Genomic DNA, 144,179 nt, shown 5'->3' with positions numbered 1-144,179 from the left:
GTGGTATCTACTCAACTATTTGAATACAACAATTTCTTCACAACTACTAAACTAATTATTTTGCATTCCATAACTAGAACTCAATTTAGAAGGTATTTTTAGCAAAAAAAAAAAAATATATATATATGATTCTTTATTATTACCCTGGAAAGAATATAAATAAAAAACAAAAGATAGTGATTTACTCCAAACTGTTATAATTACTCTCTTTCTTTTTCTTTTATTATTTTCTTACAATCATAAAGTAACAAATAAAATAATATAGCCAGAACTGTTTTGTGATCTGCTGCCAAAAATAAGAAAAATCATGATTGTAAACATGTCTTAAAGATAATAATAAACACCAGGAATATTAAAAGTATCATTTTCATAACAATAACAACAACAACAATAATAATAATAATAATAATAATAATAATAATAATAATAATAATAATAATAATACGAGGGTAGGGGCATAAGTCATGGCAAATATTTTCTTTTGTGAGAATTCGAGCATTGGTGGAAAATATGAAATATACAGATGAAAGGAGAAAGGAATGAACGAAATGTACGGACATTTAACAATATGCCAACATTTTGATCCACATGTTTATTACGGTCGTTGCCATAACATTACAGGGTTACTGTGCCATAATCATTAAAGCACATGTACCCGTTCTAAAGGCCCTCAAAATAGCTACTACCTCACGACTGTCCAGTATGAAAGGGCATTATTCCCAACAGCTTCTACCAACTCTCTGTGGCATTCTCTGGCATTCCTCCCATGGAGAACAACTATTTTGATATACGAACATGGGTTACATCCATCCTGCATGGTGCTACACTAACATTACTCTCTCTTCTATTACAGACAAGCACAGAGCCACCTTGTGTTGTGGACACACATTATGACTGCACGGCTTCCGTGCGACATATGACATTTTGTGATACCAACCCCTACCTTTAAAAAAAAAATAGTTGCCATGACTTATGCTCCAACAGCAGTAGCAGTAGCAGTAGCAGTAGCAGTAGCAGTAGCAGTAGCAGTAGCAGTAGCAGTAGCAGTAGCAGTAGCAGTAGCAGTAGTAGTAGTAGTAGTAGTAGTAGTAGTAGTAGTAATAATAATAATGATAAAAATAATACTAATAATAATAACAATAATAATAATAATAATAATAATAATATATATTTGTTAAAACTTCATGTTTCATTATTTACAATAAAAATATAACAAAATTTCTAATTTTAATTAAAACAAAATAATTTCAAAATAATAATTTTAGCTACTTTAACAAAAATATTCCTGTGGTTAACTTTCTACAATGCTGGAAATATATTTCCAACCAATATTTTCGGAACTATGACATCAAACTAACATGTGACAGTGACTTAGAGACTTTTTATGCAACTGTGTCCATTGCTGTCATTCTGTCTATTCTACATTGTCTTTCCATTATTATTGCCCATCAAGGTAAATTAAATCTTGCCAGGCAGCACAAAATGCATATGTAATTGTAACTTTTTATATGAATAGTTGTCTATAGGTAGATTGAACACAAATTAGAGAAATGGGAAAAACAGTTAATCTTCATGATAGCCTGAATACAATAGTCTCAATTATCAAGCAGTTCACATTATCCAGCCCAACCTCACTTGGCTCTTTTCTATCTGCGATTTGATTTCTTGACTGAATTTGAATAGGAGAACTGAGATAGTTATGCTAACTGAATGACTGAGAACAACATGGAATAAAATATATTGTACAGTATTTGGCATTTTGTTGTAGCACTCTTCATTAAATTTGCGTTTGGTTGTGTTTTTCTTCAGTTTGTTTGAGATTAAATAAACATTAAACTGGATCTTTAGTAAAATCAGAAAAGATCGCGATTTCAATAGAAGGAAAAGTTAAGAGGCAATGGAAATATTGAATCTTTGGCAACCATTACTAATTTTATATAATAAACCATTCTCGAAAACAATTTCGGATACGATTTTATATCTACCTTTCGTCCATTCAGTCCAAAACATCAAGACTCTGCTGTATTTCACCAACATCGATAACACACCTTGCCTATTGTTACTACTAATGATCATAAACATGCACGAAATATATAATGCACTCACCACCCAAAGTTGCGTGACAATCTCGGTTGCTGTTTGGGAGAATGTAGCTCCATTTATTGGCACAATAGCATAATCGGCAATACCTTTGAAGTTTTTGCCAACCACGCTTCCTCCATGAGATGAAATAACTTCTAGCAACAGCTCTTTCACATTGTCATCAAAATCAATGACGAAGAAGGTTAAAGCTTAAAACAAGAATTATGACACATTTCAAGCACTGATTCGTACAATGAGTGCATAAATACAATCAAAATAATGATACAGATGATAATTTAATTTAATGTTTTATTTCAGTTACATTGTTTATGAATGTAAATCAGTAGTAATTAAATTGTTTATGATATTACAGTAGTTTATAGATTTTTATATACCTATGTAATATACTCTAATTGTATAGCCGCTATAAATTATATGTACTGCCCTAATTATGAGCGCAGCTCAAGGGTCATACATAAATAAAATAAAATAAAATAAAATAAAATAAAATAAAATAGGAGTTACAGAAAGGAAACTTGTACAAATAAGGAAAAGCAGAACTGTCAATATTCGGATTGGAAATAGGACATGGCTGTCTTTCCTAACTTTTGTACAAAATAAGAATTTTGGGTCTATCGGTATCTATGTACATATGTGAAAATCTGGGACACTTTACTTTCATCTTTAAACTGTGCGAAATAAAAAAGAACAAATACATTAACTTCCTTGCCAAAATCATTTCAAAGTTCTTCTTTCAATAACAATTATTTATGTACAAAATAAAATTTTACATTTCATGGTAAAAAATTCACAAAAAATATTTCTTACACATCCAACTGATAATGGCAGGATTGATTAACACACTCATTATTAATAAAATAGAGGAGAAAGCATTTAAAAACATTCAAACTTGTGTAAGGTATCAGAGAAACCAATTTTCCTGCACAAATTGCACCCTCATATCAAATTTAAAAAATATTATCTTTAACATTAAAAGTTTTTTTTTTTTTTTTTGTATTCTAAAAATTATTTATCTATCTGGTGTAGTAAATATAAAATCTAAAACCTTAAAACAATCGAAGTACCTAAAACAAAAAGGCTTGATACAGGCTACATTGTTAAAAATAAATTACAGTAGCTTAAAAATTACGTCTTTTTTGTTGAAAACTCAGCATCTAATTCATTGCTACTGACTTATGAGATTGCAAAAACATTCTCTAGTAGAGAGAGCAATAAAAACACATGACACTTTCTTGCATTGTAATAAAGGATGATAAAAATTTAAGCATTCAAACACATATTATGAGATTGTAACATATTTTCCAGTAAAACAGAATCCACTTTCAATGCAAAGTAAAATGGATGTGTTTCCCACAATCAAAAAAATGATGTGTATAACAAATTGTCATCAATCACTTACCATTGAATATAGGAGAAATTGTAGACTCCGAGTCCTGAGTTAAGTCTTGCTCTGAACATGTATTGTTGTCTAGACGTAATGTAACATCTTCGTCCTTATTAATGTCTACCTCTTTCGATATTAGTGCTCCTTTAATCTGGGAAGAAGCTTTTCTCGCAAATGGTGTTGTTTCTGTATTATCATTCATATTTTCTTTTAAAACACCACATTCTACAGAAAGAAATTAATTAAATTACCGGTAATATAAAAAAGTTATATGACAATACAAACATACATCATAGTTAATTAACATCATTTTCAAATGTAATGTTCAAAATACCTCTTAATACCTTAGTGTCTTTCAGTTATTTATAATTTTGCCCTAATTTAAATATACATACCTTTGGTTGTGTTATGTAGATATTGGTCGACCACATCTGTAGATGATGATGGAGCTATTTTGTTAACTTTTGTAGTCTCTTCAAAAGGAAGATGAAGGCTAGGAATAGGTCTGTCAGTCAGTCTTCTTAGTAACTGAACTCCCTGTCACAATTGCAGGAATTAACATTAGAACTTTTTTTTTTTTATTATTACAAAGTGGAAGGTTTGTAAGTCAAGGATTTCATAAGGACATCATTGCTTCACGCTTCATCTCAACTAGTCTTGGTTTAATTCATAACTATTTTCCATGTACGAGTTGAGGGACAATAGTATGGTAATCACTTGAGAAATTATTTAAAATCCACATAATTATTTCACTTTTAAGTTATATGTAATTCCAAATTTTAAGAAATAAATATATATAACTTGAATTTTTCAATTAAAATTCAAGGAAAGTTACATTGTACAGACCCAGAAAACCAGTATTGTCACTTTTAATTTCTTTCATTTTCGGAACTACTTTCTGTATAATTTCGTACATTAATGGGAGACCTAAATGCTAGAGTGGAGAACAGCCAAATAGCATAACATATTAGAAAATTTACAGAAATAGTTTTAAACCAAAATGGCAGAAGATTAATTGATTTTGTACTTTACAATGACTTGCAAATAATGAAAACAAAATTTAAGCACAAGGATATCCACAAATTTACATGGTCAGCTAGAGGATCATGCTCTATAATAGATTATGTTATCTGTAAATAGAAAAATGTTTGAAATGACTTTAGATGTACGAGTATTTAGAGGATTTGAAATTAAATCAGACCATCATCTTGTAGTAAGTACAGTTAGAATTCCCCCAAAATGGTACAAGAGAAATGTTAAATGTAAGAGCAAACCAGAGCAATTTTTCAAGATATGTTTCTTTGCGATACTAGTATTAAGTGGTTATGCGAAACCAGAGTTAAGACATTATTAGAAGAAATAACAATTAGCAATGATATAGAAACTGAATGGACAAATTTGTTGCTGTTGTTCTCCAATGACACTGGGGATTACTTGATCTGCATCATTTTCCCCTTAGCTTCCCAATATAATGAAGTCAGACCATTGCTCGTCAGTCCTTCACAATTTTCCAGGTGGTATTTATTCAATATGGCATCTTCTTGACAAAATCTGCACTTGGGTGAAGGAAGGCAGTGTATCTTGTGTAGATGTTCGGCGAGGCAGTCATGTCCAACTTCCATTCTAAATAGGGCCACTGCACTCTTCCGTGGCATACTTTGGATGTCTATCCTGTCCTTGATGGTCTTATACTCCTTGTCTTTTAGTAGATCCTGTTCCATTTGTCTTTGCTGCATTTGGAAATTTCTTTGATTCATTCCTTCTGCATTCCAAAATAGCACTGATAAGTGCTGGAGCATGTCTTTCTTCTTCTTCTTCTTCTTCTTCTTCTTCTTCTTCATGGGAATCCATTTTTTGCATTACCCAGGGGACACCACGAGGAGGCGGATTATGTTATAAGCAGAATTATACATTTGTAACTAATATGCATATAACAGCAATTAATTTTAGTGACTAAAATTCAGTGACATATTCATATTCGTGTTCTGTACATCCTTTTAAATTAAAATTGAACATTTGGAGTACTTGGTTTATTTATTTAGTTATTTATTTTTTCATTAATTTATTTATTTATACATAAAATGTGAAAAAAAAAAAGTACTCAAATACAATATGACTTCCCTATAAAATAGTAATGGAGTAGTTCGGACTTCAAATTCGGATTCAAAGCATATCAATCGTAGGAAATCACCTAGTTAACTCTGGATATATTGAACCTCTGCGGACTTGCATATTTCATTCACTATATCCGAGGTTCATTATATCTGAAGTGTCTCTCCCCTAACCTTAAATGACAGAAATGAATGAAAATGTGAACAAGAAAATAAAATATTTCATTTATGTGGAATGGATTACACTGTATACTGTTACTCACAGTTGATTTACTTAAACTGTGCTGTAAACCCACGCCCACTTGCGAAAGACCACATTCAATGTCACAATATTCGCCTTATCTTCAAAAGAAAACACTTTACGCTTCGACATTTTTATACAGTATATTCACTGTTGGAACATTGGAAATAGATGATCAGGTAGAAATGACAAACACTGTTATGGTGTGACTGCATACTCAGCCTTGGAATTTCCCGGGTCACTTAATGGAAACTGGGATAGGGTTGATGGAGTTTGAAAGCCATCGAAATCTTACCTTCATTTATGCTCTGGACATAATAATAAAAGAAGGCAATTTCATTTTCCGTTGTTTTGGTGCTATCCGTCATAATGGAAATGTTTCTGAGAACAAAAGGCAACCCTTTGACGGTGGAGGATTAGAAATAACAGTGGAGTATAGTACCTGAGAACAGAACATTAACCCTTCGATGGTGGAGTGAAGCAAGGTCATTACACGTTGCCTGGATTTACAGTAGGCTACAGCTCATTGTCTAGGAATCACTAATCCTACCTTTGTCCTTTGACTAAAGGAGTAAGAAACTTAGAATGTTGTTCTCAATACATTTTTTCAATTTTATACAAGGTCTGACTTCAAATAAGAATTTGTCAGGACACAAGGTTCACTATAACTGAAGTGAGGGTTCACTATAAATGGAAATATTAATGTACTTTTTAATGTATGCGGATCGCGACCAATGATTTAGGTTCACTATAACCGAGTTCATTATATCCAGAGTTGACTGTACTTTTATTTTGGGACAAAACAAGAGGTTAAAATGTGTTGTTCAGTTCTGAATGGAGAGAAATTAATACAGCTTTCACGTTTCTTACTCATCTTACACATGAACAGAAAAAAGTAATGAATGCCTGTTAACTTACAGTCTCTCTTTTAACACAGAATATAATGGAACATAAATTACCTTCTCGCCACATGAACAAAAAAGAGTAATGAATACCTGTTAACATTACAGTCTTTCTTTTAACACAGAATATAATGGAACATAAATTACCTTCTTGCTTAAAGGTGATGGAGGTTCTGCAGATTGAAGCAATCCATCAGTACATAAAAACTTGTCTTCAGGTGCAGGACACTTCAGTTTTATGCTTTCTATCACCCATTCTACTGTCAATAAATATGGTCTAGAACACAAAGAAATTATATACCTACAAATAAGGTCTCAATTTTTGTTTCACTAAGATAAACGATTGTGTAAGTTTCCAGGTCTACTAACAGTATAGCTGAGCATAAATAACAATTTCTTTACACTCTCTTTAATTAATATGAAATATCAATGTATATCTAAAATTGAAGAACTCTGAAGCACTTCACGCATGAAACGACAGTGTAAATCACGCAATTAGCCAAATAACTGGAGCAACAGCTTCCAATAATAGAGATCCACGTTCAAATCTCAATGAGTGCAAGTGAACAAAGATGATGTCTGAGGCAGCTTTTGCAAGATACTCCAGTTTCCCTGCCATAATTCACCATCACTAAAGTTTCTGTGTGTTATTCCCACAAGGGCATGAATGGGTAATCAGTCAACTACTCACCATTGAACTAAATAGGCTAAATAGTGCAATGTAAAAGTTGCACATATTTTTAATATATATTATTTATTCACGACACAAAATTATTTTTATACAAAATTACATGAAATTTTTTTTGGCATAACACTATAATGTACCAGGAAGATATAAAAGTTTTCCATGTTGGAAATCAATTCTATATTTAATGAATCAGGTCCACTGCTATGAAATAATGGTTAGTATATCTGACTGTAAAACAAGCGGGCCCGGGTTCAACTTCTAGTTGGGACAAGTTACCTGATTGAGATATATTCTGGGGTTTTCCCTCAACCAATTAACTTTCGGCACTGGACTTTTGACTCATTTCATGCATTATCATCTTCACCTCACTTAGACACTAGATAACAATAGCAGAATGTTCTAAAATAAACCAATTTTTAGAAACTCAATAAATCACTAAAGATATGTTAATTCGCTGTAACAAAACTAATTATTACTAGACTATTGTAAAATTCTGGCTGAAGGTTTGTACACGTTTATTATTTTGGTAGTGAAACAGCAATTTAATTATTCATTTCTTGTCTTCCAGTGCAGTGTTAACAATTGTCAAAATGAGAAAAAACTCTCCTTCATTAAGTGCTGATTCAATTCATAATCTGATACCACTTCTGCAAACATACCCAAAAGCAAACAGACTCCATTCTAAATCTCAGTCACTGACAAATATTAGTGGTCCTTATGCCACTTCTTACTCTATCACCTAAGGACTGACTTGCCACTTCATGATATATTTTACTCTACAGTGTTACTTTGTTCCTCTAAAATATAAAACGTCTCTTTGAAGTTTATAATTAAAGACATAAAGGCTTAATTCTACAAGTAACACTTAATTTTTCTGAAACAAGTTTTCAAGACATACAGTTTATATTGTTAAAACACATAGAAGAAAACTGTTAAGAGCTAATTATGAAAAAATCTGTTCAATCATTCGTAGTATCCAAATGCCATTATTTATCGCAAAAAAGTAATAAATATAAAGGAGAAATTAAAAAAGAACAATTGAATAATGTCACGATGCTGCAAACAAGCAGTTTACCTACAGACATAAATGAGGAGTACAGAAGAAAATACTGTTGTCTGCTCAGTCCTTTACTTTCACATTAAACAAAGATCTGTGTAAAAATGTAGTTGTTGTTTTCTAATGCCAGGCGTTTGACAATAAAGTCATTTGACCTCTTGCACCCCAATATTTTTCAAAGATATTATCATGGTCAGCCACTGAAGCACAGATTTTGAGGTGTTCTGAATCCATTTCTTGGTTTGAGTTGCATAATGGGCAGTTAGGGGATTGATATATTCCAATTCTATGCAGGTGTTTGGCCAAACAATCATGGCCTGTTGCCAATCTAAATGCAGCTACAGACGATTTTCGTGGTAAATCGGGAATTATCTGTGGATTATAATGCAGAGAGTTCCATTTTTTCCCTTGAGATTGTGTTACCAAATTTTGTTTGTTGAAATCTAAGTATGTAGATTTAATAAATCTTTTCACAGAGTAATACGTAGATTTAGTAACAGGTCTGTAAGTAGCAGTGCTGCCCTTCTTTGCTAAAGCATCCGCATTCTTGTTTCCCAGGATTCCACAATGGGATGGTATCCATTGGAATACAATTCTTTTATTGAATGATATTGAGAGAGCATTTTAGTTATTTCTGCTGTTTGAGATGAAGGTGTGTGTTTAGAGACTATTGATAGAATAGCTGCTTTAGAGTTTGACAATATAACTGCATTCTTAAATTTATTGATGTGGCATAGAAGATTCCTGAGACTTTCACTTATTGCAATGATTTCTCCATCAAAACTTGTTGTTCCATATCCAAGAGATCTATAAAGTGAGAAGAGACAGCACGTAACACCTGCACCGGCACCTTGTTCTCTGGAGATTACGGATCCATCAGTGTATAAATGAAGCCAGTTTTGTGTAAAAATGTAAAACTATCAATTTAAATGATTTTTGAAGTTTTGGAGAGATAACTAACCTGAAAATTCAGAAGCCCTAAGTTTGATTGGAGTCATGTAACAATTCTTTTGTTCTCAACGTATTCAAATCCCAAGACAGACAATGGATTTTTTTTTTTTACTTTCATTGAAGTAGATTAACTGCATGTAAAAAATTCTTTGTTCATGAATAAAGATGAATAAAGGCAAAATTCTATGATCACATTGTGTGTTTATGTTCAGAAATTTTGATCACAAATGTCACTATGATGACTGCAGAGATCTCTATTAGAGAAAAATTGGAACACATCAATTAGAAATCAATATCTCTCTCTCTCTCTCCCTCCCTCTCTCTTTCTCTCCTCCCTCCCTCTCCCCCTCCCTCCCTCCCTCGTTTTTTTTTTTTTTTTTTTTTAACAGATTGATTATGAGTTTGTCAAAAGAAGAATATATTCAACTGGTACTGCTGAGTGAATGTAAGGGTGGTTATAGCAACAGACAGCAGATGCTTTCAATGCACATTATATTGACAGACAGCAAATGCTTTCAATGCATGTCATTGCAGCAGGGCTTCCATTTCTTTTGGAACAGTGGAAAAAGTAATTAGAGAATTCAAAGAAACAGGCAGTGTCTTGGACAAATCCCATTCTGGACACCCAATTATAACAAACGATAAAATAAGAGAAGTTGTCATTGCTAAGGTCACAGCTAGTCTCAAATGTTAATTCCACAGGACATCTCTAAAACAGAGTATTCCTCTAAAAACTATCAGAAGAATTTTAAAAGCCAAGAAGCTTCATCCATACAAGTTACACATACTGCACAATTTAACTGAGAATGACCCTGAAGGATGATTGGAGTTGAATGAAAATGACCACTTTACAGAAGACTGTATGTTATTGAGCAAAGAAGCTTTGTTTTACGTTAATGGTGAGGTAATCCAACAGAATGTTCAGTACTGATCGCAAAACAATTCGCATTGGCTGGACCCTTCTAAACAGCAAGAGAGGATTATGGGATTATGGTGTGGTGTGGTTTGTGAAAAGCATATATGTTAAGACCATTTTCCTTTGATTACAGCAAAACTGGTGAGACATTCCTCACCATGTTAGGCAACCAGCTGATACCCTAAAACGACGTGTTAGATGAAGGCTTCCCTGAGTGGTTCCAACAGGAACTTAACTATGTATTTCCCACATCTTGTATCTAACTTAAGAAATCAAATTAAACTTACTCATGAACAATTCCGAACTTTCGCTGCTGCAGAATGTGGAGGAAGGGTGGGCAAAGAGAAGCAGACATTTTGAGTCATGGTATGACTGACCAATCCAACATTTCAACACAAAATGAAATTTGGACAAAACATTAATTATACTCTCAAACAAATGAGTATATATAAAATTATTTTCAATTTCGTACTTATTTTAGGGTAAGTACTGCACATTAAAACGGTTTTCTTTTTTTTGCTTTTCACTCTCTAATATCTTAATTCAGGATGAGTTCAAGTTAGCACAGGATGAGTTCAAGTTAGCGTTATTGCTATGCTAACAATCCAATGTTTACAGAAAATAGGGCCTACAGATTAATTTGAATAAGTTGGTGTCAGCATTGCATTAGATGTTATTATTGCTGATGAATCTCTACTAATAATAAATCTGTAACCGAAATTTTTCTGGTAATTTTCACTTTTCAAAAATAATTGGTATCAACATGTATAATTAATCATCCTGAAACCAAAAATAGCTTTTTTTAATTTTTGTTTGTATGTCTATCTGTTTGTCTGTCTGTCTGCCTGCCTGGATGTTTGTTACCTTTTCACGTGATAATGGCTGAATGGATTTCAATGAAAATTGGAATATAAATTAAGTTCGTTGTAACTTAGATTTTACGCTATATGGCATTCAAAATACTTTATTTAAAAGGGGGAGTTATAAGGGGGCCTGAATTAAATAAATCGAAATATCTCGCTTATTACTGATTTTCATAAAAAAATGTTACATAACAAAAGTTTCTTTAAAAATGATTTCTGATAAGTTTTATTCTATGCAAAAGCTTGATAGTACTGATATTTAATGAGATAAATGAGTTTTAAAATAACAATGCATTTTATTATCACCATCTAATGGGCTGTAATGAAATAAAAACAAATGACTTCATCTATAAGGGGCCTTGGACAACAACAAACAGAAGCTATTAACATACAGAGAATGTTTCTGTGTTTATATGAAGTAATCTCGGAAGCTAATTCCGATTTGTATAATTATTATTTCACCATTGGAAAGTGTAGTTTTTCTAGATAGACATAATGCTATGTTATTACAGTAACTTCTGAGTGAATCGAGGACAGGTAAGATTAAAATAGCTTCTTATGCACAGAAAACTTGATAGGTTATTCTGTATATTCGTTTCCTGTATTTCTTAAAATAATGTTTATGTGCCACGTACATCTCAGAGAATTAACAAACAAGAGTGTATTGATTTAGTATGCAGTAATAGTACGTTAGCTTAGCATTTCATTTTTTTATAATCCAAATTTTAATTATGCTCAATTGAATCGTGTTAAAAAGATAAAATGAATAAACTATGCAATAAATGCAATGCAAAAAATTGGGTTCCAGCACACCGATAGTTACCCAGCATTTACTCATATTGGGTTGAGGGAAAATTCTGAAAAAACCTCAACCATGTAACGTGCCCCAACTGGGATAGTATCAATCTTAAAAGTAGATACATATATATATATATATTTTCTCAAATTAATAGGTATCTTAAAAGTAAAGTTGACTGAACAACTCCAAGAATTATTGCATGATACTTTTAAATACAACTTTCAAAATGATTCAGGAGCAAACGACTTACGATATACAAAAAGCTATTATTCACTACGTAATTACAAAACTGTATTTAGATTTGTCAATATTTCATTCTAAGAAGCGCAGTGAAGCACATGGGTATGGCTAGTTAAGATATAAAGACGTAAGTTGGAATACATCAAGTATTGAGAATATCTATTCAGCAAAAATAGGTCATGTGACAGAGAACGCAATATGAATTATATGTACCAAGATAAATCTGTAACTGAGTGCCCAAAGAACATTTGGTTGGGCATATCTCCAAAAAAATTAAGTTTCACATAATAAAATTGTTCATGTAATCTGTTGTCTGAGGAGTATGTATTCCAGATCCTTAAGAAAAGGGATAGAGATCAGCTACAGACAGAAAAAACTGACTTCCTTCAGTGAAACACCTGAGTTTCCGGGATTGAGAAAGTTCAGAATAAAGATATAAGAATAGGGTAGAGGAGAATATGGCAAATCAAGTACAAAGTAGAGTTCTATAGCAGTTTAATCATGTTTTTTACGTAAGTGAAGAAATATGCTCAAATGTTATATAGCACTGGACAATACCAGGAGAGTGCACTGTAAATGTGATATCAACACACACAGTATACCGGAGTACACAAACTTGATTCAAGAGGATGTTGAAAATTGTCCAGCCACATTATTCAGAATGGCATGCACATAAACCCATATATAGAAGAATTTCCAACAGCACACAGTTTTATCATATCATGGCCATCACGCCACAGGAAGATAGACTCTAAATAAAAGTATATTTTGTGCATATACATAATTTATTTTTAATTTGCACAGTTGGTAGTTTGTACTGCTTAAAGAAAATTTTAAATAAACATGACCTTCCTGATTCCTCCCATATACTTCAATATAAACCCAGCATTCCTTTTAAACAGTTTTAAAAACAGATTTTGTATTCTAAAATATACAGTTATTTCACAAAGAAATGCAGTAAGTATATGGAAAGTCATATTACTGAGTAAAAGGAATCTAACAATAATACAGTAGAACCCCGATTATCCATCACCCTATTAACCGATTGGCGGATTATCTGACTGTCTTTCGCTTTTTTTTTGCTATAGAAATATAGGAACAACTGGATAATACCCACGGCAGAGCAATGTCGATAGTCGACGTTACTCGCTGGCCACTAGTCACCGGGCCACTAGTCACCGAGTTGTGTCAAACAGAAGACAATCGAAATGGTGGTAGTAAAATTCGTGACTATATTCTTAAATAAATCACTCTAGTGTCAAGTGCAAGATTTATGCAGTACAACGACGATGTTTTGAAAGCACTATAAGAAAATGCTTATGTAGTAAGATCTTAAAGTAGGTTATGACAACGAAATAATGAGGAAAAAGGTGTGGTTCACGGAATATCATTGAAATAACGGAAAGTAAATTTGCAGTTAATGTTCATCAAAGCATTAAGTACATAATTATGACCGCGTTGCAGTTTTATTTGTGGCCTAGAGAAAATACCTAGGCTTTTACGAGAAAAAAAAAAAAAAAAAAACTTTTAGGGGCCATGAAATTATTCATCGCTTTAATTATATTACCGTCTATCAATATTACGAAACAAAAACTGTCATAAAGGCCATGACCGACTAGAAACATCGATACCGAAGAGATACATCCATTTGGCTGTGATAAAACAAAAGAAAATGCGAGAGAGATTTTGGTTCAAGATAAAATGGACACACAATTTTGATGACCATACTGTTAGTAACTGGAGATCGCTTGTAAGATCTGTCTTAATCTTCTATGTAGAACTGTCGTCCAAGCAAATTGATGGTCCAGGGAAAAATCATTGCAATAGATGAGAGTGACAGTGGTGCTACCTCTCAGTAATGTTCAGAACGAAGGCAGTGGACAGAAAAAGAAACAAATTTCTCCTTCTAACGACACCACAGACCAAAATCATGTTCTTATGTTGGCAACATTGTGTATGTACTTAATTTGGTGGTAAACGTAACGGCACGGTTCAAAGCTACCGTGGTAATTCTCCAGTATAGCGGAAATATAATATGAAGTACTGTACGTTATATTAGCACGTTACTTTTTCTAGAGAAAGTTTTTACAAGACTATAACCTTACACAGTATAGTCTACTGTTTCAGTTGTCGTACTGTGTAACTTCTATATAAAATGTCTTCCACGGGTAACAAAAGAAATCATGTTGTTCTAAGCATAAAATCATTGCAAATAACTGAGTGGTTTGGGGAACGAGAAACTGTGGCTCATCTCAAAATAAGAGATTGGAGTCACAACTATGTGCAATTTAATAAAAATCAAGAATAAAGTATATATAAAATGTAAATCTACAACATGAGACCTCCACTATTCCTATTATTTTACAGAGAGCCATTACAAGGAGTTTGTTTGCCCCTTAAAAACCCCTGTTAACAACCACACTTAAATCAGTGAATTTCTGATTCACTATCTAGCACATTCAATACAAGACCATAGAGAAAATTACGAAAGTGTAAGCATTATTCACTAAATTTATGAATAGCTTTGGTGGTACAGATTATCCGATTTTTTCGAATAATCGTTCAACCCATCCCCTTCATTACCATGGATAATAGAGGTTCTACTGTATTAGGTTTCACAATTACATTATCTCGCTGTGAAAAATCCCCATGCCCCAAACTGTAAACGTGATTCATTACACAGCCAACAAACATTATAAATGCACCAGAGAGCATGTGATAGGAAAGTAATTCAGAAATTTTAAATAGTAATCCGAAGTTGAATACCTGTGCCCACTACTCCTTAAGATCTTCAAGTCAGCAGGAACAACTTGCCCAACAATAACATGAGTTACATTATCTGATATTTCATTAAATCTTGTAGCTCCTCCACCATTTAATATTCGACGTAATTTTTCTGTTTGTTCTGTATTGAAACCACTTAAAAATACCTGGAAGAAAGAAAAAGATTTGCACTTTCACAATTATAGTATTTAATACATAGCATAGCAGCGTGTTTTGTAACAATGTTTGAACTATGAGCACTTAACAACAAAAGCTCATCAAAACTGCCTTTTGTTTATGATACTGTAAGAGTTTCTTTATAGACTTGATGAATTTTATACTGAAGTTGTAATTTGAGATTCAAGGCAGAAATCAAGTTCAATTCCTAAAATGAAATAAATAATATGTAATATGGAGCGGGGGCTGGAGCAGGAGGAACATGTAAATTCTTTTCTTTCTACAAAAGTGTTGGAAGTAATAGGCCTACCACAAATTTTGATAGTGAGAGTGAAGCAATATGCACATCAATACAGAATATCTTTAACTGGATAAACAAATGCAATAATTTTGTAATATTATCAGACTTCAAAGCTGCTATTCAAGCTATAGCATGCACCAGCTACCCTAAAATGCAAAAAATCAAAGAAACACATGCCATGATTCGACAAATTCGAAATTTGAAGAAAGCCATCATATTACAATGGTTCCCAGCTCACTGTGGACTGATTGGCAATGAAACAGCAGATAATGTTGGCGAAAAAAGGAGCAAAAATCAAACAAAGAACCCAACAAAATTTTGCGTATGGATCAATAAAACGAATTATCAAAAGAAAGATCAATCAGACCTATCAATTCCAAATTAAAAGCAACAATGAAAATGGTCAGTGGAATAAACTGATAACTGAATGTAAAAGATACCAGACTTTCCCCGCAAATTATTTGTAGCAATGTTCAAACTTGTGACTGGTCACGATTTTCTAGGCAAACACCTGCATAAAATCAAAGTATCTGCATCGCCAAATTGTCTTTTCTGTTCAAAGGAAGAAGAAAAGGATGAGAGACATTTATTAATATGTGATGCACTTTCAACATTTAAGGACCCCATCTCTAAATAGTGGGAGGTGAGAAGAAGAATGACTTTATTGTCAAATTCAGGGCATTAGATACATACATACATATGTAATATGGTTACACAAATATAAAATTTCAGCAAAATAATCCTGTAATAGGTCAGATATCTCAGTTTGTAGAGCAATTGGCTATAGACTGGAAGGTCCTGCATTCAGTCCTAGGTGGTGACGGGATATTTATTGTTTTCTAAACTTCCTGAATGGTCCCAAGGTTCACTCAGCCTCATATCAAAATGAGTACCAGGTTTTTCTTGCAATGTGTATCAGCATGCTGTAGGGTGTGTAGAAATAAGACAAAAAGACATTGGTAAAAGGAAAAGTAAAACTGAACAACCAAGCAAAAAAATTATGTTTCACTGAAACATCCCATAAACCTTGCAAGTTGAGAAAAATTTACGAAAAGGGAGGACATTATGAATATGAAATAGTTTTTGCATGAATCATACTGTACTTACATCCTGATTATTTCAAATCAGTTGTTGTCAAATGTAGATGTCACCAAACATCCTGTGTTACAAAATATTTATATAAATTGAGACACTTAAAGTTTCCAAATTCTTTATTATGGAATGAACAGGAGAAATGGTTGCAGAAGATACATACCAGCTGGAATGTGATATGGCCTTGGAGTTTACTATATAAGTCAAAAGGAGGATAGCAATGGCAAAGATATCTTTTAATTTTTAATACAAAAAAGAGCATCTTCTGCAGATTTCTGGCAAAAGAACTAAGAGATTAGTGACGTGTTTTGTGTGGAGTGTCACTGCATGGGGCAGAAACAAGGGCATCACGATGATGTGAAAAGAAACAGCTGGAAGCATTTGAAATGTTGATATGGAGAAGAATGGGCCATGTAAAATGGACAGACAAAATAAGAAATTAAGCTGTGCTCGAAAGAGTGGGTGAAGAAAGAATAATGCTGAAACTGATCAGAAAGAGAAAAAGAAATTGGTTGGGTCCATGGCTAAGAAAAACCTGTCTAGTGAAGGATGCACTGTAAGGAACGGTAAACAGAAGAAAAGTTCGGGGTTGAAGAAGATATCAGATGATAGACAACATTAAGATATATGGATCATATATGGACTGCAAAGAAATTAAATATTATTCAGGGAAGCCAAAAGATGCTATGGTGTTCCAGCAAGAGCTTGGAAAAGGAGAATAGTAGTGATGGGCAGAATCGAATAATAACATTTTAAGAATCGAATAATCTGTTCTCGAATACTTTTATCATTCAAATAACGATTTGATTACTCACCGGCAGGTTCTCGCTTCTCGGTTCTCTTATCCAACATCCAGCATAAGAGCGATAATGATAGAAGTGTGTTTTTATTGGGTTATTTTGCGATGCTTTATCAACATCTAGGTTATTTAGCGTCTGAATGAAATGAAGTTGATAATGCCGGTGAAATGAGTCCGGGGTCCAGCACCGAAAGTTACCCAGCATAGGAGTGTGTTGTGCAAGCACAGGATTTGTCTTACATTTCTACAGACCCTGACTCCACCCAAAACTGTTTCTTACTCTAGATTCTTGACTCCATACTACAATTTTATTTCAAACAGCTTGATGTGACATGCTACACAGAAATTTCTGTGTGAACTAAACCTAATGTCAGTGCCTTTGAGGAAATGCATATTATAAACTGCATATCTGTCCATCCTTACATAGTGCTTTTTCTCTGCCCCTCACTTCACCTCAGAGGGTCACAGCTGAGATATAAACTCTATGCACAAAATGAGCATTTGTTCCTATATTATACAAAGTAAAATGTAAATATATACTTACATTACATCCATCAAGAAATGCTCCTGCCTTCTTAGCTTCTCTTAAATCAAGTTTTTCTACCATATCTGCATATTTCTTGAACCCTAAATAGAAAATGAATCAATTAAATACAAAGTGATGTATGTCATGACATTATTAAAAGAACAGGCTTCATATCTTACAGCAAGATAATTATCTCAGCAAGATAGTCAGCAGCTTCATTAACAGAAAATCCACAGTGTGCCAGTAGCCATTGAAAAACCATCCTTTTGGTAAGTTTCTTCAGATGGTATATAATTTTCCAACAATGAGGTATTTTTTTACTTTTAGGTGACAGCTATTTTAGAATCAATGAAAACGAGTATAACAGAGATTCAGTACAACAAATAAAACTGCAGAAGCTCTATGAGTTTTTAGGGTTTTATTTTGTTGAGTTATTTTACGACGCTGTATCAACATCTAGGTTATTTAGCATCTGAATGATATGAAGGTGATAATGCTGGTGAAATGAGTCTGGAGTCCAGCACCGAAAGTTATCCAGCATTTGCTCATATTGGGTTGAGGGAAAACCCAGGAAAAAACCTCAACCAGGTAACTTGCTCCGACCGGGATTCGAACCCGGGCCACCTAATTTCGCAGTCAGACGCGCTGACCGTTACTCCACAGGTGTGGACGAGATTTTAGGTTTTCACAAGACTGTGATCAGAATTAGGTTTTTGGATATTCCACCATGTCCTGGAAACTTGACATTTCCAACATTTCGGAACTACTGTACTTACAGATTACCCTATACTGTAAGTCTTACCTATCTGCCCTGATGATGGAACCTGTAAATAGTTCCAAAACGTTGGAAATGTTAAGTTCCAGGACATGGTGGAATACCCAAAAACCTAATTCTGATGCAGAAGCTCTGTTTAATCATATGAATGAAAGCGCGAACAGTTATAAATATGGGAGTAAATTAAATGCTCAGATGTATGATGGAGCACCAGTGATGTTTCAATGAACTTAAAAGCAAAGTTTTGGAGAAGTATCCTTAGAGCTCACTTCACACACTTCTATACTCATAAATCAAGTTACAAGGGAAGTATCAAACCCTGTAAACCGAAACTTGCCTCGAAACTTTGGTGATATAACCGACATGCTACGAGAAGACCACGTGAAAAATATTAGCTGCCTGTTTCCACTGCAAGGCGCCGAAATAAACCTCGCAATTATGCATATAAGAAATAGGGAAGTAGATACTAGTTGCTACAGGTTGGAATGGACAGACCTTCCTATGTGCAAGCCAGTGAAGTGGTGGCAACCAGCAGCAAACAGAAGCATATGAGTCAAGATCAGTAATATCAGTAATACAAGCAGACGGCTACAGGGTTAATGTATTCAATACGATGTTGAGGGTTGTGTAAGAAAGTAGAACTGTCGCAATGAGTTGGAGCAAGACATATATCCGGTTAATATACTTGAATTCGGCATGAGATATTTCCGTAAGAATGGTGTTTCGTCTTCAGGAAACATAAACGCGAAAGATAAGGAAATGGCCCAGTTCAATATTGAACTGATTGAAAATAGTTGTACAGGAGTGGGCCGGTAATGAGGAGACAACTCTCGATGTATGTGAAGGAAGTGATCGTGATTCAAGTGATAGTGATACCAATCGCAAGACCCTTGCTCTTGCCATAGGTATGTTGCAAAGGGTCCCGGGATCGATACCTGGCCCCAGAACAATTTTTCCCTTGAAATTATTCAAGCCTGCTTCACAGGGAGTTACTACCTGAAAGCCAGATTTGCATAATATATTCGTTATTGTAGGTACGTTAACAGAAAGCCACAATTTAAGTCACACAGAATTGTGTGCACTCGAAGTTGGGTTCTGGCATCTTGTCAGCCCATTTGAGTTGTGTGGTGACAGTGATGGTGTCGTGTATAGTTCCTGAGGTAGCTCAGTCGGTAGAGCATTCATGCGCTAAGCAAATTGTCCCGGGATCGATACCCGGCCCCAAAACAATTTTCCCTTGAAATTATTCAAGCCAGATTTGCATAATATATTCGTTTCATTGATTAAAGTTCACGTTAACACTTTGTTTGTTAAAAACATAAAATTACTTAGTCACACGTTGAGGCGCTCTCGGACTTTTTATTTATCTAATCGTCTAAACTTGTTAGTTGGAAAACAAGACAATTAAATAATGAACTAACCCTGCCATGAATCGTTATGATCAGGAAGGTAATCAGCGTGTCGAAGTAGTTAAGTGATAACACACACTCACTATGTAAAACACAACTATTTATTAGAACAAGCAAATAAATTCGTAGCACAGAAAATATCTTGCTAACAGTGTAGCGTAGACCAAATCCAACTAATTACCTTACATAGGTAGGTACTTCCCCACGCTGGCATCCATCTTGTCATACAACCTTGACATAACCATCACTCAGCACACACATAGCCGTTACATACAAATTGGTCACCCCTCAAAAGTCACACAACAATGGGTGCCTTCGTCGTGAATTCCATACTTTTTTAATTCGTTCTACTGCAATAACTAGATTAAACGCAAGCCAAAACCAACTCACTGAACTGATAGTATATAGAGGTAGGCTTTTAGTTATATCACAGCTAGAAAAACGATCCACCAAAAATACAAATACCGACCAGTATTTCACCAGAGTTGACTGAACGCAAGTCAGTCAGGAAAATGAAAGCAGCTCAAGCTAATAAGTACATCCCAAAACTCGCCGCTAAATTCCACCCGAATATCTTCTGCAATTCACTCGCAGGTTCCCGCACACTGTGTACTATACAGCTTCTGGTAGACTTATCGAACCCGGTTCGATCCCCGGCCTACGTAGCAGCTCGTACCCTCCACAACACCCTCACTTGCCGGCACACATCCAACCTTCATGAGTCCTACCACCAGACTGATATCTTCTGCTATACACTTGACAGATTCCCACAACACCGTGTACTATACAGCTCCTGGTAGACTTATCGAACCCAGTTCGATCCCCGGCCTATGTAGGAGCTCGTACCCTTCACACATCCGATCTCCACGAGTCCCTCCACTAGACTAACGCTACTATCGAAATGAAACTCGCTTAAATCACGCCACCGTCTTGACCAATCAGCAAGCGCTATTATAAAATAATGACCGCTCCCCCGACTAAATAATAACCGCTCCCTCGGTCTCAACTCATTATAGGTTATAGGAACAGAAACAGAGCATAAAAAAAAAGAAAGTTGAGAGGAAAGCCATCTACGAGAAGTAAGAAGAACTAGATCAGAAAGAAAAAACTATGAGCCATCTATGAAGAGTTAGAATAATTAAAACTAACAGAGAAAAATATAAAGATAGAAAAATGTAAAAGAAATAGAAAGGAAAAGAAAGATGTGCCGAAATATAAACGGCACAACGTTACTGTAGGTACGTTAACAGAAAGCCACAATTTAAGTCACACAGAATTGTGTGTATTCACAGTTGGGTTCTGGCATCTTGTCAGCCCATTTAAGTTGTGTGGATATATAGTTCCTGGGGTAGCTCTGTCGGTAGAGTATTTGTGCACTAAGCAAAGGGTCCCAGGATTGATACCCGGCCCCAGAACAACTTTTCCCTTGAAATTATTCAAGCCTGCTTTACAGGGAGCTTCTACCTGAAAGCCAGATTTGCATATTTCATTGTCGTGTTATATTTGAAGTTCAGGATCTTTATATATATTTAGTCATGAAAGTGACTGATCAAATGTTTTTTTCAATGCTTAATTTGATTCCTCAGTGAACATTTGGTTACCATAAGTGCCTATTTTGTCCTTATAATATGTGCCTCTTTTGCTACCATAAGTGCTTATTTTTGGCGCCTAAAATACTCTATTTTAATGCCTAAACATCCGAGGTCTAGTAATCACCATGTTTACTGTGATTTAATATCATAGTCACTTGCAAGAAACAAATTGCATTTTACTTTTGATAAATAAATATGACCAAAAAATTGTGTTTACAAACCTGACTGCTCCACTTCTGCTTTTTTATTATCAGAGCCTTCCCCTCGGAGAAAACTTTGAATTGTGGTGTCTGCTGATACAGTCTCATTTATGTGTGTAGCATTATTTCTAGCAATCGAACTTATTGTACTCACAATAGAGAAATCTCGAAATGTACCTGTAAAATATTTTATTTTCATCAATATAAAACAATGAGTATAAACAGTATTTAGAAGAGAATTATTGAATTCAATGTCAACAATAAGTAAAAAAATAAAAATAACATATAAACAAAAGAATAACAAAATTCACAAAGGAAACATTTCTTTGCCAACCCTACACTCTCTATAAGATCACGTATTTTAATAAAATAATACTGTACATGTGTGCTATTTTATTTTCTGTGTGTATAAGTCATATTAAATGATGTCTACCCTAAAAATATATCCGAGTATATTGAAGGAGAATTAATGAATGAATTAACTCAAAATCAATAGCCTTTACCATGCCTAACATAACTCACTAGATTTGGAAAGGCATCATTTACTATCTTGTTATATATGAAACTATGTGAGGACAGCAATGAATCTCCACATTCCTTAAAAGCCATAAGTAAGCAAGCTTGCTGAAAAAAATGTTTTAAGCTGCTCTACTGATTGCATCAAATAGCTTTTTGATATAATTACAAACGAAAATTTTATTACATCACATAATCAGATGAATATTTTGTAACAATTGCATAACATTCAATATATCAAAATCTTTACATTCTGTATATAAGAATTTTCTGTAGATAATAATGGATGAGTATCGAACCAAGAAACAAAAATGGTGAAAGACACATAATTTCTCACTATACATTTTTTTAGTAGGTTATTTTACGACGCTTTATCAAGATCTAAGGTTATTTAGCATCTGAATGTGATGAAGGTGATAATGCCGGTGAAATGAGTCCAGGGTCCAACACCGAAAGTTACCCAGCATTTGCTCATATTGGGTTGAGGGAAAATTCCGGAAAAAACCTCAACCAGGTAACTTGCCCCGACCGGGAATCGAACCCGAGCCACCTGGTTTCGCGGCAAGACGCGCTGACCGTTACTCCACAGGTGTGGACACTATACATTTTATACAGCAATAAAACAACTTACTTATTTATGTACATTCGTACAACACTGATTTTGTGTGATCATTATAATATGACAGATTGCTTTCCTTCACAAATTCGTAAGCCATCCAATATTTCAACACAGTTAAGTCACGAAAAAGCAAATAGAGAAAAAAGATCTCTAACATAACCTTATCACCCTATAGGGCAAAAGACATTTCTCTGATTGAACTGGACTTCAAATAAAAGATATCTTTTTAAGTCGCTATGCACTAATTTGATTAGTATTTTCTCTACCATCTTTTGGTTTCCTATAATTCTTAATATCCCCCCCTTCCAAAAAAAGTTTCAAAGCTTAATATCATTGTCATCTGACCTGCATGAAAATATTATGAAATGCATTCTTGGAAAACATTAGAAAGTCTGATACAAACCTACAGTAGTATTAGTTTCAGAAGTGTATATCTGTTTAAAGTTTGGATGCAGACAAATCTGACCAACTGGAGTACGATATAGACTCATCTCTCCACGGTGTGCACTAGGCAATGTCTTTGATGGCAGTCTATACAATGGCATCTACTTTCGAAATGTGACCATTATTGGGAAGCCAGAAATAAGATAAGATTCTGAAGTTTTGTTTACCATTTTCTGTTACTATTTGTTCATAAAATTATAGACATATGGTAAATTATAAATAAATAAACAAAAAATAAACAAATGAATAAATAAATTTCTGACAAACTTTAGACTAACCCTTGCATGTTTCTAAATGAAAATAAGAGCAAATGCAAATGAGACACTATTCATCCCTCTATGATGAATACATCTCTCATTGACTAGTGCATGGTAAGATGGTAAAAAATTATGGTTATTTTGCATTAAAAAAATATAATATGCATCAATTAACCAAGAAATGTAACATAAAAAGAATTAAATTAAGGAGTGGAATTCAATACCATGAAATAGAATTAAACTAAATTTAATATTTTGAAATAAATTATTTTATCAGTACATAAAACATAAAATGATATGATAAAAGTGAAATATACCTGCAATATAACTTACGTGTATCATCATTAGTTGGAGTTGAACACTTGCGATCATATGGTGTGACATGAGGGTCTATAGGAACTGCATATCCTTTATCCATACTATCATAAACCCAAGATGGCTGAACACATGGTAAATTCCATTCTCTCGCATATTGAAACTTGTCTCCAACAGGATTAGAAATAACCAGCAGGTTAGTAGTATTCAATTCCAATTGTCCACAAAAAGTTCCACCTAAATTAACATTAACAGAAGTGGGGGGAAAAAAAACATTAAAGCAATCATAATTGCCATTTTGTAATCAGGTTGGTTAATCACATATTGGAGCTATCTCGTACAAGAGAATGAATAAGGGAAGACAGTAATTTCCTGCACTATAAACGTCAAAATCTATTATGCATTTCCTATCTTAATCTCTAAGCAGCTTAAAATTTATAGCAAAGGTTACTATACTGTTAACTGAGACTGAGCTCACTTCATTCCATAAAGTAATCCCCAAAAATGCGAGCACTTAGCTGTGCTAAAGTTTTGCATTTACATAATAAATGTCACCTAACATACTGTAAACAAGAGTTACCTCTTTCCCAATTCCCAATCTTATACAAATGACTTTCCTTTCCACTGTCTACTTATAGGTATCCTACAAGAAAAACTCAGCTCGGACTCCTAGCAGCACATATGCTATACCCCTCTTACTCCCTGCAGTAGACATGAGAGTATGTTGGGAACAGGAGCATACGTCATCTGTGCGAGACAGTCATGCCCGCTGGTTTCTGTGCACAGAGTTGTCCTTGTTTAATGCCTATAGTAGACCAATATCTTAGATGCTTCACACTTAGTCTGAACAGTGTTTGAAATGCCTACTGAGATTTGGTCCTTCAGCTCTAAACTTTGAGTATCATCAGTCTTCAACCCCTGCATGGCTGAGTGGTCAGACTTCCAGCTTGTCATGCAGGCGGTCTGGGTTAAAGTCCCAGTCAGATCTGGGACTTTTCATTGAAAAAAATCCATAGTGACACTTGTGGAGGACAAGGTCACTGTTGGGATTTTTCTCGGAGTTCTCCCATTTTTTCCCATATTAGGCATCTACATCATTCCATCTCCATTTCTTCATCATTCCATAGCATTCCCCAATCTCTGGCTTGCCTAGGGACCAGGAGGGTTGCCTACTCGAAACCTGAGTATGCAGTGAACCTTAGTGTAGTCAGCCAGTGTGGGTTTGGGAATGCACCTAGCTTGAGGGTTAGTGCAATAGATCGTAACAGGTCGCAGTGCTGGGCCATAGTGCCTCTCCCAAAATTCCATTACATTTTATCTACAGTCTTCAAACATTTTCTACTAATAATGATCAAGTAGCTAACAGACTGCTTGACAGGTCTAAAAGTCAAACTAAAGGCTATCCTTTATTCTTCCTCAATCAATCTATCAGTCAATTCATTGTCCTGAATCCCATCAATCTGAGGCCAACTAAACCAAAATTTCTTACTATCCTCTCCAATCTCTCTTGTAAAATGTTTATGTTGGCTACATGAAAGAGGATATGATTGCCTCCTCCACTTTCTTCTTTTTAGGATGGTTCACACAGGATGCAATGAAACTGTTGCACATGAAATATTGTGGTCGTAAACAGTCACGAGTGCAATATTAACATAGGCTCTTTTAGATCAACCACACATAGAGTGTGATCTATCTGCAGTATGCGGAATCCGAATCACGCAAAGTGAAGTGGGTAGGCATTAGACACACACACACACACACACTCATTTCCAACACACTGTTTGAGACAAAACAGTGAAGTTGCTCAGAATTAAGTCTCGTAATGCAGCAGCTTGCAACACAACACTCTGTGCACGTGCAAGCTCAGCCAGCAGCATATACTAGGTACGCATCTTGCCCGCCATTAAGTTGGCTGAAAGAATGGAGTTGGATACAGATAAGGCGAGAATTTGGTACAGTCAAGCTTATGTTGTATGATTATACATAGAAGCACCACGACAGGAACGTAACTGAGAAAAAGTGGAATGAAATTGCACAGGAGATGTATGCATCAGGTAAATTACAACAATATAGCTATAGATAATTGAACCTATTCAAATAATCATTGGATTTCACTGTTATAAGCTATCATCTGTTTATACACCTGCTGCCAACTATCGATCATCTTAAGTGCGATGCAATCGATATATAAATTAGTCGCAGCCCGTATATCATTATGTATTCTATCGATTATTTCAGTATTCAAGCTGGTCATGTTTGTCCCCCCCCCCCAAAATTTTTTCCTCGCAAAAAAAAAAAATGCACCCTAGCTTTTTGTTATAAAAATCGAAAAAAAAAGTGCGCCTATTATGTGGGTAAATACAGTACATAATAAATTTTACTACTAATAGTAGTAAAAGTATAATAGTATTTGTAGTAGTAGTCATAAAGAGAAATGGTATTCGTAGTAAAATGTAGTGGTAATGTCGGTGGAAAGAGTATAGTAGTATTTACAGTGAAGCTGTGATGGTACAATCTATTCCATTAATGCCGTCATGTTTTGAAGTTGTATTTACATACCGTACATCATCTCACTTCCACTCCTAAACCAGTAAGTATATAAGACACAGAGATATCCACTCCTCTGAGTAGTGGAGAGCCAATGCACCTCCGAAATTTTGACACACATCACAAATGAGTTCTACAGTGCAGCTGCTACTCTAGCATGAACATCACTGAAAAATGGAATACACAAGCCGCAAGTGATGTAGTAGGTTTAGGTTATGATATCATGTAGATTTTTCCAGGTAGTGAATGTCATTTTTTATTGGATTCCATTTAATGTAGGACACGATTTGTAATTTAATATGTTTAATTATCTGCAATTTAATTAACAATGTGTGTGCACACACATTTTAACAAATTCTATGTAGTGTAGGGCTCAATAATTTAATTATCTTAAGTCTAGTTAGTATTATAAATACAGCCTATATATATATATATATATATATATATATATATATATATATATTGGTTAATACTAACGAAAACACAAAACACCAGTTTTTTCTTATTAAAATCAACACTTTTTGAGAAAAAATAAAACATTTTTCAAACACCCCTAATAATTGGTATATGTCGAGCTACAGTCAGTCATTAAATACACTTTATCATGTCTTATCTAAAGAAGTACTGCTTTTAAAGCAAATTAAAAAAATTAAAACTTGTTACAAATAGCATAATGGAGCATTGAAGCTCCTCTGCACATTATTGCTGACCAACTTCTTCCTGAAGATCTAGCAACTGTTGATGATTGCCAATTATATTTCTTTCTCTCTTTTGTATCATGTTATGAAGAATACAACAAGAAAGTGTAATGATTTTAGCTTTGCTTGGGGTTACCATCATCGTTTCAGATACCCTGAATTTTTTGAAAGGATATCAGATGCATATTCAACTGTTCTACATGCTTTGGAGTGATGATAGTAGTATTCTTCTTTGATAGGTCAGTGTTTCTCTCAGAAATAGTTTATCATATTTCGAGTCATAGGGTATATCTCATCAGCAACTAAGAAACTGTAGTAAAAGAGTATTAATGTTGTGAACTGATTTTTCTAGGAGCTGAGGGGTCAAGTTTATTTCCAGCAAATAACTCTCCAAAATTGGAAGCACAGAAAACACCACTGTCATTATTCCATCCATAATCGCCAACATCAATAGCAAAAAATTTACTCTCATCATCATAGACCGCTTGAAGAACAATGGAATGAAAGTTTTTGTACTTACAGAATGCAGAGCCAGTATTCAAAGTACATTAAATTTGTATGTTGGTGACTTCATACATAAGATATGTAGCACTTCTCGGATGGTTTCACATGTTGGTTGGTTGGTTTGTTTCTATACTTGTTTTTTTGAAAGATGAGGAATGACAGGAGTGTTGCAATCGGAAAAACAACTGAATGTCACATAGCATGGTAGGCCTGTTGCTATGGTAACAATGGTTGAGTTGCCAAATTTCCAGTTTGCACGTGGCAAGTACTTAATAGCTCTTTTGGCGACATTTATTGTGCATACAATGTCAGCATTGGTACGTTTCGTCTTTGATTCTCTGTCGATTTTTGTATTGTTTTCTTACCTTCGTATCAATTGTAAATGAATGTTTTAACGTCAGCCATCTTAACGACAATTCCTACCTTCCATCAGCTGGCAGCATGGTAGTCCATATTGGCAACATGGCACTTTATTTCCAAGCTCGGCCACTTAACTGTCATGTCCCATCTTTCAAAAAAACAAGTATTGTGGCAGACACTGAAGATTTGCTTCATTTGTCTTCTGGCATTCTAAGTTTCACTAAGTTGTTAGTATGTATTATTTTTCAGTTTTTCTCATTCCTGTAGGTGATGAATGTTCATTATTGTATTCGGTAGATTACATATTTCACAGTGTTCATTCTTGCCAATTTTGTTACTCATTTTGCACCACCCAGGGAACATGTGCAGCATAAGGTCTGCAGTGAATGCGAGTAACTTTGTGCCTCTGGCTTCACAAGTTCCTAATACAATTTTACAGACAGCATCTAATCAGAAGTAATACTGAAGTGACACCAGTTACCAAGAATTAAAGACATGAAAGAGTAAAGTTATCACACTCTCCTGTGCTCATAAGTTTCGATCTTTAGTGTTAGTTTTTTTTCCCCAACAGAAGGCAGGTCCCGTAACTTGCATGATTTATAGATGTTGTTGGTGTCGAGATGCACAAACTACTTAGTTCGTCAGAGACTATCAAGAGTGCACCACAGGCAGTGGGTCTATATTACACTCCTAATGAATGATGATTGAGAATTACTGGGATGTCACAGGGAATTGGATTACCGAGAGAACATCCCTGTGTTACCCAGATCATAGGCTTGCCCAACGTAAGTTATAAATTCAGGAACAAAAATTGTACATTTTATCGCCTATTATTCATTTGTAAAAATGTACGCATACTAAATGAAACAACATTTCAAATTCAGGAATGATGATGATGATGATGATGGATGATTATTTCCAATGACCTGGATCTTGGTAGTTACATCATTTTTCTTCTTGCTTCCCAAAATAGGCTAGTTATATCTTCTGAATTTTGTCTGTCTTTACTTAGGGCACCGCACTGAAGTAGGTCTTCTGCATTTATTACAGCATCTGTATTGCATAACATACAGGTGTCCATGTCGAATATTTTCATCAATTTTCAGGATTGCCTGACACATATTCCTACACACTTAAAAAACCTGCAAAACTGCATGTCAGTCAATAAAACAATCTTAACCAATTTTCCAATAGTACTTATTAGAATATTTTACATCTAAATATCATTACTAAGATTCGATAAATATTATTTGTATCTTTACCTTTTTCCAGTTTCAGACTGCCATACGAAATGGTATACTCTGAGAACTTCATACACAAGATAATGTAAGACATTAAAACGTCACTATATGAGTTGGGAAGTTCCATGAAGAAGCAGTGGTATCTTGGAGATGTCATGGGATTATTACAAGATAATGTTGTTGTTTTCTAATGCCAGGCATTTGACAATAAAGTCATTTGACCTCTTGCACTCCAATATTTTTCAAAGATATTATCATGACCAGCCACTGAAGCACAGATTTTGAGGTGTTCCGAATCCATTTCTTGGTTTGAGTTGCACAATGGGCAGTTAGGGGACTGATATATTTCAATTCTATGCAGGTGTTTGGCCAAACAATCATGGCCTGTTGCCAATCTAAATGCAGCTACAGACGATTTTCGTGGTAAATCGGGAATAATTGTGGATTTTGATGCAGAGAGTTCCATTTTTTCCCTTGGGATTGAGTTATCAAATTTTGTTTGTTGAAGTCTAAGTATGTAGATTTAATAAATCTCTTCACAGAGTAATACGTAGATTTAGTAACAGATCTGTAAGTAGCAGTGCTGCCCTTCTTTGCTAAAGCATCCGCATTCTCGTTTCCCAGGATTCCACAATGGGATGGTATCCATTGGAATACAATTCCTTTATTGAGTGATATTAATTGAGAGAGCATTTTAGTTATTTCTGCTGTTTGAGATGAAGGTGTGTGTTTAGAGACTATTGATAGAATAGCTGCTTTGGAGTCTGACAATATAACTGCATTTTTAAATTTACTGATGTGGCATAGAAGATTCCTGAGACATTCACTTATTGCAATGATTTCACCATCAAAACTTGTTGTTCCATATCCAAGAGATCTATAAAGTGAGAGGAGACAGCACGTAACACCTGCACCGGCACCTTGTTCTCTGGAGATCAAGGATCCGTCGGTGTATAAATGAATTACAAGATAATGTTAGGCAACACAAGCAAATATTAAGCAATATGATCTTCGAAAAAGAAGAACTTACACAAAGACATAGATAACCAAATTTCTAGTTACATTTTCAGAAGCTCTTCCCAGTCCATTACTAACAAGCTCTACTAAGCAAAAAGAACCTACCCAGGCTGAAGTATTGGCTGAACTTTTGGCTATCTTTCTGAAATCACACTCAGACTTCAGCATCAGAATCAGATCCATCTTCCTTACATTTTCTCAAAAATGTTCCACCAAATATTGAAAAATTAGCACCTACATGGCAGAAATATTTTAAAGACATGGAAAGGAAGAAGATGAACTCGACTAAAGTGCTTCTAGGCTCTCATCTACGAACAGCTTGGTGGCATATCTCCTTTCAACTGTCCTTCAGTATCACAGCCTAATTTAAAGTTGCAAACTCCTGCAGTCAAGTACATGTATTGCTATTCTGTATAAAATACATATTAGAAACAAATGAAATTAAGCTTACCCAAGAGTAATGAACAACAATTCTGCAGGGGGATGCTCTTCTGTTTCCTATCTCGTCACTTATTAATCCCAATATATACTGTGGGAAGCTCACAAGATCAGCCCTGGTAGGAATGTGGAGTAATGCCAATCTTACATGCAGGCAACATCCAGCGTAACGCCACTCTTGCTCGCAGAAAACGACATAATGACACCCTACTAACTACATAACAGTATCTAACCAATGTGAAAACATTCTATCAACTTTTGAAATGTAAACTAACAGTTTCAACTTATACAACACACGGACACAGAGCTAGACTCAAACTAGTTGATATTTTCAGACACAATATAATTAATCACCATGTGGCGACAGTGATGTCATCTGTTTAGTGACGTAAGAGTCAAACTTATAACTCGGTTCTAGGAAGAGCAGAGCAGTGCTCCATTCATCAATACCTCCCCCCATCGCAACTAATAAAAATACATCTTGCAGAGACTTTCTCGTCAGCTCCCCACAGTATAATCCAAACTACTATCAAGCTTAACCTTGTGAAATTGAAAAACATTTACTTGTCCTCATCCAGATCATTTAAGAACGACATATTTCTTTTTCGTTTATTGGAGGAATCCAACAACTACACTCAAGTCTTTCCTCCTCCAGACACAACCAATAACATAAGAATAGTATAATTAGTCCTACTTTTTCATCATTTGCTATTTTTATGCAAGCTATATTATTAGCTACCACATTTCCGAATGAAACAAATCACATGACATTGTGAGACAGATTGCCACTGTTTCTTTTTGTCACAGACATTTCCGTTTTATTTGGAGCAAAATGTTTCATCTCCAACAGTTTCATTACCAGTGTGCATCCAGCCTTATTCATCAAATTACAATAACTGTATTATGTTAACAATGAGTATGTGTATTTAATATTCAGGATTTAATAATAAAGTGATAAGTACCAGAATTTGAAGTGCTACTAAACAAGAAAAATAAATTATATTTATTTTTTTACAAAATATGGAGAAATTAGTTGTAATGTTAAAACATCCCAGAATTAGAATACTCCAGTTTATGCAACAATTATATGAATGAAGTAGAACTCAGTAAACAAACAGTACAGAAATTACTTTGAACAATTAAAAAAGCATAATCTAATATCTAAGTCTAACACAAATATAAAACAGGATTATTAATTTTACATCTTTCAATGCGTTCAAAAACATGAATGTTATACAGTTAGTTTCTGAAAAGAAAATTTAAAGCAATAAATTAATCAACAATTACGATGATCATCTTTATATCTCAAGATGACTCACCATTGTCGTTAATAAGCTTCTTTATTTTCTCCTTCTCTTGGCGTGGCAAATTTGAGCAAGTGATGGTAAGGCCATGAAATACAGGACATTTATACTCCTGGAATTCTGGATCTGAAGCATGTACATTCCTTTTGCAACTTGCTTCCCACACAGAAATTACCCACTTCTCAGTCATAACAGGAAGACTCTTTTCCACAGCCTTCTACAATAAAATTGGAACATGTTTTTTAGTAAACATTATTCAATAAATTCAATCATTATTAGAATTCGATCATAGAGGTTGCAAAAAGCAATTTCGACATTTATCGTCAGTAGTCAAGTAGTTACTGTGCTTGTTTCTGGACACAGTTATCACAAATTCAAATCTGACAAAGGATATTTCAGACTAGACAATCATTGTTTCCTACAGGAGCAAAGTAAAGCCAAGAGTCCTCTGTCACAGTGTTCATAGTACATAATACAACCACTGTTTACCAACGCTCAAGAATCTTCGATTTTTGCCATTATTATTATAACATCCCAGTAGTATTTCGTTAATAATTGAGTTGGTATATTTCCCTCAGTTTTGAGGAAGGCTTAGCAGTGAAGTAAACTTTCTTCTTCCATGAATGAAGAGTATATACACTATGGTATGCTATGAAAATTAAACCTATGAAGGTAGCAGCCAAGCTGACAGGCAGTCCCGGAAAATAGTATTTATTAATTTTTATTTTAAATATAATATCCCATTCTGACTTTCCTATTATACGAAGTACAAATATTCTGCAAAAAATTTATTTCACAATCCTTTTACTGCAGGGGTGGCTGGGTAGCTCAGTTGGTAGAGCAACTGGCTATGTACTGGAAGATTTCAGGTTCAATCCCAGGTGGTAAGGGGATTTTTCGCACTGTCAGAACTCCCAGAATGATCCTGTGAGGTTCATTCAGCCTTCCATTCAGGTGAATTTATGACATTCAATAATGCTGCATGAATACTTCTGTCTTGGATTAAATATCGATACTAACCCCTTGTGTTGTACTGGTATATTGTAAAACCCTTCAATACATAATATTACAACTAGACTGTGATTATAAATTAAAACTTTGTAGTACTATTAAGATTTTTTGACATGTTCTACATTCTAGCTGTGAAGCGATGTATGAATACCATGGAGTGTAAATAAATACAATACAATACAATACAATCAAATTGAGGACTTGGTTTTTCACAGGGATAAAAGACGATCAGAGTATGAGGCCGATTACACCTTCTCATTCCAGTATCGAGGTCATGAAAGCATGGTGCTCTACCTCAATGATCCTCAAGTGCCTTCATGGAGTGTAAAGAGGAATTTACTATTTTACCAAAGTGGTAATGAGTATGTAATTTGTCTTTATGCTCATCTGACTGTCTGTACACAGCAATTTCTACTTAACAGACTTTGTTTATATTTGCTATAGCCAAGCAACTTCAAAACATAGCGCTTCCATTCTCGACTCGCACGTGACATCATTGTTCTACATCACTTAATCCACACTCCAGTCTGACTGGTAAGAGCATTTGGTTTCTGCGCACTTTGAAATGTATGTTACCAGGCAATATCCACAAGCCAATGCATGAAGAACTTATACACATGAAATATAACCATTCTTACTAAAAAAATGAGTCTTTTTATTTGACAACTTAACACAAAATGACGATTTACTCAAAATTAGCTGTAACAATCTTCTTCTTGGATATATTCCTTGTATAGCAACAAATTAAACAACAGTTTCGTAGATCCTCCGTCAGTAGAAATGACGATTTCAGAAAAAATTATCTACAGAATTATGTAGGCTCCAATCGAAAATTTTGGGGAAAAATATCTAGCTTAAAGATAGATACACAAATAAATTTGTAAAATTAATGTCATCATCATCATATCCTTCACGTATTACACCCTACAGGATCTGTTACGGTCTCATGCCAGCGCTTTCGTGGTCTTCCCAATTTCCTCTTTCCTCTTGGTACATAAGTAAGAATCTGTTTAGGCCATCTAGTGCGATCCATCCTTTCGACATGTTTTTTCCACTGAAGTCGATATTGTTGAACAAAATTAACTATAGGATCCATTTTTAGTTCCTGCAATATGTCCACATTTTTACGGTGTTCCAGCAAAGAGCATCCCGCTGTTCGTCTCATGAACCTCATTTCAGCTGTCATCAGCCTTTGTTCATCAGCTTTTCTGATTGTCCATGCCTCGCTACCGTAAGTGAGGACCGGTCGAGCTAGTGTTTTATATACCTTTAGCCTTGTATGTTTCTGAACATGGGAGGATTTGAAGACGGCGTTAATTACGCCAGTGATTTTTATAAATTTAGATATTTTGTTTGACATATCTTCATCAGTGATGTAAGAGAGGTTATAACCTAAATAGTTAAATGAATTAACCTTTAATATTACAGAAATAGACTAAAAAACTACGAGGGTTGGGGCATAAGTCATGGCAACTATTTTTTTGTGAGAATTCGAGTGTGGGTGGAAAATGTGAAATATACAGATGAAAGGACAAGGAATGGACGAAATGTACGGACATTTAACAACACGCTAACATATTGTTCATGTTCATTACGGTCAATGCCATAACATTACAGGGTTCCTGTGCCAGAATCATTACAGCACACATACCCATTCTAAAGGCCCTCAAAGTAGCTATCCACCTCGCAATTGTCCGGTATGGAAGGGTTCTACCAATTCTCTGGCATTCCTCCCATGAAGAATGGCTATTTTGATTTATGAGCGTTGTTCAACATGGGTTACATCCATCCTGCATGGCACTACACTGACAACTGATTTAACACTACTCTCTGTTGTATTACAGACAAGCACAAGCACAAGTGTTGTGGACACACACTATGACTGCACAGCTTCCGTGCGACATATGACATTTTGTGATACCAACCCTTCTTACCTTTGAGAAAAAAAGTTGCCATGACATGTCTCAACCCTCACATAAATGTGTTAACTTTTCTATAGACGAAATCGCAAATTTAATCTCATAATTAGGGCTAGGTATTTTATGATGTAGCATATATTTTTTGGTAAGACTGATATGTTCCTTAAATATATAAAAATGCTTATTATGAAAAAACTAATTGTTTAAAGTACCTACTTTGTTAAGTCATATTTATGCATATTTCACCATTTCTATGTGATAGAGCATATTTTAATAATTTAAAGGTGAATGTGTCCAATGCCCACCCACTTCACTTGCGTGATTCGGGTTCCCCATGCTGCGGAAGATGGCGGAACTGTGACCCATTTTCTAGTTGTACACCACTTCGGCAGGTCACATTGTACATGATGTGTAACTGTGGAGAGAGTTATGTCGTGTACTAGGGTAAGTGTATGTGTAAGTGTTCGTGTAAGTGTAGTGTCTGGAATAAGTGATGATGATGAAGATGACGAAGGGAGAAGGAGAAACCCGGTGCCGGAACATAGCCTACTCCTGTCGAATAGCACCAAGGGGACCGCCAGGCTTAACGTCCCCATCCAACAGACGAATCACTATTAACAGTGACATATGCAATAATTTAAAGGTCATATTTTCACTCTTTCAAGAAGTAAAGAACTTTTCTCATACAATTTCTTTCTTTCATGTTCATTTGAGATGTTAAATTTCTCTGAATAACATATCGCATTTTGTTTCCTGGAAAATGGCAAAATGCACCTTCTCCTCCTATTTCATTTAAATTCACAATATGGACTTTACCCTTACGTGCCAGTGAACTAATATTTGTGTAGGCCTATTCTGATTATTGTAACATTCAACTAACAGATTTAAATTCTAATTTAGCCCAAAGATTGCAGCACATTCATAATGCCTGCATGCGTTTCATTCGCAACATCCGCAAATATGACCATATTTCACCTTTCCTTGAAATGCTCCAATGGGTAAGATTACAGGACTGAAGATATATACAAATTTTTTCATACACCTAAGAGGCAACAAGTATTAAAATCGGCAATAAGTGAAAAGGTTAAGTACAACTTCACACAGTGAAAAACTCAACTTTGTACTTGTGGTACAACTGTGGTTGTGGAATTATATGACCCTATAATTGTAATCCTTCAAAACATATCAGAATGGAAAGACAAAACTTCGTCTTCACAACCAAATTCACTTTTATGTGCTCTGACTGAATGTCAATTTGTGATTATCTCTGTTTTATATTCAGAGACTTTTTTTTTACACTTGAATTAAAACAAGTTGCTCTTGAAACTATAAATACATTCTACCCCGAAATAAATTGGTTACACATTTATACAGATAGTTCCAAATATCAAAATGATGAACCAGCTTGGGCTGGAATATATTCCAAATTATTCAGTTTTTATTTGTCTACAGAGAGTCCTTCTACTCACTTTGATGGAGAAATTGCATTAACAGGGCATGAACACAACTTATTTATCAAATTAATATGTTCAAAAATGCTGTTATACTTTAGCAACTCAATTTCTGCAATCCAAGCCATAGCTTCAATTAATATTCCTATAAATTCAAAAATCGCAGAAATTCAATCATCCATAGACATAATGGCAAATAAAATAAAAATCTGTATCTCCAATGGATCCCTGCCCATTGTGGCATTATGGGCAATGAGATTGCAGATTGTTTGGCAAAGAAAGGAACTAAAATATTACAAGTACCCTTGAAAAAGATATCTTATCACAGTGCCAAATTGTTCATACAAACACATTTCAAATCAAAATTCTAAAGAAATTTCAAGAAAACAATAATAATAAATCTTAGTCAGTATTGCTTACTGAAAAAGAACATATACCTGATTCTCTTCAACATGATGCAGTAGCAAAATTTCGAATGCTAATTAGCCATGACTGTTTACCAGCACACCTGTTTAAAACTGGAATTTTTGGTTCACCAAAATGCATACTGTGCAACCTAGAAGACTCTTTGATGAATAAAGAACATTTACGAAAATGTCCAGCTTTGGCATCAAATCTTTTGGATTTGGATTCTAAATTATACTGGGACGCTAGAAGTCGAATGGAGAAATTCCAAGGGTTTGGGCAATGAGGTAACAACGACGATGACGCCTCCGCCACTGCCACCACCACGTTAACACGTCGTTCACGTTAACACTTGTTTAAAACTTTAAACTATATTAGTTGAATTGTTAGACTACAATAACATAGAAAAAGATATGGAAATACTACCCATCACACCAAAAAGTCCACAGTTAAACATGTTAGAACAATATGAAATATACAAGCGCACAATAACACACCCACAACATATACTCAATACACATTTACAGTTCAATACCCATATATTATTCGACATCATAAGACATGGCACACAAACAACCATCCCCCACCATAAGAGCAATACACCTACACCCCTTCAATTGACGAACACAAACGCCAGAAATCAAGATTAGCTGGCACAGCAGTAATTCGTAGGACATTGAAGATGACGCCACATCAGCGTCAAAACAGAGACGTCTGTCTAAGGTACATAACCTGTTTAATAATTATAACACTTTTAACGGTTCAATTAGCTGCTCACAAAATGAGTTACATACAAACTACTTTAAGCTCTAAATCAAATAATATAGTGATAATAGTAATAACAGTAAACCAGTGGAAGTTCACTGCCAATCTTTGCCTCCAACGAAAACATTTGATGTCACTAATAACACAGCAGTGGTCAACCAAACAATTTCTTTCAGTTTCTGCCTCTCTCTTTTCTTAACAGATGCTACTTGCACAGATATAGTAAATGAACTGTATCTTTTTCTAAAAGTGAGTTATACAAACCTCATATTTAGTACTTAGCACATTTCTTGCAACTAGATGTGTTGTACCCTTAATCAATTTTGGTGCAAGTAATGCTCCCATATATTCAATCTTGTTTATCAAGTCCTCCTGAAAGTAGTTAGAGATATATTAACAAATAAACAATACACTATAAGTAACAATTTTAAATTATTTACAACTTTTGCAACGAGTACAGGGAATGAAATGAGACTACACTGATTCTATCAGTTCCTCTCATTGATAGGTGATACCTCAAATATTCTAAGCCTGATCTCCAGTGATTCATTAATTCATTCACTGTTCAACTGTAACAGCCTGACTCTAGTTTGATACAGCATTCAGTCACATGCATGATTTGTGTTTTGAATTGTGGAAAGAGTTTTCATTTACAATGCACTTACAAAATATTGTTTTGCGAGAAAATGTCAGAGAAAAATAGCAGAAAATAAAAAAAAAATAAATAAATAAATAAGAATTCTGTGTAAATCATCAATCAACAATTCAGTTAGAAATTTTCGTGCTACTAGTCAATTAATTTTGGACATAAATAAATTCAAAAAGGGACCTATTCTGACTCAAGTAAAACTGTAAGTGTATTTAAATTACCAAACTCTTGGTTAAATCCACTGTTGTCAGTGAAGTTACTTCAATTCAAACAGTCAATCACAGAAGTGCTCTCCCCACTCACTCACTCTCACTCACACAAACAGAGAGAGGCATGGAAGAAGAAAAAAAGTAATTGTTGAAGTTCTTAGAACATAAAAATACGAATATTTTAAGAGGGAAATGGAAAAAAAAAAAAAAAAAAAAAGTTAAAAGTTCGTCTAGTTTGAAATAAGTAAAATTAGGCACAAAGAGGCTGTTTCACACACTCTTAAGTAGCTTTTTTTTAAGCATGAATGTTGATGAAACATGTATATACGAAGTCTCAAAGCTACACATTATAAAAAGAAAAGTAGGTTTTACCTCAAAATATGGGGTCTAAAGGCTCGTCTCCACTATTAAACATTTAACAACAACATGTCAAATGTTAAATTGTTTACCGTTAACATCCCAACATGTTGATTGAACATGTTAATGCTACTTTCATTTAACACTTTGTCCTCACTGTTAAACATGTTAAACTTGATTTCTTTGCGTAGTTCACCATAAACAGTCTATGAGATTTTAATATAGATAGTGTCTTACTTTCAAACCTTGGACAATGAACTCAGATGATGATTTGGCTTCTGTAACTACCTCTATTACTTGTTACAAGTCCTTGAAAAGGAAGAAAATGAGTATGTGGGTGCGGCAATATCTTAGTAAAAGTCACTAAGAAGATATTATAAACGAGCTTAAAGTTTGAGATCGATTTGGTTTCAAAAACTTGCTGAGAATGTCAGAACACGATTTTAATATAGTACTGAAAAAAAATATTTACTGTTACATCAAAGAAAGGCACAATTTAAGAGCAGCCACTTCATCTCAATTTAAAAAATTACAGGAGATTGATTGACTATCACAGGACCTATGATATGATAGATGTTAAAGGAACGGGTAATATCATATAATTATTCTGTCTGAAGTTTTACGAACGTTAACATACATCAGCAAATACGACCATTACTGATGTCAATATAGCAGTAACGTTTAGCTTACGACGAGAGTGCAAAAACTTTCTGTTGTATTCTCGAGAACAGTTAAATAATAATTTCAGTTCTCTAAAACAGTCGGCATTCTTTGTTTTGTCTCTGTATTCTTTTGCAGAGACATCTCACAATCCCACAAACAAGGTCTTTCCATCAGTGCATTAATTTTATTCTAACATATTTTCTTTCGTCCACTCCATTACTTCGAACAACTTACAGCCAACACCAAGAACCAATGACAGTATAAAAATGATCAAGATACGTGTCACAAAATCGGAAGTTAGTTGTTGCTATGGAAACTGTACGAACTTTGCCGAACTGTACCGATGCTGCACGAGCAAATGAATTGACTTGACATGTTTTCCATTACTGCTGGAAAACACGCCAACATGTTAAAAGTGTTAACTTTAACATACTCAGTCAACATGTTAAGTCAACTGAGACTTGAAATGTCCATATACATGTTATATTTAACATGTTGTTGTTAAATATTTAATAGTGGAGACAAGCCTTAAGTATAACAAAGAAATATACATAAAATGTTAAGAGCTTACCTTCTCCTGACCTGCAAAATTTGTTGTGCTCACTATTAACCCTCTCATTGCTGTTGTAAAAATTGGTGAAGGATTTTTTGGAATAGGTGATCCTTCTATCAGGCATGTAAGGAGACATCGGGGTCCTAACAACCTGCTAAAGACACATAATTGAAGTAATTTTTAAATGCTTGACAAATAATTAGCAATGAAACAGAAAATGTGATACTTATAGACCTAAACATGTTACTTTACGAACCAAATGGTAACCTTTAAACAAAAGACAGTAACAATACATAGCATGAACACTTCCGAAAACAAAACAATCTCCAATGTTGCAGATTCAAACAGCCCACCGAACACCAAAAATTTTACAACTATTATAAGTGAACTTAAACCTCATCTTCCCAGTTTCCTTCAAAAACAAAAGTACGAAAAGTGATTTGTGCCAACAATTATACCTCCTCTGGATCAATTATTCTTCTTATAAATATGACAAGAAGAAAATAATGTGTCTGATTATCTTCTAACATGAGTTTCCTCAAATAGAGACATCAGGGCAAAAGGGGCCTCTCTCACACAAGTCTTAGCAGCTTAGATAGTAAAAACAGACAATTTGTAACTATATCTAACAGATGTTCTCTGGTTCGAAACTTAAGAAAAGTGTTATTTTTTTATCTGTGGAGAAATTCAAAATTTTAGTGTAAGAAATCTGAAATATTATTGTATGTAGTCCTTAAAAGGCATAGATCTATAACTGAAATACGATTTGTTAAGATATCTTGCAGGTTTAACACAAACAGACATGACGATAGTGAACTGAATATAAAAAAAATATATAAATACATTTATAAATATAAAAATATTAAAAACAAACAATGACTCCATAAAATACAAAAATAAAATAACAGACTAACCTTCTTATACTATGTAAACAATAAATAGATGATATATTTGTAATAAATTACTTACACGCATTTCAAATTCCGAAAGCGAGAAAATAACTCTCCCTCGAATTGTTCAAAAACAAAGGCATCTCTCTTTGTTGGTTTAAGTGCAGAACAATCGCCTTCTGAGATCCATTTTGGTGAAAACTCCTGCTCTCCGCAAGTCTGCAATAATTACACACAATGTTGCATTAACACAATCTTCCATTATTACGATTTCCACTTATAAAATAACAACTATTATCCTAAACAATGAGGACTTTCAAATAATGAAAATTGTAACATAGACGAAAAAAATCATTGTAAGGGTTATAAGTAAGAACACGTTAATGCTCAAAAATGTTGAAGTGATTCCTGTTTCACAGTAAATAATTATAGTCACACTGCAAAAGCTAATAATTAACCATAAAAGTTTATTTTCATACTCCAAAGAAAAAGTTTTCTTAGGATGATGCTTTATCTTGTCTGATGATCATGTAATTATTTCTAATACTGAGAAAATCTACAGAAATTAGCATACGAGCAGAGCTTAAAAAAGCACTCATCTGCTTTTGTTACATTTTGTTGTAATTTTGTTACATTTGTGAAAAATAAGATTTGTATTTTATTCGTAGATATGATAAATTGTTATCTATTCTTTAAATTTGAAGTTCATAATATTTCGTGAAGTTATAGAAATTTAAACTGTTTTTTCCGTCGTTTCTTAATAACCATGAATATGACCATTTTTTAAGGAAGAAAAACAAAAAGAGGCCTTCATGACAAGTCACAGTTTTACCGATGGTATTACTCATAGGTAGGCTGATACTGATAAACATACTCTTCGTGTCATTACGGACAATCGCAGTGACTTTCAAAGTACTTTTTTTTTAACTTGGTTATTTAATAACGCTGTATGAACTATGAAGTTATTTAGTGTCGATGGAATTGGTGACAGCGACATGACATTTGGCGAGATGAGGCCGAGGATTCGCCATAGATTACCTGACATTTGCCTTACGGTTGGGGAAAACCTCAGAAAAAACCCAACCAGGTAATCAGCCCACGCGGGACTCGAACCCGTGCCCGAGCACAACTCCGGATCGGCAGGCAAGCACCTTAACCAACGGAGCAACACCGGAGACTTTCAAAGTACTTTATCAGGCATAAAATTGGATTTTTAAAAATGGGTCTACTGGAAAATACGATATGAAACTTTACGGTTTTTGGTAGATTGAGAGTTTTTGTAAGGCCAAGAATCAGTGACAAGTTAGATTAGGTTTGTTGAGGTTTTTGGTATGCCTTGCATATATAATTGTTGTGTTACGTTGTCGTCGCCATCTTTGTTTCATCAGTGGGGTGTAATATAGGCTGTAGAATATTCTTGAGTAATCCCAAAAGAATTCTCCATTTTCTCTCAGTGCTTTATCAATTATATTACCAGTTGCATTTTTGGATGTTTTTTAATCACGTCAGCTCCAAAAACCAATAACTAAAAATGTACCTTTTGAGTATTTAACCTGTGGGCAAAGTTTGAAAAGAGATTAATTCTGGAGGAATGCCTCTCCATGGATTTTAGAAGTTCTGAGCATGTATAATTATTTTATATTAAATTTCCACCTTTTTATGCTTAGACTGTTGCGGGAAAACTATAGTTTTACATTTTATAACTTTTACGTAGTTTTGGTAGTGTGCACCAACACTGATTGTAAACAATATCGACCAATGAATACTGTCTTAGTACATAAACATTCAACATTGAGAGGCATCAACACTGACTGTAAACAATATCGACAAATTCCCTCGGTGGGAGAAAGGAACTGGCTACCGTACCCCATTATCTCCTGGCTTATTTAGGGTACATCATAAGTGGTGCCTTGTTGGCATCATTTGTGAGGTTCAGACCCGTCTTTGGACAGTTGACTGAACAACAACCACCTCAGTTACAGGTTAGGTTTGGTTAATTTAGGCTCTTTTTATGCCATGCATATATGATCAACTGCATCTCCACAAAAAATCCCGGTAATTTTGAAGATACTATGTAAAGGTATGAAGTCACTTAAATAAATAATCCCCTCAACTAACCCACTAAACTTGTCATATACCTTTTTCGTGTTAAATGAGGAGATAGCTAAGTGACATAAAGCCGAGGTATGTGACAAGGTTAGCAGGTTAGTTGAGGGGATTGTTTAAGTGATATGACTTCACACCTTTCCATCGTATCTTTAAAATTATCAAAATCCCTTATAAATTCAGCGATTTTCACTTCCAAAATCACCGGAACTACCTCAGCGCTAGTTTCACCAAAAATACTATTAACACTTGTACCTGAAATGCCATTTTCATATCATCTGAACATTGGTTTTCAGTCTTCAGTCCTTTACGGATCACGAAATAAATGTTTACACTTTCCTCGTCTGACATATTGCACCGATAAAACGCTTACCGCTTCTAATAACCTATTTACTACAATATATATATAATTTTATTAAGAAACTGTGACGAAGTTATTACTGTTACGTAAACAAGGTATATACAAATTAAATATAAAAAAATACTTTCTTTAAATGCATACTACACGTTTCAAATTATATCAACATTTATACCGCTAAAATCTATGCACCACTCATAACTCGTCGCAAGTCAACTGTTTACAATCTCGACCTTGATCTCAGTGTTGCCACAATTGCAGACTTGAAATTAATCAAATTTTACTCTCATGTCCTGTAAGCCAGATGTCTCTGTAGGGCAATAGGGAATGTCCTCAACTAGCACCAACAGATAGCGCGCATGTACTTTGAGGGATGCACTTTGCGTGTACATTTGTTTTCCGGTATATAAACCTCGACAGCAAACTATGTTAGCTTACATTACATTACATTGTAGATTATATTCAGTACTTCTAGGAGTCTCCGAAGTTTACGCCTGCACATATACTGTGTTTTCGCTGTAAGAAAATTCCTAATGTAAACACAAGCACGTGGCTGTCATACCCGTGATAGGCTCACAGTCGAAACACTCACATGACGGAGAAAATATAGTCCATATTTGGAAACTATAATCTTGTATTATTTGAAAATAAAAAAATGAATTCTAGTTGTTAAATACAATGAAACATATAACTTCACTCATTTGTAAAACGATATTTATAAGAAAAGCTACTTTTACATTCCGTTATGTACTATGAACGCGGATGAATACAAACAATAATACCGAGGTAATCTGTTCTTGTAACAAGCTGGTGTCACTTGTGCCCCTAGTTGTTCACGTAAGCACGTGTTGTTGGACACTAGTTTGTCGTGGTCAGTACTACCGGTAACGGCTATGTTATGTTTAAAATTTTGACACCAAATTGTTGTGTTTAAGTCAGGATATTTAGGATGGTAATGGTCGAGCTATTATCTTAGGTACTGCATAATATTCAAGAATAGGATCACGTGGTACTGAAGTATGGCTTCTGCATCCTCGGTGTGTTTGGTTATTAAACACAAACCCTCTCAAAAGCGGAGAAAAACAAATAGTCTTAAATGTATATAATAAGTTATGTGAGATTTAATTACAGTAATTATAAAGTAAATGTTTCCTAAGCAAACGAATGCATAGTAGTGAGGTTAGGCCTACTTGACGAGTAACGGGAAATGTTTAACATGAAACAGAATGTACAACAATAGGCGGGAACACATACAGTACTGAGAATCTATGGCGCCAAACAGCGACCAATGAAGCCTTACTTCAGTCACGTGCTATTGTTTATATTAGGATTTTTCTTACAGCAGCAAGATTATAGGCGGAGTTATGGGGGGAGGGGCACTGGCCCTTCAAACTTGTCTCAACTTTTTTTTTTATACTAACATTAGAAAATATTGAATTCAAAAGATCTTTTTTGCTTTTGTTTATGATTAAATTTCTATGCTTTGACTCCGTCCGAGGTCTGTTGGTATGCATGCTGGTTTCCAGATCAGGAGGTCCCGGATTCGATTCCCGGGCAATAAAGACACATGTCATTACAAGTTCCTGGGGCCTGTTTCTCAAAAATACTAGTTTAGTAGTTCACCAGTTACTAGATACCAGAGTATATTTCACCAGCTCTAGTAGATGCTGTTTCTCAAACTATTTCACCAGTCTAGTAACTTGTGACAATTTTTCACTAGTCACATGATCTCTTTCACTAGTCAGCTGATTGAGTTCATTTGTTTATACCCATTGGTAGGTATTGTTATTTGAGGTTAGGAGGCTAAGTTGTTTGTGTTTTGGTTCTTACTTCTCTCTTCTCTTGAAATTCCATCAATTGAAAGCAAATTAACTTTACTCAATATGATTAATGACTCAAAAGATATACCATTCGGTGCGTTTTCAAGCATAATAACAAAAATGATAAAGTAAACGACTGGACAAAAAAATTTGTAATAAGTGAGGCTATGGAACTGATACTTAAGAACAGAGATTATGCATACGTTAGGGACACTTATTGGCCTAACATTAAGAAAGCAACTTTGACGAGTACCAATTCAAGTTCACAGTATCATAATATGAATACATTATGTAGCAAGTGAGTCTACTGGCGACATGGATGCCACTTATGACTTGAAAAAATCGCTATTTTTTTTCAGCTTTACGTTTGATCTATTCATAAATTAGTGTCGTTTTGTATTTAATTTGTAGGCTAAAGTTGACAATGTCAGAAGAACTGGCAGTGGAGAAGGAAAGCCAGCAAAAATTACTGCAGTTGATGAATTGGTATTAGATTATTAGGAAAAAAATCTGCATGTGTTGCTGGTCTAGGGCAGAAAAACCAGATGGCATTGGAAAATAATCAACATCCCGATTTGTAGAGCAATTTGTATTTGAAACTTTGCTGATAATGCATGACTTCTATTTGTTTGTCTTGTTATGGCAGGTCCCACTATATTTAACAACTCTCCAAGCTTTTCAGCACATTATTTAAACCGTTCATTATATTTAAACAATGCTCCCGTAAAGGAATAATAATTGTTCTTTCTCGATATAGGTTTAGCTCTTCTCACAACAACTTCTTTACTACTTCAATCGAAATCACTAAACCACATTTATTAAAAAAATAACTACAATATTTTGTTTTGATTATCTGAGAAAGATTGCCACTGGTAACTGATAATATAGAAATCACCAGTCTTTAGAGTCTTGTAGGAATATTCCTGTTAAATACTAGTATAATCAACTAGATTAGCATTTTGAGAAAAAGAATCATTTTTGAACTGGTGAAATCGACCAATATTACTAGTCTGTGAACTGGTAACTACTACTTTACCCTTGTAGTTTCTAGAAACACAGACTTGTAAAATAAACTAATATTACTACTGTACAGACTAGTATTACTAGTCCGTGAGTTTTGAGAAACAGGCCCCAGGTCACATGGACCCTTGCCTTTACAAGAATATTGCTTAGAATAACATGACTACGTAAATGAAGTGTGACCATCTTCTCCATCAGAAACGGAGACTGGTAAGCTGGATATGTAGGTAAACTTTCAGAGTCAATGATTTTTTCGCAGAAAACTTAACATTACTTGATTGTTCACTGAATGCTATGTGTAATTATAGTTTAATAAGTGGATTAGGGTGTGATTGTAGTTTTTGAAGATAGTTTTTACGTAAGTGCACGTAATCACTGAATAAAATGATTTCCAGGTCACTATAATTGTGCGTTAGTAATGTAAAAATCAGCTCCTGTGATGGTTCTGCACACAGTTCTTTGGATTCCATCGAGTTTCTTGATGTGGCGGGGATGGGTTTGAGCCCAAATTTCTGACGCGTAGGACATGTATGATCGTATAAGTGATCTGTACAGCAATAGTTGGTTTTGAGGGGAATGAAGCCTTTAAGTATTGGATATAATGCTAAGAATCTTTGAAAAGCTCTGTCCCGTACTAACTGTATATGTTGTCTGTATGTCAAACGACTGTTCAGTACTAGACCAAGATATCTGACCGTTGTTTTGAAGGGGATGTGTTGATTCTGAACAGAGAGCGGTTGCAAAAATCGTGGAAATCTCCTTGTAAAACCTACTGCTGTACTTTTTTCACCGTTAATTTTCAGTCGCCATCTTGTAGACCATTGGGTGAGTAAGTCCAAGGCTTCTTGCATCTGTTGTAAAGCACATTTGATGTCGTTATGTTTTGTATATAGGACTGTGTCATCCGCATATAAAGCGTGTCGGCAGTTGGTGTGCTTCGGAATGTCATGAACGTTGCTTACGAGATATCTCGTAAGCAACGGTCATGAACATATGTAGGAACCACTGCCTGCTGGATCGCATCTTATCCATAGGATGTGATCCAGAAGGCAGTGGTAGGAACACACGTTTCAGCCATAGACTTAGGCCGGTTACATACTATACCGAGAGATGTGTAATGTGAAATGTGTGCCGAGAAATGCGCGACTGCGCGAGCGAGGCGAGACGAGACAGCTTTGTCCACACACAGCGCCGAGAAATGTGTAATCGAACCATAGAGTACAGAATAGAAAATAGTTGCCAGTGTCGCGCGGTAGCCATCTTAATTTAACCTATCATCACAGTCTACTATATACAGTCACGAAGCTTGAGTTTTGAGGGTGCTAGAAACAATAGACTGTGACGGTACTTTTTTGCATTGCCTGTAATGAGGCGATATTAGCGATCCTAGTGGTGAGCAACTATCTAATGTTTGCATATTTACTACGTATATAGTAGACTGTGCTATCATTGTATTTTCATGGCCTAGTTGTGTTGTTTTAAATTTTTTGAGTAATGTTTTGATAAATTTAAATACGTCGATCCGGTGTGCTATATGGCAGAGTGAAATAAAGAGTCCAAGAGCTTACTTGGAATAACCTATCATGGGTATGTATGAGAGACTAAAGACATTATATACGTAAATATCCGGAGTTGTTATCGTCTGTAGTTTATTAATAGGATTTAAATTTAACTTGTGTTACAGTTTTCCAAAGGATCCTGAGGTTAAAGATATTCGGACACCTCGTGTTGTCGTTGCAGCACAATTTGTTCCAGTAACTTCAGGGAGGAGGATATGGATCGCACGACCTTATCATATATGTTTCAGAAAGAGGGCTGTGCAGTATATATTTGCACCCTGAAGAACCAAAGGTTAATTAGATGAACATTACACTGATAGTTAACCATACTAATATTGGTATATCTATTCACTACTGTGTATAAAGTAGGCTCGTTATGTTATATGAATTATTGTTTTCAGGAAAGAAGGAGACTAAAACGGAAGTTTGCTGAAATCTTTCTCTCCCTCTCTCTACTGTGACAGTTGTAGACAAAGTTGGGACCTCCATTATGTCATTGGAAGCTGATACTGAAAATTAAATTCGGGTTCTAACGAAGAAGAATAAGGAAGTTAAGGAAAGGAATTTAAATACTATTATAGTCACAATCATGCCGTGGTATGAAAGAAACATTTCACACCTCGAGCGGGATTCGAAACTGCGACTTCCTGTACTCCAACATCGTAAGATGAAGAATACGATAGTTCTGTGTACTAAAAGAGAATAAGACATTGCAACAGTATAAATGGCGAGTGGTGAAATCAGTGGGTGACTTGAAAGATGTGTTGGAAACTGTGAAACAGAAAATCTTGTTTGAATATGAGTTTTGTGATATGTCACGTTCCATTTCAAAGACTTTTGTATCTCTTCTCAAGAGACATATGAAAGGTTAATGGTAAAAAGCAAAAGAAACAGTGCGATGAAAACGTACCTACCGGTAACAATTAATTTTCTTTCCCCTAACAAAAAATAATTTGATACAGCTCTTCCTAATCTCGGACTCTATACAAATGGTAAAGTATCGTAAATTCAGTTCATTGTACAGATAAATGATATATTCATATTCTTAGCATAATATGAATAAAATGTTAATATACAAATAATTGTGTTTTTTATATGTTTATTATGTTGTAGCCTATAGTTTCAACCTTATAAATCATCCAATTTCTTAATAAAAATATAGCAGTGGATCAAACCAAGAACCAACAGTTTAATAATACTAAAAAGGTAAGTAGTTTACATAATTTCGTGGCGCAAAATATAAATTAATGAAATATAACTTTTGTTTATTTCCTTTCAGAAGTTAAATTTTGGTTGTTACTCCATTACCATGAAAAGAAAGAGATTTATATTGCATAAAACTGCAATAAGTGTATCTGACACTCTTTGATGCGAAAGTGGCTCTGGAACTATGCGTTTTCAATTTTTTTTTCACGGCCTTCAGTAACTATGACAATGTGGTCATAATAGATGAGGTGTTGGAGGTTCTTTCATTGCACCCAATTATATAAAATATTTGGAAAAATTATCAACATCAGACGCAATAGTTCCAGCACGGATTACTAGGGAAATGACCAGTTTTCATAGTATTGCATCTTGGACCTAACGAGTGTTATATTTGTAACAAGTGAGGGGGAGGGGCTGCAATAATCCATTAAAATACAGAAGAATCAAATTTGTATAATTTTAATAAGTGTGGGCTACAAAATCGCATTAGAATACACAAGTATCAAAAGGTTTTTTTTTATCCTGAAAGTACAATACTTGTGGTTGCAAACCAAAACCATGTTTTTATCATGTTATACAACTCGCAGAAGCCAGTGAAACGAAAGAAAATTGTACCTTTCTTTGGTGTAATTTTTCTGGAGAAATACCATTATTCCCTCACTATATTAAACGGCAAGTAGGAAATTGTATTTCAATTTATCTCGAAACGGAATGATACTGTTCACTTTTTCATGACCAGGAACAGCATTCTCTTCAGTCCAATAATGCAACCCCTTCATCACGAGTAGGCCTACAATGAAGAAAAATGATTCCTTAATAAATTATCGTATTGACTAGCAAGTAATACATACAGTAATATCTAATATAAAATCATATCTTATCATTGTTAAGTATTATGGGATCATGAAGTCATAATTTCATTCGTAGCCAATATTATGTTGATTGGCATTGCAAATTAGAAACCTAATCTAATTAATGTCTGATTAAATCGATTATCTTCTTCCATATTTATTTTCTTCTTTTATATGAAAACCTCCCCGAATTTGGACATAATGAACAAAACTGTAAATTCATGTTTCAATAGAAAGGAAAATTATTTCAGGAGCATATTTTATTATTGCTTTATTTACTATCACAATTATTTCACTAAACAGGGATAAACATTTATTCAGCCATTGAGTTCAATAATTTGTTATAAATAAATGCTTTAAAATTTCTTTTCCTACCCACATCATATATTTTAATAATTTGATGTTGCATTCCTTTTACCGGGGAGATCTTCAATTTAGTATTATTATGGTTATCGTCTCGTGTATCATACTTATTTGTATGACACCAAAAAATGTCAATGGCCGATCTGACATATGAGAATAATTTTAATAAAGTGTTCTGCATTTAAAACAGCTGAAAAATGTTTTCCCGATATCTGTGTGTAATTGTAATCGTTGACAGAGGTCGAATGTGTCTTGAAAAATTCGCTGGGCTAGCGATCAGAGCGAGAAATGCGTTTACCTCGCGCGAGGTGAGCGATAAACTCGTTGTAGTGTGTGACGTTCCATTTAAACCAATGCTTTCGATTAAACGCATTTCTCGGCACACATTTCACATTACACATCTCTCGGTATAGTGTGTAACCGGCCTTATGCTGGTGACAGACTACCAACGAGTTAGAAAGAGAAGACTACTTTCTAACTCGTTGCCATAGACTTACTAAATAACCCTCGTTGCAGACTACAGTCACTAATCGCGATTATCGACCTAATCACGATCGGGTTTGTAGTGTGTCACCGTCCCGATCGCGATCAGGAGCTAAATCCTTTTTCCAGAACAAGATAATCGCGCTGAGGCACGGCCCAGTGGACGAAAGTAACATTTTAGTAATCTTTGGTTTCGAATCACCTTGAATTATATTATTTAGGAAGTCGTGATAGCTTCTGCTGTGAAATTTTGTTACCTCTTCCATTGTATTATATGAAATAGAAACGAAAATGAGTGGCTAGAAAATGAATTTGGCTATTATTAGACGTAGTGCAGAAATTTAATGCAGATGTGAGAAAAGTAAAAAGAAATATATTAACAAATGACAGACGAATTATTCATATATATATATATAGAGAGAGAGAGAGAGAGAGCAATAAAAGGCTGCTGAAAGATGTTTCATTTCAATAAATAATGGATTACTAATTGGAACTGGTTTCTTTTTCAGATTTTCAATTTCAGTCTCCATTACGACGCTATCGTTGAGGTTAAGGTTGATTTTAAAAATGTTTTATTACAAAATAATATAAATTTTTGGCATAATATAAATTTTATAGATTATAAAATCTATTTTCAAAATAATATAAATAGTAATGATATAAATTGTATCAGTTTACATTGTAAAGCATATAACATTTTTAACAAATAAATTCACATATCAAGTTGCAAGAAACAACAAAAAAGGGAAAAAAACAATGAACAAACATCAAAAGAAAGTATGAACTTTAGGTGTTGTCCAGGAGGGAAACAAACATATACGTTCGTTCTTCTGTTGTTACAAGGCAATCATACTTCTAAAAGTATACGAACGCTAAACGCTAGACTAAAGCAAAATATCCTTTATGTGTGTGTTTGTTTGTACGGGGGGGGGGGGCAAACGAAGACGAAGTCCGCGTGTAGACTTACAGACAGCTTAATTAAGCGTAAAATTCCCAGAAGGTGGAGATGAAATGAATGAGTGAGCGTAAGGGTGGCTTTCTCAGCTCCGGAGATACTATACAGACGGAACCAGGCAAGTCTCTTAACGGTCACCAGAAAACACAGACCGCTCCCCCAAACAATAGCGGTACTCCACCCAGACAGCCCTCAAAATACATCATCATCCCACTGATATTACACTAGAAAGGACAAAGCGAAGTATTTCGAAGAAACCTGCTCCTGTTCTGTATTTAGCCAGTCACAAATCCCACTTGAAACCTTCAGGATTTTAACTCTGATCTCCTGCACAGAAAATTCATGTCATGGCCGCTCCGATAGCAGTGCGTTATGCAATTTGTATGGATTGTGTAAAATCTATTTACAATCGTAAACAATAGAATTGCACATTAAACTAACTGTCGCCTTTTGTGCTCTTACAACGAGCCGCCTCTGAACAAAATTGAATCCGATACAGTTTTAAGATTAATACGAACTTGAAATTAAACAGAGGTCTTGGTATGAAGTGTTGTTAGCATCCAGACGCAGAATCATCAGTCACAATGTGTGACTAAATAGAGAAAAATGCCTCTCACGTCCGGCGAAATGTCAAACTCGCTAAGGAATTGCGCAACATACTCCGCAACGAGAGCGTTGGCTTGTCTATTCAGAAGGCTAAACGAGGTATTGTACTCTTCAATATTCGTTGGCGTGCTTCTTATAATATAATAACTATCCCATTCGTAACATGTAAATGTAACTGTAAATTAAAATTAGGCCTATTATGACGTTGTGTAAAATTAATTTTAATGAAAACGGGAGAAGCGGTTTCAAAATCTGAAATTTCCAGTTTCGGTTAATTTTGAGATATAAACTCAGAACTTTAATGAATCAGTACTGAGATGGAACACGAAGGTCAGTAGGCCTAATAGAATCATGCAATTTCATCAAAGTTACAATTAACTCCGTCTAATGGAGCTCATTGCATGTCCTATAAAAATATAGCTAGGGCTAGTGAAAAAATAAGATATGAGAATAAATTTCTAGCTTGAGTGTCAGAAAAAAAGAAGAGAGTCGTTCGAAAAGTAAGAGCTCGTAGATGATAAGATAAAGGTAAAAATAGCCCCTTACCCGCCATGAAGGTTCTTGGGGGGCAAGGAGGTAGAATTCTATATTTTTTTTTTATCTCTGCACTAGAATGAAGTTGTGATCGGACCACTCTCCGTCCATCTTTTTACCACGGGAAAACTCGGTACTAAATTTTATAGGAGGCTGAGTGAACCTCGGGGCCGTTCTAACAGTTTCGGCGACGAGATAATTCCCTCACCAACTGGAATTGAACCCAGGACCTTCCAGTTCGGTAAGACAGAAACAAAAAGTAAAAATATATTGTATTAGATCTAAGTGTTACAAACATTAACGAAAAAAAAAACAGTTATTATCAGTGTCTATATTTGACAATTGTAATACAAGAAACTTTAGGCTTACTCAGTTATACTTCACAAAGTAGTGGTTTGTAAAGCATAATTTATTTATATGATTTTTATACAGTATTTGAAGAAAAAAATTGCAGTAATTTCGAAACAACAAGAAACGAACAAGTATTTCATTTTACGTAGTAAATACTAATTACTTTAAAGTAATAGACCCTACTCTTTCATTGTTCGTCAAGCATTATTATTTACTGTGTCCATTAATGTACAAATGTTGAAGAAAATAGCCTATTATACTCCAAATTAATTACATGCAGTAGGACATTGTGAAGCTTTTACACTGAAATTATTTCTTTGGTGTATGTCAATATAAATTAATATTCATATTAATATTATTAAATATAAATTAAGCTTAGAATTTAAATTCGCATATAGTTTATTTGAAAATGTTGAGAGCAAGTATCGAAAATTTGGGAGCGTTACTCAAAGAAATTAAAAGTGTAGTTCACAAGCTATGAAGCGACTATATTCTCTTTATGTCAGATTTAAAGATTTATTAATATAAGTATATTGAATTAATATTGTGACGTGAGATGGAAAATTTGCCATTATATATTTTTCCAGAAAAATTTTCCACCTTGCAAATAGTTGTTTCCTTCTCTCCTTTCAACCTCAAGAGCCTCACATGTATTCCTCACTATATTCCTGTGTATTCAGCGTAATGCTCTGTAATGTCGCTTCTATATACGACTACTAATTGAACAATAACATTTTCTCCGACAGAACATCGAATAAATTCCTCTTCTTATTCTGTACGAAACGTTCTTTCCTGCTCGTAGAGAGACAGAGGGTTTGTAGAGCGACATGGTACCGACACTGATATCTACAGTACGTGAGCGAGACAGAGAGCAATGTACAGGAAACTCCCCTTACCAGTATGAATGACTTTGATTACATGATGTAATCACGATACCTAGTTTGTTCACCGCTGATCTACATGAAACTGCGGTCTCTATGGAGACGATGCATGACAACAATAGCAATGCCGTTGCTGTGTTACATACGTTCTGAATATTAGGAAAAATGTTCAACTCGTTCAGAACAGCGCTGAAATATTTTTCTCATAATCGAAGAGTACTGGAGTTTGGAGCTACTTCAATCGGAGTAGGGTCCCTGATAGGCACAGGATACGGGATATATAAAATCATCACCGGCGAGAAACGCATTAGTCCTCAGGGGCCCTATCCCAAAGACATCCTATTCAAGGATAGGCATAGGCGCCCGAAACTGCGCGAGGAGGACCTGAATTCACCATCTGAGCAAGAAATCAAGGTCACCGACTACTCTAAATATCTACCTCGACAACCAGAGGAAGGACAAGAGCCAGGCCAGAGTGGTCAGGGCGGGCAGTTGGCAGGAGAAGAAACCCCACCGCCAATCTTTATTCCTCACAGCAAGAGAAACACCGCCACTTTGTTGTTGTGGAGGGGGGTGAATTGAAAAGGGTATACTCGGAAGAACTAGCTCCAGAAATTCCCGAAGAACAGGGCCGAGATGCAAAGAAGGGGGACGACGACCAGTCCTCGCCCCCTCCCCCAATCCCTCAACAATAAGGTATGAGTTTACACTTTCAACTTACAGCATAACTAAATAAGTTATATTTTATTTTTATTTTATTGGGTTATTTTACGACGCTGTATCAACATCTAGGTTATTTAGCGTCTGAATGATATGAAGGTGATAATGCCGGTGAAATGAGTCCGGGGTCCAGCACCGAAAGTTACCCAGCATCTGCTCGTATTGGGTTGAGGGAAAACCCCGGAAAAAACCTCAACCAGGTAACTTGCCCCGACCGGGATTCGAACCCGGGCCACCTGGTTTCGCAGCCAGACGTGTTGACCGTTACTCCACAGGTGTGGACGAAGTTATATATATATATATATATATATATATATATATATATATATATATATATATATATATGGTATATATGGTAATAATCGCTGAAATTATGGAACTCAAAGAAAACTATTCCCACGCTGCATATACTCAGAATCTCCCTGTCCTCGAGACTAACAAAATGAACTCTTATGAAATCTGATAGAATGCCGTGGGGAATTATATATCAGTTAATGGCAATTCTCTTATTAACATAAATTCAGATCGTGGAGTTACCATACTAACCTGCAAATTATTCCTTTCTTTAAAGAGTACCTTTAACAATGTACTTGTACTGCAGATGTTTTTATTGGTGCTTTTGTAAAATGAAAATATCAAGATAATGCGTTGAAGAAAACTGTACCACACCGCAAATCTTCACGATCTTTCTGCTGAAAAGTAAATGGCCCCAACTAGGATTGGTACACGGGAAGGCCAGGTGATAGGGTGCCAGATTTGACGTTCGCGTATGTTCTCTGTACAGGTTATCGTCTCCCGCCTTGTCGCTCTGGGTGCCGTGTCCTATGCCGCCGCTCCCGCCGTCTTAGCCGCCCCCATTGGTGTGGCCACCTCCGTGTCCAGCCAGTACCACGCCCAGGACACACTGGGACAGTACAGCTACGGCTACTCCGCCGGCCCATCTGCCAAGACCGAGACCAGCACCGCTGACGGCATCACTCGCGGGGGCTACTCCTACATCGATGGACACGGCCTCGTGCTACGTCTCCGATCCCGTCAACGGCTTCCGTGTGGCTGCCACAAACCTTCCCGTCGGTCCTTCCGGTCCTGCTGCCCCCGTCGCTCCCGTCATCCACGGCGCCTCCGCCGTCGTGGCCGCTCCAGCTCACTACGCCGCCGCCTACGCCATCCCCGCTGTTCACGCTGGAGTGTCCCTCGACACCCCCGAAGTAGCTGCCGCCAAGACCGCCCACTTCGCCGCCCCCGCCGTCGTGGCCGCTCCAGCTCACTACGCCGCCGCCTACGCCATCCCCGCTGTTCACGCTGGAGTGTCCCTCGACACCCCCGAAGTAGCTGCCGCCAAGACCGCCCACTTCGCCGCCCCCGCCGTCGTGGCCGCTCCAGCTCACTACGCCGCCGCCTACGCCATCCCCGCTGTTCACGCTGGAGTGTCCCTCGACACCCCCGAAGTAGCTGCCGCCAAGACCGCCCACTTCGCCGCCCCCGCCGTCGTGGCCGCTCCAGCTCACTACGCCGCCGCCTACGCCATCCCCGCTGTTCACGCTGGAGTGTCCCTCGACACCCCCGAAGTAGCTGCCGCCAAGACCGCCCACTTCGCCGCCCCCGCCGTCGTGGCCGCTCCAGCTCACTACGCCGCCGCCTACGCCATCCCCGCTGTTCACGCTGGAGTGCCCCTCGACACCCCCGAAGTAGCTGCCGCCAAGACCGCCCACTTCGCCGCCCCCGCCGTCGTGGCCGCTCCAGCTCACTACGCCGCCGCCTACGCCATCCCCGCTGTTCACGCTGGAGTGCCCCTCGACACCCCGAAGTAGCTGCCGCCAAGACCGCCCACTTCGCCGCCCCCGCCGTCGTGGCCGCTCCAGCTCACTACGCCGCCGCCTACGCCATCCCCGCTGTTCACGCTGGAGTGTCCCTCGACACCCCCGAAGTAGGTGCAGCCAAGACCGCCCACTTCGCCGCCCCCGCCGTCGTGGCCGCTCCAGCTCACTACGCCGCCGCCTACGCCATCCCCGCTGTTCACGCTGGAGTGCCCCTCGACACCCCCGAAGTAGCTGCCGCCATGACCGCCCACTTCGCCGCCCACGCCGAGGCTCTTGCTCTGCAGGGCCGCAAGAAGCGTAGCGTTGCCGCTTATGCCGCCGTTGCCACTTATGCCGCTCCCGCTGCCGTCGCTGCCCCCCCCGTCGCCGTTGCCGCTTCCTTCTTCGGCTACCCCCACCGTCTCTGCCCACGCTCTCCCGTTGCCGTCGCCGTCGTTGAGCCCGTGAGGAGCTCCGGATACTCAACCGTCTCCGCCCACGCCGACCCCGTCGTCGTTGCCGCCCCCGCTCCCGCCGTCACTGTTACCCACGCAGCTTCTTTCTGGTTGAGTGTGTACATATAGTTATAATAAAATTTATTGTTATTTTGCAGCATTATGTATTACAAAGAAACAAAAATTAAAAAAAAGGTATGGAATATACATGCAATGAAATTGTTGTGCTATAATAAGAGAAAAAGGGTTTTCCTTAATTATTATTTCTACCTTCCCATTGTTGGCTTCAAAACTGCATATGCATACATACATACAGTACATACATATATACAGTACATACATACATCCATACATACATACAATACATCATACATACATACATATACATACATACAGTACATACATACATGCATACATACATACATTCATTCATAAATACATACATACATACATACATACATACATACATACATACATACATACATACATACATACATACATACATACATACTAGGTGGCATTGGCGGAGGGAGAAGCTGCACACCTGCAACAGCGCACGGTCTGGAGAGAAGATGTACCTGTGCAGGCGAAGGACCACTTAAGTGCAATATTCACATACACACACACACACACACACCTAATACTGGTGACAGACTACAGTCACTAATCGCGATTATCGACCTAATCGCGATCGGGTTTGTAGTGTTTCACCGTCCCGATCGCGATCTGGAGCTAAATCCTGTTTCCAGAACAAGATAATCGCGCTGAGGCACGGCCCAGTGGACGAAAGTAACATTTTAGTAATCTTTGGTTTCGAATCACCTTGAATTATATTATTTAGGAAGTCGTGATAGCTTCTGCTGTGAAATTTTGTTATCCCTTCCATTGTATTATATGAAATAGAAACGAAAATGAGTGGCTAGAAAATGAATTTGGCTACTATTAGACGTAGTGGAGAAATTTAATGCAGATGTGAGAAAAGTAAAAAGAAATATATTAACAAATGACAGACGAATTATTCATATTTAATATATACAGTATATAGAGAGCAATAAAAGGCTGCTGAAAGATGTTTCATTTCAATAAATAATGGATTACTAACTGGAACTGGTTTCTTTTTCAGATTTTCAATTTCAGTCTCCATTACGACGCTGTCGTTGAGGTTAAGGTTGATTTTAAAAATGTTTTATTACAAAATAATATAAATTTTTGGCATGATATAAATTTTATAGGTTATAAAATCTATTTTCAAAATAATATAAATAGTAATGATATAAATTGTATCAGTTTACATTGTAAAGCATATAACATTTTTAACAAATAAATTCCCATATCAGCTGCAAGAAACGACAAAAAAAGGGAAAAAAACAATGAACAAGCATCAAAAGGAAGTATGAACTTTAGGTGTTGTCCATTTTTTTTATTTAAGTAGGTTATTTTACGACGCTTTATCAACATCTTAGGTTATTTAGCGTCTGAATGAGATGAAGGTGATAATGCCGGTGAAATGAGTCCGGGGTCCAGCACCGAAAGTTACCCAGCATTTGCTCATATTGGGTTGAGGGAAAACCCCGGAAAAAACCTCAACCAGGTAACTTGCCCCGACAGGGAATTGAACCCGTGCCACCTGGTTTCGCGGCCAGACGCGCTATCCGTTACTCCACAGGTGTGGACAGGTGTTGTCCAGGAGGGAAACAAACATATACGTATGTACATAGAGAAAATTCTTTCCTCTATGGTAATTCAGCTATTGACCAGACGGGATGTAGTGGGTCACCACATTTTCGGTAATCGCGATCGGGCATGATCGCGATTACTACTGTAGTCTGTCACCAGTATGGGATGTGTTGATTCTGAACAGACAGCGGTTGCAAAAATCGTGGAAATCTCCTGTAAAACCTACTGCTGCACTTTTTTCACCGTTAATTTTCAGTCGCCATCTTGTAGACCATTGGGTGAGTAAGTCCAAGGCTTCTTGCATCTGTTGTAAAGCACATTTGATGTCGTTATGTTTTGTATATAGGACTGTGTCATCCGCATATAAAGCGTGTCGGCAGTTGGTGTGCTTCGGAATGTCATGAACGTTGCTTACGAGATATGTTGTATAACGGAGATAAGAAGTACAAAAAAACGAAGAAAAAACATGCCTGTTGTGTGTGCTGCATATAATTGCAATGTCAAAAGGAAAAAGACAACTGATATATCATATTTCATGTAAATTTTATGAAGTTAAGTCCATAGTTTTGTTAATTAGCAGCATTTTTTTTTCATGCATAAATGTGTAACAGCGCCCGGCATAAACAAAATAAGTGGTTCACTGGTAATGTACTTAAACTAAATACGGATAAAACCAATACAATTCCGTTTCAGACCCAGTGAAAAACAAATAGCAATACAATATTAAAACTGTATTTCGACACCGGCATCCTTTATTTCTGCTCCTTCTGTCCTTACTGCTTATACAAGAAGACGATGAGCTGTACCTTATAAGAAGTAGGCCTATTTCGAAGACAAACGATTAATCAAATAAATGGTTCACTAGTAATAAAGTTAAGCTAAATACGGATAAAACCACTACAATTCCGTTTCAAACCTAGTAATAGCAATCAAATATTAAAATTGTATTTCGACACTCGCATCCAAAATAACGCAAAACTCTGGGGTAGGTCGTATTGTTGTTAGTATTTTGACTGGAAGGACATGAAATAACATAATTGAGCACCCACGTGCAATAATGGGGTAAGTATGAATATATTTCGTAACTACTTACCCCATTATTGTACGTGGGTGCTCATTTATACACTAATAATTATCTGTGGTGCCACAGCCCTTGAAAGGCTCAGACAGACCAGTCGGTTGTTGGCCTCACATTCACATTTCGATAATTATACTCTACTGTAACAAAAAAACTGAAAGCGTGTTTTGTCATGTTTCACCCACGTTACAAGGTTGGAGGTAAAGGTTGTTTACTACAGATAGGGCCTACTTTCATTCTATATCTCATGGTATAGTAAATAGTTTTGCAACGTGTAGAGACTGGGAAAACAATTTAATAAAATCATCCGAATCATACTCGTTCATTTTATAGGCAATCTTGCAGGTCGCATTTAAAAGAACCTAGAAATATTAACATTTTCTTCAGTATATGTATTTGCTAGGACTTCTTGTCATACTACATGACAATTTTGCTTAGGTTATTCTTTTTAGCATTCCTTCTAGAAGTAGCTCAAGTGTTTTAAATTTAGCGTACATAAGCTTAGATTAAGTTCCTAGCACGTATTTGACGAAATACTAGGTTTTTCCACTTCAGTTTAACTGATTTATGCAAACGAAATTAAGACAGCTGACGATTCTAATGTCAGTTATCACCACGCCCACTTTGTTTTGGGCGCATAAGTTCATTACCGACGGTCGTTCAATTTTCTTCAAACATGGCGGCGCAATGACCACTCCATATCTTTCTCTTTCTAACTCGTTGGTCATGAACATATGTAGGAACCACTGCCTGCTGGATCGCATCTTATCCATAGGATGTGATAGACTTACTAAATAACCGCATAGACTTACTAAATAACTGCCAACGAGTTAGAAAGGAAAGATATAGAGTGGTCATTGCGCCGCCATGTTTGAAGAAAATTGAACGACCGTCGGTAATGAACTTATGCGCCCAAAACAAAGTGGGCGTGGTGATAACTGACATTAGAATCGTCAGCTGTCTTAATTTCGTTTGCATAAATCAGTTAAACTGAAGTGGAAAAACCTAGTATTTCGTCAAATACGTGCTAGGAACTTAATCTAAACTTATGTACGCTAAATTTAAAACACTTGAGCTATTCCTAGAAGGAATGCTTAAAAGAATAACCTAAGCAAAATTGTCATGTAGTATGACAAGAAGTCCTAGCAAATACATATACTGAAGAAAATGTTAATATTCCTATGTTCTCTTAAATGAGACCTGCAAGATTGCCTATAAAATGAACGAGTATGATTCGGATGATTTTATTAAATTGTTTTCCCAGTCTCTACACGTTGCAAACTATTTACTATACCATAAGATATAGAATGAAGGTAGGCCCTATCTGTAGTAAACAACCTTTACCTCCAAGCTTGTAACGTGGGTGAAACATGACAAAACACGCTTTCAGTTTTTTTGTTACAGTAAAGTATAATTATTATCGAAATGTGAACGTGAGGCCAACAGCCGGCTGGTCTGTGTGAGCCTTTCAAGGTCTGTGGCACCACAGATAATTATTAGTGTTTAATTGAGCACCCACGTACAATAATGGGGTAAGTAGTTACGAAATATATTCATACTTACCCCATTATTGCACGTGGGTGCTCAATTATGTTCTTTCATGTCCTTCCAGTCAAAATACTAACAACAATACGACCTACCCCAGAGTTTTGCGTTATTTTGGATGGGAGTGTCGAAATACAATTTCAATATTTGATTACTATTACTAGGTTTGAAACGAAATTGTAGCGGTTTTATCCGTATTTAGTTTAACTTTATTACTAGTGAACCATTTATTTGATTAATCGTTTGTCCTCGAAATAGGCCTACTTCTTATAAGGTACAGCTCATCGTCTTCTTGTATAAGCAGTAAGGACAGAAGGAACAGAAATAAAGGATGCCGGTGTCGAAATACAGTTTTAATATTGTATTGCTATTTGTTTTTCACTGGGTCTGAAACGGAATTGTATTGGTTTTATCCGTATTTAGTTTAAGTACATTACCAGTGAACCATTTGTTTTGTTTATGCCGGGTGTTGTTACAAATTTATGCATGAAAAAAAATGCTGCTAATTAACAAAACTATGGACTTAACTTCATAAAATTTACATGAAATATGATATATCAGTTGTCTTTTTCCTTTTGACATTGCAGTTATATGCAGCACACACAACAGGCATGTTTTTTCTTCGTTTTTTTTGGTACTTCTTACCTCCGTTATACAACATTGTAAGCAGACGAATTTTTACAAAGGTGGGCGCTTAGCTCAGATCTATCGTGTTTCGCGGTGGCACTGCAACGAGCGCTGTACAGGACAACATGGCCACTCTATAGTCTTCTCTTTCTAACTCGTTGATAACCGCATAATACTAGCGCCAGTGAGCGGTCTAGCGGTTATTTAGTAAGTCTATGGTTTCAGCGTCACATTGTTGACAAGTAACTCCATCTGTTAGCACAACCATAATCTAATAGATGCCATAGAGTTACCAACAACGAAAAAAAAAAATTTTCATGCTTAAAATCTTGAATTAATGTCTTCAGACCATGTGTCTGGACTATAACATTTATTTTAAATTCCTGAATATATAAGAATTGCTATACCTCAATTAAGAAATGAAAGCACTGTAATGTTTTTTTGTAACAGCCTGTACTCATGTGTTAGTAGTCTACGGGTGTTCAGGCCACCACTTTGGAGAAATATGAGTAACACGGCACAATAATGCAGAAAAAAGAAAAGTGATCCTGGTATAAATGTGTAAACTTAAAGACGAGATTAAATAAAATAATTAGAGTTTACATTTCATATGACATCTTCAGGAAGGTAAACTGGTAAACTTCATATATAAAAGTGTCTGTTAGCACTGTTACGTAGTTTTATTCATGTATGCATGTGTTTCTGTAGGAAAAAAAGAGGGAGATTGTTTTACGTTATACCCTATTATACAAGGTGATCCGTTTGGATATGGATAAAATAAAAACTCCGTAAAACATTTACTACTGAACTTTATTTGTTGAAACTTTGTGCATACAACACTGAAAGATGGGAGATTCCTCAGAGCTCCACATGACTCTCATTGCGCAACCTGCACAACTCATAACGGTGATGCAATTCAGCCCATATCCGATGTAACATAAGAGGGGTGGTTTATTGAAAAGCTTGAGTAATTTTTACTCTCAGATCGTCAATGTTCCTGGGTTTCTGTGAACAGACAATGTCTTTAACAAAACTCCACACGAAGTCAGGAGGGGTTAGATCTTGGGAGTTGGGTGCCAAGCCAAAAGATAGCTGCTTCTCGTACTGGGTTTCACCTGTGACCTCCTGCATGTTTTTAAACAAAGAACCTGTTTCTACAAACATTTCTTCTCCAATCCTGACTTCGACTCGTTTCATATAAACATTACTTAACAGTCTTCTCTCTTTCCAATACACACCAATTTTCTCTAGGATCCCCATCAGTTTATACCAATCCACTCTGTCAAAAGTCTTTTCTAGGTCCATAAATACTACATACACTTTTTTATTTTTCTCTAGGTATCGTTCACAGGGGCGTATTTTGCGGACTACCGGAGCTACCGGCGGTAGCCCAAGGAAATTACAAAAGAAAAAGTTTATAATATAACATAATGTAATAATTTTGTATTATTAGTTTTACCACAGTAATTAAAATTAAAGTAATTGTTAGATTTATATGCGCTCTCTGCCCTCGAAAAGAAACAATTGTCAAGGCGGCATCGCTGGAGAAACCGCTTGCTACGTGAGGTAGCCTGTGACCGTACCGCGCACGCTGTCCTGTCGAACAACTGCCCATCCTCCCGCTCTCTTCTGTTTCCATCGTCCAGTGTAGGCCGGTGAGTTGCCGCTCTCGTGATCGGTTTCTTCGCAGGCGCGAAGCAACAATACGCTTAGTACGCCAGCTCATGAATGTGATTGTGTTCTTGCAGTGCAGTATTTTAAATTTGTGATTTGTTCGAGTGTCTAAGAGTTATATTAATTGTGAATTATTAAGTTTTTAATTTCCCAATTAAGTGATATTGTGAAAAATATGGCAGAACAAGTTTCTGGAGAGGTTTGTGTTGAAAATGACTGTGTAATAGAAGGTTTATTAAAAGTGCCTTTTAACCGTCGTACATACAACGAGGAAGTTGAAAATGTGAAAATGTAAAGACCAACTCCTGAGTTAAATTTCTCCATGGACGTAAAAGAAAAACAGCGTGAGTACACACGCCATTTCACTTCAACATCATATGGTAAGTGGAATTGATTGTGTGGTAGTTCTAAACTGTCTAAACTATTTTGCTAGCCATGTTTGTTATTTAGCCGCGAAACTAATGTGTGGTCAAAAGAGGGTTTTCTAATATCAACTCCCTTCGAACGGCAGTCCTAAAACACGACAAAACAAAAGCTCATATTTGTAGTAGCATGAACTTTGCAAACTTTGGGAAGACAAGAATTGATTTACAGCTAGATAAGCAAAAAGCTCTACATATCAACTAACACAATGCTCCTGTGGAAAAAAAATCGGGAGATTTTACTGCGTCTTATTAACGCAGTCTGCTTTCTAGGAAAACGAGAATTGGCTTTTCGGGATCATAATGAGAGTGTGGAATCGGACAATAGAGGAAATTATATTGAATATTCAAGTTCCTTAAGTGAATTTGACCATTTACTGGCCAATCATCTTGAGAGTTCAACAGTATATCGTGGTACTTCTCCCGCAATTCATAATGACTTAATATTTGCTATAAGTGGGGTTATGATAAAGAACATAAAATCTGAAATAGAAGAAGCACCTTTTGCGGCCATTGTTGTTGATGAAACAAGTGACTGCTCTAATCAGAGTCAATTGCCAACTGTTTTAAGATACGTCGATAGTACTGCCAATGTTCAAGAACGGTTTATAGGATTCACAAATGTCAGTTCAGGCAAAACTGCTGCTGCTCGGTTTCAGCATGTGGAAGGTGTTATAGCAGAATACAATGTCGGCAATAAGTTAATTGCACAGACATACGATGGTGCTTTAGTTATGGCGGGAAATATTACTGGCTTAAAAACAAAAGTTCAAGGAAAGTATCCTCAAGCATTATTTGTCCATTGTTACAGCCATGTTCTCAATTTAGTTTTGCAACAAACTACTTCATCCATTCCAGAATGCCACATTTTTTTTTTCAAAACACTGTCGGGTTTAGCTGCATTTTTCTCATCATCTCCTAAAAGATTAGAAAACTCAAGGAATTTATGAACAAGAAACTCCCAAAAGTAGCACCAACTAGATTGAATTTTACATCTCGGCTTGTAAATACAGTAAAGGAATACAGAGAACAACTGACTGCTTTCTTTGAAAATATCATTTGTAATGACCAGACATCGGATTCTAGGGCAAATGCCTATTTTGTTTCTTTAGGAGAAAAGTAAAAATAATTATTAATATTTGTGTTTCATGGAAATTGAAAGGTATTCAAAAAGTTTTATAGTGCCCTAAAATGCTCTAAACGGTTATTAGAGCCTAATTTGTTAATATTCGCCAAAAAATGCCTAACTCACTGTAAAGTTTCGCATTTTACTCTTACTTTTTATAATTTATGCATGCATTCACTGCGAAATTTAAGGCATTTAAGAAGTGGAAAGTTTGCTTCACACCGGCCATGAAACCATTGATAAAGGAAACAAAATGTTTTGAATCTCACGACACTCGCAATAGATTTCACCGAATTTAACATGTTTGGAGGCATAAATGCCGACAAAGAACCAACCTTAGTTTTGAAGCAGGCAACAATCACAACATGTGCTGCTACCGATTCAGAGATATACTATACTATAAAAATGACTGTTTTCGGTCTGAAACCGATTAGCTGTACTGCCCTTCAGAGTGTCATAAAATCACAATTTTTGGAGAAAGAGTGTTTTTGAAATATTTATGAAAAGTCGTAAAACTGCGAATTAGTAGGGTAAACCGTTACAAAATATTTAAAAGAATGGCCCTCCTAGTGTTAACACTACCAGGAAATGCAACAATAAGTGGAACTTTGTATTTTTGTCCAATTGAATCTCAATAACAACGGTTCATTTGAATGCTCGTTAACAGTTGCTCTTTCCCTCACCTTATTTGTGTTGAAAAGTTTTGAGCGGTAGGACGTTTTCCTGTGAAGTTTAACGCGATAATGCCGAAAAATATAAGTGCAAAATCTACATTGATCCGGCAATGGCTAACAGAATATTCAGAATTCACTTATGATGGCAAAATAATATTCTGCAAGATTTGTAGCAAACAGGTATGTAACAATAGTTGGAATATATAAATTCTATTAATTTTAATGAGTAGGCCTATATTATTTATACATTGTCTGAGCTATCCTGAGGTATAATTCTTTTTAAGACCACTACACTTTAACCTTTTAAATTCCGGTAGTTAAAGTATTTGCAGGTCATTAAAATTTTGATTGTTCGAACCCACTAACTTTGTGATAGAAATATGGCAATACAACAATTAGGATTTTATTTTAATTCAGTTTACTTTACATTTTTAGATTTCGCAAGAAAAGAAGTGCCACCTAAAGCAGCATGTGCAAGGAGCGGCTCATAAGGCTAAAGCTCAGCAGAAAAATCAACTGCAACAAACTTTACTAACACAGCCTACTTCATCCAATCTCAGCAGCAATTTCTATGCTGATTTAACCAGAGCGTTTGTTGCTGCTAACATTCCCTGGAATGCAATTGAAAATCCGGTTTTAAGACAGTTTTTACAAAAATACTGCAAACAAAATATCCCATCTGAGTCGACCCTAAGAAAAAATTACTTAGACAGAATATACAATGAAACTTTAGCTTCCATTCGGGAGGATATAGGTGATTCTTACATATGGGTCTCTGTGGATGAAACCTCAGATCCTATGAATAGGTATATAGCAAATATGGTAGTAGGAAAACTTAGTCCTGATGGACCTTCGATTCCACACCTCGTATGTGTTAAGGAACTTTCGAAAGTGAATAGCCAAGCCATTGCTTATTTTGTAAATAAAGGCCTACAGTCTTTATACTCAGGTAATATAGACGATTCTAAAGTTCTGTTGTTTTGTACTGATGCTGCCTCATACATGGTTGCTGCAGCTCCACTTCTTAAAACATTTTATCCTAACCTCACGCATGTAACCTGTCTAGCACATGGCCTTCACAGGATTTCTGAAACAATCAGGAATGAATTTCCTCTTGGCAATTCGTTTATTTCTAACACAAAAAATGTTTTTGTAAAGCCCCATCCAGGATTTCAATATTCAGAGAGAACTTTCCAGATATCCCACTCCCACCTCAGCCGGTTGTTACACGATGGGGAACCTGGATTCAGTCAGTGGTGTATTATTCTAAGTATTTTAAAGAAGTGGTCACAGTTATTGATAAATTACCTGAAACTGATAGTGCAGCGTGTGTGAAAGCAGTGAAAGATTGTCTGAATGACTCACGAGTGAAAAACGATATTGCCTACATAACATCAAACTTTTCTTTCATACCTGCAAGCATTGAACAATTAGAACGTGAAAACAATCTCTTTGTAGCCAAATAGCAATAGTAAAGGAAGCTCAAGTGAACATACATTCTACTTTGGGCGAAACTGGGAAAAAAGTTAAAAATAAGTGGGACAACGTATTAAATAAGAATGTAGGATTTTCATTGTTAGAAAAAGTATCAAGAGTGATATCGGGGGAAAGTGTAAATGTTCCACTAAGTATTGATGTTTCTATTGTACCTAATTTAAAATTTGCGCCTCTCACATCAGTTTCGGTTGAAAGAAGTTTTTCTGCTTTCAAAATGATTCTCAGCGACAAAAGGCAAAGGTTAACTGTGGAGAATTTAGAAAAAATTCTGGTGGTGTACTGTGCAGATAATTATAATAAAGTCTGAGCATGGAACTGAATTTCAATAACTTAAAATGAGTAATCTTGATATCAATAATCATTATTTCATTAGTTTCAATATATTAAATTTGTGCAGCTCTGTTTATAAATATAATATAGTATTCTTTTTTAATGTTTAAACATACTTTTTTGTGCGTATTTTAGTGTATAACTAAAACTTTCAGTGAAAGAAATAAGTATGATACCTTGATGTGCCTAAAATGCCTATTTTCATTAAAATAGAGCCTAATTTTACAAATTTTGAGCTTATTTTAGGCGCCTAAAACTGCAATTTTTAGTGCCTAAAAATCCGATGTCTAGTAATGACTCTGAAGAAAGCTGGGTTGATGATGTAATTGTGCAGGCTCAAGGATATTTGTATTTTTTTCACACAGTTTCAGAATATATTTCTTCTTGAAGTCTATGCTAGAGTGTTCGCACATACAGATGTGCTCTACAATATTCTTCAGACAAAAAGTCTAGACATAGCATACTGCTAGCAAGAGGTATCAAAGTTAAAAAATACTATATTCGAGTTCAGACGTAGTGGGTTTCCGTCCATATGGTGTAATATGGAAAATGGAAATTCTTCAGCCAATACAATGGAACCACCATTAAAGCGAAGAAAAGGAGATGATGAATGGAAATACAGGCAGCTGTACTACAGCATACTAGATCGTATGCACATGGAAATTACTGACAGATTTTCTGATTATGGAAAGCTTCAGTTCACATATCTTCTAGATTCTCAAAAATTTTCTGCTTATAGAGAAAACTTCCCGAATGAGGCACTAAACAAATTATTTCAGTCCTATAACAGTCACTTTGATCAAGTACGTTTGAAAAATGAATTAAGTGTAATATATTCAGCAGAAGTCTTTGATTTTTCGAACAAACCTATCCATGAAATATTATCTGCCATATATGAAAACCAGCTGAACCAAGTTATTCCTGAAGTCCTTAAATTGGCAACATTAATTGTGACAATACCAGCTACGTCAGCATCAGTAGAAAGAACATTTTCTGCGTTGAAGAGAATAAAATCCTACTGTAGATCAACTCATACACAAGAACGTTTATCCTGCTTGGCACTGATGTCCATTGAAAAGTCATTTCTACAGAAACTTCGCAAGCGGTCCAACTGTAATTTCAATGACGAAGTCATCAAAGTATTTTCGTCCCAATCAAGACGTCTGGAATTCATATATAAATAGGTAAGGAATTTTATTATAGGGACTTTAAAATATATTTTGTGTAATAATAGGGTCAGTGGTAGCCCAGACCCTTAAACCAGTATACGCCACTGTCGTTCACCGATTGGCTGTACTACTCCAATTGCATCTCTCATACCTTTACCCTTCCTGAAGCCAAGCTGTTCTTCTTCCAACTGTTCTTTCATCTTAAAATATAAACGTCGATTCAGTATTCGTCGATTGCGATATTAGGCTGATAGTCCTGAATTCGTTACATTTCTTGGCATTATTTTTCTTCGGTATTGGAAGCAACACTGTCTCCGTAAAATCTTCAGGCCATTCGCCTTTTCATATATTTCGTTGTATAATGATAGAATTTCCTTCATGTCTTCACCAAAGCATTTCACTAATTCAATGGGGATTCCATCAACTCCTGTTGCTTTTCCATTTTCATTTTCCTTAAATGCTAGTTCAACTTCTTCACTTAAAATAGAAAATCCTTTTTCGTCTTTTAATACGTCTTCTTCCTCTTGTATAGCTAAGTCATCTGGACGATTTCTTGTCTCATATAGCTCTTCTACATATTTCGTCCATGTGTTTAGTGTTTCTTGTTTGTCTGTTATTTCATTTCCGATGTCGTCCTCTATCAACCACATGGATTTATGTTCTTATTTGTGAAGTCCAAACATTTTACTTCGCGGTACATTAAATCATATCTTCCTTTTCTCTCTAGATCCTTTATTTTTTCACATTTCTCTTTCATCCAGTCTTCTTTTGCTTTATCAATTTCTCTTCTCAGCTCGTTTAGTTTCCTGTAGTTTCTTCTACCTTCTTTTGTGTAGTTGTTTTTCCATTTTCTCCTCTCCTCCATCTTCTCCAACATTTTCTCTCTGACCCAAGGTTTCTTAATTCTCTCGCCATCTCTGTGTCCTATTTTTTCTTCTGATGTTGACTGTATAGGCCTACAACTTTTTAAACGAGTCCAGTACTCATTACTATTCTCAGGTGTGGATTCCAATGTAGTGGCTTCTCTTGAAAATTTGCTTAAAATTTTCTTCTGTCCTCTTCGTTCTTTAGTTTTTCCATGTTCAATTTCTTCGTCACCTGTCTTCCTCTGTCCGTGAGTATCTCCCATTTTAATGTTGAATTATTACGACAACGCCTGAGAGCCCGTTTTTTTCAATCTTTTCCAATGTCTTAATCTGTTCTAATCTGTAAGGAACCCAACATGCAGCTCCATATTCCACATGGAGGGTAGCTGCGAATATACTGAATAAGCAGTCGTGGACAGCCTATGAGGGGTCCTCCAGCTTGGGAGTTGGACGAAGGGCTAACACATCACCGTAAAAAACAGCTTGTTACGAAATCACATAATAAGCCTCGGAATGGGACTGATTCTCTGGCACGACCACAGCATGAATATGTTAGGAAAAAATCCACAAACTATTAGGGAAAACATGGGACTTTTACTTGAATCAAGTAAAGAGATAGGTTTGGAAGTAAATCCCGAAAGCACAAAGTATGTGATTACCGTATGTCTCGTGACCAGAATATTGTACGAAATAAAAATATAAACACTGAAATTTATCCTTTGAAGAGGTGGAAAAATAAAAAAAATCTTGGAGTTGCAGTAATAAATATTATTGACAATCGGGAGGAAATTAAACGCAGAATAAATATGGGAAATGCCTGTTATCATTCGATTGAGACCCTTTTTTCATCCAGTCTACTCTCAAAAAAGCTGAAAGTTTGAATTTATAAAACGGTTGCATTATGTTTGTTCTGTTGGACTCTCACTTTGAGAGAGGAACAAAGGTTAAGGATGTTTGCGAATAAGATGCTTAGGGAAATATTTGGGACTAAGAGGGATGAAGTTACACGAGAAAGTTACACAATGCAGAATTGCACGCATTGTATTCTTCATCTGACATAATTAGGAACGTTGAATCCAGACGTTTGAGATGGGCAGGGCATGTAGAATGTATGGACAAATCAAGAAATGAATTTAGAGTGTTAGTTGGGAGACCGGAGGGGAAAAGACCTTTGGGGAGGCCGAGACGTAGATGGGAGGATAATATTAAAATGGATGTGAGGAAGGTGGGATATGATTGTAGAGACTGGACTAATCTTGTTCAGGATAGGGACTGATGGCAGGCTTGTGTGAAGGCAGCAATGAACCTCCGGGTTCCTTAAAAACCAGTAAGTAAGTAATGAAGTACTTATAAGAAAAAATTACCGAGTGTGTAATCTTATTTTCCTTTTTTCTGATTAAATAGATTAAGGTATTAACGTATCATATTGTGAAGGTGACATTGGAGAAAAAGAAAATACTCCCCAGTTTGTTTTTGTGACAAGTTTTAATTGCCTTAATTTAATATAACTTAACTACTTATTTGTAATTCACAACTGAAGACATAATTTGCAATTAATAAATTATATGCCATTAATTCAAGAATTAAATCTGTATACATGACACATTTATAAAAAAATATAATAGAAAAACGAGATTGTTTATTAACTAAACATTCAAACCCATATTATTACAATCAAGCATTTGTAAATGGGCCTCTATCTCTTCTCACGTAAATAAATGAGTTAACCAGACTGCACCGACAGTTATAACTCACTTACATACAAAATATTTGTATATACATTTACAAGTCTTCGGTTGAAGGTTGCTTGTCTTTCTGAGAAAACAATAAAATGCATTACACATTACCATTCACGTGTGCATTATTACGCGCAGAATGAGTAAGCTTATAATTCAATGCTCCATTGAAATAAAAGTAGGCCTATAGGAATTTTCGTGTTCATTTTTATTATAAGATGATAAATGACAAAGATATATGGATCATATGCGAACACAAAGAGAAAGGCAGGAAAAATGAGAAAAATCTGGGTTTGCAGTGAAAGACCTACCCTTGGGCAGAACACTATGAATGAATGAATGAATGAATGAATGAATGAATGAATGAATGAATGAATGAATATAGCATACTTTTATTTTTCCGCGTTCGCTGATGTAGAGCTAAAGTGCAGCTGGACACGTATGCAAGCGTGGAAAGATAAAATGTATTGGGCTGTAGAATTTGTAACGAATGAATCAGAATTTTGTATTACAATGAAAGCAAGTAACGAATATCGTAATTATTGCGATTAAGAAAGAGGTATAGATAGCCTACGACTTATGAAGAACTTGTTTAAATCAAAACAAAACAAAGTTCGTATTGATACAACAAACGGAAAGAAATTATGTTTTAAATTATAGCGATTGTATAATATTGTTTAAATCTTGGGAAGATATATTAGCTAGTTCGGTCTAAAAGCATGTACTTTTGTTTTAACGTAGCCTAAGCTTAATTTACCTAACTTAACATAATATTATAGGCGAGAAAAGTATAATATTTACAAAAAAGTCTGTTATTTAAAAGTTCATATATCCAACAAACGTTACTGTAGCTTAGTAGAAAAAATACGTTTCATTACTTTCAAAATAATAACAAACAACAGATATTGTAACGTACTTCTTTAATGTTCTTTATAAATAACAGGCATAGGCACTAATTCTCTTTTTTATCTCTAGCTGCAGAGTTATCACCGAATACTTTCATTGCAATATTTTCTCGCAATCAATATTTACGTAGCCTACGTATGTTATATGACTACGAAAGTTTTCATACTTATCTTTTGATTTTGCACCATTAAATAACGGTCGAGTAATTGTCATTTATTTTCACTAAGAATTAGAATTTAATGAGAGACATAATTTGTTTAGCTTCTGTTGTGCTCACAGCCATGTTCACAAACATCGTTGCGTGTAACAGGTGTTTTTGGACAGTTTCCTTGATCATGTGCACTCAGGCGTGATGTTTCCACCGGTATAGTGTTATGAAATTGACTGTAATCTACATTATAATGTTTCTGATTCACGTCATAGTTGACCACGCTCTCAAATCTGTGTCCCCACAATATCTCTTTGGGTAAGTACGAGGTCCTTGCTTGGACCCGCTGATCAGTAGACTCGATTGTGCCTTCCATTATAACAACAATTTCGAAATTTGCTCGTTGAAGGTCATCCGCTGACATATCATAAAGTGGACTGGAAGAGTCAATGCAGTGCACCACTATTTCAGGCCACAGAAGACAGAAGAAATTAGATTTGACATCAGATGTATCTTCCACCTGAAATAAAATACATAAGAATATTAACAAAAATCTACGCCAACATCACAGCAAAAATCAGACTAGACAAGGAAGGAAAATAACTCAGACTTGAAAGAGTACGGAGACCCTATGTCCCCTAAAATGTTCAACAGCCTTCTCGAAGAAATGTTCAGAAAGAGAAAGCTCAATAACGGAATAACTATTGACAGGAAGAAACTCTCCAATATACGGTTTGCAGACGACATTGTACTCCTAGCCACGTCAGCCAAAAAACTGGAAGCAATGATAGTGGAGCTACAGAACCTCAGCACGGAAGTAGAACTACGAATAAACCCACAGAAAACAAAAGTCATGACTAACAACTCCAAAATACCAATCACAATAGGAAGCAGACAACTAGGCTATGTGACTGAATACATTTACCTCGGCCAGCTAATGTCCTTTCACAACAGATGACAGAACAAGATTCAAAGAAGAATCGGAAACGCATGGAAGAGATTTTGGAGCCTCAGTTTCATTCTGACAGACAAGACTTGCAATTTAAAATTAAGAAGCAGAGTCATGAACAGCTCCATCCTTCCAGTTCTCCTATACGGAGCACAGATATGGTCTCTAACAGAAAGAGAGCGGGACATGCTCAAAAAGTGCCAACGAAAATGGAGAGGAAGATGCTGAACATCACACTCAGACACAGACTACGTAACGAAGACATAAGGAGCCAAACACATCTCAAAGACGCAACAGAAACGGCCAACAAGCTGAAGAAGAAATGGGCAGGACACGTGATGCGACTCAACGAGAACCGAAGAACACATCCTCACGACATGGGACCCAAGGATTGGCAAACGCAACGCTGGAAGACAGAAGACAAGGTGGGCAGACGAACTTAGATCAAGATTCGGCCATCTATGGTCAAGAACAGCGAAAGACCGACAACATTGGAAGCTCATCACAAAGTGACTTGCACCCCAAACAGTGACTAGTATACAGTGGACCCTTCAATGTTAACCCAGACAGCATCCCAAACTATTGCATTACAAAAGTGACCATCATTCCAGGAGTGGCTAACCGGGAACTGCTTGACAAGCCACCTTGCATCGTCAGGAGACCCTTGCCTTTCACGGGATTTCGTAGCTAATTCTTAATTTTAGCTAATCATTTCTACCTCCGGCTTGTTCCTTACAGACTTTTGAGTTACATTTTTTAGGACCGGGTTTAGTTTCGGAATATGGTATTTTCTCCTAGGTAAACTGCCAATCAAGGCTAATGATGTCTCTCCCCTCAGTGATCGTTTTATGGCAAACAAGAGAAACCTAATGTTTATAATACTCGTGTATATATATATATATATATATATATATATATATATATATATATATATATATATATATATACACACACAGTACACAAGAACTTATGGAACATAAAAATATATTAAAGCAAAAGGAAATAAATATAAATTTGACCACCTCTGTGGTGTAGGGGGTCAGCATGTTAGTCTCTTACGCAGAGGACCCGGGTTCGATTCCCGGTAGGGTTGAATTTCCTGGTTAAGGTTTTTCAGAGTTTTTCCTCGACCGTAAGGCAAATGCCAGGAAATTCGGACCACAACATCCCTGAATATCACCGACCTCATTCATCACCGAAATCATATTCATAAAATATCAGTAATACATATACAGTCGCCATGTAGTTCACAACAATAGAACCAGACTCAACAATAGTACGCAGGCCTTCGGATTTCAGCCAAAGAATAACTCGCGATATGACCAAAGATGTTAAAGCGGGTATAAATAACAGCGAGGAAAAAACAAATCTAAATACCGGTATGTAATTAAAAGAGGTCATGATGAGTCTTGGAACAGATTTAATCGTGACATTCACGGACAGAACACTTTTAAATTTATGAAGCACATTAATGAACTAGAGAAAAATAGTGAAAAAATTAATGTGACAGCTGAAAACAATGGACACGACACTAGAGAAAACTCTGGTAGCCTATATTGAAAACAATAAAGAAAATTGTTATGTAGAAAATGATAACAGCTCTGTAAATCAAATTGATGTAAAAGAATTAGAGGCAGCTCTGAAAGTAACAATAAACACAACATCTAATGGGCTTAATGCAATTAACGCTGGATTAACCAAATTTGGTGAAATGGTGATGAAATTTTATTATTAATATGACCGATAATTTATCGAGAAGTTTTAGTTTTCCGAGAAAATTACATGGAACATGTAGTAATGCTGCAAAGTATAAATGGCAGTACATACTCCTTCACTTTACTGACTTTCGGAGACGTGGATGTAATATTGTATCTTGTAATTACTGCAGTGTTGCCGGCTTTCCACAGCAATTACTACATTAGACGAGTGAAATTACAATTCATTTTCAGACTATTGATCGAAACCTGTATTTATAATGACTGTAACTTACTCTACATTGTCTTACAAAAAAAAAAACTCTTATTTTAAAACAATTTCATAGAATCCGCAATCAAAATTTTAGAAACATCTTGTTGTAAGTAAGACACTAAAGTAAAAAAAAATTGTTAGTACAGGTTTGAAAATCAACATTTTACAAATTAAGAAATCCGATACCCACTTTGTTTAACTTATAAAATGACTACTTAGTGAGGAAGTGGAAAAAAGTAGGTCTACGTTTTGGGATTAACATGAATTTAAATAACTTCTCTAAGTTACCACACTGTATACAGACGATCAGAGAGCTACTACCCAAGAAACAAGATATCTGAGAAGAGTTTATTACTTACTTTATCGAGTTATACATGGAACGTGAAGAGTGAGGAATATTATAACAAATTTAATGAAGAAGCATCCTACGAGAAGTTGGACGACGCTATCTTGCTCTTCCTCTGCCAAACCACAATAGCAGCAGCAGCAGCAGCTACACGCACTCTCGACGCCATGATGAATCACTCTCGACTACCAGATTGGCTTTGGTATGATAGTGGAACAACGATTCTGGATTGAATGAATGTTGATAAATCATTTCATTCCACTGTCAATCTGAGATTGAGGCTCAGGAACCTAAGTGCCTTGGAATGATGCAAAATCGAATGTCTAGAGGGGCCTTGCAAGTAAAATCCTGCAAGACCGCGTGTATCCAGAAAATATTATATGCACACACAAGTAGTTATAAGAAAAATCACGAATGTAAAAGTAAAATATATTCTTGCAGAAAATATACATAAAAGTGTACAATGATATAAATATATAAGAAAAATTCCCGACAGCAGCTTGTCAAGTGTTTATTATGGAGTGGGAGATAGACGGTGAAAGAAGAAAAGACATATCACCGAAGATGAGGAAGGATGAAGTGCAATGTAGTACGCAAAACTTGGAATGCAAGAGGAAAATACTACAAATGGAGAACTGTAAGGAACTATATAAAACATTTTTCTTCTTTAATTACATTTGTATAAATGATACTCGGGAGGAAATTGAACACAGAATAAATATGGGAAATGCCTGTTATTATTCGGTTGAGAAGCTTTTATCATCCAGTCTGTTGTCAAAAAATCTGAAAGTTAGAATTTATAAAACAGTTATATTACCGGTTGTTCTGTATGGTTGTGAAACTTGGACTGTCACTTTGAGAGAGGAACAGACATTAAAGGTGTTTGATAATAAAGTACTTAGGAAAATATTTGGGGCTGAGAGGGATGAGATTACAGGAGAATGGAGAAAGTTACACAACACAGAACTGCACGCACTGTATTCCTCACCTGACATAATTAGGAACACTAAATCCTGACGTTTGAGATGGGCAGGGCATGAAGCACGTATGGGCGAATCCAGAAATGCATATAGAGTGTTACTTGGATGGCCGGAGGGATAAAGACCTTTGGGGAGGCCGAGACGTAGATGGGAAGATAATATAAAATTGATTTGAGGGAGGTGGGATATGATGATAGAGACTGGATTAATCTTGCACAGGATAGGGACCAATGGTGGGCTTATGTGAGGGCGGCAATGAACCTCCGGGTTCCTTAAAAGCCAGTAAGTAAGTAAGTAAGTAAGTAAGTAAGTAAGTAAGTAAGTAAGTAAGTAAGTAAGCAAGCAAATAAGTAAGTAAGTATGTAAGTAAGTAAGATTTTGTAGGCCTATTTGTATTGCTCGGTAAAAACTATCTCTTCCGCAGTTTTAGTTTGTTGCATAATTCTTGTACCTTTCCTCGTGAGTGCTTTCCAACCAGTCTTTTGACTGTTGGCTAATGGCTAAACACACTACACAGAAGGGACCAATACCTTAAGCTCAATGCGATAAGGTGATACAACTTCTCCCTCTTGTGTGATCCTGGTTTGGACTAGCAGCACTCTCATCTTTGCCTCAATGATATGAGATCGTCGAAGGTCACCAACTCGAAACATAAAACACAACTTTCCATCTCTGCGACAAACCACAGCATATTTGCTGAACTCCAGTGTGCGAGTCCTCTGTTTCGGTCGTACCATTTTCAAAAAAACCAAACCAACCTGTGCAGAACATAAATCATATTAGGTTATTACTGTACAGTAAACTAGCAGCTGAAAACTGTAACAGTAATGCATTGGGTTCATAAGCATGCTTGTGCAGTAGGCCTATAGCTACAGATACATAGCTACTTGTACTAGCAATAAACAAAAATATTTCTGATGTGGCACAGGAGCGTATACAATGAATTAGACCTTAAAAGATACACTTTTCTGTCACCATACCCCCCTATCAAATATCAAGTCACTACAACAGAGACATTTGTAAAATACTGGAAATTTTTTAATATGACCGATCTTTTACCGAGAATTTTTAGTTTTCCGAGAAAATTACATGAAACATGTAGTAATGCTGCAAAGCATAAATGACAATACATACTCCTTCACTTTACTGACTTGCGGAGACGTGGATGTAATTCTGTCTCGTAATTGCTACAGCGTTGTCGGCTTTCCACAGCAACATTACTACATTAGACGAGTGAAATTACAATTCATTTTCAGGCTATTGATCGAAACCTGTATTTATAATGACTGTAACTTGCTCTACATTGCCTTACAAAAAAACTCTTATTTTAAAACAATTTCATAGAATCTGCAATCAAAATTTTAACACAAAATATGCCGTCTGCAAAGAAGCAAAATGTTATCATTCCGGTATTTTTGTGTTCGTAATATTTCTATGTACGAGTATCATTATCAGAGAAGGGATGTAATATATTACCTTTCACTCTCTATATAAATGTAACTAAACTACTAAAGTAAGTTGTCTATAAAATTATGCACAATATTTCATTCAAATGTGGACTAAAATACCAGTGGCGGATACTGATCAATAATTATAAAATTGCTTTTGATAGAAAATGGATCAGAGGGTAGTATGATTAAGAGATGCTTCTCCTATCGTGGGCTTTCCTACACATAGGATAGCGTATCTTAGGTCCATATTTTGGACTTCTCTAGTCCTGACATGAAATAGACACATAGAGATGACCTACTTAGAACGATAAAGTTATGTGACATCATACAGACAACTGTGTTCGGCATGACATAACTAGTATAACATCACAGTCTCGGATATACAGTCGCAAAGCTCAATACGTAATAAATAAGCAAACATTAGATAGTTGTTCACCACTAGGATCGCTAATATCTCCTCATTACAGGCAATGCAAAATAGTACCGTCACAGTCTATTGTTTCTGGCACCCTCAAAACTCAAGCTTTGTGACTGTATATAGTAGACTGTGATAACACATTATATGCAACGTGTTTATCACTTATATGCAAGTATACACAACATATTTTTTCATCGAAATACGCATTCATATACACACTGAAGGCAATGTAAACTTGTTCACCGAAATATAATTTTTCGTATGATTTAAAGCATGGCATAGCAACTACATAATATGAACTATAACGAATTTGATAATTTTCTGAGATAAATGGAACCAACATTTTTCGGTTTAAAATTTAACATTGTCTAAAAAGGAGAACTAAAGAATTAAAATACACTACATAGTTAACAGAAGTATGTTCCGATAAAATAAGTTTTACGTTTAGAATGGAATTATCGACTGCGGAACTAGGGGTGCACAGAGAAAAAAATATCTTCATGGAGAGAAATTTAATTTCCGAAATTATTATTGTTATTCTTCTTTTTAATTGCTTTTCATCCAGAATGTAATTTTGAATGCACGTGTACATAGGAACACAAGCACGTGGACACACACAATCGACTGATTTGGCTAATAGCGAAAGCTCTCTTTCCTTTCTGGTGGATGAAAGAACTATGATCCCAAGTTGCCAAATGTCATGTAAATCTCATATATCCTATTCAAATCATCTTTCCTCAGGTGCCCGCTGTATCAGATTGTGTTTTGTGATAAAGTATTAATTAAATAACGTACAGTATTCCTGCAGAAAGTGCAAAATATTTCATAGAACAATTATTATTGAATCAACTGTTTAACCATTTTCAAGCTATCTTAAATTGATGAAGAAAGTGCCCTCGTTAATGTACTTCTTAAATATTAACTGCAAAGACCTCCCCACACTAAAGCGAAATATTCGCAGCGATGGCGAATCTTTCACTACCTTAAGTTGTCACCGACTCAATGCACATGGTAATACAATATTTGTATAGGGAATGCCCACATGCACCGGAGCATCAGCGAAACTGTAAGAGTTGGAATTTAAATTCGAATCATGCACAGCTTTTTTCGCAAAGTTAACGAGTATTTGAATGGCGTTCCCGAGAAATTAATTTTAATTGTAAGAAAATATCCAGTTTTGTATGATTTATCCCATCAAGATTATAAAGAAAGTGATAACAAAATATGGACTCAAATTGTATTAGAATTAGAAGAAACCTGTAAGTTCTTCACATCTTTGGCGTATATTAAGAGAAAAATTCTAGCATATAGACGGCCTGTCAGCAAGCAATAATTCACATCTTTGTTGTATTTTTATGAGTCTTTATCGAAATGAAAGAGCCTCTTCACCTGATAGGAGTCCATAGTCAGTGGCGGCCGCTCTTTATGTGCTGCAGTGCTGCAGCACACAGTTAATTTTCTGTCCCTAGCATAATCTTATTTAAATTTTCTTTCTTTCATTCGTGTTACGCGTTCCAATGCACGCAGAATCGGGAACTGCTATTGTCTATAGCTTGTGCGTCGTCTGCAAGTCCCAGTCGGTAATGTGTGCTGACTTCCTTATCGCAGTGAACTGCAGCGAAATGCAGCGAACCTTGCACATGCGCAGAGAGCTTACATTCGCTTGTTGTATGACGTAATCTATGGTTTCCCATTATACGAGCGTAAACAGTGTGCGCTACAAGGAAACGCAGCGAATTGAAATGACTCGTGCGCATTGGCGTTTTATAAAATCTACAACCAATCAGGATTGGGTGACTGTTTGTATAGATGAGCAGAAGCAGTCATGTACTATTTCTGAGTTAGTGTCTATTTTAAAAGTCCTGATCACAGAATGTAGGGACGACTATTTTATTCTTATGCTAGTTATTAAACTTTCCTGTAAAACTGAAACGTATTGTTTATAATATTTATTATTAGCTTATTTATATGTACTATATTTAATACAATTTAATTAAAAGATGCTGTACTCCTATTCTACTCCTTCAACCTTCCGACAGATGGCTTGAATGCATCGAAATGCTATTCGAATTTAAAATTTTGATTGCTGGTTGCCGACATGGAGGAGTTGAACTCCAAAGTAACTGGCAGCAGTGTTTCCAACTGAACGAAAATTCCGTCAGTTCCGTCAAAACTGATGGAATTTCAATGTAGCGGACGGGAAAAGAATGGCTTTGACGGGTGACGGATTTTCTGGCGGAATTACGATTTACATCATTTTTTGACTTTTTTAACTGTTGTTATTTTTATTGTTTAATTTTTGAGGGAACGTAGACCAACCCAGCACATCAACTGCAGAACTAGAGGCAGATGATGTGGCTGAATTATTATTTTAATCAAGGTTGGTGAGAAAGTTGCGTTAATATTTGTGTTCATTTATATATAGATATATTAAGTGGGTCTTATTTATTTAAATTTTAACGGATTCTGACGGAATTCCAGGCGTTAGACTGCCAGGGATACTTTATGTGTTGTGAACACTGATTGACAGATTCTGCAGCATGAACTTCATACTGCTCCACTAGTGAGTGGATCAACCAAATTTTAAAGACTTTTTCAAAGTAATTTTCCCATATTGTAGCACACTCTCATTTTCAGCCACGAGCCGCCACTGTCCATAGTGTTGTTAATAGAGTCTGTGTTTACTAACGCTACGGTGTGAATAAAAGTGCGAATTTATTACCGCAGCATAACCGAAATTTTCTTCACCGCCACCACTGCGAATGTTTCGCGTTGGTGTGGGGGGCTTAATAGGGAAAATTATGTTCTCTACGAATAAATATTAAACGAAACTGCAGTCCATTTGGAAGAACTGTCACAATTCTTTATTCTTTTAAGATAAGTACAACAAGCAGTAGTGTAGAAAACTACAAGCTGGAAAGCAATGACAGTGTCAGGTCTACGAATTTGCAAGAATTCGATCATCAAAAATGAACAAATTTTTTCAATCGATGTTTACAATGAGTATATGATGCCATTCTTGATTCAATTTGATGCATAGTTTACTTTTTATTTAGGCGCCTATACACTTGCTTTGAAACTAAAAGGTTACATTTCGGATATAGGTTGTGATTTTAACTTAACTGACTGTTTACTTCATCGCGTTTTTATTTATTCAATATTCATGATTCTTAGATACCTACGATGGTATACTAAGAATATGCGAGAAATTCTCTGTAAAACAAGAACGCCCTTTTCAAGCACTTCATGGCCCATATTTTGCTATGCGAGCAACAGAGACAGGTCAATTTTCTGGTACTAAAGGTATTCTTCGTACATTGTAAGCATTTAAAGATTTGTACTCACCATGATACTTTGTAGAATTACACCAACAATGCCCTGCATACACAACAGAAGTATGGCTTCAGGACATTCTTCTGTGGGCATACGGACACCAAATCCGGTAGTGTGCTGATTTTCCATACTAAACAGGAAGCAAGATGCAAAGTTGTAGATCTCAGTGACGCAAGGGACCCAATCTGTTGAATTCTAAACACAATAACAACACTATTGTGAGTGAAATCGTAGATTCAAGTGTGGAATATGCAGGGGCGGCATTAGCGGGGTGTTTTGTTGAGTTGGAGCGCACTCAAAATTATTTTGAGGTCACCCTTAAGCCCCTAATATGAAAATAAATATTATATGAATAAATTATTATGTATTGTTTATCACGAAATAGTAGTCATTGTTTAAAATAATGTGTCATAACAAATAACGTAATAATGACTCCATAATGAACTTTTCAAGAGTAAGTCTCTATTAGTCCACTGCTGTAGAGTAATGATTAGCATATCTGACCGTGAACGATCGGATCCGGTTCAAATCCTGGTTGGGACAAATTACCTGGTTGGGGTTTTCTGGGGTTTTCCCTCAACCAATTGAAGCAGAATTGCCAGGTAACGTTCAACGTTGGACCTCAAACTCATTTCGCCATCATTAATTCATATATTATCATCCATATCACAGCCCAGTGCGACATGCTATATTTGTACAAAAGCGCGGCCGTTCGGCTACCAATCATTCACATAACAGGAGTGGTAAGCACAATAAGCCTCAGGCTGCATGTAAGACTTCAGGTCCCTCCTTCGAACAAGAGAGAGAGAGAGATAAGTCTCTATTAAGGACTTCTTTGATTCAATCAAATATTACAAACTAGGTCATGGTAAACCTATTTATTTTATCTAATGTAACTGCACTTCCAGTACCGGTACACCAGAAACTTTTGAAATGGCCATTTAAAATAATTTGTAGACTTATAATTTTTTTGGTGTAGTTCTGATGGAGTTCCAGTAAGAGTACCCTTCAGTCTCTCCGAAATAATTCTACGCCTCCTTAGATTCATTCCATCTGTACGCCAGTCATAATACTACATCACGCCGCACTGTTTTGGATTAATACTGTTGAAATCGTGGTAATGAATATTGGAATAGAGTAACGGTGGAATTATGGAGGGAAACAGGAGAATCCCAATAAAAACTCACAGAAACCACAAATACAACTCTGGCATGTCGGAATTAGAATATGAGTCCACAGTAATCGTAAGCCAGTGCTATGCTAACTGAGGTACATACTAAGACAGTTTATACACATTAAAAGTAAAAGTTAAAAGTATGTTTTGCGGGAAGTTATTTTATCTATCAGTAGACACTATATTACTATCAAGGAAAGTTATTGTAGGCCTATCTATCAGTAGGTACTATATTACTATCAAGGAAAGTTATTTTATCTATCAGTAGGTACTATATACTAGATAGTATATAGTTATTTTATCTATCAGTAGGTACTATATACTAGATTGTAATGTAGTACCTACTGATAGATAAAATAACTTCCCTAGGTACTAATATAGGCCTAGATGGAAAATATAACTTTCCTAGATAGTAATACAGTACTACTGATAAAATAACTTTCCTAGACAGTAATATAGTACCTATTGATAGATAAAATAACTTTCCTAGATAGTAATATAGTACCTTACTTACAAATGGCTTTTAAGGAACCCTCAGGTTCATTGCCGCCCTTACATAAGCCGGTCATCGGTCCCTATCATGTGCTAGATTAACCCAATCTCTATCATCATATCCCATGTCCCTCAAATCCATTTTAATATTATCGTCCCATCTACGCCTCGGCCTTCCCAAAGGTCTTTTTCCCTCCGGTCTCCCAATTAACACTCTATATGCATTTCTGGATTCGCCCATACGTGCTACATGCCCTGCCCATCTCAAACGTCTGGATTTAATGTTCCTAATTATGTCAGATGAAAAATACAATGCGTGCAGTCCTGCGTTGTGTAACTTTCTCCATTCTCCTGTAACTTCATCCCTCTTAGTCCCAAATATTTTCCTAAGAACCTTATTGTTAAACACCCTTAGTCTCTATTCCTCTCTCAAAGTGAGAGTCCATATAGAATATAGTACCTACTGATAGATAAAATAATTTTCGTAGATAGTAATATAGTACCTACTGATGGAAAAAATAACTTTCCTAGATAGTAATATAGTACCTACTGATAGATAAAATAATTTTCCTAGATAGTAATATTGTACCTACTGATAGATAAAATAACTTTCCTAGATAGTAATATAGTACCTACTGATGGAAAAAATAGCTTTCCTTGATAGTAATACAGTACCTACTGATGGATAACATAACTTTTCTAGATAGTAATATAGTACCTACTGACAGATAAAATAATTTTCCTAGATAGTAATATTGTACCTACTGATAGATAAAATAACTTTCCTAGATAATAATATTGTACCTACTGATAGATAAAATAACTTTTCTAGATAGTAATATAGTACCTACTGATAGATAAAATAACTTTCCATGATAGTAATATAGTACCTACTGATAGATAAAATAACTTTCCTAGATAGTAATATTGTACCCACTGATAGATAAAATAACTTTACTAGATAGTAATATTGTACCTACTGATAGATAACATAACTTTTCTAGATAGTAATATAGTACCTACATAGTTAAAATAACTTTCCTAGATAGTAATATTGTACCTACTGATAGATAAAATAACTTTCCTTGATAGTAATATAGTACCTACTGATAGATAACATAACTTTTCTAGATATGCATTTAATACCATATAACAGAAAGGAAATAATAGATTAAGGTTATACAAATGTACAGTAGCATTAATAAGGACAACGCTCACCTTTCCTGACAAATGTGCCTCTTCCAAGTCCCCGTGCAAATAGGCAATAAACCACCATACAACAGCAAATGCTGTCCAACTGAAGAAGAAAATAAATGTGCAGATTGAGAGGATATATCGCCATTGCATGTCCACAAGAGTTGTAACAGAATCTTGGAGAAAGCGCCTTCTGCGTCCGGATACAAATTTTGGATATAGATTGCAAGAACCATTCTTAAGTACTGTGCGGTAATGCCAATGTTTATCTCCTTCTGGAGGGATGTCTTCAATTACTGATACTCCAGTGTATTGAACCATCTCTGAGTTGTCCCTGGAATAAGATAAATGTACATCACTAATGATTTATGCAGTGACTCTGGTTTATGAGTTCGTAGGCAAAAGTCATACATGAAACCTTTGAGTAGGAAATGTGATGTATGATTTTAGTATGATTTGAATAACTTAAATAGAAGGAAAGAATTCTTTATTGGATAGTTTACATTATGTAGTTACATTATTTTCAGCTGCTTTTCTAATTTATCGATATTAAATTCATCCACAAGAGAAGAAAAATAATGTAATTTTGAAGGTAAGTCATGATTAATAGACAGAATTACCACTTAAAAAGTCTCTTAACACATACTGGATGACAATAATTTTTTATAGATTGCTTGCTACATAGAACTTTCTTCTGAAGTTACTGTAACAGGAATTGTTAATACAATCATTCTAAATGCCACTTACATACGTTAGGATACATTCAGTCAATTATTAGTATTTCTTATAGGCCTATGTTTTAGTTTTTTTTATAAATATCTGAATTTATAGGCACAGTCCTGAAGCACATTCCCAGTTCCCGAAAGAATTCTTGCACATTTATGTCAAAATTAAACAAATCATTCCTAAATACCTAAGCAGTTTCCATATTTGCTTGAAAAAACTATAATAGTTCACCATCACCATCCTATATTACATACAAATGTGTGCATTCTAGAAAATAATCATTTTTAAGCAATGAACTTTCTTTTGGCGAGTATTTTCAAAATTTAACAAATTATAGAGATAATATTGGATATAAATTGCATGATGCCCCCATTGATGTGGACGTATTGTTCGCTTCACTGTTGAGCTATTTTTGATTTCATGACAATAATTTCAAGTTAATATTAACGCATCAAAGACCATCAGCATCCTTTTCAGTAAAGTTTTGTCACAGTCAACCAACGTAAAGGCTCTAGAGTGAGATTTTTTGAAGTGTGTCAGCTTCCTGTTCCAACATCTCATTTTACGTTCCGTATCTAGATGTGTCAGAACCGCAAACTTAAATTTTTGTAATAATAATCTTTCGCTAAGGAAATTTTAAGTATACAAAATAATTAATTTCTTCAATATCTGAATGTCAATTATTATACTTTGTGTGATTACGATTCTGTATTTCTTGTGCTAGCCTTCATAGCTGTATATTGTTAGCAAGCAAGCAAAAGCAATCAAGCAAAAGCAAGCAAGCAAGCAAAAGCAAGCAAGCAAGCAAAAGCAAACAAGCAAGCAAGCAAAAGCAAGCAAGTAAGCAAAAGCAAGCAAGCACGCAAGCAAAAGCAAGCAAGCAAAAAAGAAATAAAATACTAGGTTCATTTGAAACGTTCGTGGCCTGACACATAAATGGCAATAAAAACGTGTCAAAAAAAAAAGGAATTAAATATTAGGTTAATTTGAAAAGTTCGTGGCCTGACACATAAATGGCAATAAAAACGTGTCAACAATGCCACCATTGTTAGCGGCCATTTTACATTAGTTAAAGTATGAAAAATCAGAATTTTCTGTTGACTACATTTTATGTATTTTAATTTTGAATTTAATGTGCCGAACAGAATGAAGAAAATGGAAAATATCAAGTTTCGTGCTGTCATTAAATATTCCTTAAAAAGGGAATAAGTACAACAGAAATTAAAGCAGACATAGATGCTACACTGGGAGAATCAGCTCCAGCGTTTTCGACTGTGAAAAAATAAGTGGCACTAATTATATAAACATGGTCTAGAGAGTGTGGAAGACGACCCCAACAGAAGACGTTCAGTAACAGCAACAAGTGTAAAATCTAGAAAAAAAATCCACGACTGTCAACTGAATCTGGACGCAAATCATCCAAGTAATAGGTGGACATACATAAATTAAGGAGCCTCTAAATAAAACATAGGGTAAAGGTTGGTAATATTCTGATATGAGTAATATTGTGATATTTCTTTTTAAGAATTTATTACAATTTTACTGAGCGAGAGGAAGATCGATATTTTTACGTCAACGTATTAAGGGAATGTTCGTGGACAAGTTTTTGCACAAAACAGGTCGTTTTCTCGCTCAATAAAATTGTAATAAATTCTCAAAAAGGGCTATCACAATATTACCAACCTTTACCCTATATCACAATTCAGAGGCAAATACTCCAAATTGTGAGGAACTATGACACTTATGCACGGAATAGAGAAATTCTCACCTATCTACGAGGAATTGGATATCATCTGAAATCTGAAGCTGTGCCCCAAGACGAAGAGCAGTAATTTAGTTTTGGCAAATGTAGGCAATAAAGAAAAATATATCCTTTCTCATGGTCATTTAGTGTTACGAATATTTTGATCTCACGGACATTTCGGTATATGGATATTTGGTATATGGACAATATAAGGTGTAAGGATTAAATTACCAACTTACATGATTCAAACTATGACATGAGTCACATGGAATGACCCTACTGTACTATGTTTGTGTGTTTTATGTTTATGTTAAGAAAATAATAAAATTTTGTTCCAAAAGTTCTAACTTTAGCGCAAAAGGAAGGAAAAAATGTATCACTGATCTTCGTTTCAATGTTGATTCTCAATTAATTTGTCTCTGATTCGGCATAGAGAAGATTCTGATTTAGTATTAAAATAACTGAATAATATAAAAGAGCAAAATATATTTTATTCCCTCATCCCTGGTTGTTATTCCAGGTACTTGGGCTTATTATACAATAGTTCACTATTAGTGTATTTTCAAGTTTATTGTCTGTTTTTTAACTTTATAATACTATCTAAATTTTCTTCCAGGTAGTTCATATTTATTCTTATTTATAAAAGAATAGGTCTACTAAACAAAAGACTAACCTGATCAAGTCATCGCAGTACGGCCATTAGTGCTTGTGACTGCTTGTTTGCTGTCCACCCAAAGATAATACGAGTAGCCTACACGTAGAAAGGCGATAATATCGGCAGTTAAACTGCATAACAATAGGATTTTTATACGTTACGAACCGTTACGAAAGATCGCGTGCACATTTATGGTGCATGAATTAAGTATATTACCCATTTCTACATATCTGTCTAATGTTATGAAAAATATGTAAGAATAAAAATGGTATGTTTAAACTAGGGTTATAGTTTTAGTCCACATATTACTGTACTATGGATAAATTCAGCTCATTTCCTTACTGATCACAGATTGCGTTCGGACGTGGATTCGAATCCCGCTTGAGCTGATTACCTGAGGATAGAAAAAGATACGAGAGATGCAATTGAACTGCTGCAAACAATCGCGAAAGATACTTAAAGAAAAATAATAAAAATAAAGTTACTATTTGTGGACATTGGAAAGCTTTTTGACAGAGTGAAATGGAATAAACTTATAAGAATCCTGAAGAATATTTGTGTTGATTGTAAGAGATGAGGTTATTAAGTAATCTTTATATGAGACAACGAATCAAAGCCAGGATATGGGGAAGAAATGATGGAGGTGCTTCGTGTTTGGTCCTGAGCAGTTTATTTGAATGCAATGAAGATAAGTTATCTCTTGAATTTTGTCCCACAAATATTATATATCTTCAACAAAGAATGCGTGCGTGGGCAAAGTGCGAGTATAAACTTATGACATATTGATCCAAATGGACTTGAAACAAAACTTTTGCATTTATCAGGTGAAAAATCGTATGTCGCGAATCCCTAGTTTGCGAAAACTAGGTATCTTCAGAAATCAGATGTTCAGGTTTCGACAAATAAGAAGAAATGACACGGAATTTAGAGTACAAAAATATACGTATAAGTACCGGTAATAATGATAATATTAAGTAGGCCTATGGGTACACGAAAATTGAATTAGAATTTTAACTTCGTGTTGAATAAAGTATATTAATATAAGTAATTTTTATTCTAAGATGAAAATAAATCATATTCTATTGTAGATTTTTTCAAACTCTACTAAATCATATAAATATTTAATTACAAGTTGCCAATTAAAAATAATAAATTATTCTTCTCAATTGATTTGAGGTGATAATAATAATAATAATAATAATAATAATAATAATAATAATAATAGTAATTAGAACTTTTAAATACTTTTTTGGTACGTAACTTCGGAATAAACTGGTAAAAGTGGAGATAAGATTAAGATTATGAGATTATACAACAAGCAAATAATATGACACAAAATGTATAATCTATGAATTCTTGAAAATTACCACATTCTAAATCCATTTTAGCTCTTTATTGTAGCAAACAATATTGTCTTATTAATTGTTGTTCAGGCAAATTATAGCGCTAAGTAAGATATAAGGTTTGTCTTCACGTATCTTGAATCTTACTAGCTTTTGACCAAGTTACCGACTAAAGTGTAAGTTAAGCAATGACTCTGAATACAAATTCTGTTTTTTCTACCTAGTAAAGTGGGATACAAATCAAAGTGAAGTGACGTTTCTGAATATGGCTCTTAATGTAACAGTGATTGTTATCGAGTCGACGTTAATAACAATGTACTGTAATGTAATGTAATGTAATTAATGCGTGGCGTGGCGTGGCAGCTCATGAGGACCAAGACCGACCAGCCGACTTCTGACCTCACATCTACATGCCTCAGCAGAGGTGAACGATCATCCAACCAGTACGGGAGTAAGGTGTGATCAGCACGATGATCCCCCAGCCATTATAACCAGTATTCGAAACCAGATTTCGCTACCTAGCGTAAGGGGAGTCCGAGTATACACATGACATACGTGGAAGAGTTTATTATAATCCATGGCGGGGTTGTAATATAATAAAAAAGTAATGGCATTGTGCTTTGACATGGACTCAAAAGAGACGCATGAACAATAAATGTGTAACTATAGAAAGTTTATACAAACTTGGCATTACATACAGATGGATGAAAAACAAGATTCACGGGATATATTCATGTGCTTATACAGAATGTAACGGAATAACTATCCTAATTTTCTGATGTGATAGACAGCAAGAAATTTAACATATTTTCTTAATAAAATAATGTCGGAAATGCTTCGTTTTCAAGTGATAGTTGTATGAAGGAAAAATGAAAGAATCTCAACTTGGAAAGTTACTTTATTTATTAAAACACTTCCGGAAAATAATTTTATTACAATTAATCTGGAAACGACATCAGAATAATACCGCGTAAATACATATATACCATTATTTCATCATTGAATTATTTACTTTTGATGCAAGAGACATTTCTTTTTTATGCACTTATTTATCTACCCTTTTACCATCAATTAAAAACATGTTTTTAAATTATTTCCAATTTGCACAGTATTGCTAAATAAGTTACTTACGTGGTATTCTGAACTACTGCGTTATTTTTAATTGACACAGTCACTGTACATAAGTACTTACGCGGTATTCTGAAGTATAGCATTAATCTTTATCAAGAGCATACTCATCATAATCAGTTAATCACAAACTGTGGATTTTGTTTTAAAATTGAACTAAAATAAAAACATTAACTTCGTCTATGATATATATATATATATATATATATATATATATATATATATATATATATATATATATATATATATATTACACATTTGATATGACGTATCGAGAGAATTAAATATTACAACTATTGAATAAAAAATAATAGTAAGCTTATAACTTAAGCGGTAAAACTTTAGAATAGTACGCACGCTTATATATAGGCCTAGTATTACCTTCCTGAAAATTGGCAATTATACGAAGATAACAGTACTAAAATAAAATTGATTATATATTTAGGGTATACTCGTACAGGTTATTTTGTAAATAACATGCAGAAAACAATGGCAAAACTATCTTAATGCACTTGATTCGCAAATCAATTCTGACTGTCAGGAATCGATTTGTGACAGTTTGGCATGCTGTAAGAACGTAAGACTACTTACCGGTATTAGTAGAAACAGTAAGAGTTTGAAGTTTGCGTTGTGCGAACAGTAAAATCCTGTGCGCATACTAGTGACTGTTCAAACCAGTTTTGAACTGCTGTATGAATAAACCTATTATATTTTTTTATTTATTTTAGTAGGTTATTTTATCAACATCTTAGGTTATTTAATGAGATGAAGGTGATAATGCCGGTGAAATGAGTCCGGAATCCAACACCGAAAGTTACTCAGCATTTGCTCATATTGGATTGAGGGAAACCCCGGAAAAAACCTCAACCAGGTAACTTGCCCCGACCGGGAATCGAACACGGGGCACCTGGTTTCGCGGCCAGACTCGCTAACCGTTACTCCACAGGTGTGGACAACTTATTTAAGTCTATAAAGATGTTACAAAATATCTTGTGAGAAATTCATTTTCGGGATATTGCATGTCTGAATTTATACACTGATTTTTGTCCATAATCTGCAGGAATCTATAATCAGACCCGCTCTTAACGTTTACTCCGCTCACGTGGTCGACTAACCTACTACAGCCTGTTGTTATTGTACGTTCGCTCGAAGAAAAACTAGGGGGTGGGGTCTGAAAGCAGAAGGCCACACAAGTTACTGCTGTTTCCTTCGTCCCACGCAGAGGTAAACACCACATAATTGCCAGTTCTGTAACGACTTGGAGTGCACGTAGTACATATTATCTGTTTCGTTTTCATAGTGTCAGAGCCTTCTTCAGTTACAAACCGGAGCCATACGTCGGCAACACTGTAATTAACTGTCAACTGGAAGCCTACTATCCAGAATACGTGTTTGTGCTAATGCCGATTTTAAATGTATATTAATGTTACAATATAAGTGTGTGTCGATGGAAATACGTATGTTCGCGTCGTACCAAACGTTAATTGTTGATGTATTATAAACTATATAAGTGCGTGTTGGCGATAAAAACAAGACAATAAATGAAAATATGGCTGCAGTCTTTGGCAATTTTTACGGTTATTATTAATGACAAAATGATTCAACAATTGTTCTAAATATTAAATATTGTATAAACTACATTTTTATAGTCTTACTTGTGATTTGTGGTGTATCAGAATTCTAGCCAAATTGTTGGGTCTCGCCTGCTATATTAATAAAGTTACGCCGTTGATTTTCAAGTTCATTGTAAACAGCTGTTTTGTGATCCCATAAATGTTGTAGTTTTGTTGAAGATTCGGAGTGCCTGCTATACGTCAGAACTGTCTATATTTATAGATGCATACACTCACTTTGTTGGTTTTCAAGGTTTGTTTATTAATATTATTTCTTTTGTAATAATTTAGTTATAAACATGTTTCTTTTCACTTCGTATTTACAGGATTTAAAGTTCTCCGAGTTTACGCTAATTGGCACATACTTAATAGATAATAATGTGTTTTGTTACGTATTATGTTGAAGGTATGTTTCTTCATTTTTTCATAGATCTTTATACTTGGCCTTGGCCTATTTAAAATTATATTTTAGAAAATTTCTAACAAATAATTTAGGATAACAGTGACTGGCGAGGTTCAAACTAAAACCGGCTTCCTGGACATTTGAAATATTTATAGAAAAGCACGACAGATAATCACATGAAATTAAAATGTATATAATATCCTAGACCTTTCACGTCAGAGGTGAAACAACATAAAACGGCAAAAAATTGTTAATTTACTAGCCACATAATGGTTAATTGAGTGGAATAGGGTAGGCCTACTGCGAAAGAACGTCGTTATTTTATTTATTTTTGGTACAAGTAACATTTCTTTAAGTATGTATTTATTTTCCCTTGTACCATCAATAAAAAACACGTATGCTTTTAATTTTTTTAAGTTATAAGTGGCTGTATACAAGTACTTACGCGGTATTCTGAAACTCAAATAAAATACCATTTCGGATTCCGTAATGAATTACGTACATCTATACACTGAATCTTGATCATATGCACTTAGTTTTGTATCAATTAATGTCGAAAATGTACATGTGACAACGAAATCAAAGCACTAAAACGTCAAACGTCGCGCGAGCGCGGGTACATGTTTCAGTCGGTGGTTGACGCTCACTTTTATAATACAACAAAACATGTTCAATAATGTGTACTTACAATGCTCACAGTCGATGCTGAAAACGTCCTCCACCTGCTGCAACACCTGACATCTTATTATGAAAGAATGGACAACATTTTGAAGTTCCATAACAGTGATGGCTTCGATTTCCACTCTTATGTAGCGTTTCAGGTCATCAATAGAATGAGGATCTTTCCTGTACACCCTACGTTTCAGTGTTCCCCACAAATAAAAGTCGCAGGATGTCGATCGGGGCTTCGTGGAGGCCACAAATTCTTACTAATGATTCTTTCACCTCCACCAAAAATACGACACAATTCCGCCATTGACACTGCAGCTGTGTGAGGAGTAGCGGAATCCAGCCGAAAACAATTGGTCGTGCGTTCAGCATACGTAAGTTCTTCAAAGAAGGGGTCAAGAATTTGACTGACATACCGCTCTCTGTCAATTGTATCCTCATGAAAAATAGGGCCAATAATACGGTGTCCATTAACCGCACACCACACCCCAATCCTCTCATCATGTAAGGGGGTTTCAAGGACTACATCAGGTTTGTGGTCACTGTAACACCGGTAATTCTGTGAACACACGTGTTCATTTAAATAAAACCACGCCTTATCAGTGAAAAAAAAAAAAATGCATTTTGTATTCAGTTCCCCAGAGTTTACGTTTTCTAACAACCAGTTACAAAATCGCAGTCTCTTATTCGGATCTGGCTGATGTAACGCGTGCACAAATTGAATTTTATATGGCTTCAATTTCAATAATTTTTTTTACTATTCGTGCAGACGACACAGATACTCCTGTGATAAACGTTTTAGAGATTTTTTGGGGGAATATCTTCCGATCTCTCGCCAATCTGATCTAATTTATCTTCTGTAAGAACACAAAGTTGTCTGTTGACTTTTTTAATTCTTTACTGAGCCTGTTTCTTTGAATCTTTTAGCTTGTCTCTAAATTATACTAGCATTAGGCACAGGCCTTAATGGAAACTTTACTGTTTCAGAACACGACTTTCTGCTTTTCATACATGGACATCATTTTATTTTTACTTCAATTTTTATTGTGCCTGAGTTTTTTAATGTACTTCACTCCCACCCCTTCTACTAATGACGTTCAATCGTCCTCCACACAGATCCAAGACCGCATATACAGCCATAGTAGCCTTACGGTCATAGTAAACAGTACGTTCCAAAAATATGTTCGCGTTTTCCAGTGACGAAAGAGCTTTCAATTTTCGCACAGGTACTGTCGTCCATTTGCCTACGTCGTATCCCGGTTTCCCCCACCAGCTTTTATTCGCCAGCTAGTGGCTGGGCTGTCTTAGCTCTTTTCTGAGAACATTAATTTCTGTTAGGAATTGGACGTCTACGTAATATTATACAACTGTTTAAAATAACTTAAATAAAAGGGTCTCGTTAAGTAATTAACTGTCACGTGATTTCCTCCCTTTCTATGACCCTACGGCATAACCACTTGGACGGACAGTAGATAGTATGTCTGAGTAATTTTATCTTTTCGGATCGGGCAGAAGTGAAGATTGAATTTACAGTACGTAAGGTACTCTTTTATAGAGTAGGTACAGAATTATTTCAACATGAGTTACTAGTACTAAGAACGAAACTGGTAATTGGAATTAGATGCAATAGTCTATAGTGCGATAATATGCATATTAGAACTGAAGCCTGTATCGAAATGAACGGCCACCATTTTCAAAAATGTGTTTAAATATCCATTATGATTATTTTTCAATTTAACTTCATTCTCTATATTGTACGCTAATGTGCTGTAGACAGTATATCATATACACTGCATAATGAATACGTCCACATGGACAGCTCAGTTCGTGAGTAAAAACACTCATTGTTAATATTGTACTGTATTCTGATTAAACAAAAGCCTAATGAAAATTATCAAACTCAAAAGCGCAATATTTCCTAGTTTACGTAAATGGATGAACTACTTTTCTTCCCTCCTATACCTAGTAAAGTGATTTGTTTGTATATTACGCCAGTATCATCGAACTCCAGTCGTGGAAGGGAGTAGCAAACGGCGTTGATCCAGAGGTATAGGCAAGTTAATATCAAAAATGTTAGTAAAAATAAAATGATATCCCTGTATAAGTATTGTGGATATACACACGTTCACGCAATGAGAATTGGTGTCTAGGTATGTCACAATAATCACAATCACTAAACTTGTCTCCGCTTTGCAAATGTACGTCCGTGAGCGTGACAAGCTACTCGCGAACTAAGATAACAGAGGCAGTGGATGGGAGCAGCGGAGTATGACGGGCCCGCTAGCCACCCAGCCAACACCGCGATCGCCCGCCCGTTCCTATCCGCGCGCACATTTAACAACTCTGTAGTTCTCATGTAAATTAAAGGATATCTCATTTATAAAATCATTGAAGACTAATAATAATCCTAAGTAGTTCTTATGTGAAACTATGTCTCACTTATAAAATTATTAATAACTAACAAGCATAAGTAGAATAACACAATAATTAAAATGAAAAGTAACAAAATGTAAACGCAAGGCTGTGAACCGCAGACAGCTACTGGGTGAACAGTATAGAGCAGAACAGAAACCTCGCGCGGCCTTGAGTCCACCTCCGCGTGCATAGACGGCCGGCCAGCCGTGAAACCTGTTCTGCTCCATATTGTTCACCCAGAATGTGACAGCAACTTCTTGCAGTTACACACATTAAGTATTACGCTACTTCTATCCAACGCGTTGTTCGATGTGATGTCAGTTTTTCCCTCTCGGGTTACTAGAATTGAGGGATTAATTTCGCAATTATGATAGACGAAATTGGTCTGAAATCGCACTTTTTTTTATGAATAATGGGTGTGTTGCAAATTTATTTATTTTAGAAAAATCTGAAAATATTCATAATATTTCAATTGAGGAGTTGGATGCATGAGGGGCTATTGAAAAATATCCCGACAAATTTCATATTAATATCTCGAAAATTCGCATTAAAAAAAACTTCAACACAGCCCTTTTTGCATAAAACAAATAAAAGTATTATTATCGAGATTTAAGTTATTAATATGTCTTTAATGTCAATATTATTACATTTGAAACTGTCATAATACTGGTAAGTATTTTTGTTGGTTGGTAAACTTTATTTTAATTTTCTATAATGAAAATAATAGAATGTTCATTAAGGACACCATTAATTCAAAGTGAGTGACAAACTCCATAGAAATGAAGAAGAGATTCTTGATCCAGAAAAAAATATCATTATATAATTTTGCTCATTTTTAGCAATTTATCCCAACCAAAATGATATAAATTTGGGCGTATATTTTAAAAGTATTGAAAATATTTACACTGAAGATGAATATCTGGTACTCATTACTGGCCAGTTTTATTACAGTAGTTGACTGCAGTGAAAATATTAACCGTAGAGTGTTCACCTGAAGGATTTCACCATTAGCAGGCTCTTCAACGTTCAGTGGCAAATTCATACCGTTTCAATTTCTAAAGAAACGAATTGAATTGAATGAAACCATTTGCAAATACTTTAACTGCTGTTCAAAGGAATAAAATAGAACGACAAAAAATTCGGAACTTGTTTTATTATTTTTAAACTAGCGCACGTAGATTGGTATATAAAAATACAGTATTTGAATCGCCTGAAGATAATACAAGACCAAAGCAGGAAAACTCCTAAGCGAAGAAAGAAGAGAGAATGATACAGACTTACAGGAAGAAGAACTATATTGTAGTTCAACACTGGAAGAGGTAAGAAAGGGAAGATTACTGAAAAAGAGAATACTGCTGAGAATATGGAGAAAATATAGAACAGAGCTTAATGTATGCCAGCAGAATGGGACTAAAATAACAGTTAGTAAATTTTCAAGTTGTCAAAATATCTCCCCTGCTACTTCATTGCTTTTTTATTGTGATTCACAATTTATTCAGAAACAATTTTATGCAAAAATGATGACTTCTACAAGAGTCCTTATATTTGATTGTTTTCCCATTCCAAAATTAGTAGGCATGTTCAATTTTGTGTTTTATATTTGTAAAATGTTTAATTTTATGCTTATGCCCTCTCAAAAATGTATTTAAAACAATTAATAATAAATATTTGTAAGTTAAACTTTTAACTCAAGTTCTCTCAAAACGGTTTTTTCTGACCCACGCCTTCTTGATCCAACTCCTCAATTGATGCCTCTGAAAATACAATAAAGGAATTTAACAAAATTCACTTTTTTTTTTAAGAAAACCTTTCACTAAGAAACAAAATGTTACTGGGATATTTGTTTCTCTCGCTTCAAGAAATCATACCTGAAATGGTAATAAATTTCTATCCATTTTGTATATGTTAATGAACTCACCTAAGAGTCATGACAGTTGAAACATGTAGCCATCTGGGAAAACTTTAAATTCAATAAGCACAACAAATGGGTCGCTGCAGCTGTGGTAATATCCGTAGATACCTACTTCATTACATGATGATACTTCAGTACTGATTTATGTTTAGAACTAAGCGTATCGACGTGAACTAAATAATTTTTAAAGGTTGAAATCGTGATTATAGATAAGAAACAAAATATGTCACTTAGATATGATATCAAAAGAAAATCCGAGATTGTCCAAAAAAAAGTGAATTACACAGCGACATTCTAAGAAAAAACTGTATTAATTTACAATGCGAGATAACTGTTTCTTTCTTCCTTCGTCAGCTTTACCTCCTTGTATTACCGACATGTAATCCAAAGCGGTGTAGGAAAGGATATTATCTTTTGACCACCACTAGACATAAACACATTGCAGGCCTCACTGGTCGTGTGGTCAGTGTACCTCAGACCACATTTAAGACAACACAAGACTGCATATCACAAGAGACAAACACCCAGTCCGGTGGACAGAAGACAAATTTCTTCCATTGCCCACGCCGGGAATCTTCAATTCAATCCAGTTGTAAGCAGAATTGTAAATGATATAGTAATCATCAAATATACAATATATATATACAAGGTATAAGGGGTGTAAGTGCCATAATTTAACTGATGATTGTTCATGTCATAAGGAAGAAAAAATGTCCTCACAATTTTTTTCTAATTGCAATATTTAACTAATTATTAAAGTTTACAATATTAGGCGTTTGGCAATGTTGCTGGATGGGGAGGAGGGAGTTTACAAGTACACAGTACAGCTCAACAGACATACCATCCAAACAGATGCTCTGTTCTAATGCAGGAGCGGATTGTTATTTACATAAAACGAACAGCAAATACAAACTTTCTATCTCATTAATAGAACTTTATGGTAAATTTCCATTTTATTTAACAATATTAGCAATATTGGTCCATTTTTTTATTGTACGTCTAAAAAATAAACGATAATGGTTTACTACACAAAATCACACGAACTTTTTTTTAAATGCAACATTTTAATTTCTTCCACTTCCATAAAGCAGTGCCATTTTTAAAGAAATTTCTGTTTGTGTGATTTTCGAAACGAGGTAAGAGACTCCTAGTTTCTAATAATCGTTGAGAAACCGCTACAAAAGTTCGCCGATTAGGTAACCTTCATTGCGGAAAACATTGACGATACATCTTCTTGCCTCACTTGAACTACGACGACTTTCTCCATAAATTAATAACATATGATATTCCTAAACTGTGAATGGCATTTACCGCTCGGCAGTAGACCTATGGACAGGGAGCTTGAACTCAGCTGACATGTACGTATGTCTGTGCAGAGTACTGTCTGCCACGTCTCTCACGCCAGAATATTAACAAATTTAAGCATGCAATTTTATTTAATTTCACGAAAACGTAATAGAACACACAAATATGTATTTAAACTAATATTAACTCTTTGCTAGATATACCTATTGCTGTAATTGTTTTCGTAAGTTTACTAACGATATAAGCAGTATAACGCGAATAAAATAAGAGAAAGAAATATTTTTTTCTGGGAAAACGATCAAGTTTTGACTCTATATTGTATGGATATTTTTTGATCCTGTAGACTGTCCCCGACGACTGTGAAAAGAACGGCACATATACCCCTTACACCCTGTGTAATAAAATAACTCCAGCATGTTAACTGATAGAGTTAATTAAAAGATAAAACTTACAAAATTAAAAAAAAAGCATTACAATATTACATTAAAAGACTCTCTTCAATTACAAAAAAGGTACTGACTAATCAATTCACTGGTCAACAATGAAAATGTTCCTTGCTCAAAAATAGCTAATTCTGATGTATTTCCACCTGCTGAATTAAAAAATCACCATAAAATGACAGATTAGCTCTTGCTTTGGAGATAAAGTGACATTTCATTTTTTAGAGTCAACATTTTCAGTTTGGAGGAAATTTGGGGAAAATTTTGTTTTGGGAGTTGGCACACCTGTCAAATAACAAAACACAAATGTTCTTCAGCTGGTTGTAAGTTACAAACATAGATATTGTTGCTGTTACTGTGAATTTCATATTGTTTCTGCTGTAATTAATGCAGAATTTCTGGTTTGCAAGTGTTTTTAAAGCGTAAAATTTGTAAAAATGCCACGAAAATTGTGTGTTTGAAGTAGAAAATGAAGGCAGTGTGGAACAAGAAGAAGAACCCAACAAGCCTTCCACATCCCAGGACTCTGATTTTGAGGAAAAAAGATGATAAACCGCACAGACTGAGTCAAGCGGAATTGAGTGATCTCATTAGAGACCTTGACCTGTCACAGGAGAAAGCAGAAATTCTAGGGTCTAGACTACAGCAATGGAATCTTCTCGAACGTGATGTCAGGGTCTCACAGTACAGACAACATCACAGGGATCTGCTTCCCTTTTTTTTTTAGAAGAAAAACAATCTTGTTTGCTGCGACATTAATGGCTTGATGAAATGTTTGAATTTGAACCATGATCCAACTGAATGGAGACTATTCATAGACTCCTCCAAGCTTAGATTGAAAGCTGTATTATTCACAATGGCAACCGTCTTCCTTCTATTCTTGTTGATCATGGAGTTCACATGAAGGAGACTTATGCAAATATGACAGCCCTCTTCGACTCAATCGAATATCATGAACACAAGTGGAAAATCTGTGGTGATCTAAAACTCATTGCTGTACTCTTAGGAATGCAACTGGGGTACACAAAATATTGCTGCTTTTTATGTATGTGGGACAGCAGTTATAGGAAATCACATTATATTCAGGCAGACTGGTCTGCAAGAAATCATAACCCTAGCGAGAAAAATGTTGTTGCCGAGCTTCTCGTGGAACCAAAAGATGTTCTTCTTCCACCCCTGCATATTAAGCTGGGTTTGATAAAATATTTTGTCATAGGTATGAACCAAAAAGGACAGGCCTTTAAGTACGTAAGAGAGAAATTTCCGAAATTAAGTGATGCCAAAGTCAAGGAAGGTATTTTTGTCGGGCCCCTAATTCGAGAACTTTTACAAGTTCTCGAATTAGGGGCCCTATCCTGCATTTGACCAAGTTTTGGCGGGGAAAGGAAAGGAAGTTTGGGAAGCCTTCAAGGGAGTTATTCATGGATTTTTAGGCAACAAAAGAGATGATAACTACACTCAGTTGGTGACAGTGCTCCTGCAAAAATACCATCAACTCGGATGCAAAATGTCCCTTAAAATCCATTTTCTCCACTCCCACCTAGACTTTTTCCCTCCTAGTTGTGGAGCTTTCAGTGATGAACATGGAGGAAGGTTCCATCACGACATTTCTGTTATGGAACAAAGATATCAGGGCCGTTGGAATGAAGCAATGCTTGCGGATTACTGCTGGTCTTTGTGTAGGGATGCTCCGGAACTCACAAGAGGCAAGCTAAAAGACGACGATCTCATGAAGCCACACATGATTCTCTTCAGACCCAAACATCTGCCAGGTATTCTTCCATAAATTTAGAACTCTTAGAATGTAACTGCCATTAAAAAAAATTAAATGCACTTTCAATGTTGTTGGCATATGTAATTAAAATGCATCGTTTTCTCTTAATCCGTTAAACTGAAATACTTCCACCTATTGTGTATCACAGAAACTAGAGCTAAGAAAAATTTTTCATTGTTACATTCGTTTTTCTCAACCCAAAATTAGTAAGAATTGACTCATGAGGTCCAAGAAACATTCAAATTTTTTTTTGTTGGCCAGTGTTATATAAAACATATCTAAATAGATATATACGGACTAACGTCCTGCAATGTTCGAACATGAGAGCGTCAACCAAGACATCAAGAACTTCGTCTTATTTCATATGAAAAATTAAAAATCCGTGCTAAAATCCGTAAGCGGTTAAAACATGAAGGGATGGGAGTGGACGACAGCGAATATTTTTATAACAAAATAGAACAAACACGACAGGCCTCCTTCTACAGAGTGAACGTAGGCGAATATCGAACTTCACCATACTCGACAAACTTGAATCGAAATAGTGCCTGTAATGCACAACGCTAATACGGACCTCCTGTTTAGAAAGCGCACACGCTATCCACATAGCCAAAGCGGGCGGACGAAATAACTGATTATTATGTTACCAAATTAATTACAATTGAACACCCTACAATTTAGATTTCACTTACACGTTTTCTTGTGTTAAAGAAAAACCTAATAAATTAATTATCCAAACAACAAATTATTATTAAATAATTTTAAAACCAAACAAACAATATGACAAGCCAACTGGACAATTAACTAATGAATCAGTCTACTTTTTTTAGTAGGCGTTGTATCAATATGTGAAGTTATTTAGCGTCTGAATGAGATGAAGGTGACAATGCCGGTGAAACCAGTTTACCCAGCATTACCCAGCATTTACTCATATTGGATGGAGGGAAAACCACCTGAAAAACCTCAACCAGGTAACTTACCCGAGATTCGAACCCGGGCCACCTGGTTTCACGGCCAGACGCGCTAACCGTTACTCCACAGGTATGGGCAATCAGTCTACTAACCAATAAGCAAATTGATGAAATCAACCAATAAACAAACATCGAGTCAAATTATCAAACAATTAATAGATCGGTCAACCAGTCGAAAAATGGACTAACCATTCAATAAATTAGACAAATTATTCAACAAGTCGTAGGTTGACCGAAATTTCCGTTTTCAACGGGATAATACTTCATGCTTTTCCTCCGTCCCTTTGGTTGACACGAAATCCCATTTCGCTCCGTTTTTTAATGAAATCATCTTAAATATGATATATGCTCTAACTATCGTGTTTCTATGAATATGACATCCTATCATTAGGAAAAACGAAAACAATGACTCAATATTCGACTATAATTTGAGAAGAAAACTTTCAAAACCTGATATGTCCATTTTCAGAAAATATACTTCAGATGCCAAAAACTTATATCTCTGCAATGAACAAAATGTTTTCTATGGTGAAATATTAAAGATTATTTTTTTCTATAGATTCATATAAAATTTCATAATAGAAAATTCTTCGTTTATTACAGAGACACATTTGTAGCAGTTTCTGAAAATGGACATGTCAGGTTTGAAAAGTTTGCCCCTCAATAAAATTATACTTTTATGATGAATGCGTAGTTTATAAAAGGTAATTAACTAGCAGGATCTTCGAGGATCGAACACAGGATGGATCCATACCCTTAAACTCACATTGGTACATCGTACGCTCTATATATGCAATGCGATGAATGTTCCAATCCGACGGGTGGTCATAGTAGAATTTGTGAATCCCATGATGACAGGACAGGAAGACCATCCTCCCTCAGCCCTGACAGCTAGGTCCATTCCCAGACGAGTAGGCTATCTGGTAAACCACAGGGCCAGGAGCACCAAGCCCATAAATCCTATATCAGCATCCTATATCAGCCTTTATTACTCTCAAGACTTCACACAGCCTGTTTTGAACAATTGGTGGTGACAGATGAAATGAGGGGAAGTGGACAAAGTTAACGGAATGAGTGCACCCGAGAAAAATCCTCTACGTCTGTTTTGTCCACCACGAATTACATCATGACCACACCGGGGATCGAACCTGGACCGCATGGATGGAAGATCAGTGCGCTAGCGCTGAACCACAGACGCTATGTAGAAGCTAGTCTTTATATAGAGAGATCTTTCCTATATAGAGAGATTTGATAATATTTTATTTCCACCAAAATATGTTCATTGTTTGTTGTGCTCCTTGTAGTAGGAAAGTAAGCGAGTAATTACGGGTAGCTAGATCAGAAATCAGTCTGATAATTATGGTAAAGTCCACCGCTGTGGTCTCGTGGTAGCGTCTTCGCTCCCGAACGCCGCGGGCCGGGGTTCGATTCCCCGCTTAGGACCAGTTGCCTGGCTGAGGTTTTTTTTCGGGGTTTTCCCCTCACTCTTATGTATGAATATCAGGTAACTTTACCAGGCAGTTGGAACTCCATTCATTCTCGCCACTTCCTTTCCTCCTTTATCATCATTTCATCTTTATTTCTGGTTGTCCACCTGGTTTTCAGATTGCCGAAGCTGCTGAGTCTCTCGGCCGGTCTCCATGAATATGTCAAGAAGTGGTAGTTGGTGAGTTGGTGGCCAGCAGCGGAACCCACTACCCTCAAGACGGGAGAGGGGAGCTTACAGCTCAGCCCGTTGAGGAGACGGGAGAGGGGCTAAGAACTCCGACCGTTGAGGAGGGAAACGTGCCCCCCCCCCACGTTTCCCTGTTGTACGCTGTTGTCGTAGAATGGTACGCGGGTTTAGAAGGATGGCGGGGATTGGTCGTCAGGGTGTTAGCGGTTAGATCGGTGCGGCGTAGGTGGGTATGCAACTCATCCCTGGGGGCGCACAATAGACCTCAGGTCGCGGTGCATGTGATGTTCTCCTCCCGCCCTCATAGAGAAAGAAAAAAAACTACGATAAATTGGAATAATAATTATATTTGTATTGCCCTTTCTGTTATGAAATGAAGTATATGGTTCTAAAACGAAAAAAAAAAAAAAAAAAAAAGCAGGTGCTCAAGTTTGTTCGTATCACCCTATCTCTGCTTAGCTGAAGTAGGTACTCAAGTATAAAGACTATTTTATCTGGTAAAAAGTAATAAAATTATAGATAACATTTACGTATTAATTCTCGACACTGACTGATAAGTGTAATAAAGTACGGACATGAACATAAGGGAATTACAATAGGCTACATAACACGATTAGCTAATAATAAACGTTGGATGTCATACTACAATAGAAGAATATGTGGTACTACACAAGCAAGTATAAGAAACTTTGTATCTAATACAACTAATACAATACTTCAAATCTCTCATAATGGAAAGAGTAGCAAGTGTTCATCTGCTAGCAACACTGCAATATTATGTAAGGAGCTTCTGGACTGAAAATTCAGTGTTGAGGCCGTAAAATGCCACTGCACTTAAATTTGAATAGGAGAAAGAGAAGAAGAAGAAGAAGAAGAAGAAGAAGATGATGATGATGATGATGATGATGTGTTAGTTAGTTAGTGGGGTTTAAAAAGGGCCCGTCAGCTACTATGGCTATTTGCGCCCTTATCTAAAATCTTTCACAAAACAGAAACACAATACAATAATCAGAACGCTTAAAAGAACTAAACAGCGTTGTCACGGTTAAAACGGGGTACACAAATGCAGTTTCAACAAGGTGATGCATAAAAATCATAGAAGTGAACAGTTCTCAGACCCTAGCTAGTATTTAAAAAGAAACAATAAAATAATAAAATAAATGCCACCAGAAATAAATTATCTGGCGCATTTCTAAAATATTCGGATGTGAAAGGTCCGAATGTCAAGTTTGTTAAAACATTATACTAAACAACAAATGTAACCTCCGGATGTAAAGGGTCCGGAGAATAAGTAAAACGGGTCAATAAAAAACTAAATCACTCTTTCAAGTCCTGTATTCGATTAAAATCTCAGAACTGCATTTGTAGAATTAAAATAATTTCCAAGAGCGTCACATAGAGTCGGCTGAATTCCATGTTGCCGACGGACACGGTCATATTTTCTACAATGCAATAAAAATGTTCCGCCGTAAGAGGAACACGGCATATATCACACTCCGGCTGAGGCTCGCCACGTAGAAGATGGCCATGTGTCAGATGGTGATGGTGATGGTGATGGTGATGGTGATGGTGATGATGATGATGATGATGATGATGATGATGATGATGATGATGATGATGATGGAAATGTGACGCATTACAAACCTGATTGTTGATACTGTGATATTTGATTCGATAATGATTTACTATTAACTACAGTCCTTGTTTTTAGAGTTTTAATTTGACAAGAGATTCACTCAATTATAAAATACGTTGCCGGTACACGTTAAAAAAATGAAAATATCAAAAAAGAAAATGTTTATATATTAAAGGAAAAAATTACAAAATATGAGAACTACTCTATTTCTTTTCAAATCTCAGTATAGAATAGTAGATACCGGTATGTTAAAATTATCTCTAAAAGAAGTACAGACGTGGACAAATTATTACACTAAATTTTAATTAATTATATGCGCAACGAAGCTGCACATTTATCGGGAGAAAAAATGAACAAAAATGTATTTTACACATATATAATGAACAGAAACTTGAGTCTTGAGGTTACTAATATTTTGTGAACATTCCCTTATTCTTTATTAACACATTGATTTCGTCAGGGATGCTGGAAACCAAAGTTTGACACTTTCTTTGAATATCAGCGTCATTTCGCCAGATATCAGACAGTGCTTAAATGAGTCCATGTTTTGTTGTAAGCCTCTTTTTGTTCACTTTCTTCTTCAGTATAGAACACAGATTTTCAATTTCGTTCATGTTCGGTCTTCTTGCAGGCCATGGGAGAATATCTTCTGCAGTATACAGGGTGTTTAAAAAATACGGGGCATAATTTCAGGTATGTATTTCCCACATGTAGACAATCAAAATAGTTCATTACAACATGTGTCCGGAAATGCTTCATTTCCGAGTTATGGCCTTCACAACATTGAAATTCACCGGAACGTTTTTCTTTCCTCAGGTCGTTGTCATTACAGATGTTCAAAATGTCCATCTCCTGCTTGAATACAGACCTCACATCGATGTCTCATTGACCTGCGAACACGATCCCAAACTCCAGGAGTATTGCGTATGTCCTCAGAACATGCCACAATTCGATTCCGAAGGGATTCCAAATCAGGCACCGGAGACGAATAAACCAATGATTTTAAATGGCCCCACAAGTAGAAATCGAGAGGGTTCAGACCAGTTGAGCGTGGAGGCCAAGCAATTGGGCCACCTCTACCTATCCATCGATCAGGAAACCTTCGCTCCAAGTACCGGCGAGCCGTACGACTGAAGTGTGCAGGAGCGCCATCATGCAAGAAGTGAATGTGTTGACGATTGATCAGTGGAGTGTCTTCTAAAACATGAGGTATGGTGTTTTCCAGGAAGTTTGTGTACGCCTGCTCCGTAAGTCTGTTTACAAGTACATGGGGTCCAACTAATCGATCACCAATGATACCGGCCCACATGTTGAGGGAGAACAGCACCTGGTGATGAGATGGAACAGTTGCACGTGGGTTTTCATACGCCCATACATGCTGATTGTGGAAATTTGTTATGCCATCTCGTGTGAATTGTGCTTCATCTGTAAATAATACTAAGGCAGGAAAGTTCGGATTTACACCACACTGCTGCAAGAACCACTGACAGAACCTAACTCGTGCAGGGTAATCTGCTGGTAACAGGGCCTGTACACGTTGCAAATGATAAGGATACAATTTATACTCTTTCAACAATCTCCAGACAGTCGTATGAGGAACATTGACTTGCAACGCTACCCTTCGTGTGCTGATAGAAGGAGTCATGTTCACAGCCTCCAGAATCTCCTCCTGTACTTCTGGAGTTGTAGATCTTGGTCGTCCCCTTCCCAAACCAGGAGAGTTAAATTTTCCATACTCGCACAGACGATAATGGAGACGTACAAATGTCTTCCGATCTGGACATTGTCGCTGTGGGTACCTCTCCTGGTACAAACGACGAGCCAGCGCAGCATTGCCGTCCGCCTTACCGTACATGAAGTGTATCTCTGCCAGCTCTTGATTTGAATACATGTCGCACAATCTAACGCCTACACAACACTGAATGTAACCTTCGCCTCGGAATGAACTGTCAGAGTGCCCTCTTAATGTCTCCTTTGACGGCAACGACCTGCGGAGAGAAAAACGTTCCGGTGAATTTCAATGTTGTGAAGGCCATAACTCTGAAATAAAGCATTTCCGGACACATGTTGTAATGAACTATTTTGATTGTCTACATGTGGGAAATACATACCTGAAATTATGCCCCGTATTTTTAAACACCTGTATAATTAAAATACCAGTAGTACCAGCATAGCCAGAAAAAATATACTTAACCATTGGAAAAATATACCAGAATATGTAAACAATCACATTCACTTCAATAGAGACTCTGTGAATTATACTGATGGTTGATATGACGAATTATATTATGTTTCCAAGAAAACGTTTTAGTGTAATAATTTGTCCACGTCTTTATGTCTGCAGTAACTTATAGGCCCAGCAGTCATTTTTGGCGGTTGGAATTGGTGTGGGCGATCACTTCTCCCGGTCAGCGAGCCAGTCACACTTGAACGTATGACAGGGATCAGAATTCTCGGACTGCACATGGCTGTTTATGTGTCTTTCTTTTGCAAACTGTTGCATCAGTTTTGGATATTATTTTTTAGTCATTTACTAGGTATACCTCCTATTATAGCTAAGTTAAATTCAAAAACATTTCACAGCCAGATGCGGGAAATAGTCTGATATGGTAACAGCTTCGTAGGTACGGAGACATGAAATAGCTTTACCATCCTACACAAAGAAATTGAACAATGTTCAATTTAGTGTCGGAAGCTACAAGGGTGCATCTCAGAACTGTCCAGATAGCCTCTTCAGTCCCGAATTTATATTTTAAAAAATTGAAAAAAAAAATCGGTCACATAATCATAAAAATTCCAAATCAAGTCTTCACAGAAAATCAAATTTTGGGGCAATTTTGACTCTTGGTGCCCCCAAATTTTAAATTCTAATTTATAATTCTGGTATAGAAATGTTGCAAAAGTGATAGTCTTCATTTCTATCAAATTTAATTTTTCAAAATTATCCAAGACACTGCAAAAAATTAAAAGAAAATTATGCATAGTATACCTACAACAGGACTGAAGAGGAACTTTATTAGAAATTCTTGGAAAAAATCGTAATGTACACAATGAGTGGCAGAAATGGATGAATTTGACAAATTCTTTGTTAGTCGCACAATTTATATTAAAGAAGTTATGGTTCCCACTAATTCCAGATTGCTTGCAAAATTGAAGCTAAACATTAATTTTAAATGCAGAAATTATTAGTTTCGTGCAAGTTGTGAAAAGTGTCTGGTTTAAGTGGAAGAACACTAGGAACAGACAGTGGTGTGTTAATTGAAATCCATCTAATAGGGAACTTAAGAACATAATATTTTGTTTTACTTAGAAATAGAGAGAAGAAGGGCTTCCCATCATTTATCAGAACAAAACCTACATAATATATGCCAACTGCTTAACATCAAACAGCTGGACATATGGGGGTACAAGCGAATACTGGCACCGATATAGCAAGGACAGTGACATTACTTTTGATGCTGGAATAGCATTGATTATGTTTTTATATACTTGCTATTTTCAAACATAATCAGAAAACAGGAAACTACGATAAGACACTGTACAGCGAAAATTACGTCCTGTTGTTAAGAAACAACTTATACCTAATCTACAATCAAACTCAGTCCTCGTTATTAATAATGTTTGACGTATCAGAACACTCAAAATAACAAACCAATTACTTCCAGTGCAACAAATTAAAAATGACAGCGTTGTTAACTTGTAACGGCGCTGATTTGGAGACGTTAAAATCTCTTCTCAAATCTCAGCTCTATGAACTCGCAAAAATATAAAGGAAAATACTTAGTTGTTTATTCAACTGTCCGAAGACAGGTATGAACCTCATGATACCAATAAGACATCACTCGTAAGTAGTGCTGTGATCGATAAAAATATTTAATCGACTAACTATTTGAATGTAATCGATTAATCGATAGATTAATCGAGTTTTGATCGATTTGAAAAAAGTTTTAATATACTGTAATACACAACTACTGTTAAATTTAACTTGAGTTCGATGATAAGCATAAGTATTAAATATTGTATATCTGTATATATTGTATCGTTATATTACAAAACAACTATTTTAATTATTTACTAACATATTTATTATGAGGCTTATAATCTATTGTGTCAATTTCTCCGGAAAATTTAGAGACAAACACAAATAACAAAAAGTATGAAGACTCACCTAGTTAATAATGCTTCATCCATGATTTTAAACATGTGAGTGCATTCACATGCTCCAAATTAAGTGCCGCTCTACGTTTAGTAACAATGTTTCCTGCATTACTAAACACAATTTTTTTTCTGTCAAGCACTTCTCCACGATCGTTCAATTTACGTAAATCCAAATGTTTCACCAAGTTTACCGCTCAAATTCTCATATGACATAATGAAGTTTACACTTTTCACAGATCATAGAAGACTGATTTTTTTTCTTTATCAAACTAAACACACAACCTTCTTATACAAACTCAGTACAGAAACTGCAACTGCAAAAGTACAGCGGTCGAAACAGAAGACTGGTCCCCTATTGTAATCGAATTACCAGATTTTAGAAAGAGGAGAAGGTAGTTACGCTCTCATTTGCACACAGTGTAGACATGGCTATTTTATTAGGGATGAGGGGAACGAATCCCAGAAAAGTATGTATTTCATATGCTAGGAAGATGAGCTGACAAGGTGGAAGCTTTCTTGGAAAACTATAAAACTTAACAAGGGTTTCGCATTGTGTTTCAACTTTCAATAGAAGTAGACTAGGTCACTGTCTTCATATCGCCATCTCTTTCTGACGTGTTTGTGCAAAGATTTTCCCTACACTATCTGCTTTGCAGTTAGAAAATAACAGTACGATTGTGCTTTTAAGTAAGCAATTTCCGAGAGAGGAATATTGTCGGAATTTTTAGTATGAGTTTGTATTAATAAAATAATAATTAATATCAACTACAACCGATTAATTTTAATCGACTCGATTATTCTATTAAATATTTTTGATTGATTAATCTTACAACAGAAATTGATCGATTAGATTAATCGATTAAATCCCACAACACTACTCGTAAGGCAACTAAGTCAGGAGATAATGGGATAGGGTGACCAGTTCCTTCCCCCCTCCATCGAATACATCCCTGATTTGTGACATATTACACTAATCACACTTCAGATGTATACAAACAACTGTTCTATCGTCAAGTGGGATGCACTGCCTGATAACATGAACAAATCAAGAAAACCTCAATCAGAGGTAAATACTTATATAATAGATCAAATTCTTAACGAACATGATCACACCATTCTCCGATTCCCTCCATACAACCTTGATCTAAATATAGCACAGCTCGTATGGAGAAGTAGGTGAGAAAAAAGAAAGACCGGCAGAGAATGAAATCGACAACATAATAATTCAAGACAGTAAAGATGATGAAAGTAGTAACAAAGACGGGGCTTTCAGTAGTGAAAGTTCCTCACAAAGTGAAGAGAATTTATCAGGAATCAAAGAAATGTCAGAAGATGATTTACGTCAGTGAACTTAAGTGCTGTATTTAGCGGTATTCCTTTGTTAATCTACTTCAGACTATAGGCCAAGCTATGTATATCAGCTATCGTTGAAGTTGAGTCAGTGGCTATGTTTTCGTCATGTTTGAAGGGAAACCTTTGTTATTGTTTATGTTATTTAAATTAAATATGTTGCTCAGCGGTCTCTAATTCGTCAGCCCTGTTTCCGTCGGCTAAAATTGAGTAGAGTATTGTAGCAGTGAATAGCAACAGTTTATATTATTTTATAATTAACACACTCTTTACTTCACACTTCATTGCCAACCCAAATTCTAGCCACTGTGGGACCTACAACGACGCTCACTGAAACTTTACTTACACTTTTTTCTTGCTTTGTCGCTGTTTCTTGCCTCCACGTTAGTAGAAACTAAGGAACATTTAAAAAATGCTTTGAGGTGAACGAATGTGAACAATACATTGATAGTTTATCAGTTTCGTGTGAGCGCTTGGGAACTAGGTAAAAATTTCTATTCGTGCTGATTAGACATATCAACAACAAATTCGTTCTATGTTATCATAGGAAAGTAAGATTATGGCCATATAGTTCGTAGAAGTCGGGTACTGTGTGATAATATGTAATATATGAAGGGAGAACAAGCTATGGTCATTAGTAATAACTTTCTTTATATGCATTACAGGTTTACTTTGTGATAAATAGGACTGAAGAGTATTGGTACAGGCCCACCAACTTTTTATTAACGATTGGAGATGAGGTCGCTGCTATCGCTATAAACAGAAAACATGCAACGAGCTCATTAGTTCGGACTCCTGCCGTCGATAATCGGAACTTGGCTGGCCTACAGAGTAGTAAATAATTTCTATATACATTGCTTACAAAGTGCAGCGCGTTGCCGGATGTCTCTACTGTCTGTAAGGAGCAGAACGAGTGAACATCCGACTCTCCTCAATAGTAGACCTGCTTAAGTGACGTGAGGTTGTATCAGAACGCCGAAACAAAAATCCAACAAAGAGGAGATAATAATAAGAGGACTGAATTCAGAACATGGAGAAAATATGTTTCACTGAATTGATAATTTTTTTGTAAATTTAATATTTGTTCAGACTTAATTAATTTGAAATACAAGTAATTCTGTAAATGTAAATTCTGTTATGAGGTGCACACAAGCTCTACGTAAGATGCAGCGTGGCCTATAACCAATATTTATTTCAGTCCTAGTGATAAACAGGGACCGTATTTTGTCCCAGAGCGTACGAAGATAAAGTTAGCTGTTCATAGACTATATTGACGTGACGTCATATTTGACGCGTGCCACAGCATCGTCTTTGTGAAGTTGACTATCTATTCATGATCAAAACTAGACCTCATAGACTGTTCACAATGCATTATAGTGATAAAGACTGATACTACGATGATGTTTCCCCACAATTTAAATTATTTTTTCATTTATTTAATTCATTTATTTTCATTGGCAGAGTCAAGAACATTATGCCCTCTCTTCCACTCAACCAGTATAAAAATGCACAACAAACATACAGTAAATAACAGCAATACAGAAAACAACGGAATAATGATGATGATGATAATGATGATGATAATAATGATAATGATGATGATAATAATAATAATAATAATAATAATAATAATAATAATAATAATAATAATAATAATAATAATAACTGCAAAATGTAGATATGTTTAGTTGGGCGACTGTAAATTTCCCTAATCAGAAAACGATAAATCCCTCCAGAAAAGAACTAAAGTTGGGCAAGTGTAAACTCCCATAACTGCCCAGAATCATTTAGCGTTACCTGGAGGACACCACGAGGAGGCGGTTCTGACTGTCCTCCAAAAATTATTACAGTTTTCATTTTGTTACAAATAGGTATTTAAGTAAGCCTACTTCGTCTTTATAAAATATGATTACTTATTTAAATAAAATTAAAATAGGAAATCGCCTTCAGGAAATCTGGCCGTGACATTTGACCATTGTTATATTTATCTACCAATGATTCCAGCACGTTTTGTCGCTTTTTGTGTTGACGTTTTGAAATTTGTAGAGTTTATCAACAGTCTGTAATCTCATTTTGAATTAAAATGTTTTATTACATCAATAAAAACATATTTGGGTGACTGTGATTGAAATATCCATTAAAATGAGCATGGAACGACTCACACGCATTTTTTGTTTTGGTTATGTTTCCCGACGCTTCTGCCCATTCATTGGAAGGGAATGATGCTTCATTTTCGTCGCTGTAGGTATTCACAAAGTTATCGCAGTATTGTTCAAGTCTATCATCTTCGGATTTTGTTTCATACAAGTCGAAGGCAAATGAAGTCGCAACGTCCTCGGGTTTTAGAGCCCAAAACTGTGGCGTAACCACTTTCCTGCTTCTGAATATGAGGCTATCAAGTGCAAAACGTGCCTTATCCAAATTTAAAAAAAAAGAATTAGTTACATATGGGACGTTGTACTTCTTGCAGTTCTCTATCTACTGATGTAGTCGGTTTGTGCAAATCTTGTCTAATTCCTCTTCCATAGAGATCAGAAAACTACTATCAAATGCAAAACTATCCATATCCATAACGGTTTTTCCTGTTTTCTGACAAATCATTTTACCTGGATAAGGCGAGGTTTGCATTTGATAGCCTCATATATTATCTACACAGATTGATTCAACAACATCTTAATTCGATTGACGAGTGGGCTAAATTATGGAAGATTAAAATTAACAATACCAAGATATCAGCAATAGTTTTCACAAAAAGTCGAGCAGCACTACCACCATTTATTTTCCTCAGAAATGTTCATAAATTATGTACTGAAAACTAAATACTTGGAAATTCTTCTTCATTGGCGTCTCAACTGGAAGGAACACATTTTAAAAAATAAATACGCTCCTCTAACTCGTCTAAAACAGATCCTGTCTTTGCTCTGAAGTACTGTTCTCTCCCTACGATGTAAGGTAAGTCAAATGACATATGCAGCACCAGCTTGGAGATTTGCACCGAATACTACATTTCATCATCAACAATATAAAGCATTTCGAATAATCGGAGGTTATGACTTCTATACAAGACAAATACAGATGCACGACGATCTTGAAATGCCTACGGTTTCTGTATATATCAAAGTTATTACCAAGAATTTTTATATAGAAACAAGAGAAACTGAAAATGTACTAATTCAAATATTGAGAACTATAATGTTGATATGTATACCAAGCATAAAACCTCAAAACATATTCTACTGAATTAATAGGTGGTAAATTTATTTTTGAGTTAACCACTGAATCGTATTGACCTTATCATTATTAAAGAAAATGGATGAATTGACAAGGCTCCTCATAAGCCGGAACAATAACAGTGACATCAAGAAAGAGCATCGTCGTCGTCGTAGGCCACTGAATTTTACAGCGTTTCGTATCTCATTTTCGAAGTCAGTGACAATAATCTCTGTCTGAGGTCAGAATCAAATGCAGTGCATTGTCTCACTATTTCTTCTAAACAGTGAAGCAGTAATTAGGAGAGGGAGAGACCGATTTATTAGCGAAGTGATATCTCCATATTTTTATTACATGTATTCGCGGGGATGTTCTGGCGACTTCGTTAGAATTAGCTTCCCACACAGGTGTTTCGTCACTTGTCAGCATCGGACAGATTTAGGGCCACCTTGTGCGTGATTGTATATAGACACTCGGCGATGCGTAAAAGCCGGAGTTAGACTGGACCCGTGGGAAAGATACTGCCAAGCTTGGGTTTTCCAAAGAACGGGTATTCTTGTGAGATATACACACTAATTAGATGTTATGGGAAATCCAAAGTTTAAATTTAGAGATGACGTATTTCGCGCCCAATAAGAAGAGATCTTGGTTCAGCTTATGAGGTCACTTTGGACCAATAGAGAATAGATTTTAGGCCGGTTGAGTGACGTAGTTTTTAACCAATAGGATAGTTAGTTTTAGCATAGGATAGGTTTTTATAAATAAGGGTGACGGGGAGCGGAGACTATCACAACATCTCATCGTGTCGGCGGCCCTACATACAGGGCACAACCACTACTCCTTTTCGTGTCGACGGCCCTACATACAGGGCAGAATAACTACTTCGTTTCGTGTCGACAGGATAACTACTTTTCTTCGTGTAGACGGCGCGACATCTTTTTTTTCGTGTCGGCGGCCCAACTTAATAATCTTTCTTCCGGCGAAGACTCGATAGATAGAACTTTGTCATCGGCAAGACCACTCGTCAACGTTTAGGAGCTCCGATCATAGTGTACTGGGCAGAGTATTGAATTTATAGTATCGGATAGAGCTTATTCAGAGTTGCCATAGAGTCGATACAGAGGTGCGACCAACGATTGAATTATAAGTCAGCCGGAAATACATACTCTAGGGTTTACCAAGTGAATACGACAATAAACTTATCGTTTTGGAGTTTACACTGCCTTTTATATAAGTAGCCGGCTTGGTATTATTCCCGACATCATCCTATACCACAACAGTACCTCGGCTACCCTGAGTGAATCTCACGCAACACCGAGACGCACCCTCCCTCAACAGTTATTGTAGCTTAGTTCATATGTATCTTCCAACAAACAAAACACAAGAGGGATATTATAATGTCCATTAAAGTATCCATAAATGGTAAATAAATGCAGAAAAAACATTGGCCAATAATTAAACATCCCATCCATGTACATAATTCGGGCTTTGCACAATTGAAACAAGAGGAAAATATTATTAGACTGCCATGTACATTATTTTCAACAGAAAATTCTCTCCCAGGTTAGTCGAAATTTCCATTCCTCCAGGTATATTGTGAACACCTTCCGGCGTCTGACTGTACTGAAGGTATAATTTTCCGCCGCGCATTTATATGCGTTTCTCTTTATGTATTCCAGACCGGTAACTTCCAATACAGAAGTCGACTCACATTGTAGGCTGCCATGTAGAACCTTGCAGGGCTTCTCATGAGGATTATCAGTTGCTTTTCGTTTCGTCGTTGCACTTGTTTGTTGACGCTGCAAGTTTTGATCACTGCATGGTTCATGATTATGATCCTCACTGCATGAAACTAAATTCTATTCAGGCCCTAAAACTTAAAAAAAATGCAGAACATTTTTTTCTAGTGCACCGCCACTTTTCTTCACCAGTCACCAGACATCGTTCGAAATAAAACTTGTAATTTCTAAAAATGATTAATGAACGATAGCGCTCACTGACAGTTAATCGTATTTCTGGCATGCTGTAAGCCTGAGTGTTGTAAACAGACTGGTTAGTGAACTGAAGTTTTTCGAAGGCAGACAGGTACACTACGGTATACAAAACATAGTAAGATCACAGACACGAAGCTCGAGTTTATGAGGGTTCTAGGAACAATAGACTGTGCAGGTACTATTTCGCATTGTCTGTAATGAGGCGATAGTAGCGATCCTAGTGGTTAGCAACCATCTATGGATACATATTTACTACATATTGAGCTTCGTGACTGTATATATTAGACTGTGGTAAGCTGTAGGAACATAGTAAGATATAGGCGTTCAATGTATACATAATGTCAACAAAGTCACATCAGCGCCACACTTTCGCTTAGATGTGGCACTCGTGTTGACCCAAAACCCTTATTCGTATTAGGGGAATTTACTAGTACCAAGTATGAAGGTTTGAAAGTAGGTAGTGGGATTTACTATCTTTTAGGAGAATTTACATCTGCCAGTTTAATTACATGTACCGTAATTCAAAGAATTAAACAATTACAATTTAGTGCTAAATAAGACAATTCGTATCAAAGAAATGATATTTCAAAACGAAGGACAACTGATATATGAAAAATAAAAATCATATTCCACAAAAGTTATATTTGAAGAAAGATAATATTTTAGAGACGAAAAACAGTCTTTCTGACAATCGGCTTTCGAAAGTAGTCAATGTCTAAAGCCCCATTATACACTATTGTACACTATTTACAAAATAAGTAGGCTATAGTATTATGAAATAAAATGCCTTTCATTACAATACACAACACTGTACTTAGTAGTGTAAAGACTGTAGGCCTAATATTTGATCAATGTAAGTTTACATTCTTTACCATAGTGTAAATATTAAAAATAGCGTATTCTAGTGTACATAATTTAAAGCAGTGGTATTGAAACCTTCTTTGCTAGCGTACTTCCAAAATATATTTCTTTTTTAACTTTCGTACCTCCTAAACTGCATTACAATAATTATATAAGAAATAACAAAAAGGTATGATTGATGTTGTATGCAAAAAAGTAATAATAATAATAATAATAATGATAATAATTATACATACAGTCGTTATTGATGCAATAGCAATAATTAGTAATAAAATAAAGAGTTCAGGGTAAATAATAATAACCCACATATACAAATTGCATACATTTTAATTTTCACTGCGAACACAAGAGGATTGCCATATTTTTCAAACAGCATAATCCAATCATTTGTTAATATATTATTTACATAATTATTTAACCAAATCGAAGATAATGTGGCATATACGCTGTTAGCAACCAGAGAACCGTCAATCTCAATTTTTAGGGTTGTTAGTATTTATCCCAGAAGTCTTCAATTATGTAAAATGTTATTGTAGCATGGAAAAATAAGAATTGGTATTGTGAAAGAAAATGTGCAAACTGCAATAATTATCAACAAATATAATAAAACGAATGTGTCAGCATTTTTACATGCCTAATCAGAGGGATGCGTACCCCTTGGGACAACCCCGCATACTTCTGGGTGAACGCATATCATAGATTGAATAACACTGGGTTAAATAATATAAATTATAAATATTAATGTAATTGTTAAAGTGGTCTAGGTTTTGTTCTACCCAACTTGACAAAACAGGTTTCGCTGAGCGTTAGCAAATAGAAGTAATTCGCTTGCTACTTGCACGCACTCATCCGTTACAGTAAAAACTCCAGTAATACTTAACTTTGTAGTAAGGTAGGCAAGGTTAGTTGGACCCCTATTCGGATATTTACAGCACGTGAGAGATTCCTGACCTCATAAAGGTAATTTTCTGCTCATGAAATTCCATACTGCACGAACAAGTGTGTCTATATTCACGTGATGCTGCAAGTATGCAAGTAGATAATCTAATGGTTGAATCGTGAAATGTAGAAAAGATAGATGTTCATTCTAGTACTGGAGCGCAGATTCTGACGACTAGAGCTCGATTTTAATCACCGAAACATTGGAAACAGGTTAGCAATATATAAGTTACAGCATAACTGGAGTCTGACGTAATGAGCTCTGAGTGGACACTCCCAACTAGACAATCAAAGTAACAGTTGTCGCGTTTGTTTGATTGAACATCACAAATCTTCTTGTTTGATTCACCCAGAATGTATTGTTATTTATTGTAATAGAGATCGGTAAATCAATGACTAATTTTATTACATACAGAAACGTACTTAATTTATATACTTATTTTATATTTTTAAGTCAGTGAACCAATTGCTAGTTTCATTATTCATAGAAGCGTATTTAATTTACATATTTTTAGATCTTATTTTTTAAATATTAAGGTTTTGAATCAAGTTGACGCCCTCGGTAGCGCAGTTAGTATAGCGCTGACCTTCTATGCTCGAGGTTGCGGGTTCGATCCCGACCAAGGTCGATGGCATTTAAATGTGTTTAAATGCAACAGGCTCATGTCGGTAGATTTACTGGCAAGTAAAAGAACTCCTGCGGGACAAAAATTCCGGCATACCGGCGACGCTGATATAACCTCTGCAGCTGCGAGCGTCGTTAAATAAACCATATTATTATTATTATTATTATTATTATTATTATTATTATTATTATTATTATTATTATTTATCCTCCGAAGAGGTGGAAAAATTCAAATATCATGGAGCAACAGTAACAAATATAAATGACACTCGGGAGGAAATTAAACACAGAATAAATATGGGAAATGCCTGTTATTATTTAGTTGAGAAGCTTTTGTCATCTAGTCTGCTGTCAAAAAATGTGAAAGTTAGAATTTATAAAACAGTTATATTACCGGTTGTTCTGTATGATTGTGGAACTTGGACTCTCACTTTGAGAGAGGAACAGAGATTAAGGTTCTTAGGAAAATATTTAGGGCTAAAAGGGATGAAGTTACAGGAGAATGGAGAAAGTTACACAACGCAGAACTGCATGCATCGTATTCTTCATCTGACATAATTAGGAACATTAAATCCAGACGTTTGAGTTGGGCAAGACATGTAGCATGTAGCGTCGAATCCAGATGTGCATATAGAGTGTTAATTGGGAGGCTGAAGGGAAAAAAACCTTTGGGAAGGCCGAGACGTAGATTGGAGGATAATATTAAAATGGATTTGAGGGAGGTGGGATATGATGATAGAGACTGGATTAATCTTGCACAGGATCGGGACCGATGGCGGGCTTATGTGAGGGCGGCAATGAACTTGCGGGTTCCTTAAAAGTCATTTGTAAGTATGTATGTATGTATGTATGTATGTATGTATGTATGTATTATTATTATTATTATTATTATTATTATTATTATTATTATTATTATTATTATTATTATTATTATTATTATTATTATTGAATCAAGTTCAACATCAAAGTTCTGCAAAATAATGTTAAATTTATTACAAAAGAAGTCTGTATTTTATTGCCCTACACTTTCTTCGTCTGAACTTTTACAGTCGTACTCACAACGAAACATCTTCTATCCCACTCCATCCGCGTGCACGTGCAGTTTGATTCTCTGTACTGTGTATTCCGGTTTTCAGTGGTGTTCATGCAAGAGTAGCAACTACGCCGTTATTACAAATTAGAACTCGTTTGCGATGTATACCAGCATTTCAGAGATGCAACGGCACTCCAATACTTATAGGAATGGTTATCCCTGTGTCTTGAATACATAGTTACTAGGATATCAGAGTGGCGGATGAATTACTGAACATCAAAACGTGACGGTATTAATGAAATAGATTGTACCTGTAGGGGAGAGAGCAGTGCCTCAGAAACTGATTGCGAATGTGTTCTGTTTATTTTAAGTTTAAATATATTTGTTGCGCAGTTAATGGTAGCGAGTAGGGCAGTAGTGTCAGAGTTGTAAGCTCCGAAACCGGTTGTGGTGCTAGAGACGTCCAGTCGGAGCGTGAACTTGCTTATGTCTGTGGAAGCACCGGAGCACGCAACGAGTTATAGTGGAGCGCTCCGCTCCGTTTAGGCTGTGTCTGACAACGCTGGAGTAGGGTAATGAAATCTAAGCTTTACCGACGACTTAACATGGTTATGAAAGTTAGCAGATGGAGAGAAGTGAGTCAGTGGTTTTAGGTATCTAACGTACATTGTTTCTATCCTCTACAAAATACTTAATGAAGTCCAATATACAGAATGAACCTAAGTACCCTCGTTAATTTCAAGGTTTTTTTTTTAGATATTTCAAACAAAAAGTCTAATACAATTTTACTCGTTTCTTATTCCTTTTCGAGATAAAAATTGTTTTATAAGAAACATTTCATAGCGTGTTTTGGGAAAGCCATTGATTGAATTCCCAATATGCTCAGTCAATTTGAGAGAGCAGTGTATTGTGATAATTGGTGATTGAAAGCATTTCAGTTTTGTCCTTTAAATGTGCAGAAATTTGATCCGAACAAATGTAACATTTCAAAATTCCTTTTAAGAACGAAAAGTTACATTTGTCCGCATCAAATTTCTGCACAAAGGAGAAAACTAAAATACTTTCAATCATTTATTATCGTAATACATTGCTCTCTTAAATTGGCTGAGCATATTGGGAATTCATTCAGTAGCTTTCCCAAAATACGCTATGAAATAATTCGTATAAAATATTTCTTTTCTCCAAAAGGAATTAAAAACGAGAAAAATTGTATTATACTAATTTGTTTGAAATACCTCAAAGAATAACCCCTTGAAATTAACGAGAGTACTTACAGTCCACCCTGTATGAATTGCTTGGCACCGTTTACTATTTCTCATTTCGAAATCGTACAGTTTGAAAAGAAACGCCGCAAGGTTGCATAAAGAATAGGAACTCTTATCTCTCTGCGACGAAATGGCACAGTTCTGTTCGTCTTTTGACTCGATCAATACCCGCATCAAACCTGCGTTCGTTTTGAAGCAACTTCTTTCGACATAACAGCGATAAGATTAAGGAAACACGTCCACGTGCTTACACGAAATGACACTCATTACGCTGACCACTGAATCTGAGATTTGCGGTTCCAAACCTGGTGAAGGGCGATAGATAAAATGGTTAGCATGGGAGTAAAGCTGTGAGTCCCTTGTCGTAGATTTACGGAATATAAGAGAACCCGTTCCTGACAGAGGGCGCCAAGTAAAATGTGCCCACCACTTCCGGCTCACATTGAATTTCAACACGGAAGAACCTCTGCAGCCGAACGTCCTTATATAAAACACTACACTGCTAGTAATGTGACTACAGAATATGCCGAAACAAACAGTACAGAAATTATTGCTCGGCCACTGCGCATTTAACCCTGGCAACCAAGAATTTACTAATATTACAGAATAGTTAGTGATATTATACATTAGTCTAAGTTTTTGGCTTAGTACTGCAATTATGGTTATTCCAACACAGAAAAATTATTTACTTTTAGTATCGAGATTATAATCAGTATAGCACTGGCCAAATAGAAATGATCGGAACGAAATTCAAATACAAACTGCTGAGCCATTTATACCCGAACACACACTTTCTGAAGTCGAAATTGCGATAGGAAATGTGAAAAATTATAAGTCTCCAGGTATCGATTAAATCCAGCAGAATTAATACAAGAAGGTGGAAGCGCATTATCTAACGAAATTTATAAGCTTGTACTTGCTATTTGGGAAAAGGAAATTATACCAGAACAATGGAAGGAGTCCATAATCGTACATATCTTTAAGAAGGGGGACAAGACTAACTGTAGTAACTTTCGAGGAATATCACTTTTGTTGACTTCGTACAAAATTGTGTCCAATATTCTTTCGAGAAGATTAACTCCATATGTAGATGAAATTATTGGGGACCATCAGTGTGGTTTTAGGCGTAACAGATCAACTATTGACCAGATATTTTTTATTCGACAGATAATGGAGAAAAAATGGGAATATTAGGGTACAGTGCATCAGTTATTCAAACATTTCAAAAGGGCATATGGCTCGGTTAAGAGAGAAGTTTTATATGATATTCTTATTGAATTTGGTATTCCCAAGAAACTAGTTTGATTAATTAAAATATGTCTCAGTGAAACGTACAGCAGAGTCAGTATAGGTCAGTTTCTGTCAGATGCGTTTCCAATTCACTGTGGGCTAAAGCAAGGAGATGCACTATCACCTTTACTTTTTAACTTTTCTCTAGAATATGCCATTAGGAAAGTTCAGGATAACAGAGAGGGTTTGGAATTGAACTGGTTACATCAGCCTCTTGTCTATGCGGATGACGTGAATATGTGAGGAGAAAATCCACAAATGATTAGGGAAAATACGGGAATTTTTCTTGAAGCAAGTAAAGAGATAGGTTTGGAAGTAAATCCCGAAAATACAAAGTATATGATTATGTCTCGTGACGAGAATAGGAAATATAAAAATTGGAAATTTATCCTTTGAAGAATTGGAAAAATTCAAGTACCTGGGAGCAACAGTAACAAATATAAATGATACTCGGGAGGAAATTAAACACAGAATAAATATGGAAAATGCCTGTTATTATTCGCTTGAGAAGCTTTTATCATCCAGTCTGCTGTCAAAAAATCTGAAAATTAGAATTTATAAAATAGTTATATTACCGGTTGTTCTTTATGGTTGTGAAACTTGGACTCTCACTTTAAGAGAGGAACATAGGTTAAGGGTGTTTGAGAATAAGGTGCTTAGAAAAATATTTGGGGCTAAGAGGGATGAAGGTACAGGAGAATGGAGGAAGTTACACAACGCAGAACTGGATGGATTGTATTCTTCACCTGACATAATTATGAATATAAAATCCAGACGTTTGAGATGGGCAGGGCATGTAGCACGTATGGGCGAATCCAGAAATGCATATAGAGTGTTAACTTTACTATGGAAGATTTCAGCTAATATAAACAATGTTGGGAAAAATTAATAAGAGATTGAGAGAAGTGATTGTTTAGTTAAATGAGATTAGTAAGAATAAGATAGATAACTAGGAAAGGGAAGGGTAAATATATAAAGAAGGGAGGGAAACAGAGATGAGGGACGTGATAGAAAAAGTGATCAGTGTCATTTATATGTAATAGCCGGATGTTTAGAAAAAGCGTAAGCAGAATGTTATGTATCCTAGGGAGTGATGGCACTGTATACAGAAATGTGAAGGGCCATCACGACCGATGCAAGCTGGTGGAATAAATATATCAATATCAATTTAGAGTGTTAGTTGGGAAGTCGGAGGGAAAAAGACCTTTGGGAAGGCCGAGACGTAGATAGGAGGATAATATTAAAATGGACGTGAGGGAGATGGACTATGATGATAGAGAGTGGATTAATGTTGCACAGGATAGGGACAGATGGCGTGCTTATGTGAGGGCGGCAATGAAGCTGCGGATTCCTTAAAAGCCATTTGTAAGTAGGTAAGTAGGTATTAATCTCAATTTGGATATGTGTGGCATTGCTTCTTCATTAATTTTTGTGTTAAATCAGATATCCGGATACTTTTATGAGAGATTACTTAATGATAACTTAACTCTGTGAATTTATACAAGTTTATTTTGACGTAATTAAAGGACACTTATTTGTTATACACAATAAAACATACTTATCGCTGCTGTTTCTACAGTAAACAAGTATATTAAAATAATAATAATAATAATAATAATAATAATAATAATAATAATATTAATAATAATAATAATAATAATAATAATAATAATAATAATAATAATAATAATATAATTTAATAGCTAACATGGATAAAACATAAGTAATAGAGGTAATAAAATCTTACTATTCAAAACATTAGTGTCGAAAATGGGAAATTCATTTAGATATATAGATACATTATTATTATTATTATTATTATTATTATTATTATTATTATTATTATTATTATTATTATTATTAGAATTTCCTCTATATTGCTCATGTAGTAGTAAACAAGTAACTCCTAAATCCATGTTGTCAGCCATCTTGACTTACAAAGACGCAATGATACTCTGTTACAAAAACCAGTCGACTCTGTATACCGCAAGCGTCAACAGAATTTCACGCAGGTGCTTCGGATCCGTGGCTCTTGGAAACTACTCCTTAACGCGGTTATGCTGTAAGTCTGGGATGTCAAAACGCCTGCACTACGTGCTCTCAAGAGCCCGCACAACATTTCCTTGAGAGCGATGATTGTACTTTATCTTGCTGAAAAGTGAACCTTGTTGGATATGTATTGCTTGTAGTATGAGCACGTAATACAGGTGCATTGACATCCCTGCTGTAAGTTGTTAACTCGACTTTGGATACTCTCGATTTGCTTCAGGAACTTTTAGTGAAATACATAATTTTCCATAAAAATAGGGTCTTCAGGTTTCCAGAATGTCAGTATGGAACTGTGAACGTGCCTTCTTGCTTGAGCTCTGAAGAAACAGGTCTTTTTCCAGCCGAGTACCTTATGAACCTACGTCAGCATCGGAAACCCCTCACTACCCTTAACACTTCATTACTGCGGATGATTGGTGAAGTAAAAGGGAGGTGGAGGTTTGGAGTAATGAAGAAAACGGGAGTAACCCGAGAAAAATGCTCCGCAACATTCCCTTTATCAAGACAAATTCGACCACGAGGAGGTCGAGGATCGAATTTAGGTCTCCTGGATGGAAGATTATCTCTCTAGCGCTGGGTCACGGACGCTACAAGGCCCCTTGCTTTACGAAAGAAATGTCTTTACGGACCAATGTCTCGACTGAAATTGCATATGTGTCTGCAGAAAAATGTATTGTGAAGTTACAGATAGGCCTATCTCATAAATAAATAAATAAATAAATAAATAAATAAATAAATAAATAAATAAATAAATAAATAAATAAATAAATAAATAACTTTTTAACAAACCTTTTAATAAGATACTCTGCACCTAAATTTTGACATAGTCTATATTTTGTCCACCACAAACCTAAGATAATCTTGCGAGAATCGAAGATGTTTTCTTTGAGGAGAAACTGTTATCTGACAGTGCAATGACATAATGTTTAGTTCATTTTTAGCGGTTAAAAATGTGGACAAACACTACACAAGTGTACTCCATTATGTAATACAATTTAGTTCTTTTCCTATCTGAGGTTACGATATCGAGAGCCCCTGAAGAAAGTATCAAGATTCTTCAATACAGACAAAGTACTTAGGAAAATGAGTTATCAAGAATGAGAGCTAAATAAACATGATTTTATTTATCTTTCCTGTGGCGGTAAGGAGTAGCAGTGATTGAAGAACGTCATCATATTTTAAGATTATAAAATTATAAAATTCTGACAGACAGGTATATAAATTATAATCAATTCTCAAGAATCCTTCAACCATTTCTGAGATATTTAGCGACTTACTAAGGATCGTGACGCACAGATACCGACTTGTGCAGATACATGATACATCACTATCAAGAGTGGCAAAAAAGAATATTACAAAGATATGGATTTCTTTTTGGAATTTACCAAGTCATAATAATTTCGATCATATTATAAATAAATTCTGCAAAAGTAAATATAAAAATAAATTTAGAGAAACATTATCGGAGGTAATGGTGTACACCTGGAGACAGGTTTCGCTTAGTAAGACGCAGTTCGAAAGATGACATGGGCAAGTAAGAGCTCGTGACTTAAATTTTACATACATATGTAATTATAAGTTTACCTTATTTATAAGGAACTGTCGATTACTGGACATACTGTATAGCACGACACATTATGTGCGATTTCTTCGAAATATACATATCACAAATCTATTGCTTAAAGCACGAATATTGTATGTCCACTTTTTCTGACTTTCAGGAAACATTGAAAGAAGTGTTTCCTGTTGTGTATTATATCTTACAGGAATAACGCACCAAAATATAATTGTTATATTAACATCCCATACAATACAATACAATACTTGTGCATAATGAAGATTTAGCTCCATACTATCAGCATATCATCATATCTCAGTCGTCCTCGGTAGCGTAGTCGGTATAGCGCTGGCCTTCGGTGCTCGAAGTTGCAGGTTCGATCCCGGCCCAGGTCGATGGCATTTAAGTGTGTTTAAATGCGACAGGCTCATGTCAGTAGGTTTACTGACATATAAGACATATAAGAACTCCTGCGGAACAAAATTCCTTCACACCGGCGACGCTGATATAACCTCTGCAGTTGCGAGCGTCGTTAAATAAACCATATCTCAATTTTGATCAGAAATGGACATACAATATCTGTAGTTTACGCCATCGAAATTAAGATTCGCTGTTCTAATGTATACTGTATTGCCACGAACTGAACTGTCAGCTGTATACCAAAGCTGTAACCTTGATGTCCCTTCAGCGTGTGTTATCTGTCCTTGTTACGCTAATCCATATCTTCGCACTTTCGTTCCAGGAGAAATGTATATAGACACTGTTTCCTCGAGTTCAATCTAAAAGGCCGACGGAGTTTGTTTGAGCCAAATCTGTTTCCTGGAGAACGCTTTTAAGTAACTAAAACATTCAAAGAGGAATGATATATTTCACCAACACTATTAAAATTATTTAAACAGTCCTTCACAATGTGAAAAAAAAAAATTATTAAACAAATTAAAATATTGCTAATACAAAATACTATACAAACATTATTTTCTCTTCATAAGCGATCAAGTTACTATTGTACGAAAAAGATATTGGATAGGCCTAGGTACTGGAAGAGACAATTAAACATAAACTAAAATAGATCTAATATACAGTACATAACTATATATAATAATAATAATAATAATAATAATAATAATAATAATAATAATAATAATAGCTTTATTTAACCTGGCAGAGTTAAGGCCGTAAGGCCTTCTCTTACACTCAACCAGGATCAAAACTTCCTTACATAGTTGAACATAAAGCTGGATCGGAATTAAGTAATTACATACTGATACAATTTAGGTACATAATGAGATCAAAAGAGGCAGTTACATAAAAATTTACCTCATAAAATAAAAATAAACATAGTGGAATACATATTAGCTTTAAGTGATAAATAAACACGATTTAGATAATAAAAATAAGAAACAAAAAAATAAAATAAAAATAAATACAGTGGAACACATTCCATTAAATATTTTCAACGCGTTAGGTCTGGCAACTCATCATAAGATATTTTTCTAATTTACATTTAAAGGAAATTAAAGTTCGGCAGCCCTTGACTTCAGGCGGCATATATATATATATATATATATATATATATATATATATATATATATATATGCGAGAGTAAAATATGTGGGATCTTTAAAGACGTTGTAATTTACCAAGATTACGTATAACAACACAAAAGTGCACATTTGCATATTTTAAGTCAAATTATAAATAATAATTATTCCTTTCAGATATTTATCCCATTGATGGATTGAAATAATAAGCTGTCCTATTTGAAAATAATCATTAAGGTTCATGGTAAGGACGAATATTGGTTGTCGTAGTTATCACCACCACCATCACCACCACCACCACCACCACCACCACCACCACCACCACCACCACCACCATCATCATCATCATCATCATCATCATCATCATCATCATCATCATCATCATCAATCATGATTTAGTTTTTGCAGACCTGCTTCGGCCTCACAGATCTTCGAGGCTTTAAAGTACTTACATTTTTTCCTGGGTTAGGTTACTAGCCTTATTGCTAGGTAGTCCAGTAGCGGACCTGCCACTTTTAAGCCTCTGGACTGACATGTGCTACAGCATTTCCTATGCAGTTACTGTTGAGACAGTTATAGGCCTACCACTGTGACGCACGAATAGCTTTCTTCACAATAACAAAAGTATCCTCGTAGGATGAACTTCCCATATCATCTTAATGATTCACTTATAATTTTCACAAGAGAGAGTTCTATTTTTATATCTAACCTGCGGATTGGCTGTGTCTCCTAAGTGCGAAAACCACTTTAATGACAACTCAAAAGCACGAAAACAACAGGACAAATGTGCGAAAATCTTAGGAGTAGCATATAACCCGTAAACGTGAAAAAAAGATTAAGTTATAGTGAATAAAAGAAACTACCTTTTCTTGAAATTTGGCAATATCTACATCTGACTGCGTTGAAACTTGAATTTTTTGCAACTGAAGTCTCGTTATATTTTTACTTGTATAATCAATCATTCCAGGCTTCGGTGAACTGTTCTCTTGCCCCTTTATTGGTTTCTTTTGATCCGTGATCATTGTAAATTAATATTTAAGTAAAATACAACTAGGGTCTATAACACTTCAGAATCGTCTGCATTTGCATAAAGAACCCAACCCCACCCGAGATTGTTTTAAACTTACTACCCGAGCCCGCCTGAAACTTCAAAGTTTCCAAAGAAGATCTGTGAAGCCTACAATTAAAAGATTAGTTACTGTTTACCCAACTTATTCGTATTATAACAGTGCAGAAGGGGTCAATATAAGGTTAAGTGGGGACACAGCACACCAACAAAATAATACGTAAATCAATTTGTGTAATGTGAAAATGAATACTCACTGGTCATTGCTGTGACACATGCTGTCATTCATTATTGTATGCTAAATTTACGATTTAGTGTGCTGTATTTGGTGCATTATTAAATTAAAAATAAATATCCGGCTGTACATTCGCAACGTGGAGGAGCAAGACAAAGGTTTCTTGCATATAATCGTTGTTGCTGCAATAATTCCTATGTGACATATTTATCGATTTTCAGATTTTTCTTAAATAGTGATACAGCAAATAATAAAATCTCCTATATGTAATTATATATTTTTTATTTCTTTCGAAAATGTAAGAATTCACAATCTCCTATATACCACTGCTATAGAATGAATAAATGTGTTTTGCTTGCAATTGACAAATTTTTTATTTTGCACATAGGAGTTATTGGCCGAAACAACAACGATATATTGGGAGCAAAAGTACAACAGAAATTTCCCGTTTATTCATTTTTGTGATGAAAAATTACTATTGATAATTAAAGACAAAAAAACTCTGTCACGGTCCGAGAAAAGGCGCGTAAAATATTTCTTTGTTTTTTTTTTCTTTTTTCCCCCTAATTGCCCGATTCCGAGAAGCTCTTAAAGATTTCAGCCCGAATACGATAGATTACGTTAACAGTACTACCAAATACCTCACTATAATAATACCAAACAGCTGTATGCTAGCAGCATTGGCGTGAGTGCGAAATATCGAGGACCTGACATCTAGCGGAGCGGGGTGGAATTACGTCTACATATACAAATATTAACATAGCGGGATTCTGACTAGGTATTGTTTAAAACGTGAGTTACTAATGTGGAGTAATATATGAAGAGTCCACTGCAAGAATGATGGATGCCATTTTCTTTTCAAAAAACGAACCAAGTTTGTCAATGCATAGCTTAAGACATATAGAATGTACATAGAGAGTTATATGGCTTTAACACTGATAGTCATTGTCCAGTAATGATCGGAAAATCACAGTAAAGCTTTGAGCGCTAAGCATTTCAAACTTTCAATTGCTTCTCCTGAAAAATGTATTCCAAATGACATCCATCATTCTTGCAGTGGACTCTTCATATGAAACACTTGAGAAATGTTGACTGATATTTAATGTAAAATTATTATCTTATATCAAAGCTGCAATATGCATATGAGAAATATTGCATACTTCATATTACTTTCCGTAATTAATTGTTACATATTTTTTCTTTGGTTTAGTGAGACAAAATCAATTCTGATATTAGGAATGAATTTACAATAATGCTTTATATACGCATTGCTGACAACTGCAAGGATAAAATTGACAGTAATTTCAGTAATTTAATGTTTACAGACTAATAATTAGGAAAGGCATGTGGACAACAAAAAAACTTAATTTGATAAAACCTTAAAATTTCCGATACATTTTAACTCTATTCATTTATTAGGTCCAGATAAAAAAGCTAATTTGTATTTTTCTATCAACACAAAGACGAAGGAATTAGGCCTCTAAAGAATGTTGTTGACTCACGTTTTATGATCCCTCGGAAATCGAAAGTACGATTTGGAGCAATTCGTAATGCTGCAATTTTGTAGCAATTATAAACAGCACACATATATCTTGACATTTTAACACAGCACTAATTAATAAAACTATTAACTAGCCCAGCAACAATATACATTGCAGTTGATTACAGCTGGTTTCACGAGTATCACCACACCGGCCGCCTAGGTAGCAGCACCAGCGTCGTTCGCACGTAAAATTGCTAGCTGTCCGGTATGATTATAGTAAGGTAATTGGTACTACCACAGTCTAGTATATACAATCACGAAGCTTGAGTTGTGAGGGTACTAGGAACAATAGACTGTGCCAGTATTATTTCACATTGTCTGGTATGAGGCTATAGTAGCAATCCTAGTGGTTAGCAACTATCTATGGATGCATATTCCCTACGTATTGAGCTTCGTGACTGTATATACTAGACTATGGTACTACTAAGAAATATTCTTCGAGGCTTAACAAATTATCATTTTAAAAATACAATCTGACAGATCAGTAGGTTAAGGCGATCTTAATATTTCTTTAAATTATTTAGTGTTCCTGAGAGAAGAATGGAGAAAGGTTGTAAAATCCTGAAAGTGGCTACAGAAAGATGTCTTAGGACATTGAAAAACCTGATAAAAATAAATAAAATAATCATTTAAAAAAGCATTCTAATAGTGTTCTTACTTTCCAAGAAGTTAGTATGAGAAACGCTGTTTAGAAGCATGATGATGGAACCGTTAAGGATCACTTTTCATCTATGATAATATTATAGTATTTTATTTATTAACATTCCATGGTATTCATACATTGCTTACAGCTAGAATATGGAACAAGTCAAAAAACTTAATACTATTATAAAATCTTAATTTATAGTCACAGTCTAGTTGGAATATATATAGAAGAGATTTACAATATAGTCTACTAGTACAACACAAAGTTTTAGTATCAATTTCATGAAGTGTTATTGAATGTCATGAATTCACCTACAGAAAAGAAGGAGAGAGAAATTAGGTACTTCTTTAATTTGGCCCTAAATAATTTTATGTTTTGAGTTTCATTTTTTATATCGACAGGGACGCTATTAAAAAATTTTACTGCCATATAACGCACTCCTTTTTGATAGCACGATAGACTTGCCGATGGAGTATGAAAGTAATTTTTTGACGTGTATTTATGCTATGAACTGTTGAATTAGTTACAAAATTTTCACGATTACATACGAGGAAGATTATTAATGAAAAGATATACTGACAAGCCATGGGCATTATTTGTAGTTTTTTGAAAATAGCCCTACACGATTCCCTAGATTTGGCACCTACTATTATTCTAATTACTCTTTTTGTAATATAAATATATTGTTACTATCTGTGGAATTTCCCCAGAATATTATTCCAAAACTCATTACCGAGTGGAAGTATGCAAAGTATATTGTTTTTAAGGTATTGATATTTACTATCTTTTGCATAGATCTAATAGCAAAACAAGCTGAATTTAGTTTGGGGGTAATTTCTTTAATATGATTTTTCCAGTTTAACACATTATCGATTTTTAAGCCAAGAAATTTGGTTGTTGCTGTTTCTAATAGGGATCTATTATTAATTATTGCGCTAGAAATTTGCGATGTTGAATTTGGACAGGATTTAAATTGAATTATGTTAGTTTTGTTACAATTTAATACTAATTTATTGACTGAAAACCACTCACATATTTTGAAGAGAATTTCCTCTATTGAAGATTGGAATGTGTTGGAGTTATTGGCTGTAATTATTATACTTGTGTCATCTGCAAATAATATTGGATGACCTACATCTTTTATTAGGGGGGGCAAGATCATTTATGGGTATCAACACTAGAAAAAGTAGGGGACCTAATATTGATCCTTCAGGAATTCCATTATTAATAGTTCCCCATGTCGATGCAAATTTCATAGTTGTGTTGATTTCAACTTTCTGTTTCCTATCTATGAGATATGAGTGAAACCATTGGTGTGCAACACCTTTAATTCCATAATAATCTAATTTATCTAGCACCATTTTATGATTTATACAGTCAAGTGCTTTGGATAAATCACAGAAAATCCCTCCATCTTGTAATTTTTTATTAACTGCCTCCAGAATTTTGTCAATTAAACTAAATGTTGCATTTTCTGTGCCTTTATTTTTTCTAAATCCAAATTGTTCTGGGACTAAAATGTTGTATCTTTCTAGATGATGATATAATCTTTTATACATTACTTTTTCAAAGATTTTGGAGAAGACTGGTAGAAGTGATATGGGTCTGTAATTTTCTGGAGACATTGTTTCTCCCTCTTTGAAGATAGGAATAACCACTGAATATTTTAATCTCTCGGGAAATATACCATTGAACATTGAATAGTTACATAAATAACTTAATTGCCCACCTATAATATGTGAACTCGCTTTTAATATTTTGCTTGTTATTTCATCATACTCTGAGGAGTTTTTTGACTTCAGATTTTTAATAATTGCAATTATTTCTTGTTTGTTTGTTGGAAATATTTGAATATTTGGAAATTTTGTCGGAAAATATTGTGTTAAAGAATCTAAACTGTTAATAACATTATCTTGGGGGATGTTGAGGTTATCAGTTATTGTAAGAAAATATTTGTTAAATATGTTTGCAATTTCATTTGGGTCTGACGTTTTTGTATTGTTAGATATAAAGGTATAGTTTGTTACTTTATTTTTCGATAGTCCACTTTCTTTTTTAATTATGTTCCAAGTTGTTTTGATTTTATTATCAGAGTTTTGTATTGTTGTATTATAGTGTAATTCTTTAGCTTTTTGAATTACTTTGTGTAATATTTTTGAATAATTTTTATAGTGTTGTTTTAAGTTTGTATCATTACTATTTCTGCTCTGTATGTATAATGATCTCTTGGTTTTGCATGAGATTTTAATACCTTGTGTAATCCATCTATTGTTACATATTGTTTCATTTTTATACTTTACAGGAAAACTGGATTCAAAAATATTTAGAAATATTTTATGAAACTCGTTGAATTTACTATTCATATCACTTTGACTGTATACTGATTCCCATGTTTCATTTGTAAGATTTATTTCAAAATTATTTAATGATTCCCTGTTTATATTTCTGAATCTCACCTTAGTTTGTTTTTTTGATGATGTGTTAATATTTATACTTAGGAGTTGAGCATCGTGATCCGAAAGACCATTAATTATTGGGGTTGTTTGAGATAACCTATTTTTTCTTTTCCGATGAATATGTTGTCTATTGCAGTAGCTGAATCCCCTTGTATTCTGGTCGGAAAGTTTACTGTGTAAATTAAATTGAAAGATGCTAGCAATGAATTTAGTTGATCTTTCCTATTGCTTTCTGTTAGATAATCGACATTGATGTCTCCGCAAATAATGCATTCACGTTTCAGTTTCTGTAAGTACAGTATTCTAGTGTCTTTTCCAATAAATGAATAAAATTTTCGTAGTCTCCACAGTAATTTACAGTACTAAGATAATTTGTTTTAAAATACCTGTGTTGGCAATACAAAAATGAAATGCAGCTGATAACATTATAATAAATGTTACGGTCTCATAATATAACAGTAAACCCAGCACGTGAAAGAAAAATTTTACTCACATTGCAATGCAATCTTCAGTTCAACACAGAGAATCTGAATTGGACACCTTCATTGATGGACGTACAGTTAATGGAGCATCCGAGACGTTATTTACAAATGTTTATATGGAATGTTTTGCTCTATAGCCCACTACGCCAACATGCTAAAATAGATTCTGATAGCAAAGAAATATGTTCAACTGGGTCATTTAACTAAGACGTAAGCAGATAGCCTAAAACAAAATTGCGAACTTAAAGACAAAAATGTACGTCACACAACACGTGAACATCTGGAAATTAATATCGTATTGGCGGTTCTTTCTTCGAAGAGCCCGTCGAGAAGGCTGCAGGTCTGCTACTGTCCCTTAGCAGATGCGTAAAACATGTGCATGGTGACAGACACAACAAGATAATAAGATTATCTACAAGACAATTGGAATGAAATATAGATCATCTCATGCCATTACTTCATTGGCTTCGTGTATGAGATCATCCAAAATTGCCGCAATTTGTTACGTTGTTCCTTTCGTTCACAAAGTTACCGAATGACGTCAACAGTCATTTGAGACGCGACACATCATATCTATTCAAAATAAAATCTGAAAGGCTGAAAAAACATATATGAATTCTCTCTTTATTATTTCATAGGAATTAAAATAAAGCACTTTCAATATTTTACACTAAACAGATACGAGTTTCCATTAAAGAAAACGCAGGAACTTACATACATTGTCGACTCAAAAATATTCATCTCAACGACCAACGTGTCTCTGATCGTGTCTTACTGCGGTAACATTCTACGTTATCTTTACGTTGGAAAAACAATAAACCTCCAGATTAAGGATTAAGAAATATCATATACAGCGCTCCTACAAAAGACCTTTCCGGTTTCGAACATATTATTTACGTTCTAGGAATCGGAGGTGCATGAAAATAGCACCAATGGAAAGAGAAACTCAAAAAGTTTAGTTGTGGCAACATTGCTTTCCTAGTTGGTAATACTGCCTCATAATAGCGCATAATATATAAACAAATTTGTGCATTCTTGAGGTGAAATGGCTGCTATAGAGGACAGAAAAGTTGATTTTCATGTGAACCAGTCGGTTATTAATGTACAATGACATTACCGAACAAAGTTTGGTGTAGATCCACCCAGTGGGGTCTGCAATCCGTAAATGGTACATTGATTTTAACGCAAGATTCTTCGCAAGCGGTTGCGATTTCATCCGTACCAACTACAGTTGCTGCAATCCCTAAAACCAGAGGAAAAATTGCTACGGAGAAATTTCTGCATAAGTATCTTCTTCTTCTTCTTCTTCTTCTTCGTATTGTAGGATTAACTCCTGTCTTTTCCAACGTTGCCTATTCTGATAATGGTGACCAGCTTTCTTTCCATCGTTTAGGAGGTCGTCCCAAAGGTCTTGGGGTGTATAGTTTTCCTACCATCGCGATTTTTGGAAGTCGTTCATCTGTCATTCTTGAAACGTGATCTCTCCACCCTTTTCTTCTTCCTTTGATCCATTTTATCACGTCTTGTATTCCACATTTACTTCTAATTTCCTCATTTGTTTGTCTATCATGTATTGTGTAACCCATAATACTCCTGAGCGTTCTCATTTCTGTTGTTATCATCATCATTTCAGTTTTTTTTTTTTTTTTGTTTCTGCTCTGGTTTCTGTTGCATACGTTAAAACTGGTCTTACACATGTCTTGTAGATTCGAATGTTGCTTTCTATGGTCATAAATTTATTCCTTCAAACAATGTCTCAAAGGCTGGTATGGTCATAAGCAGGGAACGGATTTATATGGACTAAAAATATATGAAATATGTAAATATATATGTAGTTATTTTTACCAAAATATGGAATTAAATATGGATTTTTACCAAAATATGGAATTAAATATGGACTTAAAATTATAAAAAAATGACTATGTACGTTAAATATTGGTGCATTTTAATCAAACTAAACAAAAAATATAATGAACGTACCTTATCTTCCAATGTAGTTTCAACAAAACACAATTTTTATTGTCTGTTACCATAACAATAGGTTACAAACATTTCTTTCAAGTGCTGAAAAGTGAATCTTCTTCTATTGTCTCTGAGGATAGATTTATACTGACTAAAAGAGCGTTCGACGTCACAAGAAGTAACTGGTACATAATTCAATTTCACAATGTCTGCTGGGGATAAGTCCAAGTTAATCTTCACTGTTGATTCACCACTCATCACAGCAACAACCTTTTGTAGTTCTTCATATCCAGGGTTTTTTGAAAGTACAGTGTCCACCTTAGCTCTTACTGCATCTGCAACTTTACCTCTACCACGATTCAGTTGTTCCACAGTACTATTTATAATTTCAAAACTTTCAGATAGTGAAAGGTGCCTATTTTGGAGACTTTTGAGCGTTTTTATGATGCATGAAAATGTATGCTGAATGTGAGCTAAGTCATTCTTCACACTTATGTCACAGGTAACTGTTTTCGCAGTATCAATTGAGACTGCATCTTCAGAGTCCAATGCAAGGAGAACATTGTTAATAGAGTCTATATGTTCGGCATAATATTCAACTGCTTCTAGCCATGTACCCCATCTAGTTAAAATTGGCTTTGGTGGCAATGGAATTTCAGGGTACATTTCTTTCAACACGTTAACTCTACTGGGAGCTTTGAGAAATACTTTTTTCACTGATGAAATCAACAAATCTACTTTAGGGAAATTGTCTCTGACCACTTCTGCCACACGATGAAATGCATGCGCCACACAAGTAAAATGAGTCAATTTAGGATATACAACAGATAATGCTTGTCCAGCTTTGACCATATAAGGGGCAGCATCGCTAATAAAGAATAACACATTATCGTACATAATACCCTTTGGCCACAGGATACCCATAGCTTCGTTGAACAGTTTAACTATAGTTTTGTTATTGCACTTTTCTAGAACATCACAATGTAAAAGAATTCGTTCAGAATATTGTTCACTTAACAAACCGATAACTACATTACCAACAAGTCTACCTTCTTTGTCGGGAGTCTCATCAATGGAAACCCAAATTGAACTATCTTTAATTTCATCTCTTATCTTCTGTATTGTCTCATCGTAGATGGATGGAGCATACGTCTTCCTAAGTGTTGACTCATCCGGGATTGTATGTTGAGTATATTTTTCAAGGAATTCCCTGAAGACCTTATTCTTTAGTTTGTAGAGAGGAATATCAGCAGAGATGAGAGAACGGCACAGGTCGATGTTAAACTCAGATCTTACATTCGATGTTGTTGGTTGTGTTAAAAACAATTGTCTCTGCTTGGAATTTAGTTGTTTGTTGGCCTGATGTTTACTAGTTGTAATGTGTTGTTGCACCAGGAACTTTTGTGTAGATGATACTGCACACTGACACAAATTACAAAATAATATTTTATTGTCAGTTGATAAACCATCTTCTTTAAATTCTGAAATGTAACTTGTTAGTTTTGATTTTAAATTGACTGAATGACGTACTTTTGGCATATTTACCGTCTTTATAGTATGATTTACAAAACTGAACCTATGTGTACTCTGACTGGCATTTAACTGTTGAGCTGCACAACTGAAGTCTGTTAAAAATTTTAAATTAAATTAATACAGTTTTGTAACTTACTTTCCCATTGTTGATAGGACTGCTAATTTTCAAATAACTCTGATGTTAAAGGGATTACTGAACATGTGTTTAAATCTCTATTGTTGAAATGTATTTTTAAAAGTTAATGGAATTTTGTTTTGTTTTATTGTTAAACCTAATATAATATGGACTGTTTTATATGAAATATGGAAAATATATGGAAATTAACGAAAATATGTACTAAACTCTAAAATATGGAAAAATATGGAAAATAAAAGTAGGATTTTTCAACCCTACACATTGTGAAACATAAAGATAATGCAAAATATAAATTATATTAGCTTTATAAGTAAATATGTATTTACATATAAATCCTTTCCCTGGTCATAAGGAATACCACTGATGTCGATAGGTGGTATTCGAAAATCTTGTGAAAAGCCTACTGAAACAACATCTGTCAGCTCTGCCAGCAAATCCTGCTCCCACGTCCAAGTAGGCTAAGGCCGCGTGATCCCTGGACAATGCAACCTAGTTGTAGCAGACGGGAGAGGGTGAAGGCGAGTTCTCGGCGCCTTAAAACCGGGACATTCGACTAAGGGAGCAGACCCCTACAGAAAAACACACTTGAGAGAGGCTAGCAACCTACTTGAGTGGACATACAAGAATTGCTCGAAGAATCAACGATGTCTCGGACCTGCATAAGTATACAGATTTTAATTAAAAACGATGATGAATTTATTCGTTCCGTGGTGTTTTCTGACGAAGCCACTTTTCAGCTTTATGGTAAGGTGAACAGACATAACCTCAGAATCTGGGGTCGGAAAATCCGCGTACCTACGTGGAACTTGACTATAGGCTTGATGTGTGCTGTGTTACCAAGGGGGGATATATTGAACACCTTTAAGGTAAGGAACTAAACTTTTTGAGTTTCTATTTCCATTGGTAATATTTTTATGCACTTCAGATTCATAGAACGTAAATTACATGTGTTCGAATGTTCGAAACCGGAAAGATCTTTTGTAGGAGGCCTGTATTATGGAGTGGCTTCTCAATGCATCAGTAACATGCAGAATAATCCATAATGCAACTTCATCAAGAGTTTTATATGCAACATACTTTTTTCCAATTATATTGAAAGTTCCACGAGGATAATTAATAATAAATGATCATTTCATGCAATTCTGAAAGACATACGGACTCTCTCTCATGTTACATATGCACACCGACTCTTACATTCTGAGTACATGAGAAATCTTTTCAGTAGACTATTAGAGAACAAAAGCCTATTAGTTCTATCGAAACCGATTTGATTATATGATCAAATGATTCAATATTCAATCAAGAGATGCACCATTAGTCGTACGATCAGGACGACGGTTTTTCTTGCCGGAAACATACAGTAGGTTCAAACTCTGAAAATGGAACTGGAACTTTTGATAGAGTCAGACGTTGCTCTGGCAAGTTTTGATGGAATAATATAATTTACCATACCAACACTCTATAATAATAATAATAATAATAATAATAATAATAATAATAATAATAATAATAATAATAATCTCCATCAACATCATAATCATCATCACCATAATCACCGCCGTCACCATAACCATAATTTTGTAATACAGGTACACTGACTTCAAAGATATCTGACCATACTAATTGATTGTGATCGATAATTTTTTGGTGTAAGTGTGGCTTCTTTAGTTATTATTTCTATGAATAGATGGCGAAGGTAACAGTTAGTGTTGCCAATCGTACATAAATTTACTCGCATTATAGAATTCAATTTTTCAAACCTCTCTACTGATCGTAAAACAACACTGGGCTTAGCTGGAAATCGCTCATATTGTCAATTATGAGAATAATTTATACTTAATCTACATAATCATTTTCCCTGATACTTTTTCAACCGCCCCAATAATGGTGTCATATATTAAGAACTAGCGGAACTCTTTCAAAGTTTGTCAGTTTTTATATCTTTGGCTCTGACTTATCTCGTGATTGGAAAGTTTGTTTACACGATCATAAAATCGTAGGTCAGATATCTTTGGAGTCCACACCTGTAGAGTAACGGTCAGCGCGTCTGGCCGCTAAATCAGGTGGCCCGGGTTCGAATCCCGGTCCGGGTAAGTTACCTGGTTGAGGTTTTTTCCGGGGGTTTCCCTCAACCCAATACGAGCAAATGCTAGGTAACTTTCGGTGCTGGACCCCGGACTCATTTCACACGCATTATCACCTTAATTTCATTCAGACGCTAAATAACCTGAGATGTTGATACAGCGTCGTAAAATAACCCATTAAAATAAAAAATATCTTTGGACGTCAGTGTACGACTTCCAATGTGTACAAATGGCAACGCAAAATGGTTAATTGACTCTCCCAAGAGAGACTCTTGAAGTCAATTAATGATTAAGTATATATAACACAAGTTAGAGGAAGTAACATTTTATTATTTCAACTGTGTTCATTGGGATATTGTGTTTATTTTAGAATTAATTAAAGGAAAAGTACTTTATGCATTTAATTTTGAACTGACATGAGTCTTTTTTTAGTTACTTCACAGGTGTGGACCGGACTGAGATGAGAAGAATATGAATAATTTCATAGTCATTAGATGAAGGAATGGAACAATATAACTTAATAGATAACTTTATCCAAGCAAGGTTTAATGAATTCTTAAGTGCCGGTAAGACAAGTATGTTATTAGCTACCTTACAAATCTGTGAAGATATCTCAGTTGTTATCAGCGATATGAATATCATGTTATCTTTAAATTGTAAATAATGGATTTTTTCCGGAGATTCTTGCGATTACGATTCCTATAAACACGAAATAAAAATTCGTACACAATTTGTGCATAATCAAATTACATTAAAATGAGATAGTGGTTATTGTAATTTATGATGTGGCAATGTAACCCAATTTAGGACTTCTTAATGAAAATAATTAAACTAAATATAATTTTACATGCTCTGAAAATACAAGCTCATAAAAGAAACACAATAACCTCTGTAAATTAGCATCAGTATAACCGTAAAAAGTGACATATATTTTTGAATAAGTAAATAAGTGAGAATATGATCGACAATGAGAATCAATGTTCTCATGCACAACTTAAATATGATGAAGTGTTAAGTGAACATGCAGAGTCGGATTTCCGCCCTGAAGACCAGTGTTCAATGGACGGCGAATTCAAATGGAATTTCCATACTATTCTTTGGGTGCTTTCGTTTCCCCTACGATTAGTCAGTGATTTCTCTACCACTCAGAACCAATAGTGATGAAAACATGAGAAACTACCACCCTCATTAACAAGGGCGAACATTGCACAGAATAATTAACTGTTAATACCATCCTGAGTTTTAGGCATGGGAAAATAAGAACAGAAGAATAATCTTAAAGTCTGATTTGTCTTCTTCTACGAAAGCAGGAAGCAAAGCACTATCTTGAAATCCACACCTGTGGAGTAACGGCTAGCGCGTCTAGCCTCGAAACCAGGTGGCCCGAGTTCGATTTCCGGTAGGGGCAAGTTACCTGGATGAGGTTTTTTCCGGGGTTGTCTCTCAACCTAATATGAGCAAGTGCTAGATAACTTTCGGTGCTCGACCCCGGACTCATTTCACCGGCATTTTCACCTTCATCTCATTCAGACGCTAAATAACCTAAGCTGTTGATAAAGCGTCGTACAATAACCTAATAAAAAAACTATCTTGAAAAAATGTTAAGCAGGATTCTTTATTACATAAGTAGGAAATAATCTCCGTGTCAGCAAGAGCCATCACACTTGTGTAATTTCAGCTTTTTAATTTTTTTCTCATCTTATCAGTTTCACAAACAGAGAGTAGCTGGTGTAAGTTGCTACTTCTGTAAGCTGATATTCCTAGTGATTAATTTACATACGTTGTAAATTGTTTGCACAGAGAGTCTCAGAACGCGTTCACAAATCTGGCAGTCCTGACAGAATGGATTTGTTCCCACATGGCAGGATCCTTCTCTCTTTAAGGAAGTTCAGTGCGTAACAGTATATTACGATACAAGATGGGGAAGTGCTTTTTACAAAATCGAGGAAAATTTGAAAAACCAGCAGAGCGAGTTTTTCAATTTCCGAGATTTTGTAATGCACTTCACAAACGTGGTTTGTAGGGCCTACAATATTTTTTGAACGGTAAAATTTTTAAAATTTCAAATGCAATATATTTTGAATTGAAAATTTAGAGAAATAGCCTATTATTCCAAAGCCTTCGCAAAACTGCACTGTAATGGTAACTAAGTAACAATAAGTACTCTGTAATGGGTCTGTTTCAGTATAGTTTTATGTTACGAAGAATGATTTCCCTAGCATCAAGTTTCTGTGTGGGAATTCTAACTTTTAAGGCCTAAAAGCAATAGCTGTAAATACTACAAAAAACACAATCATGCAAAAATTTTTTATTTCTCATCTAATCTAACGAGTCTATCGAAAAATCAACTATTTTGGATAATTTTTTTAAATGATGTTCATCCTCACGAGAAAGAACCCTTCCCGGTGCCGTACAGTCGATTTGGAAACAAACACTCCCCCCCCCCCGCTGCCAGAGGAAGCTATTTATCCATGTGTAGTATGCATTTGATGTCAACTTAAAATGATCTGGAGCATGGCCTTCTATACGCCAAGGATAATGGCACACGACCATGACTATACACATTGTTGTGATAGACTGGAATAATAAAATGCAACGCAGCCAGTTAACGTTATTGCAGAATATAAAAATTGCTGCCTGGTTTGAACTTGGAAACAGTGTCGCTCAAATTAAACGTTTATTCAACAGAAGAAATGTTTCCAGGCAGGTGGATCGGTCGCACAGCTCAATCCGTTGGCCTCCGCGATCACCTGATTGGACTCCCCTGGACTTTTTCTGGGAATTCATTAAGGATCGTGTCTATTCGACTAAGCCACACACCATTCCTGATTAGTTGAACGAATTGAACACATGGTACAAATGGTTATGCCTGACATGCTCACCACAGTCCATGAAGAGTTGATACGTCGCTTACGTTTGTACATTCAGCAGAACGGAAGACATTTAGAAAATTGTACACCATAATTTGTCAACGATTGAAATTTTTTTTTACACTTATGTACTTTAATAAATGTTTAAAACACTAACCATTCTTTCGTTTAATAGCTCTGTCGGCGAGGGGAGGGGGTGTTTGTTTTTAAATCGACTGCACGGCACCGGGAAGGGTTCTTTCTCGTGAGGATGAACATCATTTTTAAAAAATATTCTAAATAGTTAATTTTTCGTTAGACTCGTTACTTATGAAAGACCCTGTATGTGAAGAAAAATGTGTTTTATTTCTAAACTATATTTTTAGATTAAATATCACCGACGTTTCGGAACGATGTAGGCCTGTACGAGTATTAGCTAAATCTAAACACAATTAAATAGTAGGCCTATCAGTGCTTCTTCACAACCTGATCACCAGTCAAAGTCTGAAATCTTACTGGCCTAAAAATTGCAGTTAGTATTTTGGAGATTATTTATAAACTTACGTGTACTTTACTACGCGGATGCAGCTGTGAAGAAAATGAGTTTCTGCTTGTAAATTGGACACTAGATCGGTGTGTGGCGATGTCCTGTCTCATTTATATACGTGAGAGAATGCAACGCAAGAATGTTTTCTCCCATATCTCTTCATAATCCCTCTCGTAAATGTGACAACACCAGCTTTTCAAATTTCCAGGTACGTAGTCACAAGTAGCATTATAAATATGTACAATCTAGAGTCGACTAGTAATGAAGATAGCCTTATATTAGTACACAAAGTCATTTCTCAATTATGCTATAATAATCTACACTATGTCTGATACATTTATGGCCGTATATTGATTTAAAGGCTCATATGTGTTAGTCGACGAATTACAATATGCAATTGTTTTATATATTGTATTGATTCATCTCATATCCGTGCCCTTTCTCTGCGTCACAAAGAAATCTTCTTGTTCCGTCATTTTCTTTTACGTACATTTCTAGCAAATTGACGTCAACCTTTATTCTCAGATTTCCGAAAAGCATTCATATTTTTTTCGTTATGAATTACTTATATTAAATAATATTTAATTTACTGGATTTCGCCATAATGAAATTTTCTTTATGACGACATTAAAACGAAAAAATAAATAAAGACATTGTCAAGCGAGAGAAAGTAACAGTTCATCGTCTGAGTTTCCATCCGCCTAAATTGTAGCCACAGGCCACATATAGGGACATCATTTTATTTTTACTAACATTTTTAATATTAACCTGTCTATACCTTTAGAGAACCGGAAACACCACTTGCTCCCCCCTCCAAGACTGGAGTTCGATGATACTGGCGTAAAACACAAATCACTCTGCTAGTAGAAGAAAAGTAGTTCATCCATTTACGTAAATTAGGAAATATCGCGATTTTGAGTTTGATAATTTTCATTAGGTTTTTCTTTAATCAAAGTACAGTACTGTATTAAGAATAAGTGTTTTTACTCACGAAGTGAGTTATCCATGCGAACGTATTCATTATGCAGTGTATACTGTCTACAGCACATTAGCGTACAATATAGAGAAAGAAGTTAAATTGAAAAATAATCATAATATGAATATTTAAACACAATTTTGAAAATGGTGGCCGTTCATTTCGATACAGGCTTCAGTTCTTTTGTGGCTATTATCGCACTATAGACTATTGCATCTAATTCCAATTGCCAGTTTCGTCCTTCGTACTAGTAACTCATATTGAAATAATTCTGTACCTACTCTACGTACTGTGAATTCAATCTTCACTTCTGCTCGACCCGAAAATATAAAATTACTCAGACATGCTATCTACTGTCCGTCCAAGTGGTTATGCCGCAGGATTGTAGAAAGAGAGGAAATCACGTGACAGTTAATTACTTAACGAGGCCCTTTTATTTAAGTTAAATTAAACAGTTGTATAATATTACGTAAACGTCCAATTCCTAAGAGAAATTAATGTTTTCAGAAAAGAGCTA

The 144,179-nt window shown here is 35.5% G+C and overlaps 2 protein-coding genes and 1 long non-coding RNA gene across 16 annotated transcripts in view; 1 reads left to right on the top strand and 2 right to left on the bottom strand.

Moving 5' to 3' along the window:
- The window catches only part of mus101 (mutagen-sensitive 101), an 81,904-nt gene extending 38,203 nt beyond the window's left edge, over positions 1 to 43,701 (bottom strand). Inside the window, exons 1-13 of one of the 3 annotated variants that reach the window (XM_069833180.1) lie at positions 43,383 to 43,701; positions 41,101 to 41,240; positions 40,150 to 40,285; positions 37,965 to 38,072; positions 32,165 to 32,366; positions 24,059 to 24,277; positions 21,911 to 22,066; positions 17,932 to 18,014; positions 15,022 to 15,185; positions 6,889 to 7,018; positions 3,883 to 4,024; positions 3,503 to 3,712; positions 2,107 to 2,291 (exon numbers count right to left, since the gene is read on the bottom strand). In XM_069833180.1, coding sequence (XP_069689281.1) covers positions 2,107 to 2,291; positions 3,503 to 3,712; positions 3,883 to 4,024; positions 6,889 to 7,018; positions 15,022 to 15,185; positions 17,932 to 18,014; positions 21,911 to 22,066; positions 24,059 to 24,277; positions 32,165 to 32,366; positions 37,965 to 38,072; positions 40,150 to 40,285; positions 41,101 to 41,240; positions 43,383 to 43,478 — 1,971 coding nt within the window. In that variant the 5' untranslated portion in view covers positions 43,479 to 43,701. The remainder of the gene's footprint in view (positions 1 to 2,106; positions 2,292 to 3,502; positions 3,713 to 3,882; positions 4,025 to 6,888; positions 7,019 to 15,021; positions 15,186 to 17,931; positions 18,015 to 21,910; positions 22,067 to 24,058; positions 24,278 to 32,164; positions 32,367 to 37,964; positions 38,073 to 40,149; positions 40,286 to 41,100; positions 41,241 to 43,382) is intronic. The other 2 variants (XM_069833182.1, XM_069833181.1) reach the window with 2 other exon arrangements.
- Positions 43,702 to 47,389: 3,688 nt separating this feature from the next.
- LOC138704320 (uncharacterized) lies at positions 47,390 to 48,411 on the top strand. The gene is made up of 3 exons (XR_011333311.1): positions 47,390 to 47,912; positions 48,010 to 48,176; positions 48,286 to 48,411. It is a non-coding gene; the product is annotated as an uncharacterized lncRNA (long non-coding RNA).
- Positions 48,412 to 71,239: 22,828 nt separating this feature from the next.
- LOC138704853 (ATP-sensitive inward rectifier potassium channel 8-like) lies at positions 71,240 to 142,794 on the bottom strand. 12 transcript variants are annotated; one of them, XM_069833175.1, is made up of 5 exons: positions 142,704 to 142,794; positions 84,893 to 85,202; positions 82,021 to 82,138; positions 77,337 to 77,564; positions 71,240 to 73,083 (listed from the first exon to the last, which is right to left on the bottom strand). In XM_069833175.1, the coding sequence occupies exons 2-5, from the start codon at positions 85,102 to 85,104 to the stop codon at positions 72,673 to 72,675; spliced, it is 969 nt and encodes a 322-aa protein (XP_069689276.1). In that variant the 5' UTR covers positions 85,105 to 85,202; positions 142,704 to 142,794; the 3' UTR covers positions 71,240 to 72,672. The 12 variants fall into 12 exon arrangements, with proteins under 12 accessions (XP_069689276.1, XP_069689270.1, XP_069689275.1 ...); XM_069833169.1 differs by having other exon boundaries at positions 82,021 to 82,203; positions 142,704 to 142,788; XM_069833174.1 differs by lacking the exon at positions 142,704 to 142,794 and adding an exon at positions 133,587 to 133,941.
- Positions 142,795 to 144,179: the final 1,385 nt, after the last annotated feature.

The sequence above is a fragment of the Periplaneta americana genome, chromosome 8 (genome assembly GCF_040183065.1).
Source record: "Periplaneta americana isolate PAMFEO1 chromosome 8, P.americana_PAMFEO1_priV1, whole genome shotgun sequence".
Taxonomy (NCBI): Eukaryota; Metazoa; Arthropoda; class Insecta; order Blattodea; family Blattidae; genus Periplaneta; species Periplaneta americana.
This window is presented reverse-complemented; position numbering and strand designations above follow the sequence as displayed.

Excerpts from the sequence above, each read along its gene's own strand:
- LOC138704853 (XM_069833167.1), bottom strand. Across the intron at positions 77,565-82,020 it reads TAATTCTACAAAGTATCATG|GTTGGTTTGGTTTTTTTGAA; the intron begins GTGAGTACAAAT and ends TGTTCTGCACAG. Across the intron at positions 73,084-77,336 it reads CTTATCGCATTGAGCTTAAG|GTGGAAGATACATCTGATGT; the intron begins GTATTGGTCCCT and ends ATTTTATTTCAG.